The sequence below is a fragment of the Lagopus leucura genome, unplaced genomic scaffold, assembly GCF_019238085.1.
Source record: "Lagopus leucura isolate 7727_CA_CO unplaced genomic scaffold, USGS_WTPT01 Super-Scaffold_100004, whole genome shotgun sequence".
Lineage (NCBI taxonomy): Eukaryota > Metazoa > Chordata > Aves > Galliformes > Phasianidae > Lagopus > Lagopus leucura.
This window is the reverse complement of record NW_024962264.1, coordinates 502,121-645,423: the sequence shown is the minus strand read 5'-3', so window position 1 is coordinate 645,423 and position 143,303 is coordinate 502,121. Positions and strand designations below refer to the sequence as shown.

The following is a 143,303-nucleotide window of genomic DNA, read 5'->3' as shown; positions in this document are numbered from 1 at the left end:
TGAGGAGCCTAACAGGGAAGCACTGTGAGGAAAATAAAGCACATACCCAGAGAATGGGGAAAAACAGGGAGAGAAATGATATGTAGATTTAAATTATGAGATGAGGAAATGGATGATACCAGTGCCCTAGTTGATGCTAACACAGTGGTGGCTTGATTAGGTGAGGAAGCACTTATGTTACTGAACTTATTTTGTGATTCAATTTTTCTTTCAACTTCTACCATCTGCTGTAAAATACATGTTTCTGTTAAGGCTGTAATAAGTACGTGTGATTTAATGCTGCCTTCTATCACCAGTAGCTCTTGCTATTTAAATGCAAATCATATTTTGCCTGAATATGATCTGCTAGATCTGGTCCTTCTCTGAATTTCTGAAGGGAGGGCAACGTTTATAGAAAAGATATGTTTGTCTCTTCTGCTTTATTTGGAAATGGTCCATCGAAGTGTAGCTAAACTTCATAACCTTTGGAATAACGCTTTGAGCCAGTGGGAGCTGTTTGTAGCAGGGAGATGTCTGGTTTTCCTCATTAGCTGCTGTGTGGCAGATTTCATTATTAGAAGTGGTATGGTTTGAGTATTTCCGCTGTAGTAAAATTTAACCATCTGTAGTTAAGTACAAGCCTTCTAACATGGAGTGTTAGTTTGTTGATGCAGTGTGAAGTTTTCCCATAAGCAAGAAAGGAAGTTTTGAACAGCTTAATGAAGTTCTTCTCAAAGGGGTAATAGCGAATACTCTGCAATCAGGATTTGTAAGGTACTTTGAGTACTTGAAACCTCCAACTGCTATGACACAAATCGAGTGGAAGTGGGGGTTCTCTTAGTGGTGGTTTCTGCCCGTGTGCTCTACATCCTGTCCTGCTCCCATCTGCCCATTGAGAATCAGCGGCCAGGGTCCAGAGGCTGCAATGAGCATGGCTGGATTGTATGGCTGTTCAGCGCTACAGTGTTTGGGAAGGAACATATGTGAGGTCCTCACTCAGCCATGCAATGAAGTATTTTTTTAAAGCGGATCACTGTTTTACTTCCAAAATCTACGAGAAGAACACAGCTGAGTGTTGAAATGGGTTGGTTCGTGGGGATCTGTATGACTCACCTCTGCTAAGATCAGCTAAGCTTACTTTGTCCCTTGTTGCTTAGCAAGCACGCTCTCTCACACAGGCACCAAGGGATGGTGCCAGTTTTGTTTTCTTTATGACAAACTTGAAAACTAATTCTGCTTACTAATACCTCTGAGTGTTACAAAAGGGGTGAGCTGCAGCATTTGGTGTCTCTCCATGGTCTCACCTCAGCCTGACTACTGCTGAGCAATGCGTGAGAACAGGCAAACCCTAAATAGTAGTTAGCACTGGGGATTGGACTCCCATGGGAGACCTTCATGTTTTATAGCAGATGCTGGCCGGTGTAAAAATGGGAGCTGATGTTAACATTGCCTTTTTGTCAGAAATGTCATAATCGTGACTAACTTAATTGAATTTAACTAACTTTCATAAATATATTTATTTTAAAATTAAGATTTTTAAGGTAATTGCTTTCACACGTAGCTTTTTTTTCCCTTCTTTCTACTGGCACCAGCCAGTAGAGCTGTAGCAGTTTTTGTGCTACTGAAAAATAGACACAAATTCCAGGAAAATTAGGATTCTTTTTCTTAAGAGTGACCTTTAACTCATTTTTAACTTACTTGATTTCATATATGGGCAGTAATACTAAGTAGATGAAGAATCCTTCTGGATTTGCATTTTATATCATTTTAGCACCAGAAAAACTCATCATGACGAAGTTCATTTTTAGCATCATAATAAAACTTAATCAGAAATGACTGTCTCTCATTCTGAATGTTATAAATCACACGTTAGTTTTACATCTTAAAAAAGGATTATTTGCGAAGGATTAGAAAGGATCTTCTAATCCTCATTCCATTTCATCTGTTTTATTAATAAACTCTAAAAACTCTTTCTAATTATGTCACGCTCTCCATGGGTCTGATCCTGCAAGATGCTGACTGTCTGGGTTCGCAGGAATCACCGTCAGTGTTATTCTCCAACACTGATCCTGCTTGCTCAGAAGTCTGGTTTGACCAGAGTCCTTTTGTGCTCTCTTGTCCTGGCTTGGGCTATATGCAGTCAGTCTTTCTTCCAGCAGGATGCCAGCATATTGCAGGGTTTTTTTCTGTGCTTGAAAAGAATGATGTAGCTGCAACAGGTTTCATGGGGCATGGAGCCTACAGAGGCACGCCTGTACTCAATATTTATGTCGTGTGTTCACAGGGCTTCACACGTGTGCCAGTAATCGCATGGCTCAGGAAGCATTAAATTACAAGAAGATGAAAAATTGCAGGTATTCATGAATCAGCAGTCACGGCAAGGGAGAGAGAAGGCTCACAAGTACGAGAAGAGAATGTGGGATTTTAGCACTAGTATTGAGTGATTTGTGCAACGTAACTGCAGTTAAATTTTGTGCATTCAAGTCTCCCCATGTTTACTAATAGACAGTCATGTTGTTAAAGCTGGTAAGAATTCTGCCTTTAACTTCAATATTGCCAGACTTCTGCAAATGCCACTTGAGAGAGGCACTTGAAATGAATGCAAGTGGGAAATAGAGGAAGGGGGAAAATACACTGAGGTCACCTTGTGAAAAGGGGATGGTGGTGGTGGCACAAAATGGCTGCTACTCCCTCTGCATTTGGGCTGTCAAAAGGAGAACAGAAATGAGCTGAACAGCGTATCTGGGGTAACTCCATCCAAGTAGTTTCCTTTTTATTGTTTTTCACAGTATTACAGTGTGACATTGTGCCAATAAACGAGATTGATAGCAAGTCTCCTAGAACAGAAGTGCCTCAGCAATCACCCAGGACAGCTTGACAACTTTCCTGGGGCTTGTCAGGAGCGGGCTGCTAGCCAGACTTCTTTGGTAGCAGCAGCATGCTTTGAGCCCTGGGGTCTTCCTGCTCTGCAAGCCCATCCAGTCATGGAGTAAGGGCCTTTGAGGAATTTATGGAGGAAGGTGATGGCTGGAATCTACTGTTATTCTCAGTCTGCTCTCAATTTTTCCTAAGAAAGAGGGAGCCATGCAGAAGGCAGGATGGCGTTTCTGAAGCAATGCCTGAATTAACTGTGGTAGGTTGATACATTTAGGGGAGATTTAGACTGGATATAAGGAAAGGTTGGTTGTTTTTTTTTACAGTAAGGGTGGTGAGGCACTGGAACGGGTTGCCCAGAGTGGTGTCCATCCTTGGAGACACTCAAAGTCAGGCTGGACTAGGCCACAAGCAACCTGACCTTGTTAGGACTCGTTACAGATTCTTATTCATCTTCTGAGTTTTGAGATTCCAGAGTTCCCCTGAGCCATACTTACAGGCTTTTCTTTGGACTGGAGTCCATAGGAAAATATCACTGAATTGGCTAGAGACTTTTTTTTCCACCCAGTGGCTGGAGCTTTAAGAAAAACTCTGCAACAAAAAGATACCTGAGAGGTGGTGGTACGGAGTTGGAATCAGCAATTTATGCATTAGAAAATACAAAGGTTAATTGTTTATTTTAGTAACGTAAGGGGGACACGATTACTGCCCATAACCATGAGTCAGTACACAGCAGTGTAACTCGGAGAGCATTGTCAGGAAAACTTGACCACGAGTAAACCTGAGCTGCAAAATGTGAGACAGTCCAATCTCAGAAGAGAAAAGCTCAGGGTGAGTCTCTGTAATAGCAATCATAGAAGCATAGAATGGCCTGGGTTGAAAAGGACCACAGTGACCATCTAATTTCAACCCCCCTGCCTTTTGCAGGGTTGCCAAACAGCAGAGCAGGCTGCCCAGAGCCACATCCAGCCTGGGATATCAGTGCTTTAAAAAAATGCATGGAAGAGTAGGGGCGTGAGGGTTTTCATTCAGGACATAAAATAATCTCTACGTAGGACACGGTAATGTTCCTTTGAAGGTCTCTATAAAAATCCCTACACAGCAGAGGCAAGGAAATACATTGAAATTAACCACACTAAGCCACAGAACTAAAAGACACAATAAAATGTTGGAATATCATAGAACCATAGAACATCTGCAAGTTCTTTGAAGTTCAGTCATAAAATGTGGGTTATTTATGATGGGAGCAGCAGTCTTGTTCCTTCCAAGAGGAAGGTGATGGGGCTCAATGAGAGAACAGAGGCTACCACTCTGCCTTCTCTGGGAATGCCTTAGAAGGGCTGTTGGTCTTCCGAAAAAGAGAAACCTCTGCTATGGCAACTCCCTGGCAATGCATGTTTGTTAACAGCAAAATGCTTCTCAGAATACAAAATGTTTGAACTTAAACTCTGTCACTTTAGCTCAATAATAAAAGACTGCAAAACTTCCTTTGAGATGTAAACCAATAATGATCTACACAATACTTAACTATATATTTAATAAAAGACTTAAATATGTTGCATATGCTAGGGTAAGTCTTCTGTTAGCATCTCCTGGGTCACGCTGTGATGCAAGCCGGGCACCACTGCAGGAGACATAAAAGGAACAAGGAAAACTAATTTGAATGTGTCTAATTCTTGCTTGTGGCTTTGTTGCTGTTTTGTGTTTAAAATATTAAACACTTCACAGCCTTTTTACTTTTGAATATTCTGGACATCTCAAACAATTTTTCTTTGATATAACTTGCAAGAGAAGCATCAGGATTTAAACCATGTCCTCTAAATGAGGACTTTTACAATTCTTTCCTTCAAATTATAATGCAGAAAAATGCAGTTAGTATTTTGATGTGGATGAAGTGACCTTTCCCATCTGATGTCTCCAGCAACATGCCTACTCTCACATATATGGCTGTGAAAAGCTGATGTCTGTGCAGAACTCAATGAAATGAAAACGATGAGCTCTCTCCCACTCCCATTTCTCAAGGAACTGTCACAGAGCATTAGCTGGCTTGGTGTCCCTGTTCATTGCAGGGGAGTTGGTCTAGATGGCTTTCAGAGGTCCCTTCCAACTCCATGATCATAAAAATTGCAAAGGGTGATACCTTCATGGTTGAGGTGTGATGCTTGATGTCATGTCAGTGTGCTGTCAGTATGCCCTCACCTCTTCCTGCACTATATCCTTTGCTGGTGCCTGGTCTCTTCTGCAGAACCACTACCATCATTGAGTTACCTCCAGCTGCAGGGAGTGCCTGAGCCTGCTGCTGCCAGGGCAGGATGGCATCACCTGTGCGAGGTGCAAGCAGGTGGACGAGTTGCTCAGCATGGTGGCTGAGCTCAAGGAGGAGGTTGAGAGGTTAAGGAGTATCAGAGTGTGAGAGGAGATAGACCAGCAGCAAACAACGGCAATGACAGAGCCTTTGTTTGAGATATAGGCCCTATAGGAAAAGATATCAAAGACAGAGGAATCAACTCACCCCTCCCTGCAACAGGCAGGAGAAAGGGGCAAGCTGAGGAATGCAGCCTTCTCCCATTTGTACTCGTGCCACAGGAGAAGGGTGGGGGAGGAGAAGCCCAGGCAGACTCAGGCTGCATGCACACTGCTGGAAGCATCGCTGAAACAGACAGTATGGGTGACTCTAGCCTCCCCCCCGGCTCCAGGCACTCACATGTTCATGTATTGGTTCAGGCTGTGATTTTGGAATTCCATTGCAGTGATAATCACCAGACAGGTGATTATGGCTGGTGATTATATTGGAGCTGGATGATCCCTTATAACCCAATGGCAGGATCCCCTGCCATTGCCGAGCATAATGAGGGAAATTGAGAGGAGTAGAAATGGGTACTAGTGAGAAGGTGAGTCTCACCTCCATGCCTGGGAAGATACTCTGGATGACATGCTTGATCACATGAAGAATGAGCGTGTGATCCGAAACAGCCAGCAGGGCTTCAGCAGGGGAAGGGCATGCCTAACCAATGTGGTGGCCTTCTGTGATGGAGTGATGGCATTGGTGGACAAGGAGAAGGCGACTGATGTCATTTACCTGGACTTGAGCAAGGCCTTTGACGTGGTCCCCCACCACACCCTTATCTCCAAATTGGAGGGATGTGGATTTGATGGGTGGACCACCTGATGGATAAGGAACTGGTTGAAAGGCCTCAGACAAAAGGTGGTGATTAATGGTTCTATGTCCAGGTGGAGGCTGGTAATGAGTGGTGTCCCCCAGAGGTCTGCCTTTAACATCTTTATCAATGACATCAATGATGGAACTGAATGCACCCTCAGAATTTTGCTGAGTGGTGTGGTCGACACAGTGGAAGGAAAAGATGCCATTCATAGGGACCTCGACAGACTCAAAAGGTGGGCCTGGGGCCTCTAATGAGCTTCAACACAGCAAAGTGCAAGGTTTTGCACTTGGGCCGGAGGAATCCCAGGCATCCATACAGACTGGAAGGAGCGGTCCTTGAGAGCAGCCCTGCAAAGAAGGACCAGGGGGTCCTGGTGGATGAAAAGCTTAACATGAGCCAGCAGTGTGCTCTTCAGCTCGGAAAGCAAATGGTATTCTGGGCTCCATCAGAAGAGGGGTGGCCAGCAGGGACAGGGAGGTGATCGTCCCCCTCTGCTCTGCTCTTGTGAGGCCCCATCTGCAGTGCTGTGTACAGGTCTGGAGCCCCCAGTACAAGAAAGGGTCCAGAGGAGAGCCACCAAGATGATCAGGGGGCTGCAGCACCTCCCCTGCAAAGACAGGCTGAGGGAGCTGGGCTTGTTCAGCCTGGAGAAAAGAAGGCTGCGGGGTGACCTCATTGCAGCCTTTCAGTATCTTAAGGAAGCCTACAAACAGTAGGGGAATCAACTCTTTGAAAGGGCAGATAACAGCAGGGCAAGGGGAAATGGTTTGAAGTTAAAGGAGGGGAGATTGAGGTTGGATGTCAGGGGAAAGTTCTTTACTATGAGAGTGGTGAGGTGCTGGAACAGCTGCCCAGAGAGGCTGTGGATGCCTCATCCATCCCTGGAGGTGTTCAGGGCCAGGCTGGATGGGGCCCTGGGCAGCCTGGTCCAGTATTAAATGTGGAGGTTGACAGCCCTGCTGGCAGAAGGGGAGTTGGAGCTTGATGACCCTTGAGGTCCCTTCTAACCCAAGCCATTCTATGATTACCTACCATCTCCTCACCTCAGAGAAGTCAAGAAGGGAACAACTCATTGCTTTTGGATAGACTAGGATATACATAGATATTAAATAGTACAGATATAATATAGTTATAATAATACAGATATAATATAGTTCATTTGCTGCTATCCTGTATGCTTTAGATTTGTGACCTTATTACGGGCTGGAGGTCTCTAGTCCAACCCTTGCCTCAGCAGGGCCAATGTCTAATTATTAGACAATTAGACAATTAGACAATTAATAGACATTAGATTAGGTAGGCTTTGCATACCTGCCTGGACAATGATTCATCAACTTCAGGCAGCCTTTTGCAGTGAGCAGAATGCTCACACATATTCATTAGAAAAAAATAGTAGTAATAATAATAATCAGGCTAGACTTTCCCTTGCTCCTATGCGTGCCCACCACTTTCTGTGCTCCATGAGGAGGATGTGCTGTCCTCTGTGTACTCATGGAAGTGCACACCACCATCAGATCCTCCCTTAGCTCTTTTCCAGGCCGAGGGTGCTCAGCTCCTTCACAACTCCAAACCCCAGTAGGAGCTCCCCACCAAACTCCTCCTTGTGCTGGGAGTAACACAGCTGGACGCTCATCCAGGTGCTGCTTTGAGTGATGAGAAGAGGGAGATAATCATGTACTGCTGGATGCGCAGCCAACATCCTGCCCCTACCCAGCCGGACTCAGCTTGGCTTCTAGCTTACTGTGTAACCCTCTTCCCTACAGGCTGAATCCCATTTGGAATGGCCCACACTTCAGTCAGTCACATTCTGCATCACTGTGTAGATGAGATTAGTGCCCACCTCGTTGTGATGAGAACATCTGATGGTAAAGGAGCACTCCAAAGTGATGCTGTGTGAATGAGGGTAACAGAGCTTCACCATCCCACCGCTGGCATGCTTGGTGTAAATAATATGCATTTGACATAGTATTCTTGTATACCCCAGTTTGATTACGTTTCTTTAGTAGATCGAAAACTGTGACTTAATCCTTTTCTTAATGGAGCAAAATTTGACAAGTAGCTGCTGAAGTTGTGCACTATTTATATAGGTTGCTAGGACTGGCCAAGCTTCCTCTTGGCAAAAGGCTGTGTTTGCACCTGTGCTAAAAACTGTTGATCAAAATCATAGAATCCACAGAGTTGGAAGGGACCTCTGAGGGCCATCTAACTCCCTTATAGGGACACAACAGCTAGATCAGACTGCCTGGGACCTTATCCTTGAAAATCTTTAGAGATGGGGCATCTGGCTTGTGCAAGTTTTCCCACTGAAATCTGTGGGCAAGAAAAGTGGGAGAGGATGCTGCTGTAGGAGCAGCTTCTCCATCCTTGCAGGGCCCAAGGGTCTTCTGCAACCCCACCGTGTGCTGCCTTTTCCACATGATGCTACTACATAATTATAGTTCATCCATTCAGGTAATTAAATCAGGTAATTTAGTTGGCTTTTTTTCCTCTCTGTCAGATTAATCTCTTAGATGTAGTGTTAGAATTCTGTGTTGGTTTTTTTTATTCATCTTCCAAAAACTCATTTTCTAAGCCTGTGTATTGGGACCCTGGCTCAAAATAACAGCAGTGCAGCAGAAAAAGCCAAGCTGCTTCTGCTGGAGAAAAGCCAGCACTGTTATTCGAAAAGTACTGAGAACTGATAGGATCTGGCTGCCTTAGTGACTTGAAAGACATGTTTAATTTCTTTAAAACTGGAAGTTGGCCAAACTTTCACCTTCTGAGCGTGCTGAGATTTACCATGTGTCTGAAAGGGGAGTTTGTGCTTAGCTGCAGCCCACTGCTGCCTGGGGGTCCCCCTGAGGCAGCTGTTCCCAGACCTGCCCCATGCAGCCTGTGGACCTGCCCAGGCTGGGGCACTGCTGGCACTGCCCAGTTCCTTGGCTTCCTCCATTATAATGTCTTCCATAGTAGCAAAAAATATCCCTCAAGGCATGCCTTACTTCCCCTGAAATATCCAAGTGAGGGGATGATTTGATCCCAAGAACAGACTCTCCCCATGGAAATATATTATCCAAGTCTGGAACAAAAGATATTTTGCAAGCAATCCTTTTTTCTGTGGTATTTGTTTCCCACCTGTCCTTGGTGAATTAAAATAGCCACATGCATGCAGAAATATATTGATGTATACATCTGAGGCCTATTGGCTGTGCACGTCTCTCAAAATCAGATTAGTTAAACATTTGGTGCTGGAGAGCTTAGCGCTGAGTTTCAGATCTGGAGATGTCACAGTGAATGCAGGCTTTGGTCCATTGCTGCTGGACAAGGCTGTAAAATTAATTTAATAATCAGAGCCTTCACTGTTGCAGTAATTATTTGCAGTTAGTTGTCTTGTCCATGTTGGCTGATTAATACTGCCTGTTGCATAGTGCTCCCTGCCTGTTGCCCTGCAAGTACAAGGATTCACCATGAATACCATATCTGAGCATTCACTACACGTACTGAGCTGTGCTTTCTTCAAAGCCCAACCTGATCTACTGCCTTTGTGCTGATTTGATTAAAAACTGACTTCAACGTTTGTGTGGGACGCTGAGAAGAGACCACTGTCTTCCTGCTGCTTTCCAAAATTCTGATGCCAATCCACTGGAAAATAAACTTCTCTGTACATTTTTTTTTTTTAAGTCTGCTTCACCAATGACATTTACATTCTGCGAATTAAATAGTTGTAGATTTATCTCTTGATCCCTTATTAAATTGGTGCTTAGCCAAGCATTCATATTCAGCTTCCCTAATCTTTCTTCATACATTTTCTCCTCCAAATCCACAGTCACTTTGATGTTTTCTCTGAGCTCCTTGTGAATGTCTTTGTTTTGGATTATTTTTCCCCGGAGGTAATAGTTCCTATATTTTCAAGCCAAAAAAACATGTTACTTTCTGTCCTGGATCTGTACATTGTTCTCATCAATGACTGGAATGATTCCAAGCTTGAGGATGCCTTGTTACTCTGGAAACGTGTGTGTTTTCTCATGTAGGTCAGGACTTAACACACGTGCATTAGCACATGCACTAAATTTCTTCCTGCTTTGGGCCAGTGTTTGCTTTACACATTACTTGTTACAGCCCTTTTGGTTCTCCACTCCTAAATTAGCACAACAGTTACAAAGGCTATGCTACCTTAGGGCTGGTTAGAGCCTGGAAGGGCTTTCCTTATCTCCCTCTGCAGGGTACCTTGGATTATCCCAGTGCCTCCGCATCACGGCTTTCCTGTAGTTAGATGCTGGAAACCTTTCCTTGTTGGAGCTTTGTGTAGCAGAGACTGTCTAACCATGTCCTGGTGGCCAAACCTAACGCACTGAGATGTTAGGGAGCACCAAACAAAAAAACCTGGAAGTTACAAATGAAGCAGAAGTTAAAAAAAAATGGAAAAAACAAAACAAAACAAAAACAAAAACCACAAACAGAAATGTCTTAGTATTAGCTTGTTAATTTACAGATTAAAATGTCCAAAGGACAGTCTGGAGCTCAGTGCTGCTCTTCTTGCCCACGCTGGGACAGAGGTACCAGTACAGTGGTAGCAGACTATGGGGCACAAAGAGGGGGGCAGGAAAGCATGTCAGGTTTTCCCTCTCCATACATAGGAAAGATCCCTCCCTGCTGACCTAAACTTGCATCTACTTTTGAAAAACTTCTGTTGTGCACCTCTTAGCCCCCGGTTACCCAGGAATGAAGTAATAATACCAAAACTAAATCCCTATTTTTTCTGTTACAAGTTGTTAGAAACAGTGGCCTTTCCTAAAGACAGTTATCTGGAGGAGAAATTGAGCATATTGATTAGAGCAGCTACTGTGGGTGCCCTGGAGCCCTGGGAAAGCCAGCAGTTAGGGAACCCAGCCCAGGAGCGCCAGCACTGAGCTGGGTTTGCGCAGTCATTGCCTTCTGTGGATGCTGCATCCCCAGCTCAAACTCTCATTTCAGAAAGCTGTGCTTTGTTTCTGGGGTCTTTACCTCATCTACCTCTTCCTACCTAGATGCCAGTTAACCATAAACATTTGTATTCTTCACCTGTACTTCACTCTATTGTTTCCTCTTGCAGCCTCCTAGTTAATTTTCAGTAGAGATTTTGGCTGACGTGGCTTGAGTTTGTTTTCATACAGCCTCTGCTCCCTGAATCTCCCAGAACTAATGAAATAATTCTGAAAGTCACAACAGGTGTCATGTCAGGTGCTTGGTGAAGGCTGTTTGCCCACTTGATTCTGCAAAGGTGCTCTTTCTAGCCCATTTACAGGACTGCAAAGCCAGTGGAAGCATTAATCTTTCACTCATATGTAGCACACTCTCACATCTTGTCCCCTGAAGATAAGCATTTTGCCCATGATCCCTCCCTAAGAGCAGTCCTTGGATGTTGAGGGGCAAAGTTAGTGTGCTACTGTCGATGGAGTGCTTTGGGTCCTTTCCATCAGGAGGCTACAACAGCATGCTGTGGATGCACAGCAGACAATCCAGGTAATATCAAACCAGTAATAGGAGGCTGAGGAATAATTTTGCTCCCATTACATGCTCATAGTACCCAAACCACACACAGGTGAAGTAATAGGCAATAAGGTCTTGCAAGCATGTGATCAAGTAATTATATCTTAATCACCAGCCAGTAAACTTATTTTCATCCTTTCTTTTGGTGCTACCACAGTAGCTGTTTAGATAAAATACATGGCTAGATCATATGGGACCATTTTTCCATTGGATAGGTATCATGTTGCCAAAGAGCATCATTAGAGTATGTACATGATGGATGTATCAAACTCTCCCTCTATAAAACACTGCTTGCAATGAAAAGAACTGAGACTGTATTTGATGCTTATGTCTGTAAATAGGCTTCCTATAGCGCAGCAATGTTAAGAATATGAGAAAACAGAACCAGTGGCAGACACATCTGAGCTGGCCGAAGTCCACATGCTAGTAGCACTGAATGCATAATTAGAGCAATATCCTGGTTGCTAATCATAAAAGCAACCCTAGAGCTGGGCATACTCTACATGAAAATAATCTGGAAATCCACGAGCGTGTGCTGACAGTAAACAGCACAACTGAGAGCTGTCAACATTCTTCTAAGTAAAAAGAAATTCAAAACCTTTCAAAACACCCTTCATGCTTCTGTTCTGATTCTTTTAAAGAAAAGACAGTATGAGTTGACAATGAAAAAGCAGCAACTAATTTCCACTGAAATACAGTAATAGACTGAAGGCTACTGTGGAAGAATAGTCAATGAAAGAAGAGAATGAAGGGAAATACACCAAGTTAAGGTCTACAGAATTATGCAGAAGCAATGAAGCAAGAAAAATCTAAAGAGAGCTGACGAGTAAGGGAGCACAGCTTGAGATAAAGCTTGTTAAGCTGCCCTGGAAATTAGGCCAAAACAAGTAGATGTTTCCTTTCTCAAGGCTTTTTTTTAATATATTGTTTTTTTGTATGGCTCACCAGTAACCCATCTGCAACCTCCTGTAACCTCTACTCTTTCCTACAAGTCAGCATGTGTCAGTGGAAGCTGAAGTACCGTAACAGCTTTCTGAAGCCCCTCTTCTGCAGAAGGGCTCCCTCAGCTCATCTTGTTCATCTACACTTTGTCATCTGATGCTTCTGTCAGAAAAGGACTGAAAAGGTGGCTATCAACTATAAAAGAAACCTTTTCCCCTCATGGTCCTGGAGGAACAGGAAGGTAGGAACTCTTGTACTGTTATGGGAGGCTACGTTCCATGCCCTCCCTCGAGCACAGTTTTTGATTTGAGATGTCTGGAACTTAGAATTATAGCGGTCTTTCCAACCTTAATGACTCTAAATTCACCAAGTCCAACCACCAACCCACCTCTATCATGCCCTGAAACCACATCCCTCAGTGCCACATCCACATGCCTCTTGAACACCCCCAGGGACGGTGAGTTCACCACCCTGCTGGGCATCCTTTTCCAATGTCTCACTACTCTTTCTAAGAAATTCTTCCTAATATCCAGCCTGACCAAACTTGCAGCAGGTCTGAGTCCATGGCCTTTCTTTGGTGCTTTTCCTGCAGCCTAAAGGGCTGAATTGCAGAACACTGAACTAAACAAAAGGAAAAAAAGATTCCGTTTAGAAGAATGAAGATCATGAAGAAAGCTCTGAAACATCATCAGGTTGAGTTTCTCAAGGAGGAAAGCAAAGATGATGAGATGCAGTGAATGTTTTACAGCTCTCCCGTGCACAGCTGGCTTAGCCACCACTGCAATCTCATGTGTTTGCCAGTAGTCTGTTTATTCCAGAGATGTCATTTTGCTTTCAGACTCATTGGCTTAAGCTGCCTTACTTCCTCTGAGTCGTGAGGAGCTATTATCTATCCAAGGGAGACAGAAAGGAGTGCTGAGGCATTTGAATTTTTTATCAGAACAGCTTTTTCAAAAAGAAGACAGCTTGTTTCCTGCAGCAGTCAGAAGATCGAGTACCTGTTAATATTAGTTATGTTACACTGTTGATTAAACAGCTACTGCGTGTAATTACTGAAGTACGTTCAGTTATTCCTGAAATAGTGAATAAGTTAACCATAATTCGTCTTTCAATGTTGTAATGCATTTATGCCTTATCTACATTAAGATTGTTCAGGCAGGATATTATTTATAGTCAGACATTTGCTTATCCTAGCATTCTGAATCGTAAAAATCCAACAAGCTTAAAACAAGCTATGAGGCAGCTATTCATGCAAATGCAATTAAAAATGTTTGCTGGTACTTAGATTTTTGCTCATAAATTCTTTCATAAACTTTCAAACAAGATAATAAAATTGCCCTGAGCTCTGCTGTTGCTCCTCTCCAGGCTGCTTGTAAACTCCTATTTGTTTAGACGCCTTCCCTACCTCTATCGGCTTCCTCTTTTTTTAGTTTCTTTCCCTCCTTTCCTTCTTCCCTCTTTTCTTTCTTTCTCCCTTTCCTTTCCCTCTTTATTCCTTCCCTTTTCCCCACTTCTTTTTCTTTCTTTCCTTCCCCTCCTGGGACAGGAGCAGCTCATGAGCTCTGTGATGCAGGTCCTACCAGAGCTAAATACAGTCCATCTTCACCTGCTTCACAGCTCACTAGGGTACCCCTGCAGTTTACTCATAGTGCTAAGTAGGTTTGAGTTTCCTGAGGAAGGGGAGCTCTCAAGGAGCTTTTATTTTATTTTATAAAAAATACCCTCCCTGTGAGAGAAACCAGGAGTTTTTGCAATGAAGTACTGCCTCTGTTCAAAGCTAGGCAGCCCTGATCCAAATTCTGTTGCAGTATTTGGCACTGTGCAGACTTTGATACCTTTCTGGAAGATTAGGCATGTTACTGGACTTGCTCCAACTAACTTCACTGATGTGTATGTGTGTTGCTGGATGAACTGGGTAATGAAGTTTTCTCTGGTTTTACTTCTGCACTTTGACAGCCTAAATCCTTGGATGGGATGAATAAACAAAACCAACACAATTTCAAGGTAGTTGAAAACAGTATGCTTTTTTGAAGAGAAAAAACATAGTTAAAGTTTTCATAAATGTTAAAGAAGAGTGTGGGTAGTTTTCTCTCATGATTGTTGCTTTAGACAAGAGGTGGCTTTTTCTTTTCCTTTCTCTAGTCAAAAAACAAACTTTTTTTTATCAGTGTTCCTCTGATCATAGTCTGTACTGTAAGACTTAAGGCACTGGTGCTCTCCACACCCATGAGAAAGCTTTTGCCACAGATGAGCTGTTGTACATTTTCCAACACACCTCCCTCCTCTGTATAGAGATACTAACAACTAAACATCTTGGATTCTAGAAAGAACGTAAGCTTCACCTAAACCAACTGAAATGGGGCACTCTGACACCACTGTGTGGTCCTCATAATCTGTGTTATCCTGTAACATCTTGAGATGACCTTTTTGCACATACCTGATCCCTTCTTTGCCATTTAACTCCTTCTTAGTCAGATCCACTTCATTTCTGAAAGAGTTGTGACACCTCAGGACTGCCCAGGATCCAGGAGTTGTATCCTTCCTCTTGCATCCTGTCTTTCTGGAACCTCTGGAGCTCTTCTTTTTGGGATACTAATTTTGTCTTCATTAGAGTAACACTGTCAGTATCACAGCCCAGAGGCAGACTCATAAAGATCATACAGGGGTGAGATGTTTCTTTTTGTTTCTTAAGATGTTTCTTTTTCATTTGCTGTTGGCTTGACAAATACCCAATTTCCATTTGTTCAGAAAGCTGACCATTTTGGCTTCTCCTTACAAATCAATTCAGTGAATACAATTCCTGACACTCTAGTCCTCTGTTCTTCACTCAGACACTGTGACATCTCCAGCTCTGCAAGCATCATTTGACTTGCTATTTGTTTTTTATACTCTTAGTGCATACTTCCCTCTGCAGGAAAGTTGAAGTCAGTAGCAGCTGTAGCCTGTGGCAGCACTGTACAACCTGAAGTGTTAATTCCTACAGTTAAATCTACAGAAATGGGTACTTGATTATGGCCAGCTGCTCTTGTGTTATTGTCATGTTTTGAGTATTTCTCCATCAAGGTAATTCCAATGAGTTTCACAGATTTTCATTGGCTCTTGAGAGCAAATAAGTACCCTGCCAATATCCACACAGAATATTCTAGCTCTGGTCAAAACTGTTTATCAATATTAACCTCCTTGTGATGTTAGATGAGAGAGGCTGGGGGGAGGGAGAGAAAGAACACCTCTACGTCAGTAATACTCGGCCACAACTTTCTAAAGGAACTTGCCTTCCTGCCTGAATTGTAACATACAGACCTGCCTCAGTGAGCTGCAAGTTGCCATTCTGAATGTTCCTGGCTCTTGCACTGGAAGCTTCTATCACTGTCACAAAATAGTTGGCACAATCAGAAATTAAGTCCTGTACCTGAACGACTTGCCCTCCCCATCTAAAAATGGCAACATTCTGCCTATCCACTACCAGCATAAAAGTACGGAGTATGATCACTAGAATTTGATCTGTAAAGACAGTACTGTACTCAAGGGGTATTGCTCTGTGTTATTCACCTCTTTCACGTCTAAAACTTTATCTGCTACCTTAGCTAAAAGCATCACTGCATTGTCAAATTGTGAGACTAGAAGTGAGACAGTCTGCAAAAACAAGATAGTTCTTCTTGAAAATATACAGGTGCCCTCACGCTTCCAGAAATTTCACCCACCTCTGAGCAATACATAAGATATTCTTCCAATTCTATGCATGTATTTGCACTTGAGAGTCCTAAAAATTCTACCTGCTTCATCAGTGGTTGTTCAATTATTCTATGTGTTGCTTACATTTTTGTAGACAGAAAAGCCTCTGTACAAGACAAGGACAAAACTAGTAACAATTAAGCCCTTCTGCATGAAGGTCAAAGCTGTGTCAGTTGGATGGAACACCATTTAAGCAAAAACTAAGCTGCTACTGAAATATACTTGAATAATTTTTGCCAAATAATGGCTCTCCACTGCAGTTTTGCAGTAGCCTATGCCTGTATGGCCATGTAGTTTTGGAAAAGGCCAGCTCTCACTATATGTGCCAGGCACCATTCCTGATACCCTGCTGGCATCTTTATGGCTTGAGTGCTCCTTTCACAAGGTGATGTAGGCTCTGCCCCCTGCAGATGTTACAGGTTTTAGTTGCTTTAATACCAGTGTAGCCAGTGGTGTAGTAAGCAGGTCACGCTGTAGTGGAAATGCCAAGTCACAGTGTGAAGCAGTGATCGAGCACCTGGTGGGAAGGCAGGGCCAACCCATGGCAGCTCAGGTGCATGCAGTGCACATGGGTGACTGGAAGGGTGAAGGATGCTCTAAATGACTACTCTAAATTTTGTCTTGGCACTTTTGGCCTACTAGGGTTCTAATTGCAGGACACTTGCAGCTACCACTGCTAAACCATCATTTGTTTTTCTTCCCTCTCCTGTTAAGCTGAAGAACAAATAGCTTGAGGAGATGTTTACCTGGTCATTATTGTTATGAACAGAAGCTGTATGAAACAAATCAGAGAGAAATGATACCTGTAAAACAACTGACTTCTTGAGTGCTGTTTTTACCTTAAGATTTTTAACCTAATGATCACCAGCTGCCTTGCTTTTTCATACCTCAACCCTTCTCAACAAAGGTTGGGAGACTTAGGCTGCCCACAACCCAGTTGCTGCCCAGCACTGGCTTAACCACCTGTCATCAGTGCCACAAGGCTGTAATAATGCTTTTTAAAAGCAAACAGATGAAAAAAGTAAGATTAAGGATCAGTCTTTCTTACGTAGGGCAAGTTTTTAAATGAAGTGAGCTTAGTATGAATGACATGCACACAACTTTGTTCTAAATGACCTCTACTTCCACAGGGCCTTTATTTGCTACAGCAAGCTTAAAGCAGGATGCTTCTATTATGGTTATGTGTATAAATATGCACAGCTCTGCTTTTTGTCACAATTCTTTTAGAAGCAATACATGGGAATTTACAAAAGGCTAATAGTCTCTGGTGAGACTTTTATAAATGTGGGAAATAACACTCATGTTTTTAACTCTAATTATGGAGACTGTTAGTGATGTACTCTAAACTTCCAAAAAATGCTGAATGACAGCAACCAAGTGCTGCTGCTGCTTCAGCTGCTTTTCTTACAACTTTGTTCTGATCTGGAAAACAAAGACCAAATAACGACTTGTGGCTGAAGGCTGTGCATGGGTCACATCCTCCCAGTTCTTGTTCCACTGACACATTTGGTCATGCTTGTGTACAGTCAAACTTACAAGAAATACTTCAAATAATTGTGAAGGTACCTGTCCACACTAGTAAAGATGGGAATTGCTGGCTTGCAGCAAACTTGATGGTTTTTTTTTTTTTTTTTTTTGGCACCATAATCCTTCAAAATATGGGGCAAGTTACAATCCAAACAGCCCGAGGCTTCCTGCAGTACTGGCTAGCCCTTCACCCCCACCAGCCACAGACAATACCCAAATGAATATGCAGCTTCACTTTATTTGGGACAGAGCTCCCTTAATTAGCCAATAGCGCCATGTACACCCAAACTTCTATAAGGAGGAGAGAACACTGTTTTATCAAGATCTTCTTGCACTTGTATTTTCGAGGTGTCTTTAAAGATGCCTATTTGAAAACCTTGCAATAAAAACATGGAACTCAGAGCAGACCAAAAGAAAGCTCACTGCAGCAGTCTGCAAACTGCAATACTCAGGCTGAACGGCACAAGGACTTGGAAATTAGTTCTCCCGTTCCTATCAGCATAATGCTGAGTTATTTTACCCAAACACTGTTGGTTTTTTTTTTTTTTTTTTTGTCTTGGTCTCAGGGGATTTAAATATGAGATAAAGCAAGCCTCCTCTTTCTTCCTCCCACATGAGCTTCATAGGAAACAGTAAGCCACCGAATTCAACTTCATGTTCAGCAAAGCACTTCAAACTGGAGCCTCTGGCCAAAGTTTCAACTACAAAAAGCAAAGTGAATGCTACAGAGTCAGTTTGCAAATGTACTACAAGTAAAATTCTAGTATTCAAGTACACACACCAAATGCTAACAGCATGAATTTAATGTCCAAATTCAAATGAAGAAGTAAAACACAGTATTAAACATTAAAATTCACAATGCTTGTAACAACTATGTAGCTATCATTAAATATAAATAACATTTAGGTAGATCAAAAAAGGCAATATATTGATGAAACATCCAACTGTAATGTTTGACTGCATTAAGAAAAGTTATTCAACTTAAAGCACTCAATTGCATTGTTTTCTATCTACTTTTTTCCTCCAACCAGCTTTTCAAGTTAAAAAAAAAGCTTACAACATTACTTGTACAGGTCGTGTCATTATATCCTTAGTCTTGATCAGGAGCTGAAAGCATATACCCAGTTTTAAAGGAGACAGATCCACTTTGAAAACAAAGTAAAAGAAACAAAATTAATGACATCTCTTTAGAAGGAAACGTTTGTAGGAAATGTTCTTCCTATAAAATGTGTGCTGTTACAGAAGCAAATCTTTGCGTGGTATTTCATATACAGCCACTAACAGAAATATCAGGAGTTGGTTTTGCTTGAAAAGGCAGCACTGGCAGCATTGGCTTTTAAATGTGTACTTAAGATTACTTGCAACACAATCTTAAAAAATACTCTGACTGAAATTCATAATACAAGGGGGCAGGAGTCATACTAAACTATTTCAACACTAAAAAGAGGCTACTGTTGTAGAAACTACTACAGGTAATGAAATCTTTTAAGCAATTACCTTTAAAACAAATTTAATCTAAGTAAAACAATTTTTTAACATTGAATTGCACTCATCTTCCAAAGTTTAAAACACGTCCTTTTGAAAAATCCTTCAGCAGGTAACATGAGATCTGAATTTCCAGTAATCACGCAGCAGTGTGGTCTTCCTTTCGTGGCAAGATTAAAAGTAACAACTACCAAATTTTTCAACTGCTCAACTTCAAGGCAATTCAAGCTGAGTTAGGTGTACAGCTGTCTGCAGAAGAGGAAAAAAGAGGGGGGGAGGAGAAGAAAAAGAGACAATTTCAGCAAGCATACTGCATTACCTATTCAAAGATGGACTTAAGATAAGGATGTAACAAAGCATTTGATGCCTCATCCCACCGCTGCATTCTTTCCTCTGCCCCCCAAGATCAATTGCAATCCTTAAGTAAGGTTTTCAGTCAACAGTTTAAGCAACATCAGATAGGACCTCACAGAAAACAGAATTATAAATTAAGAACTTAATCTCAGTTTCTTTTTCCCTTTCATTACATAAGTTTCTAGCAAGCTTACTCCTGAAATAAAGTTCTTCGGTCCTGAAGACTTTCTCAGACTCTATTTTTAACAAACAAGCTTTAAAATAGTGACCCTTTGCTTCACCTTCCCTGAAAGCAACGTATTAATGAAGACTATTTTAATATGTGTATTAGACCCCTGTTTTAATACAGTTTAATTTGTTACATCTAACAGTCAGAGCAGCAGCCTTTCATATTAAGCCTTTTGACTGAGGTGTACATCTGCTACTAAGAACCAAGTTCTGCCAGACGTGCTTCGTAAACTGTCTTCAACACAATCAACTGACCAGAAAAGGGCACTAAACCCACTTCTAGTTTGAAGTGACCGACTCAATTCACTCAGCTTATCTTACATACACACATGGTCCAACCTCGTTCCGTCTTTCCTTTTCTTCAAGTTCTCCTACCTACCACAGGCTCAGATTTAAAAGTTTGCATTCCCTGACTGCAAGCAGCAGGACCAGAAAAATGATCTGATCTTCAGGACAAATCCTGGGTGAGTAAGATTAGAAGCTTCCAGCAGCAAAGTTAACATTAAGCACTGATTTAGCACTCCCTTATAAGCTTTTAAGTCCAGTCCCATGACACTAAAACAGTAATCCCCATTTTAAAAATGAAAGAGGCCTCAGCAGTGACAGATATCCACACTTACTGAAATTCATTACTTAAATTTCTGCAAATCAGGGAAGGAACGCAGTATTTCTTTCACGTGGAACTGGCTGCCCCGGGAAGTAGTCCAAATAGCACTGCAATCAAACTCCAGTTCTTAATATAAATCTGAGCCTGGAAGCTGGAACACTGGGTGATTCTAGGTATATAAAACATAATTCCTTTTTTGCCTGTATACATCACGACAATTGACACCATCAGGTGGGTCTATTTTAAAATAATGTACTATCTATATACCCATAAAATAATACCCCTGCAATTGCATGAACCCAACAGAAGCATGATTTCACAAGAAAACATTACTGCTCTGTTTCTGAGGGAAATTTCTGGTAAAAGCTTGTGAACAGCACCAAGGCGTCAGGCAGCGTCGAGAGACCAATTTGAAGTGAGATTCAAGAACAACAGAAAACAATCTCATCATTTCCTCTCCAGCACTCAATTTTCTTTCTGTTCTGTTCCCTTCTCCTCTCTGCGCCGTGGAACAGTGAGGTGTCCCCTTCTGGAGCTTCAGCACATGGCCACGCTCCACTTCTTCCCTTCTGTCAACTGCACACCTACACTCATCATTTCCTCATATTTCAACAAACCCGATTTTTTGTTTTTAAACTTTCTTCCTCTGTTCATCTTTCAGTGAAACTCAAAGTCTGTGTTTTACTCGGGTCATTTTCAAAATATCCAGGTGACACCAAGTGGAAGGTTGTTGTATTGCTGTCTGTTCAGGACTACTGTATATGGCAACAAGCAAGTACAGTTACTTCAAAGCACAAATCCCTTTTTAAAAACAGTGCTTTGCACTAGGTACAGGAGATCACTCATGTAATTAGTGGGAGACTATCCAGATTTTAGGTATCTTGTAATGGTGCTGATTAAAAAAAAACCTGCTGTTTTACCTTACAGCAGAGGAAGAAGAGTTCAATACATACTTCTAATTTTTTTAAGCTTGTTTTCATTCTAGATTTGCCCACAGCTGTGAATAGTCATTCTCAGACCAACAGCCCCCTGTAGTTGTTCCTGTGATTCTTTCCCAGAGTACAGGAGAGAAAAATCAGTTTGTAAGAGTAGCTGTAAGCCACGAGATGGGTAGATATGCATGGCCAAGCACAGAATGTGAAGCTGCCACTGCTCTCGTTTAAAGAACAAGCTAAGCTCTCATCCCTAATTCCAGTTTAAAAATCTTCTTGCATTTGGGGTTACACAGGTTATAAAAGGTACAACTCTAAAAAGAAACAGGCACTAATGTTCACAAAACCTGGTGCAGCTTTTATAAAAACTTATAAATAAAATTTTAATGTTTTGTTATTAAAAATATATAATTCTCTTCACGTTGACCATCAGCCTCTTGGAGGTGACCAATTCATGCAAACTGAACAGACTGCTGCTGAAGTGAAGACAGTGCATTAGGCTTTGGGTTTCAGAGATTCCTTCTCTTCTAAGACCTTTTGGGCATGCAAAATCAAAGACAGTGAGAAACAGGATTCTACACACTAAGAAAAGGATTGCTTTCATTTCACAGTCAAGTCTAAATTAAGTCTGCTACAAACTGCATTTAAAACAAACAAACAAAAAAAAAAGGCACCATAAAAAAAAATTCACTGCAGCACAAAGAAAATTCCAGAATAATTGCTTAGTGATAGTATTAGGAAGAAACGAGTATCAACACTATTTTAACAGTTTGCTATCCAGCAGTAGCTTTTCCAACCCACTATGCAGGAGAGAAGAGGGGAAAAAATTGAGAGCACAAGCAGGGGAGAGGAGAGGAATATAGCAGGTAGGGCTCTTCAACAACCATCAGATCTGTTTACCTAAGATCTTAAATTCTGATTTCTTCTAGAATGAAGCTTGATCAAATGAAGACTACAACCACTAATACCTAGAAATCAGTTCTGTGTTTTGGATGCTTCAGTATTACAGAAGAACTGAAAAATACCGGGCAGGAACTAGATGTCAAATGGAACATCTTACCTTATTCATTTCTATGGAGCAGCAGCAGTAACGTACTGTCAGCAATTTAGTGACCGCTTTCTCAGTTATGAAAAGCTTTTATCACAGGAGCTTATCATATCAAAAATGTCTTCTCATAGTAGGCACATTGACTTTAAGATAATAAACGTGAGCGAAGATATCCAAAAATAGATGCAGAGAACAATGTTAAATAAACTCTCCTAGCTTTGGTCCTTAGGAACTACTCAAAAGCACTTATGCTTACCTAGATGTAGAAGTGCCATCTGCGCTGCCAATTCCCTCGCATCTTCTAGTGTGGTACAGAGTTTGTGTGACATGAAGCAACTCTGCGAACCATCTGCAATACTCGGAAGGAGCACCTTGCACACCAAATGGATTTTCCCATCCTGACTTGTGGTTGAGTACAAGTAGTATTCTGGTGGTAACCAGTTATTTTTGTAGCAAAAGTAATCCAGACGCATCACAGCAGAACTGAAGTAACTGGATTTTAGAGAATACATGCTAATTGGAATAAGCTTTACTCCTGGAAGAAATGGGTATGGATACCATTCAAGTTCAGGAGAACTCGGACTGTGCTGACCATTAAGGCTGAGAGAAAGACTTGCAGGTTTCTCTACGGATTTTTGGTGACTGTCTTCTCTGCTAGGAATTTCCATGAGATTCTCAGAACAGGGGCTTACATGACCATTAAGATGTTGCTTCCAAGTACTTTCTTTGTTAACTGGCTTCGCCAGAGTTACTTCAATGCTAGCTCCATCAATGCACTTTCCATTCATCACAGACATGGCAGCAACTGCATCCTCTCGGTTGTAGAAATGCACAAAAGCATAGTCTCTCAACTTCTTTACACGTTCAACTACTCGTGGCTTGAACTTGTTGAATTCAGCTTTAATTGTGTCCTCCGTAGTAGAAATCATTAAGTTTCTTACATACAATACTTTAACTCTCCGCATTGTTTCTGCATCAACTTCTTTCTCTGGGCATGCCCAATCGACTTGAACTGCACGACCCCAGAGCTGGAACGTTCCTACAGCAAAGAAGGATAACATTAGTAAACAAAGATGAAAATAACAATCATTCTTATACACTAGCTTTAGAAAAAGCAAACAAATATGATGTGTAACATGTGGAACAGCAGCGTTTGTTGTCTGCGTGTACTTAAGCAAAATGTGTCAGTCTACTACCCGAAACAATGAACGAAGTAAGTGGCAAAATGCAACCTTACAACCCCTTGTGTGGACAGGAGTCACACTGCCCAGTTTCCTTTTTAACTTCACCTTTACCTATTCCCTCCTCTTTCAATACTTTCAATCCCTTCTACTTTCCATTCCACAAATAAGCCCCTTCCAAAACAATACGCTTAAAATGGTTTTCTAAAAAGGGGCTCACATCCCTTCACCTCCACTCCCCAAAAACACCGTCCTCCAAAAGTTTTCTTGAACACAGATTTACCTGGGAGTAGCCTCCTTCTAGCCATTGCAGCTGCTCTGTGGGACTCGTATTCTACAAAAGCAAATCCACGATTTTTAGTTCTGTCTGTGGCATCTGGACAAACAATGACATCCACCACTCCTTCTGTAATTCTTTTCATTTCTTTTAGTATTTCTTCTTTCTTCTTTTCTCTTGGAATTGCTCCGATAAATAGTCTGCAGTTGTCCAAGCTTATGCAGACACCAATAAATCTCCCTGGACGAATTTCATAATTATTAAGAATCTTGATGGCTAGCTGGGCATCCTCTTTAGTAGTGTACATCACAAAAGCAAAGCCTCGATTCTCACCACTGAATTCCATCATCAGCCTGAGCTCATAGATCTTTCCAGCTCTCTCAAAAAGAGGGACCAATTCATCTTCATAAATGTTACGAGGGATCTTACCCACAAAAACTTCACATCCACGAGGTGGTGGAGGACCTTTCCAACCTTAAAAAGTTCAGCAAAAAAATCTTAGGACAAGCATCACAGTCACACCATCACACAACACACTTTGGCTATCAGTTGTTGGTTTTTAACTGCTGTATTTGTATCTTTTTAGATTTTGAAAGCTTAAATACTAATTGTGCTAACAGAATCTTTAACATTCATCTGCTTCTTTCCCTTGAACTTGTATGACAAGCCACTCAAACCAGCATTACTTAAAACAGTGTTTTAAATAGCAACAAGTCAGTTGCAAGAGTCTGCATTTAAATCATTTTTTACTTCTCAAAATTGCCTGATACATATTAATACATCAAATATAATTGCTAGAGAGAGAACTTGTATTTCCTACTTGTAACATTTGGAGTTACAAACATTTACCTGCACTTCTTGCCCATTTTTTAGGAAGCTTTAGTCAGAGCCCCCAGTGCCTGTATTCTTTTTCCCCCAATGCCATTCAAAAGGTCTGAACATTTTGGTTCCACCTCCTCCGTTCATCCACTATAAAAAGACACCCTACGAAGGTACAATATGGGACAATCTTTTTTTTTCAGTGGCCAAAAACCATGAGCATTTTTCCTCTTAAAAAGAGATCAGTTTTCACAGGTTGGAGCCATATTCTCCAGGAAAAAAAGTAATAATACAAAGTTCCACAGAACAGATCCGTGCTTCTGGCCCTTCTGGTCCTCAAGGAAATGCCTGAACATATGTGTATAGTCCTTAATTTACATCTCTGCCATACGCACTGATAGACATGTTCAATAATGCCATCCTAAACTACAAATAAAGCCCAAATTCAGCATGAAAGATTGTAACTATTTTAATAAGTTAAGGGTAGAAGTAGATAAACCCACCTTCCAGAGTTCTCAAGATCAAAAATAAAAAAGCCATCAGGTTCAACAGAGAAGTAGTGGACCAGAAAGCACATTCCTGACATACACAGAAATACAGCATAGCTATCCTTACATATACTTCAATTTTATTACCTCAAAAAAACACTTACCTGGTGGAGGCCCACCAAATTTTCTTTGCCCATTTTCTTGAATCATGGTGTACCCAGTCTTGTCTAGTAGGGCCAGTAAAGCAGCAGCCTGATTACCACCTCTCATTTTGCCAGATTCACTTGTTGCAGCTGAATTCTCCTCATTCATGTCTGCAATAGCTTCAATAGAACATTATAGATATTTCAACTCAGATACTTAAAAGCTGCTATTCACATATAGAAGCCACAGGGGCACAGAAACACACACCATAGTTGGCTATTTCCTGTGACTTCAATGAGCAGCGTAAAGCTGCAATACTATGTGCAACTGGTATCATCTATGTACTTGATTTCAAAACATAGTAGTGAACTTTAACGAGCAACTATATATTCCATAGTAAAGTTTTAATTTTATACAAGTCACATCACAGCTATTTTATAAATATGCTGTCTCTTCAAGTACAGTAATGGATTACTTCATAAAGCTTGTCTCAGTTGTACAGAGACCTAAATGCCATCTGCAGTGACAAAATCCACTCCCTTATCACTATATTTTACAGAAGCACCAGCGATTTTAAAACTGGATATAAGCCCAAAGAAAACTTCCGAAATGCATTATGTTAATTAATTTAAAGAATTCAAAGAACTTAGTGACAAAAATAATTTACATGAAATCAGTATTTAATAAAACTTGGTGGAACTGTCTGTCAAAACTAAGGGACTGGGATTATTCCACTTCTGAGTTCCTCATTTTCATGCTTTTATCCACTTTCATGATGTTGGACTCGATGATCTCTGGAGGCCCCTTCCAACCCCTACGATTCTGTGATTCTGTGAAAGCTAAGGAGCTTTACCAATACAGCTGTTACTACTATGTCCACTATTTGATGGCATGTGAAGATCTCCTTTGGTTTCTGTCATCTAGGTCACAGGGAACAAATCAGACCGAGAAGCCTATACAGTAATTTACAAACTTCTCTAGTCAATTAAAAAAAAATAACTCTAAAGTCAGATTCCTTTTCAAGGCCTTTCTTTCTCTCCTTGCCCTGTTTTCTATTCCCAAATTTTCTGCCTTGAGGTCTGCAAGAGTTAGACAGGCAATCTTCAACACTTCAATCCCTTGCCCAAGCAGCACATCCAAGCGTATGCTCTTTATTCTCCAAAAGAAATGAAATAATAAAAAAAAAAATAAAAAAACAAAACAAAACATGAGACACCTACACAGACATAATCCATAATTTTTTTTTTTTTTTAATAACATCCCTTATATTTTAAACTTGCTTTATCAACAATAAGTTGAAGTTGAATTTTGCTCCACTAAGCAAAATCCTGAGGAACTCCCTGCCGCCCTGGCAGTTACAATCCCATCCACTTTCTTCAGCCTGAAGCACAGCCGCTTGCTCCTCCTCAGCTTGCTGCTCTTTCTGCCCCTCACTGAGCCTTTCCTTCTGGCCCCATCGCACAAATACACACCGCTCTCTACACAGCCTACTTCACACCTGCCTACGTGGCTTCCCAGCGCTGCCTGCCCCAAGCATCGCCACAACAACGCCGCACACCGCACACAACCTTGTCCCCCGCCTTCCGGCCTCCCGCTGAAGCCAGCACCCAGCCCCGCGGTACTTAGAAGCCCTACATCTCCTTCTGAGACCCTCCCGCGCCTCAGGCTACAATCAGCCTTCAGAAATCGGCAAGAGGTTTTCACAAGACTCTACGCTATAATTACTTCTTTTTTTCTTCTTTTTCCCTCACCCCGCCGCTCGGCGCAGCACGACGCCGCCAGCCCGAGCCTGCGGCCTAGCGGAGCTGGGCGGCAGGTGTAACTGCCGGGAGGCAGGAGCCAATCAGCGCCAGGCTCACAGCGGGGCACGGAGGGCGAGCGCTTTTAAAACGGGCGGGCGTTGGCTGAGGGAGGGCTGTCAGCGCGCGGCTGCCCGTGCAGCTGTTTCTGCAGCCCGGCCTGAGGCAGCGGGGCGGCTGCTGGCGTCAGAGGTTCCCCCTGCCTTCCACACGCTACCACCCCAGCTCCTGAGTTGCCATCCAAGTGCCTTGTGGTCTGAACAAATGGAAGATGCTCACAGACAAAATGCACTCATCGAGGACTTCTCCTCATGTACATCTTCCTTAAGCTGTAAAGGCAGAAGTGTTCTTCATCAGCTAGAGAATCCCGAAAAACTACAAATATGCTCCTGAGCTTTTAGACATGTATGTGCCACCAGAAATCTGTATTTCAGCACAGTGTGTCAGATACTCGCTATTTCAGCTTGCTTGGTTTTTATTTTCAAAGAGGAAGCTTTACTGTCTTTTTTAATCAATAATGGCTTGACACACTGATTGTTTTACAAATGATGTCTCCAGGTAATAGTGTGAATGGCCAGAATTGCCATTACCTTCAAGATTAAGTGCCACCTCTTTTCCTTTCAGGTTATCTGATGGTTTATTGTTGTTTGTTACTGTGTCTAACTCAGCTGTGAAATCTCTAATAGGAATGAGTTGGGAGTGCCTTACAGTAAATAAAGTTTTGGGTTTGGCTGCAGCTCGGTGTCCTTGTTGCCTTGGAGCCTGCTCACTTTCTAATAGAAAACCCCATGTGCTCAGTTGCTACTGCTTGTGGAGAGTGCTGACAGAACACAGACAACAGCTTCTAATGAAAAACCTCTCACACGTTTTCCCTGTGTTTCACCTATGTGACATCCTATGGGCAGATCACTGCTGGCTCTTGAACAGCTACAAAAGAAATTTTAACTCATTGTACCGTCAGCAGCTTTCAAGGAAACACACAACTTTGCTGTCAGGTATTTCTCTTTATGACGTGACAGAAATAAAATATCCAAAACGAGGTTTGCTTTGTTATTTCTTGTTAAACATCAAAGTCAGGCATAGGAACTAAAGATTCACTAGATTTTCTTGCTGACCTCCACCCCCATTTAAAAGAAATTAAGATCCACAGGTGCTAATTGGGTAGTACAACTCTCATTTTCCTCTTCCTCACAGGTGTTTGCTGTTTATTTCTCTCTGACAATTGTTTGGTATATTTTTTACTGAGAACAACTGTTTCTAACCTGTATTTGTCTCAGATTTTGCCACAGATTATCAAATGTGATAAAGTTTGAGCTGAATGTTTTCATGTGCTTTTTGTTGTTGTGTTTTTTTTGTTTTTTTTTTTTTTTCCCAATAATAAGGCAACATTTACAGGGAATGCAGTATTCAGCGGTGTACCTCATAGCCTCAGCTCTTCCAAACAGAGATTGCACCCGTGAAAGCATCTCATGACTAAAACAAAGCCATTTATTGAACCCAGACTGCGTTCTCTGAAACACTGCTTTGCCTGTAGTGGAAGCAGAAGAATCCTCACCAAACCAACCCCTCAGTCAGTCATCTAAAAGTTAGTTAATTTTAATTATTTATGCAACGTGCAGTTGTGTTAAGTAAGTTGGAATAGTTGGAGGGGACAAGACTTCTCTATTCCTCCTCCACACAGGCGCTTCCTGCAGCAGATTCTACCTTGTTTCCATGTCTTCCCCTTTCTCTCACGTAGGACTGGACTGCATTGTGCATTCAGAGACGCAGCTCATATATCATTTGGAAAGCTGTGACAGAAGAAGGCTGATTAACATGCTAATACCCATTTCTAGCAGTGACAGCTGCTCCCAACAAAGTGTTATTTCTCTCAGTTATAACAACGCTTTCCCTCCATAGAGAAATGCCACTCATCTAAATTAATGTCAAGTTTTGATTCACTTTTGTTTTTTTTTTAACGAAGATGTAGTAAAGCATAGCAAAAAGGGACCAGGTTCAGAAGAATGTTATTTATCAGAGTACGTATTGCTTTACTGCTTTATTTAATTGGTACCTTACTACATACCTTTTTAACTTATGAACCTGATAAAGGCTAGTTCTCTGGTGGGTTATTTTACAAGAGTTCTAAGTATTTGGCATAAATTCTAGTTAGAAAAATACTTACTTACAATTGCAAACAATATGCTGTCCACTCTGAAGCTTTATCAAATTCCACTTAGTGTCAAGGAGACACTGTGTTAGTTTCCTCATGAATGTCTTTTTGAAACTGTCACAAGTCTGATGGATGAGGAATGAAGGCAGTCCTGCCAAGTTTGTGCTGTTTATTTCTCTGGCTAAATTTGAAAATGTGAAAGAGGCCTTTTTCTTGCATATTTTACAGCACTGCATCAGACAGTTGCTTTTCTTTTCCTCATAGGTTATTTTCGGTAGCGGTAACACTGAAGTCCATTATGTTTTTTAAGTTGTTTCATGGGAATGCTAGCAAGTCCCAGCATATATTCCTGGAGCGGACTACTACTGCACTTGTAATGTCTTAGCAGAGGCATATGCCTTTTTTTGTCAAAGTAAATTTTGCTGTGGCCTGTAACAGGAAGAGGGCATGTAGTATTTCTGCACTCTGACAGGTTTGATATGTAGATAGTGGAACTGTTTAAAAGGAAACAGACATCCTTTGAAGTTTAGACAGAGGTCTCCGTAGAAAACATAGAGATAATATGATTGTAAATCTAATTATAGAAAGCTGCCTAGAAGGAATTTCAATCAGTTGGTCCATTTTCTTTCCAGTGCCATTTGATCAAATAGCCACACTGCCTGCTTAGAAGGATCTTCCTAATAAGGCATCCCCAGGCCTGAAGAGTCTGCTATCTTGAAAGGTACCGTTTGCACTTGCTAAGCTTTCTGCCACAGAAATTGCTGGAAGAAAAGATACATTGGTGGTTTTAGAGCATTCCTTATTATTTTTATTTCTGAGTACTTTTTATCAAATTTTTTTTTTAAATGAAAATTGATCCCAAAGCATGTTCTGCTTCCCAGACAAACATAGCAACAGTCTTACTGAAGTTAGTTGAACTAAATCAATTTTAAGCCGGTATTGCTGAGTGCAGCGATGTGAAATGTGTATAACTAAGTGTATCAAATCTCTTCATTTGTTGTGGGGTTTTTTTTCCACCTCTCATGACCTCCAGAACTTTCTGCCCCTCAGTGCAACAAAGGCACACCTTTAAGAAAATCACAAAAATGGGCCGGTTTTGCTAATGCAAGGGATCCATGAAGGAGCAGCACGGCATCATGGCAAAAAGCGACACCGCAGAGGGTTGGTGGACAAAGAGGCGAATATCGGAAATAGAAGGCAACTGGGGAAGGACCGCTGGGCATGGAGAATCATTTCCTTTAGTATTGAGGCCTGCTGTTTCTATATGGCTGCACAGTTCTTTGCCATCTCTTTTTAGGTAAATGTTTTAAGCAAATCCTGAAGTGGCAGCACATCCTCTGCATATCCATGACAGCAACAATTAAAGAGGCTTGGCTGTTTCGGTAGTTACAAAACACTGCCCTAACAGGCTTGAGACCGACTTCTTCCTTCTGCAACATGAAGCACAAGCAGCACAGAGCGGGCCTCCTGTTGTCACACAGTAGGTCTCCCAGTGCTCACCAGAAGACCTGGAAAGATCAGAGATGGTTCCTCTCTGTCACCGCTCAGTTTTTAATTTAATTGCATTTATTGACAGAAAATACTGGAATTTAGGGTGGTTTTCTGTGAAAGTTTATAACCTGGCTCCAGTGTTGGAACAAAGCACACATCAAGTGATAAAATCTTCGACCACTTCTGATCTGACCTAGTGACTAACTGGAGGTTTACTTGGAAGGCTGAGGATTTTTATATCGCGTTACCTTTTGAATATTTAATCATTCAGGAAATAAATCATATTGAATGCAACAGGAGAGAACAAGATTCAGTTTTTACTTTTTGTTTTCACTGTAGTTTAAGAAGTGGAAAGGCTGTCAACAGTTTCCTTCAGCCATTTATTCTCGGCTTAAAATCCCAGTTTATTCCGAGGAGCCTAAAAGGCATTGATTTATCAAGCTCATATCCTTTTAATTCATAATCCAGCTGCTGTGAGCTGCTAACAGGCTTTTGAGTCAGGAAGCTCAGGAAATCATCAATGCCAATTACAGCTAAACAACTTATGATTTTCTTCATATTTTTCCAGAGGCTTTAAGGATATGGTGCTACGTTTAGAGATGTAATTAAAAATGAAACAATGTAACCTGCATTTTTAGTGCTTCTTTCATTGACATATGCATATATTATCCTACTTTCATATATTATATACGCATAGAATGCTACGACTTACATTATAATAGACTTCTTTTTTTTTTTTCTTTTAAATGCCTGCCTAGATTGGAAGCTTTTTCTTGCATATCCACTAGATGGGAGCTCTTGATCTTATAGCAAACCCTGCTCTTAGGTGGAGGTCTGCAGCTCCTCTTTCCCAGCATCGTCCAGTTCTGGGCTGGTGCAGGATTTCTTGCTGCTAGCATCCATGGCAGGCACTGTGAAGAAGCCACTGTAGGAAGGATACAACCCAGCAAGGGTGGGCATATTCCAGCACAACACTATGGGACTAAGAGGTGTAATACATAATAACATTCTGAAAACAGCCATGGTACAGAGATAGTGGTGCCAAATGAACCATTTTCAGAAGAATTCCAGTGCAGACCTGTGGAAAGCAGTAAATTTCAGTTCCACACCAGGAACATCTGAGACTTTAAGACCAAGTGGAGCAAAGCCACGTGAAATGACTCTTCATTGTTTCCCTAATGCAATCACCAGGCAGCCAATTTAAAATAGAGTGCCATTTCGTATGACACCTAACTTTGTCTCAGAAGCTTTCAAAGGCCGGACAGATTTAAAAGAAAAGAACAAGAGAAATTTGTTTGTGTAGGGTAAATTCATTGGTGAACATTTTACTCAGTGTCATGAATGCAAGCCTCAAAACAGGAAGATGATGAATTGTCGCTTATGGAAATTTTGGAGACTATAGCTGGACTCTGCCTGTGTTCTAAACACTCACTGCTTATTGGCAGAGAATGATTCAGGGCTAAAGTGACCTTTGGATATTGCCAAATTCATTCCTGTGTTTCCATACTTTAACAAAAAAATTGCCCCTTGATTACAAGCTCAAGACTCTCAAAGGCAGTTAAGTTGTTAACAGTGTCTGGTTGTAAAGGACACACTTCTGCAGTTCTGGATGGGGAGTCCAAGTTTCCTAAAAAATACGGGGAGTAGCCAAGTTCACAAGAAAAGACCTTCAGAAGCCAGCTGAAAGATGCATTGCCTAACCTAGTAAAAAGCTAGGAAAGAGCACAAATGGCTGCACAGAAGTGATTATCCATAAGCATCTGAATAGAACTGCAAAATGACATAAAATGACAGAATTCAGTGCAAGCTCCTTAGTGACCAGGAAGTTCATTTACGAACACTATAATTATGTTTATGAAGCACAAGATATTGGGGAGATCAGGGAGTGGAAGGGAGCATTTCCAATTTAGTCTTGCAAGGTAAGTAATAAAGCTCCTATTGAATTCAGCTGGAAGAAACAATCAAACAACGGTGCTGTAACAAAGAAGCCTGCAGTACTGCGTGCCTGATGGTAGAGCAGGTGAGTTACTGAGGATTTCTCCCACCAGGATAATTTTCAATATGCAGTGCAACTGAAACTTCTTACTAATTTTTTGTTAGGATGAAATGTTCTTTGTATAAACAGATGCCTCACACTCATTCAGCATTCTCTTCCTGCTCAACTACACAATGAGCTCTAAACTGGTACCGCAGATTCAGTATCTTTCCCGTAAGAACAGACTGTTGCTGCAAGCACAGATTTGTTTTTAATTGCAGGACTGAACAGTCTGTGAAAGAGATGTTAACACAAACATTCCCTAAACTGAAAATGCAAACTATAAAGTTACCAAAGGAAAGTAATTTCTCTGACAGGTTTGCATAGTTATTTTCAGCTTGCTAGTATTGAAAAAACAAAAACACCTCTTTACAAGTCATGAAACCCTGATTATAATTTTGAAACACATTTCATGACTATGTATCAGATCTACTGCCTGGATAACTTTCAGTGCCTTAATAATATGAGTTACTGGAATTGCGCAGACACCTGAAATAGAAATGCTCCATTCCTGACTGGAATTTCAGTTTGTTGGCCAAGCAGAATTACTGCTTTCTCCAGGAAAGTTTTTGAAGGACATTCCCAGGCTAACCCTGGTCTGTCAAGTGATCCAGTTATACAAATATCGATTTAGAATTACAATGGAATAGCTCTTACAGCGTGACTGAAGCAGTCTGCTTGTTGTCTGCAGTTTGGAGCAATACCTAAAGGAAAATACGAAGTCACCCTTTCCATACAATCATCAGTGCTAAATAGCTGACAAAGAGATGTTACTTTGCCTCTGATTGTCCAGCTCACATCTTAATCTGTCAGACATTCAGATTTCCAGAGGAGCTGAGTTTTGTGTGTGTCCCAAGCTCTATAAAAGACCAAAGAACAGAACACAGCAAAGCAACAGAAGGCATTGCAGGCGACATCTCCAGAAAGACTTCAGGTATTGCAGCCTTACTCATTGTAATGGCAGCAGGACCAACACAGTGAGATGTTACAGAAAGAATGCTCCCCCACCTCCAAAGATCTAGACTCACAGAAGGACTCCACAAAGGAAGGATCTCCAGCAAGAGAGATTACAGTGGCAGTCAGCTCTTAAATGAGGTCTTCCAGTCACACAGCTGAACTGCCTTCACCTGAGCTCCCAGGGCTGACCCAGTCCTTTCCCAGGTGATCAATCAGTGCTTCAGGCTGTGCCCCAACAGTTCCCATACACTGCACCCTTCACAGCATGGACCAATGACTGAGCCAGCTGGAGGGTGAGCCTTCCCTAATACAGGGATCCTAACACTTACACAATTGCAGGTTGACACAGTGTAAGACAGTTGATTATTGGTTTGTGGTTGGGGTTCATGTTCTCCCATGGGCCAGTGCTTGATGGTGTTACTGGAGGCACGCAGTTGTTTGCTGCAGGTCCATCCTATGTTCCATCAGTCCCACATAGCCCATTACCAGATGTCATGCTCTCACAATGACAGTGGAATGCTTCGATGACATTTTGCTCCTTCCTGTCATCCTAGAGTCTTCCAAAGGCTCACAGAGAGTAGTACAGATGTTTCAGAGGTACCAGAAGGGGAAGGTCTGCCCTCCAGGGCAAAGTACAGGCTGTATTCCTATCCCGGGTCAACACTTCAGCTTACACTGGGGATGTCCCAGCCACCTGTACCACACCATTGGCCAGATATCTGTGGCTCATAACTGTATCAGGCACCAAAGGGGGTCCTGATCTGCCACAGGGACATGATGAGGGGCCCTTAGCAATGAAGACCAGGGTGCTGACCACAACGACTGCAGGCCATGTACCGATTACTGGAGGGACTACTGAATCCCCCATCTCCAATAGTCTCCCCCAAGGTGCAAGCATGCCACACCACTTTGATCTTACTTGCACCTTCCAGGTTCAGGCTGTGACTCAGCAGTTCCCATTCACTCACCTTCCAGTCTGGGGTGATTTTCAGCCCTGACTGATGCCTTTGGGCCTCCCTTACAAAATGCAGGAGGAGTTACGTACCTCAGGAAGGATTTCTTTGAAACCAGCTAAGCTGCAACCTGGTGAAAGTAACCTATGAATAAAATGAGGCTCCGGGGGGAACTGAAACAGTCTGGGGCACATCTGCAGGAATCAAAGCCTGAGCTTCTGCTTCAGGCAAGTGGGTATGAATACAAAACAGGATCAAGAGATGGTATTCACTCATGTCTCACAAGCTGCAGGGCCATGATAGCACGATGCTGGACCAAACAGCCTTCTTCCACTTGGGCTAGATGCAGTTCTGTTTTCCACAGCTATGCTGTTTCAGGTTCTGCAGGCCACCAAGTTGTCACTGGATCCAGGTTACTTAGTCTGTGCATTACCCCCCTGTTTAGACAGACTGTGAAGAAGTGTGGTTGAAGCCAGGGGCCTCCCTCCCCCTGAAGATACGCTTGGAGCTAAGTACAATCTCATACAAAACCAGAGACAGCAAAAGTTACTGTGGTTGATCTCTAATCCCCGTCTTTCAGGCAGGGATACAGGAGACCTCTCATTATCGTCACACCTGCGTTTCTTCACTTGAGAGCAGAAGTAATTAATAACTTTCTTCCTACCATGCGACACTGGCAGACCCACCCTTCTCTGTGCTGCTGTGCAATGCTCAATGGAAACGTACAGGTACAAGGCTGCAGGGAACATAGGTGCGAGTCTGAGTCAGGTCTGAGACTATGCAGAGCATTAGGAAGCTTGACAAGTTTAGCAGAGCTAACCCTTAATTTACTTGTAATTCTTAATTATATGAAGCAGTGTATCTTCTTAGCCTCACAGAAAACTCAGGTTTCACAGGGAATGAAGTTGCCTTCTGGTAAGGAACTGTGCATCTCATTTATCTGCTATGTTCTATGTAAGAAACACACAATCTTATGCAAGTTAACCAAGTCATGCAGCAGGCAAGAAGACAGGAAGACGTTTATTCTCCCAGGTGCAGACACAGGAAAGATTTTTGTGGAAAAAAAAGCTAAGGGAGAATTAGAAGAAGAAACTAAAGGCAATAGTTAGGTACAGCAGGTATCTGAATACAAAAGGAATGCTACACCAAAGTGGCCAACATTTGTTCTTACCTGAAGGCGTCTTCCTTCTTTCTACCTGAAAGTTTCCTGAATGGCTGCAATTGTTGAAGTCGGGAACATCCCAATCTTAGTCTTTCTAATTCCTGATCAAGCCTTGGGATGTGCTTCCCACTCACAGCCTCACTAGCATCCACGGACCACGAGAAGAACAGCTTTCTCAGCAGCGCTAAAACACGCAGTGTCCCAACACAACCTGATGCAGCTCACAGTGGATTGAGGGAGCCACTTCCTTCTTCAAACTCGGAGCCAGAGGTGCTGCCCAACTTGATAAAAATAACTCAATCTTCAACTGTCCCAGTTATGAGATAAATTAGAAAAGGGTGAAGGGTGGCCACCTCTCGGCCATATCCACAGTCTGGTGAGTCTGCTGGAGGCAGTCTGAGAAGGTGCTGGGAAAAGCTCCCCGCCCCCCCCTCCAGAAAAGCTGCAACTATCACATTTTGGCAAACCTTATAACGTATTGCTGTTTCCACTCTAGCACTGCTCAGTCAGGAAGGAACCTAAGAGTTTGTGTAACAAATGGGCAAAGACACCTACACCTTAAAACTGTGGCTGGGCTAAATCAATGAAAGAAAGTCACAGAATACATTTGCCTATGGGATACAAAAAAATAAAATTAATAATAATAGTAAAGCTATTTACTCCTCACCTCACAAAAAGTCTTCCACCTTGTGAGACAGAAGCAAAACATAAATCAGTTTTGCCACAGAGAACTGCTGTATTCCAATCAGTGTAACTATGATTTAAGAATTGTAAGGATTGCCCCACGCTTTCCCACAGTCTCTGTGTTCTCAGGTTCATACCCTAAGTGCTCCTGTGACTTCAGAAGTGAAGCTATGCCACAATATACAACAGAGAACTGAGTGTTAAGAAAATTTTCCAAAAACCAGCCCTCAACTACTTTATATTCCTACAGTAGAGGACACGTTCTGTTTTATAAACACAGAATCCTGAAAGATTTCCGTGAGGCTTACAGGGAAGAGCAATACACTGCAGTAAAGGGCCTCCAACCAGCAAGCTGTAGCATCTTCATTTCAGACCAGTCAGCCTATTCAGGACGATTGTGCTTCCAGGGATCGAGCTATTATTTCAAAGCCAGGGTCAATGGCTCCAAGAGTCACCCCACAACTTTTTTCATTTCAGTGGAAAAAGGTGATGCTAATTAATGAGTGTCTAACGCAGTTCTGTATCATTCAGTGGCACGTGACTTTAATATGAGAACACGCAGTAAGAAATACAGCACCATATCACTTGTAGGGATCACAGTACCAGTGTTTCTTGTAGCTGCAGCTTGCTTTCTAAAGCCTGTCTGGATGACGTCAAGTCACACACAAGTTTAATTCCCTCTTCCCCAGCCCCTCAGACTTTAACAAGTAATGCTGACTTTGTTTTCATTAAAAGCCTCAGTGGTGTACATAGCGTTTGCCTTCAGCACAGGAGGACCCAAAGGTGAAATCAAGCGACAGATGACTACTCACCCACAGAATGAGTAATCAGTTATGTTCCAAGCTAAAATAAATACAGACAGAAAACTCAGTGTTCTAATGCCTTCATTTATGAACCTTTTTCCTTGCTTTAAACACGGCTTTTGTAAAAACATCTTGAGCCTCGTGAATGCTCATTTAATTTTTGTTTTCCTTGGAAAGGCCAAAGTGAAACATCTCTCCTTCTCACTTGATGTCCTCACTACGTGCATTTCCCAGCGGCGCAGGGCAGTGGTTACACTCCTCCATTACACATTCACGTTTAACCACACAGTTTCCCAGAACAGCCCCACCACTAAAATGACCTGCAGCTCTAAATTTACGCTCCTTGTCACCACCACTTAACAGCCATCAGTGAAAAACGTCACTTCTAAACACACTACCCAACAGATGAACTGCTCCTCAGCATTCAGTGTTTTTCTTTTATAGCCAGCTCCTTCATTTCAGCAGTGCTGTGGCTGAGCTCAAGGCTGAAACGCAAGGCTTAACCTAGGGCAAGTGCTTATTTTTACTTGAGTCATTACAGAAAAAATTTTACATTGACATTTAACAAAATGTTTGACTGCATAACCACCACCTGCCGAGCTGAACATGAGAATTCATGCCTGATAGTTTTATTTTTCCCATAGTGAATGACTTATCTGACTTGTGCCTGACTTTCACAAAATCTCTGCATCTCTGCTAGAATTACCATCAGTAGGAAAAACTCCTCACCACGCAGCTGGATTTCTCTTCCTTCACCCACGCTGTTACTTGTCCCTGATGTAAGGATACAGCCATAGTCTGCACTATTTCATAGTATTCTGTAAGCTTCTCGAAACTCTACAATTTGAGGGGAAATCTCCAATACTAATAGTAGATATCTGCCAGAAGCTGGTTCCGTTTCTTCCATACAGATGCCTATCAGAATCCTAGCGCAGTGTCGTGAGTTAATCTGGGTGTTCCTTGTTCAACACCATCAACAAGGCAGAGCATTGGCCCTTTGATACAGAATCTAGAGAGGGATGTTTCTCCACCTTCCGCCAATCCTGCTTTTGATTTGGTTCATGACCCCTCTGTTTATTGTATAAGCGAATCATAAGGATTACTGGAATTCTTATAAATCCCATGTAAATAAAGGGTGAAAGAAAAGCCCACCTGTAATCAAACACTATGTAAGTGCGTGTTAATGGCCCGTTCAGTGCCCTAATGGGACACATCAGAGAAATGCTATGACATTACACTCCATATCAAGAGGCCAGTAGACATTTTCAAATGAATAAATTCTTTTTATATAGTTACAATAGTGACTGGTGACTACAGTTCATTACCTTACGCACAGCAAATAAAAAAACTCATTGGAATTTATGCAAATAACACAAACTCTATGAAAAAGCAATTCACATTAATTATAAAAACACCTTAACTTGAAAAGTTTACCAAACCCAGTTATGTGGAGCACCTCGGTCTCTGAAAGCACAAGAGAAGCTGTTTGCAAGGACTCAACAGTAATTGATATGCAACTCCTTTGGCGAAGTGTACTGAAAGCTATGCTAAATCCCTGCTCAGTTGATGACAGCAGCAATAGTGCTGTTGTTTCTTAGAGTGCTGTTGTTTCTGAGACTGGAATTTCACTCTAGTCTTTGCATTCTTTGTCAGTTATAGTGAGGCAGCAGAAAAAAGATGATTAGAGAGCAGCCAATTAGGCTCACAGTTCAAGAATCCAATTTTCAAACAGCCTTGAGGTTTAGGGAGGGAGAAAGGGGTTTACAATGTAGCTAAACGAAGTCTTAATGAAAAACTGGGGGAAAAAATGGCACCTTCCAGTAGCATAGCTGATCAGGATACTGAACACCACTCAGAAAGGAGCAAGTCTGAGGTTGCATCCTTGGTAAAGACATCGTTGTGTTTGCCTTGGACTAGAAAGGGAGGCAAGCACACTGCATGGACATGTAAGTGCATGTAGAGCAAGACATTCCAGAAGCTGAACAATATCTGCATACATTAAGACACTGCTGAGGAGAAAAAAAAGTAAGCAAAAAGAAAAAAAGAGTGTCTTCTAGTACTGAAATCATTGGCAAGATAACATGATTTCAAATCCAGCTTTACACAGTCTTGATAAGCAGAAAGGATGCAACATTGGAGATGGAACATTTTTAGCTGGTTTGCCACTGAATACTTATTTGCAAGAGATGAGTATAGAAAGACATCTTCCTTCACAGAGGCTACAGGAACCACACCAATGAGCCCTGATACTTTACAGCACCCACGTAGCTCTAATTACTGTGGGAAAGAAAGAACTAAATAAATGTGCATTCATTTTCCTCCCCCTCCATGCCATGTGCCCTACAAGACTAGAAACCCACGGCATCTGCATGTCACAAGCTTTCAGAAAGCAAACTGTTTGCCTCCTGTACTGCCTAGAAGCTCTCTGCAGCCACTTACATTAGCCATGCCCTCCACTACCAGCAGCAAACAAAATGCTGATGAATCACAGGCTTTCTGTACCACCAACCCAATGAGAAAATTGCTAAGTATGCATTTTTTTGCTGTTTATGCAATTGATACGAATGAGAGACCTGTGACCATTTCCCAGGAGGGAACTCAATGCCAATCTGGCCAGATGTGCTACGGCAGCACTGCACCCAGGCCCGGCCCTTGGGGGGGGGGGGGGGGGGGGCCTTGTGGTGGGCGGGGCTATCAAAAATAGTCAGCTTACCTAACTGCATCTTCACAAAAGGACATGTCAGGAATGGAGCCAGTAACTCCTGAACATTAACAAGATCTACCAGAGTAAGAGGTAAGTAATTCTGAATGCCCATCGCTGTGTGGTACTCCATCATCTACTTTTATTAATAGCTGTAGCACCCAGGCACACAGCTAGGAGATAAAAGAGCATGAAGGGCACGAGCAGAATCACTTGAAGCTAAAGGCACGCAGCAGAACTGCATCGCACCCCTACTTTTTCATTATTTTAAAGGTGTGTGAGAAAGTATTGAGATTTTCAGGAAATCTATCACTCAGCTTACACAGTAAGCTATACCTTGTGCACTGTGTTCTAGACAGAGTCGCATTTAAAAGCAGCCTTTACACAACGCCAGCAAGTAATTTGTGCCCTCATAAATACAGTAGTGTACATCCTATATACAAACAGCCGCAGGCGGGCTGTTAGCCAGCCATCCACAGAACGAAGGTAATGAAGATCGTGGGGAGGGCGGTGGAGGGTGCCAGACCCAGGCAGATGATGGACGCTAAACCCACGAGCACCGAAGCAAGAACGCTCCTCTGGTCACGAATTATCATCTTGACAGTCTCACAGAACTGCAAGGAAAGAAAAAAAAAGGAAAACAAAGGAAAAACGTCAGGGTTAAGGAGGAAAGTGTCGAGATGACAGCTGGGATCGCTGCTTTCTCCGGTACGGACGGGCTGCCGGTGCCACAGCGCTCATGCGCTGCGTGAGAGAACGCAGCCTGCCGCTCCGTCACCGCGGGAGCTTTGGCTAACGCAGCGAGTGGGAGCTGAGCTCCCAGCCAGCCTCCTGTCCCGCAGCCCGGCGCCGGAGCAACGTGCGGCAGCACGGCGGCGGCCCGCCGGCTCTCCGCGGCGCTTCTGCCTTCGGGAGCCGGGGACTCCCTCCGGGGACGCCCTGCCGCCCCTCCCCGGGGCCGTACCTTGTCGGTCTGGAAGCTGACCGCAGCTCCGTAGCGGCAGTAGGTGACGAAGTGCTCGCAGTTGTTCCAGAGCAGGCTGTAGGCCGTGGCACCCACCAGCTTCTCCGCGCGGCGGGCGGCCTCCTCGCTGCCCAGCACCTGGTCCTTGAACAGCCGGTCCATGTGGTTGACCAGGATGCTGCCGCCGTACGCGAAGTCCTCCACCGTGTCCACGCGGATGCTGGCCGTCTTGGTGATGACGCCCAGGATGAGCCGCTTGTTGGTCACCACGCGCTGGATCTGCCGGCGGTCGTCGGTGAAGGCGGGCAGGATGTCGGGCATCAGGTGGGCGACGCGGTTCTCGCCCAGGTAGATGCCGAAGTGGACGAAGAGGGTGCGCGGCACCTCCAGCAGGTCGCCCCGCCTGAAGCAGCTCGTGTCGTAGTAGCCGGAGGCGGCCGGCGGCGGCTCCCCGCCCTCCGCTCCCGCCGGCAGCGCCCGGACGTGGACAAGGAGCAGCAGCTTCTCCAGCAGCAGCGAGGCCGCCTGCGGCACCGCGTTCTTCATGGCCGGCCGGGCCGAGGACGGGAGGAAAGTGGGGCGCCGCCGAACGGCCCCGCTTTTCTAGGCGGCCGGCCGGGGCGGGGCGGGCACGCGGGACGGCCCCCGGCTGCGTGCGGGGAGCGCCCGCCCCGCTCCGGCGGGGAATGCCGCCCGCCGGGCTCTGTCCGAGACGGGACCGGCACGGAGGAGCGAGTCCCCGTCACGATCCGGCTCGGCCCGAAGGCTCGGCAAGAACGGGAAGAGGCGAAGGGGCGTCGCCATGCGTTTTGCTTCGTGCTAATCCATTATGTAAATGGATACATCGCGGCAACGAAGCCTATAAAAGAGCGGGCGACAAAGCCGACCCGTCTAAGGGTTCGGTGGCCGAGCCGCTTCCCGTCCCCGGGGCTGCGGGATGATGGATGGGGCCGGCATTCGTGGCACCTGGCACATGTCGAGCCGCAGCTCCCTGCCCGCCGCCTTTGTGCGGCCGCTTTCGCCTCTGTGCACGCGAGGCGATGGGGAATAGGAGGCAGGTCGTTGGAACGTCTGCCCTCAACGCCGGGTTCTGTCTGAAGTCATTACTTTCCCAGTGGCTCTTCCTGCAGGTTGTGTGCACGGTGGTGGTTGCCACACAGCCAAGTACAAGGGCAGCTGTGTAACCCTTTGGCACCTCGCCACAGGCAAACAGATGTGAAACAGCAAATTATTTCTATTACAAAATTACTTTCAACCCGAGAGCCTGCAGACCGTGCACAGGAAGCCCCGAAGACCCTCAAGCTGTGGGACTCCTTTGGTTGCTCCAGGAGAAAGGAAAGAGCTCCCTATGCTTTCCACCGCAGAACAGCTCTGGTCCGAAGGGCAAGGCCCACCGTGACACGTGCTGAGCCAAGGTTCAAGGGAGGTTCCCGCATACAAGAACTGTTCCAGGGAGGTTCCCGCATACAAGAACTATCAGGCTTATCGCTGACACAAAGCAGTTTTTCCACCACTCCTCGGTGACGCCAACACGTTATGAGAACTGCCGTCAGCAGAGAGCTTCCTGAGGGACCCATGTTTGTCAGCTTGTTCCACCTGCAGAGACAACCACAGGATCCTCCTTTCAGCCTCCGAGCACAGACCAGAGCTCCAGCACTGCTTGCCAATGCGATCAGGCATTTGGGATTTTCTTTGAAGAGTCTCAGCCAAACTTTTACGCAACAAAGGCTTAGCTCTCTCCAGTCAGTTACAAAGAAGGAAATACGTTGTAGATGCAGCTCATGGTGCCGGTGTGAACCAGTGGATTAGCCACCAGTCACATAATTCTTTCAAATCTTTCAAATCCAGATGTTTTAATACACCCAGAAGGGTTGATGCTTTTGCTCATGCCTACTAGTAAATGAAAACATGGGCAAGGAGCTTTATGCACTCTTAACTGGCACATTTTTAAGGGACTGGAGAAAGGGTCCAGGTTAAAAACACTAATATCACGATAAAGAGCCTCAGCCACTTGGTGATGGCCATAGGGGCTGGTCCAGAGATGTAGCAACTGTGACACAGCCAGAGGTTTTCAGAAACTCCACTTTAAGTCCTGGCACAGAATCATTCATCTCTCCCTCCTGAAAGCATAAATGTTCCACCTTGAGGCTCCCTCCATCCAGCCCCACTGTCTCAAGGCTCCCTCCTCCCAGAATGGCCAAAGGAGTGCCTGCATGATCTCTGTTGAAGGAAGTGTAATCCTTCAGAGCTACAGTTCAGATCTCTCTCCCACCCAGCACAAGAGAGAGGAAATTCAGCTGAACTCCCTGGCAGAAACAGACATTTCCTAACTAGATCTTTTACTTGGAGACATCCTTTGTCTGCCTTCTTAATATCCACGAGCTTTAATCCCCCAAATCCCCATTTCAAGTCAGGATGAAACTGCAGAAGAATCATCAAGAGACTCAAAGCCTTGCTACAGGTAAGGGTTTCAAAGGAATTAAGGTGACAGGTGTGCCATTATGTAGTGGTCACTTCCTCATCCCCTCATACCAAAGCACTAACAAGCTTCGTCTCTCCCTCCCCCTGAAATCACTCAGTTTCAGAGTCTGAAGCCCCAAAGGAACAAGCACAGAAGGCATCGCACAGATGGCAGATGTGTGGAACGGCTTCAATCCACACACAACTCACATACGTGGTGGCAGCAAGTGAAAACCGTCCTGATGATAATACCTTGAAACTGCTGTGAGCAAAACACTCAATACAACACCACACTCAACTTTGAAATCAACCCTTCACACTTTGGAACGGCAAATCTGCAGGCCACCAATACACAGTCGGCCATCTTTTTCAAACTGCCACCGTGCAAAACAAAATTTTGGTATGTAATTATTTTTCCCTCTGCTCAAACAGGAAAAGAAAGAACGAAAATCTTTTCATCAGAGATGGCTAAACTGAAGGCTTACTTTGTGCCTCAAATTAAGCTTCCAATAACTTATTTCCCGTCTTCCTGGATCACTTTCGTGTAATAACTTTTAGAACTTTAATAGATTAAATTGCCTCAAAGCTGGCAAGATCACTTTGAAATATTAAATATGATGCAGCAAATGAAGTACTTGTTTGGGCTGTTACCTGCTACGGAATAATTATTTCATGGCAGACCCCATGATCTGCTTTTGAGAGCTACAAGAGATGCAGTAATAAAGCTGAAGGAGGTGAAAGAATGCAGCCTCTGTTTTGTATTGCAGATGAGCCACGGCACAAAAAATTCCCAGGTAAGAGGTGTCAGCCAGCTTCCATTACACTGAAAACCCAGCACGTTAGATGGGTCTTTACTTTTAGGGTTTGAGTCAGTGCTGTTTCCATCCTGCCCTCACAGCTAGCATATGGGAAGAGGCAGGAAAGAAAGGCAGTTGGAAGTGCAAGTTCTTGCCTACATAAGGAACAGCCCTGCTTTGCAGAATGTATTTGGTAACTGAAGTTAAGCCAATGCTAACGGCACACACGCTCACAGATTAACAACCAAATGCAGCTTTAACAAGCTTTCAGGTCAGCTGTGATTGCTGGAACAAAAACAAGTTCATGAATTCAGAACACGTTAAGGAGGATAAAATCTTTGGACAGAGATTTCTGAGAGTATCTTCTGCAAGGAAAGCACCCGATGGGCAGTGCCATGTGCTTTACACTGAAACATAACACACAGAAAATGCATTTGTGAGGGATGCATCCAAACGGGGTAATTCCAGAGGTACAAAATAACCCCTTTTCAGTCCCTAACCCCATATCCAGTCCCTTTGAAGAGTTCTTTTAAGCAAATTACAGCCTCCTCTGGAGAGCTCTAAGTGCCAAACTCTACAGAAGTGCATCGTTTTGTGATTCTGTGATTTGCTCGTTCCATTTTTGTATCAAACAAAGGCAAAGCACAGAGAAGATAAACTCTGATGGAAGAGGGGAACCAACGAGACAAAGCATGAAACCGCAGGTAAGTGAAACAACCCAAAGCAAAGAGTTTTAAGAACCTCTGAAATAAGTATCACAGTTTTCCAGAAGAAGCAGCAACTTAAAATGACTCTAACAAATTTATACTTAGAAATGTATACTTTAATTCCAAAATAGCTGCGTACACATTTACAGTCCCTTAAGCAGCACACTGAATAAACTGCATATATTCACCATTGCCTTTCTCATCTCCGCAGGTTTGCTACTGAGGTCTATCAGCTTTTTATTTTTAATTTCCTCTCAATATGTTTGTGTATTTTGCTGGGGTAAAAGGCTTCCAGACTATTAACAACGGTTTTCTAAATGAGCAATGAATGTAAACATGAAAATCAGCAGAAACATATGAAGTTGCACGCTTTTCTGCAATGAAGTGACGATCCATTTCTCAGAACACCTTCCATGAACCGTATTACACAGGTAGCATCTACAGCTGGCTAATGTGTTGAGATGGATAAAGCTCTTGCTTATACCTTCAAGTTAAAGCCACAGAGAAAAGGGGAACAATTTGTCGTATAATCCTCATTAGCAAGCAAGGGGCTAGCAAATTAGTAATAATGGTAGCACAGTGTGAGATTTAGGAAAGCAGTTCAGTGAAGTTCACCAAATACTTATTTTCATCATTTTTCTTATACTATTAGTACAGTCTTCCCCAAATAAAAGGGAAGATTCATTTCTGAAATGTTGGAATGTGCAGAGTAATATTTGTATGGCTTCTGCAGAAGAAACAGAGCTAATTTTTGGGCCAGAATTTCTATCCTGACAGTGCCACAGGAACTGACACAGATCTTGGGAGTCTCCGCTTAATCAAGTGAAAAAGTTCTCAGTACCCCAATTTGGATAGACTAGTAATATATTGCAGCAGGGGAAAAGGGTGGATGGAGAAAGGGAAATGCAGAGGTGATAACTGGAGTCGGAACAGAGACAAGAGAGCGCTTCATTGGTTAGTCCTTTTCAACTGATAGATGGACTTGGCAGGGGGGCTGGAGCTCGAGGATCTTGAAGGTCCCTTCCAACCTAAGCCATTCATTAGAAAGATGCTGGAAGTAATAGATAAATCTGTCATTAATTGGACAAAGAGCTGGAAAGTTGATGGATCACCACCAAAGGGCTGCATTTACTACTGGTCGCTACACAGTAGTAACGATTACTAAACTTCTTCACGGCCCATTAGGGAAAGCTGTTCTCCAGTGCCAGGCAGTGCTGACTTCATGGTGATGCACAGCAGGTTGTCTAGCTTCACTCTACACACAGGACAAAGACTGCTGACAGGAGCTCAACTATACTGGTCTATTTAATTTTCAAATAAAGGTTTAGAGAAGGAAAAGAGATGAATGGAACAGGAGGTAATTTTCATCTTGGACTGTATCTTGTCTCATAATTAATTGTTACGTTGCAATTTGTTTAATTCTATTTTACAGGAAATAAATTAATTCTCCATCAAATGTTATTAGTCACAGACAGAGCTATTAGTCTGGCATAACTCAAAGCAGTTATTAATTTGTACCATATAGCTAAGCCTCTGTCGCTGATTTTCTGCGGTGACTTTTAAGTCTGACTCTTGGAAAGGGTAGATAACAGCAGGACAAGGGGAAATGGTTTGAAGTTGAGGGAGGGAAGATTGAGGTTGGATGTCAGAGGGAAGTTCTTTACTATGGGAGTGGTGAGGTGTTGGAACAGCTGCCCAGAGAGGCTGTGATGCCCCGTCCATTCCTGGAGGTGTTCAGGGCCAGGTTGGATGGGGCCCTGGGCAGCCTGGGCTGGCAATAAATGTGAAGGTTGGTGGCCCTGCATGTGGCAGGGGGGGTGGAGATTCATGATCCTTAGGGTCCCTTCCAACCCTGGTCATTCTGTGATTCTGTGACTCAAAAACCCAGTTCTTCCTTATGACATTTTTATGTTACTCAAAAGTGTTAAAAAAACGTATGTATCAAGCACCTGTTACTCTATCAATGATTTTAAATCAGGAACATTTTTAATCTGGAAATCCAGCAGCATCTGCCCAAGTGCTTTGCCCTGTAAGGAAAAAAAAACAACCACCACTTACTATCTAAATATACAGTCTTTGTAAATTAAAACTGTATAATATGGATATATATATAACTTTAATCAGTATAAGTTTTATTGTCAGTGTAAAAATTGAGCACGGTCAGTATGTTTAATGTGTATCACTATATATCCTTAGAGATTTCAAGTGAGTTTTCAATCAAGATATGGATCATAGATTTACTCGAATTGTACTATTCCATAATTAATATTGCTCTCTTTCATTTAATTGCCTCACTTGTGAATTAATGTAGTCAAGCATGAAAAAACATTTACTCCTAAACAGATTGAGTAGTTTCTTGTATTTGTTACCTACTGATAAAATAAACTTGAGTTCAGCTCTGCTACCCAATTCATACCTAGCACCATCCTACTCTGTGAACAGTCCCACAGGTAACAACAAATTACTGGGAAAACAGTGGAATATTCAGTTACAAAAGATAAATGCATTAAATCAATACATGCCTGTGGGTCACTCCTTAGGGATGCTACACCACCACCACCAAGGGAATTCCTCAAAACAAAATTTAATGCATGGATTCCTGGCAATTCATATCTGAAAAATAAAATACACATTCTTGTTGTTACACCTCTCCACAAGTTTTTTGGACAAAAACTCATTGTTGTCATTTACAGAACAGAAGCAAAAGACTGTGCAGAAACCGGCATGCTTCTGACAGCAACCTCTACTGGTCAATCAAGCCTAGGAGTTAAACTGAAGGTTAACCTTTCCTACTTTCTTATTTCTCACCCTTACACCCACTTGTCAGCCCTTAATAGTTCTAAAGGAGGATCATAAAGTATAATTCTCCTCCTATTCAATGTCAAAATTCATAGATTGCTAATAAGCCACTTTTCTCATTTCCATCACTCCAGCCATTTAGAAAGCTCTATCTGTTTCAAATCCAGTGTGATTTAAGAAAACACAACAGACAGAGGGAAGTATTTTTAATATTTCCTAGTTCTGATACTGAAAAAAATAATCACATAATCCCCAGAACTCACTTTTGCTGACACTGTCTGCCAGCTGGTTTGGAAGTCATGCTCACTATTACTGAGAAATAACCATGACTCACTAGCTCAAACTCTTGCAACTATGGAGAATTTTTAATAAATAACAAGTAAAGCTACTTTTCAACACTTCACTGGAGCCACGTGCTTTGTTAAGATAAAACAATTTTATTTTAGTATGACAGACCCATTTTCCTGTTCCACTGCCACTGTATGCTTTTTTTCACCCTTGCTTTTGGCTGCTGCATTTCCAATTTGGAAACTTTTGTGGAAGTCTGGCAAATGGCTTCATGATTTCCTAGCAAAGCTATTTCAAATTCCATAAATAGGTCTATAGCATATTTCCATTTGCCATTCCATAGTTTTCCAGTGCTTTGTCTCCTTCTGTGTACTCTTCCAGTGCTCCTTGGTTTTTTGTTTTCCTCCATTACTTCCTTTATCTAAGGACTTGATGGCTTTCCTTTTTTTTTTTTTTTTCCTTCCCTCTTAGGAAAGAATTTCATCACAACATCAGCAAGACACAAGGAATAACTGAAAAAGACCTTATTCAGCTCTTGCTGTGTCTCCAGATGTTTCACTGCTACAGTTTAAATCACATTTCCTCCAGCGTTGCCTGTTTCTCTTTAGTCATTTATCTGATCTTCATCTGTTTGCAACAAATTCTTCAAATCTGTTCTCTAAAAAAGCTGGAGTTTCTTGCAGTACTCTTCTGTGGTTGAGGTTTATCTTCTCCAGTCCCTTTCAGCATTGCAAAAATGAGGGCTGCTGTTGATACTATTCAGCATTCAACAGGAATGAGTAGAATAAAGTAATTTAAGAAATGTCATCTATGTAACTGACTAATAATGTAATCAGCAAGGATTAGAGAACCTCACAACATTTTCAATTTTTTTTTTTGTAAACTCTGCAAATTCCAAGTGACCACATACCATGTCCATCAATACGCCACACTGCAAGCTTTACCCTAAATGAAATCTCCCAAAACTTCCAGGTAAGAAACAATTTCATCACTGGTAGATCTCTGCATCAGAATCAGAATAATGGAACATGTGTTTAGAAGCTAAGACCTCAGCTCCTCAAAGAAGTTCCACGAAAATCAGCCATTCAAATAATCAGGAGAGAACCTGGACAGCAACAAGCAAACGAGGAGTGGAACACTTTAAATTTCACCCTCCTCAACAATTCTGGAAGCACACAATGTGAGCTGTGGATCTTAATTTAGGACATCAAAGAGAAGCACATTAGCTTCACGCATCTTCAATAACTATTTAGAGTAAGATGTTCTAGCTAGAACTAGATTTACAGAAGCAATATTCAGAGGCAGCATTTTCAATACGTTCAGACCTATCCGAAGCATCTGAACATCCTAAATCTTTCTGCACAAAAAATACACTCCTACACGAAAATAAAACACTTTAGCAGAACCATCATAGCAGTCTTAAGCAGCAACAATATATGAATTACAAGTGGTCATGCATTTGACCAGCACAATTAAACAATTTATGTTAAACTGAGATCTAAAGTAAGAAAAACTTTTGATTGAACTGCACTAGGTCATGCTTAAGAGCTGCTTTTAAAAGTGCAGGAAACAAATCGACTCTTCAAAGAATATTAAGGCTGTGATGGAAACCAATAAAAGAAGGAAAATTCACTGCTGTAGCTCAACTCCTATGCTTATGCACAACGGGGTGCCTCCTTAACTACTTCCTTAAAGTGCTGTCCATACCTGTTCAAAGAAGCCAGGTTTCCCTGTAAATTTCCTGTTAGAAACGTATGGAAATAATAACGTTATAAAATTTGTTTATCGCGTAGGTATCAAGGAAAAGACAGCATTCTTCCTGTCAAGGGAAAGCAGCTGCTAAAAGAGATGTTTGCAATAAAACACATTGTAGAGAGGTACATGAGTCTATGTTTTTTCCCCATAATAAATGTATATGCAAAAGCAATTTAAAAGTTTTGCTATCTGCCAAAAATTCATTGTTTTGTTCCTCAGTTCTTCACAGCAAGAAATCCTTAAAAAAATGCCCTCACGGATACAGTTCTAATAGAAATGCAATTCTCTGTTATAGAAATAGGTAACTGCAGAAATAATACTGAAAGATGTTGCAGCTGAAATGCTAAGTCACTTTTTGAACCAGTGGTTGAGCACCTGGTGGGGAGGCAGGGCCAACCCAGGGGAGCTGGGGGGCACACAATGCAACGCAATGCAGTGCAACCCTAGCTCTCATCTAAGGAATCTTTTGCTGCTGTGTTGCCTACATTCTGCAAGCTTCTGAGTTTACAACACTCTCTATTGAGAATAATCCCATCTTTTTTGTTTATTTCATTAGCCTTAAGGAGAAAGAATTAAAAGCAACCAGCTGGCAATCTCTGTTATGTATTGAAGCAGAACCACAGTTGGTATGTTTTTAATAGCAAAAATAATGTCTATTGCTTAACAACTCACATTTAAAATGAAGGAAAATAAGACAGCCTTTCTTATGACAGTAAAATCTAAAAATAAATGAGTAATTTAACAGCAATCTGAAGCACACAAGCATAATAATAATCCTAAAGAGTTCCACATATGGATCTATTCTTTTTCCCACAGAGTTTTTTCAGTTGTCTCAAATAGCTCCACTATCACATCATTAAAAGAAACCAAACCCAGGAACAGATAATCTAATTAATCAAATTTAATTGGCTTTACCCAGACACAGCAAATTGAAACTTTTATTTATGAACATAAACACCGTTAAGGAACCACAATGAATCCATTTCTATAGGTATCATTAGAAGGCCTGACATTTTTTATTTTTTTCCCCCTTTCTCTGGTCTGTTTCAGAGGAAATGTATTTACTTTCTAGATATTAGAATTTCTTAGATCTGTAGATTTGTTAGCACTTATGAAACGGTGGTTTCTGTGTAGATCAGTTCATCATGATGCTCAAAGACCAGGAGTTAAAATAGCTCCAAGTTCTCTGGGCTTTGAGCTGCACCTTTCTAACTCATGCTCTTTGACCAAGCAAAAAGACACTTATTTCTTGGCAGCCACAAAAAGATGTAAAGATTTTGGCAAAATGTCCATTGTGGTAGAATAAGTAACGTTATATCAAAACAGGTTTTAGAAGGGTAAAGAGTTTGTTGAAATATCAAAGCACTTGTTTTTAGTGAGACACAGCCGGCTTAAAACCTCTTATCTGCTTTACAGGGCACACTTAGGAGATTGAGCACTACTTCCTCACTCTGCAAGAACAGGATGTCTCATCTGACAGGGATTTCCAATTCCTCGTCATGTAGTGACTTGGATGCTTGGGAAGCTTCAGTTACTAAGGCTCCTGCAGTTTCAAGACTAGGAATATGTTTCTCAAAAGTAGACTACAAGTTATTCCTGTTTTGTAGACATTCTTCATTAGAACAAAACAAAAAATGCAGTGCAACAAGTTTTTACTTAAAAATGCAAAGAAAGATACATTAATGAAAAAAAAAAGTTGAATACAGATAGGTCTGCAATACTCAATTTAGTTTAAAATACCTACTGACACCATCACAAATCTATCGTACAACTGTACTGCACAAGTTCCTTACTACTCACCTTGAAACCAGCTCTTCTTCAGGTTTTTCTCGCTCTAAAAGGTGTTCAAAGTAGTTCTCCAAGGCTTGAGCAGTTAAAGTTTTCTTTAGATATGGATAATACAAAGGATGCCGTGCTATGACACCTGTTAGGTAAAATTAGTGATAGTTGAAATATGAGCTATTGGAACCTATTTGTAATTATCCTTTCAAAACTGATTTGAGGTCATCCTCTCAACTGAAAACGTACGTATGGATACTCTTTAATGAACACCTGAATAAAGGAGCAGGACAGCCTTTCCTCTGTCAGTAGAGAGGCAGTGTGGTGCATGACGTGGAAGAAGGCTACCGAAGTACATGATATTAACAATTTCATTCTTCTAAGTGGACCCTGCCACTGGAAAACACCTAAAGAAAAACAAAATACCAACCCCCCCCCAAAAAAACCAACCAACCAAACAAAAAAAAAACAGCAAAAGAAACAATACATGAAGTTATCTTCCCCTAAAGGATGTGCAGGACTTAGAAAAGTAATTGTAGCTGACCATTAACAAAGCATAATCAGATCAGTAGTGAGTTTGGTTTTGGTTCTAACGCCCACTAACTGCAAGAAATGACAGTTTTTTATTGCTGTAAGTATGCATTGATAAACTCCAGGTAACTTTATGCTGAAGCCAATGTTCCACAGCAGGATCAGGAAAGCAGGTTCATGTCACAGATCTCTTTATCTAGGGACTTAAAATTAATTTCACCTCATAAGTAGTTTGTTGTTCATTTAACAAAGCAACAGTTTCTTTACATCTGAGGAAGCCCACTGGCAGTGCACACACAATTCATGACCTGACAATGCTATATTGTATTAATAGTCAACCACAGATGGAAGAAATAAAATAATAAAAATAATAATAATAATTAAAAAAAAAAAAATCAACACCTCTTCACTCTTCAACACAAAGAAAAGCTTCACAAAGAAGGACAAGAAAACCTTTTCCTTAAATATAAACAAAATCCATCAGTCTTAGCACGACAGCTAATAGCAAATCAAATCCCAAACGCACCTTTAATTCATACTGAGCTTTGAACACCACACGCTCTCATCTTCGAACAAGTTAGAGAGCCAATTGTTGCATGCAGAAGTAAGGAACAGAGGGAATTATTAATCAATGCAAGAAGCAGCATAATCAACGTAAAGCCTGCACACTGAAACATACCACTTGGATTTACAATATAATTGAAAACATTCTCTTACTTTCAAGAACAACTTTGGTATTTCCTAACAATATTTTAGCCATCTACATGACACAAAATTAACATACAGAAATAGTACACACCTTCAGACAACCAAGAAATTATATTATATAATAGACAGACATGAAGAAGTAATAACAGATGTGCAGAAGAAACCCTAAAAATATGTTTCTTAATTTTGGGGTGCTTACTCTTTGCAACCGCAAACAAAGCTTTATATTAAAAGACATTCAAGTGTTTTTCTTAATATCTCAGATTTCAAACAGCTGCTGAACATTGACCTACAGACACTGCATTAATTAAATACTGTTTCATATGGATTGTTTCATTTGAGAAATAATAAAAGAAATAATCAAGTTATGTTAAGAGATTTCCCAAAAATTAAGGAGAGCACTTGGTGCCTCTTAGTTGAGAGACTTAAACCACCTTGAGAAGAAAGATAAATACCTATGTTTGCAGAGTTGCCTTTGTCTCCACTTCTAGTATAGGCAAGATCCTCTAGGCGGTAGGTATGGTGACCACTTGGCAGATCTGTGCAACGTAAAAATGAATGCACTGTAATGACAGCTACACACAATGGTACATTTTGAAGAACTAACTGTCTTTACAGTCTTCCTGTTTGTCTGTAGTACTCTCACAAACAACATCAAAATTTTCTTACCACAGATACCAGAGAAGAAGTTGTGAGGGTGGGGGCAAAACCACAAAATTGACTGTTTCTGTCCTGATGTGTATTTATAAAGGCAAGTCAGCTTTACTTTTACATAGCTGAATGCTGTGCCACACGTCCCCTGTTCTGCCACCTCTGCTTATGAAAATTCATCCCCATCATAGCAGTGCAGTACCTCTGAAGGAGGCTTAGCAGACATGTGGTATTTCTTGACCAGCTGTTTTCCAGTTAACATATAGATTTCTCTGCTTCCAGTGTGGGTAGAAAATACATTTATTTACTGATAATTTGTTGTCTGTAGAAAGCAGATTTAAAACTCTGTTTGAAGACTCTGCATCTCTCTTGCTTTCCTACATGCTGCTATAAGGGTTATTTTTTGCAAATATTTTAGTGTCATCTGGAAAAGGCATTTCATGGTCATAATTGCATTTGCTATCAGAAGCTAGTCAGTTTTTTAGCTTGTCTGGAATACTGGATTTTCAAGTCTTCATGAACATTATTACTATTGCACTTCATAGAACAAGAAATATTATTTTTATCTACTTATAAATTAAAAAGAAAAAAAAAAAAAGCAGCCCCACTCCTTCCCAAATCCAGAAGTCCAATCTTGTTGAAGCCACGGAGTTTATAAACAAGGTTGGATTGTTTAGACATACATCACAGACTTCTTGCAATTCTTCAATAGTAAGCAGCAGGCAGCCACCAGCTAGCTGCTCCTCCGAAGGAGAGATGAAGTGCTCACCTTGCCACCACATCTCAGTTATCCAGTGACAGAAGCCTAACACTTAAACTTGAAGTATAATTTATATCCGTTTTTTTTTTTAGGCAGAGAGAATCCAGTCATTTCAAGCTTCTAACCCAACTTCCCTCTGGACGTATCAGCTCTCCTAGCATCCCTGGCTTCAGTGCCAGCATCTCAAACTTATCCACCTATCTGTCTTGCATTTAGAATTCCCATCCTTCATCCTTTCCTATAACCCCTTCCTGTGATTTTCTATCTTCCTGCACGTGAGTGGGCAGGTTATATCCTCTCTCTGCTCCTTGAACCCAATAAAAGGAACATTCATGGCATAGAAGTGACATTTTTCCTGCTTTCTGGTGTGACACCAGGTGGCATCAGCCACAGGAAACAATTGACAAACAACTGACAAAAAAATTGACAAAAAAAAGGGTTTGTTTTTTTTTCCCCTTTCTTTTAGAAAATTAATTCAGCCTAGAGCACATTGTCAGTCTAACGTGTTAAAAACTCAAAACTTGTATTGAAGAGAAGGTCTTGTAAATCAAATGTCAGATAACCTTCAATGGAGGAAAACATTAGCATGGAACAATCTGGGGCTGACCACAGCAAACATCTTCTGATCTAGTTGCACCAACAGAAAGAGGACATTACTCACATCCTAAAGGAAAATCTAGAAATTAGTTATGGGTTAGTCTAGTACAATAATACTTCACTGGTAATAAACAGAACTTGAAGTGTGGAAAATACACGACAGAAGAGTTAACATAGCAGATGTGTTTTGAGCTTGATGCTCAGTCTTTTCTACATTCACTTCCACAAAAAGAGCGTCATAAAACTTGCCAGAAAATATTAAAGGGTATATTTATATAGCTGGGGAATATTTTTTGTGATTAAGCAAGTGAGATCCTCTTCTGATGCAGAAAGAGTCCAGGTAAAGCTCATTCCTCACTTCGGCCAAATCTGCCATACTTTGTACAGCACAGAAACTGCTTTTCTTTTTTCTTTTTTTTTTTCTTTTTTTTTTTCTTTTCTTTTTAAAAATTTTTATTCCATCTGCAATTCCAAAAGAAAAAATATTTTTCAAAGGTTGAAATGTGGCAGCGTTCAAATTATAGAAGATGTAGAAGTCATCAACAACGTTTCAGACAGTCTCTGACAGTCTTCATTTAAACAAAACCATTTCAAGACAGCACTCTGCTGCTCTCACTTACTGATTTATTGATTTATCCTTCATGATTTGTTTATCAGGAAGTTGTTCTCATTTAACAAACATCTTAAATCTACAGAAGAATCCTCTTCGAGGGCAAACAGTAAATTCAAATTCCACCCTTCCAGAACCACATCTAGCAGAATTTTTGAAATCCACTTTCACATATTTCTCTTATCTGTTCAAAGACAACCAGCAGTCCCTCACACTTGAGATAACCATGAAACCAAGAAAAAAATACTTCTTTCCTTACTAAATGCTGACAAAATGCTTTAGCAGAGTTTACTGCTTTTACAGTCTAATCCATCTATTTCTCATCTATGTTGTCCATATGTTAAGTCACAGAAGTAGGTAAGTATTTAGTCACATAGAGAAAACATTTCTATTTACAACTAAGGGCAAAAGTTTAGAGGTCCTTCTTGGGGGAAAAAAACAGAGGAGATCTGCTGACCCTCAGAAGTAGAGTTCTGCCTGAATAAAGCCTGAAGAATTCAGTACTTACAAGCTGATCTCAGGCACCTCAGAAAGTCTTCTCAAATGACAAGAAGGCATTTGAAAGCAACAGGAAGCCTGACTGCTTTTTTTTTTTTTCCTCCGATATTTAGTGTTGCAGTTATGTTGAAATTAAAACGTAAATAAATGAATAAATCAGTAACTCTGCTAGCCTCTTTATTAGAGAAACCATCATCTTCTATTCCTTAACTCACTGAGTGTGATGACGATAATCCTCCAATATCTTCCATAATTTACAATTACAGATTCTGCTAGTAGTTTTGAGAAATTCCACTCATTGATTTTGGATCCAGATTCAGATGATATGAAGGTACAAAATGTTAAGATGCAGTTTTTCTTTTGTATATACACACAGTCGAAGATCTAAATTATTCTTTCAGGACTAGTATTACATTTAGAAATAATTTGAACAAATAATCTCTACTTGAAGTTACTTGATTTAGATTTGAAAGTCTCTGTCCACAGCTTTAAATTAATTATCACATCTCTCTAGGAGCAGAAATATAACAATAAAGATTCTGTCTGGATTGAAAGGAAACTATGAAGAACGCTGTATGTTACAAAATGCAGCATGCAGTTCTGCCATTAGAAGGGATAAGAAAAACTGTAAATACCTAAAAGGTTCTATAATCCTTAATCTAATACCTAGCATCCATGAACAACTCAGACTGAACACTTCACTGTGGACATTCAGACCTGCTCATCTTAGCTCACTGGTTCACCCAGGTATCTTCCTTTCCTTCTTCAGACATACGGATTAGAAAAGTGGAATAGAAATGGTCATAAGGAAGCATTATTCTAATATTCTTTCTTCAAAACTTACTAGCTCCAGGTCCGTCCCATTCTTATTCATTTCATGAAGCCCAGTGTAATACGGCTGAATTTATTTATCCAAATTATTAAGGATTCTGTACTTCTGCCTGCCATTCTGAGTGCAAGTACTTTAAGTAAAACCAACTTGTACCAGGATTAATACAATAATCTTGAAATATACTTTCAAACCATGTTTCAATATCAAGTCAGAGTTCAAGTGTGCCTAAGGCTATGGTGTTTTTTTTTAAAGCAATTTGATATAGCCTTGTTATAGACTCCAGTGCAATACTGTCTGATGCTAATCGCCATCTTTCCTAAGAAAAGTGGCTTAAGAGTTTTGCAAAGGAATTCATAATGCATAGTGTAAGGAGGTAAGACCAATTTCTTAGACAAAATTTAGCACGTGATTTTCTTGGACAAAGATGGGAAATGATACACTGCAAGTAGAGGATGATCGTACCTTTCAATTCAGCATTAATCTTGGGTGGATCAAAGGAAACAGCCTCATCTGATGTAAACGTGAGATCCTCCTCAAATGTCTCAACATACTGACCATTTAGAAATAAGTTGATCTGGAAAAAAACACCAATTCCCAAACTGTCAAATTAGGCCAAGAAATCCAGCACAACACGTGAATATCTTTTTCTAATTAAATATTCATCTGCAACATTTTAAATAAAATCTTTTTGATCATTTTTCTCAACTGCTTAAGATTTTTCTTAGAAAACAGCAAATGGCAACAAAGGCCTCCAGTGGTTATTTAAAGGGAAGACCAAAAAAAAAAAAAGAGAAAATTATTCTTGTTTTCAGAAGGCTTGCTAGGATTCCTTCTCCTAGCACAAGTTTTAGGTTACCCCTTAAACATGAAAAAGCATATGTGGAAAATAACTCAGTTTTGCACTGTAAAACCACTCATGACCTATGGTAAAATCAGGACAGTTGCGTAAGAGCACTGAAAACAACACATAACCAATGAGGTATTGAATCCAACCTGAAATCCAGAAAAGTGTTATCAAACACAAAACAAAAGAACCCACTGTGGCAATATTAATGCATCTGAAAATCTCCTTATGTAGTATTTTTGGGTTTAGATCAAATTCTAGGTTTATCTCTATGGCAACTGGACTCTTTGTAAATGAAATTCCAATCTAGAAAAGAAGTGAATTCATACCTTATTTACTCTGCAATCTCTATCGAGATCTTTCTTAATACGTGGCTAAAACTTTGGCACAGGGACCGAATCACTTAGACCATGCTTTTATATAACCTTTGTTGCATTTCAACAGTGACAAAGAATATCATTACGAGCGTATTAGCCTGCTCACCAGATCAGTTCCTCAGAGCAAGCATTGTGATTTTCTGTATTGTTAAGAGACAATGCTGTCTTCCCTTGCTAAATGAAATTACTATTTAATCTTAGCAGGCATTTGACCACATTTGGAACACAGTGCTCATTAGTAATTTTACATGTGATTTGATAAAGCAGTAGCCTGAACTTCCATAAAGACAATAGTTTAATATTAAAAAAGACAAGCCATCCATCAGCCACTGACAGCAAAATGTCAGTGGCAATAAGAATGGTAAGTACTTCAACATCACAAAGCTGCACCAGGGAAGGTGCAGACCAGATAGCAGGAAAAACTCATTTACTGTGAGGGTGATCAAACACTGGAATGGGCTTCCTAGAGAGGTGGTTCATTCCACACCATCAGTTTAAGAAGCATTTGGTTAATGCCCTTAATAATATGCCCTAACTCCTCTTCATCCCTGAAGCGATCAGGCAGATGGACGTGATCTTTGTAGGTGTCTTCCAACTGAATGTTTCTATTCTAACTTCTTCCAAAGCAAAAAGTGGTTTTGCAATACTTTTCCACTATCCATAGTTTGTCAGTGTGGTTTCAATAACTGTGTGGTATCTCCTCTTAGAATTTAATGTTAAATTCTTTTCCACCGATGTTGAGAAAAATGTAACACTTATTTGTGCTGAGCGCTAAACATGTGTTTAAAAATGAAACAGAACAGTCCTTTCAGGAAATCTTCTGAATCCCTAAATTGATTACTGTAATTTATTTACAAAGTTTGTTAGTTAGTTCTGCTGGTTTCTTTAAGTTAACTGTTTTTGGGGTTTCTTCTCTCTTGCTGCCTGTGCTCTTAATGCTTCCCCTCATCACTTGAAACAGAAGCCTGTTGCTGTACTTAGAATCATAGAATCACAAGGTTGGAAACAACCTATAAGATCATCCAGTCCAACTGTTTTCTTGTCACCACTGCTACCACAAGCACTAAGCCGTATCTCACAGCTCCTCATCCAGGCGCCTCTTGAACAATGCCAGGGACGGCGACTCCACCACCTCCCTGTGCAGCCATTCCAGTGCCTGACCACTCTGTGAGAGAACAAGTTCTTCCTCATGTCCAACCCAAACTTCCTCTGGTACAACTTGTGGCCGTTTCCTCGGGTCCTGTTTGTTGCCTGGGAGGCCAAACCCCTCCTCACCACAACCTCCCTTCAGGAAGTTGCAGAGTGCAGTGAGGTCTCCGCTGAGCCTCCTCTTCTCCGCACTGAACAATCCCAGCTCCTTCAGCCGCTCCTCATAAGACTTGTGCTCCAGACCCCTCACCAGTTTCGTTGCCCTTCTCTGGACACGCTCCAGGGCCTCAATGTCTTTCTTGTAGTGAGGGGCCCAAAACTGAACACAGCACTGGAGGTGCGGCCTCACCAGTGCTGAGTACAGGGGGATGCTCACCTCCCTGCTCCTGCTGGCCACACCATTCCTAATGCAGGCCAGGATGCCGCTGGCCCTCTTGGCCACCTGGGCACACTGCTGGCTCCTGTTCAGCCAAGCACCACCAACACCCCCAGGTCCCTTTCCTCTTCACTGTCATCCAGCCACTCATCCCCAAGCCTGTAGCACTGCATGGGGCTGTTGTGCAGCACCCGGCACTTGGCCTTGTTGAACCTCATCCCATTCACCTCAGCACAGCGATCCAGCTTATCCAGATCCCTCTGCAGGGCCTCCCTGCCCTCAGGCAGATCCACACCACCTCCCACTCAATGCCCTCATCTAGGTCATCGATAAAGATATTAAACAAGATGGGCCCCAGCACTGACCTCCGGGGGACACCACTTATAATGGGTTGTCAGCTGGACTTAAGCCATTAACTATTTATTAACTATTACCAACTGGGCACAGCCCTTAATCCAGCTCTTTTCCAAGAGAACAGTATACCTGTCCAGCCCATGGGCAGCCAGTTTCCCCCACTTAGTGCTGTGGGCCAACACAGAACGACATTCTGGCCTTTGATTGCTTCCTCAGCTGCTGAATGAGAGAAGAAGCTCTCATACCATTATTAGGATTACAATATAATTGGAATTGAAGACAATAAATCAAGTAAAATGAGAAAGAGTGAAAACCTTACTCTAGTGCTGAGCCGAGAATCTAGCCAGGCAGAGCAGAAGAGAAAAGAGAGACAGTCTGTGACTTGCCAGGAGTTTTATCCCCCCTGTGAACACAAAGTCCCCTGGGGTATACAGTTCTTCTCTTCTGGGACTCCAAAAGAAACAGAGCAGGCTTTAAGTGTTAAGTCTTACCTGGACATTGCTCTTCGGATAATGGAAGAAAAATGGCTTCAAAACTGGAGATCTAGGCACACAAAGCAATCATAAATGTATTTAAATACAAATTAATGAAAATCTTCAGATTATTCACGTACTTCACAACCACTTGGAAAATTGAAAGCTTTTTACCCATAATTAGCAATAGTTTTCTGAACAATTTCAGAAAGCTCAAGGAATGCAGAAATTACTTAAATTTAATTATTAATAAAGCAAGATTTTATTTTAAAAATTAACTTACATTCTAGGGCGCCCTCCAATAACTCCAGTGAGGCCAGGTGCTGGCGATGAAAATGAAATTCACAAAATAACTGTTAAATTCACCTTCAGAAATATCAAAGCTCATTGCTTAAGGTAGTTAAAATCATTTTTTAACACAGATTTATTAATACTTGGAAACATTTAGCAAATTACATAAGGTATCAAGTTAATACAACCAAACATTTGATAGAACGGGTAAAATGGATGAACATGTAAAAAGTCCTGCCTTAAAAAAAAAAAAAAAAAGATTTTGTCTCAAGATGTGCAAAGCATAAACTGCTTCGAAAGAAGAACCTGATGATTTTTCTTTATGTGTGCTAATGCCGGTCAGGCAATACATTTGGCAGAAGAATAACTAGTGTGAGAGATGGGAGTGCTACTGGTTTTTTTTCACTTTTCAAGAGAGCAGAGAAACATCTCTGACCAGATCTATACACAATTTCCTGCTGCTTTATTAGATTAACCATTTCAGATGCATCTCTCTCAAGCATTTTCACTGGCTAACACAGCTGGTTTTAGGTTCCTCTACACTGCACATCCCATTCTTTCTTTCTCTTTTCCACATAGGTAATTTAGGAGCTTTAATCACTAGCATGAGTCAAGATTTGTAGTAAATCAGTACTGTGATTGGATTCTTCTCAACACCTGGTTGTTACACTTTTCTGCCATTAAACTTATCTAACAGATCAGTATTCCTGAAATAAACAGTTCTGCTCTTCCTAGCTTATCTTCTATCCTGTTTGCTTGGCACAGATAGTATGCATACATGATACATCTACTATTTCTTTCCTCTGCAGTTCTGTAAAGTGTGTATGTTAAATCAGCCTAGGAATTAAGCTTCCCAAATGGTGTGTTTACCCAAGTTTGTCCTGGCTAACTTTCCTTCATGCTTCTTCCAGGTGTATTCTCTCTTACCAAACACCAAGAAACACACTGTTGTGGCAATAAGCTCACACTGGTAACCTCTACCACTCAGCAAGTTGCCTTAGCTTAGGTTTGGTGCCTTGGTAATGCAGACCAAGTGGTAGCACAGGAGCAACATAGCACAGGTCAATGTTACAGTCCAGATCCACGTTCAGTGGAGGAGTGATTTCCCTGAAACAGCATGTAAGCAAGGTGCCTTACTGAAATCTTTCATAAGGCACGCTGTTTCATAAATAAATAAATCTCAAATAAGTTAACCATGAATAATCAACTCTCTACCCACCAAGTTCTGCTGCAAAGGACACGGTTGTGGACAGAATGGAAACTAATCTCTTACAATTACACAGTTTCAAATGATCCAGGGAAGATTAGACTCTACAAACACTACCTGTATGCTCTTTTAAGCAACAGAAAAAAAATCCATGCAATATTAAAACCAACTGCCATTATTTGCTGACTGAATTATGCTCCTAGTTTATTTAGGTTGTTGGGCAAGGAAGTGGGATATGGTAAGGTCATGTTGAAAATAGGCTCAGAAAGTTAATTTAAAATTATCTGTGGATTGTCACATGGCTCACTTCCCACTAGGCAGCTGAACTGCTCATTAAGGGTACCAGATTTTGCTCCAAAATCTATTTCAACTTCCTGAAAGCTCCTGAAAGCCGTCTGCTCTCATACAGTGAAACTTGGCTTCCAGGTCAAAGCAGTTCTCTGAACACTAACAAGAAAACAATATAAAAATCTAAAAGCATCAAGTACTCACACTCTAATGCTATGACAGACTTCTATTACTGTTTACTATCACTACTCCTGCAAACTCCTCCAGTGTAAGCTTCTGTAAATGCAGACCTTTCTCAGGACACGCTGCAGCTACCCTGCACATAAATGTAATTGCAAAGCAAACCTATGTTGTTACATGCCAGCTGCAACATCATTCATTTCTATGTTAGAATTATTGAATCCATTGTTTATGTTAACGTACGTAGGACTGAAGCACTTGCAAGTATATTTAACATATACACAAACAATTCCTGTTTAGACTTCAGGCAGAGAAGATGAACCAGATCTTAAATTGACTGTGGTTTACGACTGGTTATTTGTGTGAACAGATTGCACCAGAGCACAAAACCTCACCTCCATCCCAGGGCTCCCTACTGCATTTCTCAGTCAAGACTGAAAGAAGGCAATGACACGTTAAGCACCACTCTCCAACAGCAGGTCTGACCACAGCAGCAAGCCCGCTTCTAAATCACTCGTGGTCTCCTTAACTCAACCAACACACCTTTGAGATAGAGAGATCTACCTGTGCTGCAATTCATGCTTACTGCACGTTCCTTATGTAAATACCTGTGCAGATGTTTCCCTTCTTTCTTGCTGGAAGAAGGTGTACTTATCTACAATGAAATCTAGCATGAATAATTTGCCATACTTGTGGAGAGTATCAGTCAGACTGTAGCATCAAGTACATAAGGCCATCAGCTAAATCAAAGTTGTTGATCTATTTTCCCAGAAACACTGCATGAACATCTTCTGTTATCAAACTGCATTCATTAGTCCCCCAAGGCAGATAAGCATTGCTAAGAATGGGGTCATCCAATCTGCAATCAGTCAGTTTCAGTTGGAGGGACTATCAACTCAGTTCAGTTACTCAGCATCAGTATTTATCAGCTTCTGTGCCTCATCAGAGCAGCACTTGTAAAAAGAATGTGAATGCCCTCAAGTTGATAAAACATTTTCAGACTTTCTTAATCCACCTATATTCTGTTCATCTGCATGTATAGTACCATCATACTGAATATTCATTTTGTCTCAAGGGTCTGATCCAGTGACTTGCCATTTCCTAGAACAATTTCACTCCCAGGTCTGAGGACATAGCCTGAAATGACAAACTATCAAGGGCATTACAAGCAATGAGTCAGCATTGGAAATGGTGCCACTTCAGTTCTACTGATTTCATTCACTTCTGAATATATGGCAAGACTTGGATAAACGTCTGGCACTAAGTCCACTAAATTTACTTCTTTCTAGGTGATGGATTTAGTGCCATTCCATTGGGTATCAGGGTTTTAAAAGGTTTGAATCTACAGTCCACCATTTTTGATTCCTTCAAGCATGTTTTCATTCTGCAGCTCAGTGTTTTTCACTTTCTCACCCTACAAAACTCAAACAAGGATGGTCTTGCCAATACTTGGACAGCCCATATCATGTTAGAAAACACATCTAGTAGAGATTTAAAAGCTTTAAGTAGTTCAAATTCAATAGCTGATACTTTGAAACTTCACTGTGTTCCAAAGTACAACCGTGTCTCCTTGTGACGACTGAATTAGCTCAAACAAAAGCTGGTTAATGTATTTATCATATACACTAAGGAATTATATATTTGCTATATATTTACAGTTACTTCTTACAACGTAGTGTAATAAAAGTACGAACTGTGTACTTTTTTAAACGTTGGTCAATTATACATTCTAATTATTACATATCCTCTGCACTCAGCAGATAAACTATCTTCTGCAGTATTATTCTCAAACAAAAACGGAGACTGCAATAAATAGTCAGAACTGCGACGTTCCTTGAAGTATCTTCCAGCGCACTTATGAGATCAGTCATAATATTTACATACACTCAAGTACTTTAAAATCTCAAGTTGTATTAACCAGCTGTCATCTTAGTGTCAAACTCTGGTCATTTCAATGTGAAATAAGGGTCAGCACATGATTTAAGCTATTAATAAAACACTTCTTAGCTACTGAACTATTAAACTACAACTAGCGACACTTCCATTCTGCAAGGCACTTCTTGAGACTCTTCCCCACTAGGCTCTATTCAGAAAAATCTATCCAAATTTAAAGAGTACACAAAAGCACACTTCGTAGAACAAGAAAACAGCTCTAAAATTGTACTATTAAGTCTGAAAATTAAAGACTAAATTGCTAGCCACTGTTAAATAAACTCACAATTATCAATTTTCAAATTATTGAGAAACCCAGAGAACAAAAAGCATTCTTTCACCAAATGGAAGTTAACCAATCTCAGGTACTAACTGCAAAAAATAGAAAATGATTGGTTTAGTTTTTTAATAGCTTGTATCTCCTTAAGCCCATTAAGTAATCAAACTGAAAACTGACTGTTTAAAGTGGTAAACGAGGTACCCAGCTCAACAGCAGTTTACAGTACAAATGCTGTATTCCAAACACATAATAAAATCCCTCTCTCCTGGATGACATCTACATACAGCAGCATGAAATTCTTCCCTTTGCTTAAGCATCTGCAACTTTAATAATATGAAAATTGTACAGCAGAATGGTAGCCGTGCAAGTGTGCTCAAGTGCCTCACTGGTGGTCAATAAAAACAAGGGGAATTAAAAACACATTACAGAAATGAGGTAAAAACCACATCTCTGACTTTCAAGTTCTAACAGCCTGAGTTTTAAGTCTCTGCTGTGAAGCATTATGCAGAACACTGCTGCAACACACCTACTAACCACAAGGAAAAAATGCTGCTTTTTATCCTGCTCTTGCTCCCTGTAAAGACTGAAAAGCTGAAACTGCCCTCTAAGTTTTACCAGGTAAATAGCTCAAATATATTTGGACTAAAGTGATTAAATTTCACTTAAGTAAAAGACACTGCTATGATAACATGAGCTGAAAGCTGGCCAGTCACCTTAAGAAACAAATGTTCACATACTATGGAGACTCACTGTTAATACTGTACTGTACTGTGCTACTCAAGTCAAGTAGCACAGATTTTTTACTGTTTATTCTTATAGACAACAGTAGTGGAAAAAAAATGGACAAAGCACACACCAAGAATTTTAGAGAGACAACTGTGTACGTGTCAACTTCAGATCCTAAAAATAAGCAACTGTTTTAAATCCAACCATCTTTCCTTTGTTCAGAAAGACACTTGCTAGGGGATCATCTATGTACATATAAAATAAAGAACAAGTAGAGATTTTACTTTCAGGAACAGAACACGAGAATGATGAAAAGGGAAAAACACTACTTCAATTGTAAATCCTTAACTAACTTCAGAAATGGCAGCTCGATCTAACCATGAAAACAGTATCATTCATTAACGTTAACAGTCTTTGGAAGTAATGCACATCTATGGTAAATGTTGATCCACTAAATAAACTTCACAATTGCAAAATATTTTAAAATGAATCTTCCTAATTACTTCTAACTGATTGTATTCTGTTTTGTAGGAGGGAGTAAAAAAAAAAGGGGAAAAAAAAAGAGGACCATGCATCAATCCTTTTATAAACACAACTAAAAAGAGGTACTATGCTATCTGCAGCTCTGACACCACCTTAAAAACAGAGAACATGCTTAGTTCCAAACAATTTTGAATCCACCAAAAGAAAATGTTGACCAATTGTTTAATTGCACAGCAACATTCAGCCACCACGAATCAGGATTCTAAACGTGTTCTGGAAGTTGACATTCAGGTTAAACAATTTAATTTGAAGATTCATGTAAATCCCCAATACATTGCTCTATTAATACAGAGAAGCAATTGCAACGCAGCCGACCTCCAGTCTTCCAGAAGAAGCTCTCCAAATTTTAAATGGATTTTAAAAAGATTAAATGAGTGTTCGTAGCGTAAGCAGCAGTCAGATCCCAGCACATAATGTAGACCTTACAACTAAGATGAATACAGTGGTAACACTTAGATTTGACGAGGGTGGAGAAGAGAAAAAAGAGAGAAAAAAAAAATGTGCTCAAAGTGATCAGTTAAGAAGTTCTCCTAGGAAGCTATGACAGTGCAATGAAAATTACAGTGAATAAATGCAAAGTTTTTCTTGGAACAAATATCTAATAAAACAAAAGAAGCAGAGACGATTTCACAACAGGTGACCTTTGTGCAAATACTTAAAACTATATACTCTTAAAACCAAGACTGACTTTTAATTAAATCCTGGTGTTTTGTCTTTACTTCGGAGGTCAATGAAAAGAATCCAGTACAACACACTCACTTCAAGTCAAAAGTTAAATACATTAACATGAGGCTAGACATAATAGTGCAAGATCAGAATTTAAGTTGGGGAGCTAACATGCACAGTGTGAGTAAAGACTCAGATGGGGACCATGAGCATTCTCTCTGCAGTATACTATTTAAAACTTTTAAATTAGATCCGAAAGTTTGACTTCTCTACATAAACAGCTAAATTATATTGTTGGAGAAAGATGTGAATGTTTACCCATGCCAGTTCCAGCTGGTGCAATCTCTTTGGAGAAGATTTCTAAAGCTTCTTTTTGCTTATGATGTACTGCAAGCCAAATAACAGCTTCTCGAGGACCCTGCTTTGAAAAAGCAGATTAGCTTAGCAGCAGAACAGCAGTTACATCTGTCAAATCAAAAAGCAACTGTAGCTCAGCATTCAAAGCAAATGTAATGGACATCTCATGCTCAGTACTAACTACAATTTTCAGTTAGTGGCTTTCCATCCAACATATCTGTAACTTTCAGTTAACATCATCTTTACCAGTACATCAATCACTGGGTACTTCAGACTGCTACAATGCTGTGCATCAAAACATCCTTCAAAATCAAGTACTGTAACAAACACTAATTTGTAAGAAAACTGCTTCACTTAGTGAGATGGGCAAGCAAACTGTACTCCTATTTCTAATGGACTGAGAATGCTCTGGGGCCAAGGCTACTTTCCTTAGCATCACAAAGTAAATAGATCTGCTCACAGAAAAGAAGTCAAACCTAATCCTTGGGAGTTTAAAGAGAGAACAGAACTAAAAAAATACCAAGTTTCCAACAAAAACAATACATACAATAGTTCATCCCAACTTCTTTTAAGTAGCAATTTCTGAAGTGTTTGATAGCTTCCCTAATTATGCATAAAATCATGAATATTTCAGAATAGCATTTTTCTTATTAGTGTAAAACATTCAACAGATTTTAGAAAAAAAGCCTATTTCTTTACCTATAGAGAAATTGGTGACATTTCCACAAGAAGATCCACACTCGAGATCCACATGCTGCCAGAAACAAACACCTATGAGCACGTACAGCCTCAAAACACAGGAGATGAGGTGTGGAGCAAAAGTGCATGTTTTTATGTCAGTTGAAAAGAATGGAATGACTCCTGCAAGGAGTTTTTTCTGGACCAGGGAACAGCATTACCCTACACTTGGCCAAATTTTTCATGACTTAACCCTGAAAAGACAAGAGAGCCTTTGTGCTGGCAGCATTATTCTCCTAAGAGATGGGAACAGGAGAGAAGATAATATATGCAGGCAGTTGTTAAATGAGCTGACTTCAAGTTGTGGTCAGACAAAACTCACAACTCAGCTTTCCTGTGGTATGGTTAGATGCTTATTCACTGAAGGAAGTTGAATGGGTGCTCCTGATTTCAAGAACTAGAACTCAATAGTTCTATAATGGAGCAACTGCTAATTTGCACAGCTGGCATAGGGAAAACCACTATGCCATCACGCCTAAAACAATACATTAATTACAATTCAAGTAAATTTAACAAGTATCATACAAAAAAAAAAAATTCTTAGCAAGTTTTAAGACTCAAGTAAGCATTTTAGACTTACAAAAATAAATGCTTTCCTCTTCAAAATAACCAAAGAAAACACGGATCCAAACTCCTAAACTGTCTGTTTCTTAATACATCTCCTAACTTTAGTTAGTTTCATTTAGTTTAGTTTATTTTCATTACCAATGTTTCTGTAAAGTTGCATTCTTTAAAAACATGGCATAAAAGTAAATACAGATGTCTCATAAGTCTAATTTCCAAGCATATACACCATACATTTTCACAGAAATAATAACTGTAGAACATGACAACATTAGAAAAATCTCAAGTCAGCTTCAGGAACTTAAGTAACTTCAAAATGTAAGAACACGGTTGCATTTCCTATTGACAGCTGCTGAAATGGTGCTCAGAAGACATGTAGCATACAGTACTGCTATGCCAGTCATTCTGGCTACTGTAAGATCGTCCCAAAGAGGTAGTTATTTTAACAGACTACTAAGTGCTGTACTCCAACTCAAATACACATTAAAATCCCAAAATGAACAAACTCACAGCAAGACAAAAAGCTCCCAGCTCTCCAGCTAAAACACAGCAGTGAAGGGCCTTAGAAGAAAAACGTGGCAATTGAAACAAATGCTACAAATTGAAACTTTCTTTCCTCTTTTTTATTTTTAAAGAGCTCACAAAGCTGTCTGGAGATTCACCTAAAAATACTCTCACAGAAAGCATGCTTATGTATTCACATCTGCATCTGCTCCTGCTTCTGCACTGCACTACCTCTTCAATACTGCATTTAAGCCCCAACCTCGTGCCCTATCCAGATGCACGAGAGCATGCAGTGGTCTATGAAAGCAGAGTCCTGACCTCTGTGCGTTCATCCAATACCAAAACTGAAGTTGCAGACCATTTCAGTCACTTCTATTACCGTACGATTAAAAAACATACCAAAAAACAGCAAAACAAATTTATCTTTCAAGTTCAGAAATGCGGCGTAAAAGGGCTAGAAGAAAACTATTGCATTTTGGTTAATGAAGCATTATTTCTGTACTGTTAAGAATTTGCTCACACCCATGCTCAGCGCTGCTTTTGCAAAACCAACTAGTAAGTCAGGTACTGTTAATATATAACTTTCACGTGAAACACATCCAGTATTTCTAAATCATGAACTCATTGATACTGTGACATTGCCATAATCCCTTCTTCCTCAAGAACAGAAAAATCAGAGCAGGAAGTATTAGCAATTAAATACCACCAGAGTCACTCAGTGCTGACTCGGGTCCACTGTTTCTGCTGATAAAGCAAGCAATCAGAGCGGCAAAGAACAGCTATGGAAACAGGTGAAGAGACTGGAAAGACAGGAAAGGAAGCAAGGATTTTCGTATTTCTCAAGGCTATCATCCTCTGCTGGGAATATTCAGTGTTATAAACATCATCTCACTCTAGACTAAATGGATCCAACTCTGAGATACACAGCCAGTGCACAGTTTAAATTCAGGCAGATGAATCTTTGAAGCACAGATTGTTTCCCTTGTGTGATAACATACCACTCAGCACAACATGGCTCTGCTTTTGACCACTGTTATTTGCAATCCAAACAAGCAGAACTAATTTCGTGCAGAAAGACATAATCAGAAAGACAATACATCTACCAAAGGGCATGTGTTTCTCTCACGAGTTTACAGCTTTGTTTTAAATGGCAAAGCAACCCTCACTCTTCCCCCACTCCTCTGAAGCTACTGCGACTGCTTTCCAGATGAGAACTATTTGGGTTAGGTTCCTCTGTCAGAGAACCAGTGTGAAGAAGATAAGGTTGCAAAGCAGCTTCCTGTGTTGCAGCTTTAACCTTCCTATTGGAGGCATGTATGGAAAGCATGTACAGAGACACTGCTGCATTTAATTTTATTGTAAGACCTGGAAGCTGAGGCTAAAATACAGGAAATACTGTAAATATTCAACTTGGTTTGGAAAATGTTTTCAGTATAATGTAAGCAAGGCAAACTGAACAGTAAGAACAGAGAAGCTGTTCTTTTCCAAACCATTATTCACTCTAGTGAGCATCACAGAAAACTTCTCATGTAATGATATCATTAAAAAATGAATTATGATGCCTAATCGAAAGGAACTGGTGCAAAGAGAACACTGAAGTTGAATATCTGGAAAATGTGCTCCTATGCTCCAGTATTTTCCTTCTGCAATCTCAGTAACACATTTAATGTAGCAGGGTTTGTCATTCTGAAAAGACCACATCACAGATGGCTCTGCAGGAAGCAATTCTTGCTGCTGTACAGAACAAAACTGAAGCTCAAGCACTAAAGCACACACAGCTGCAGACACAACTTGTCTCATTTCTAAGAGCAAATAATTTCTAAAATACAAGTTTCACTATCTTTTTTTTTTTTTTTTTTTTTTTCCTTACACTGACACATTTTCAGCTTTTCACATGCTGGCATTGCCAAGATCAAACTCACAGAGCTGAGTTTTGACAAATGTATCATAAGGTTTTTGTAAGGCTTTCATTGACAGAAAAGAATTAGATCCTACTGTTTTGGAACAATCTAAACTGTCTAAATATTTTAAGCATATGTAAGTGGGGACAAAATTTACAGTCTTCCTCCTATGGAAAGATCTTCCATTTCTAGATAAGGAAAGCAATCTGGATATCACAGCTGCAGTGGCTGCAGTCATCATTCACATTCTTACAGATGAATGCAACAAGCCACAAAACATGCTACAGGATTATGTAGTTGAGGACTGTTCCACAGATGGGACCCACAGAGCTTTAGCACAAGCAATAACAACTCTGCCTTTTCTTTTATACTGCTGTCTTCTAGACTTGTGCCCTAACGCAATGAAAGTCTACACTGTAAGAACATTTCAGGTGTTTCTTCAGATGAACAGATCAGAACAACATTTCTGTAAGATTCCTTATCTTCTGCAAGACCCAATACAAAGACTCTGTCAGTAATTCTGTACACTAAGTACGACACTGAACTCTCTGCAAGATGGCAGGGTGAAATTCCAGGATGACAGTGACTTTCTTTAAAGTTAGGGAACAAGATAATGATATGGAGAGATTAAGAAGAGGAGGTCAGTACAAGTTTAAGAACACTGCACTGCATACTTACACCATCTATACTCCTTCTAGCGTGCGGCCCATATGTATCTTCAGACCCTAAAACCTGTATGTTAACTGCACTGTAATCTTCGTACCCAAGCTGACTGAAAATGAGACGTGTCCTGCAACAAATGATTGTTTTTTTAATTAGTAAACTGTCTCAAAGTAATTCTCTGTAGTATCCCTGTGTGGTCACAGGAATTAGCTCTGCAATGTAAGCTGGTTACTGATAGTTTTTACTACACAAACAAACAGAAATATTGCATCCAAAGTGATACAGGCAAAGTACCTCTGAATTTATCCCTCCGTTTCAGTTTGAGCCTTTTCTTTAATCAAATTCTATGACAGATGATGAGCAAAGCCAGACAGATGGTCTTTTATATTAAAAAAAAAAATAACTGCTTGAAAGAGTATTACAGTACATACAGCCTTCCTGGTTTTCACATTAGTAATTCAGTTCTTACCTCTGTTTCTCCAGCAAGACATTATGACCCAGCAATAAATACAAGCAGCTACCTCACTACATCACAGCCATCAATGCAGAAAAATATCACTGGAGGACGAACTTTTATTCAAACATACAGATAGTCGGTTCCAACTAATGAACATATAACTCCAATGCCAATAATTTGACAGAACTTCTAAGAACTCTTTTTCACTACTCACGCCTGTCTATTCCGGCCCCGTGAATTTCCTCACAGTAATTCTGTAAGGTTATTTCTACCAAAAGCACGCTGTTTCAAGAATGCAACGTTTGGCCAATGGTGATTAATAATGGAAATTAACTTTTTTTTTTTTTTTAAATACACCATAAAAACACATGCTGCTTTTAGAGAAACAGCAACTGACATTTTGGGGGGCAGGCTCAACAACTAAATTGGTATTCCTAAAGGCTCTCATCAAAAGGCAGCCTAACTTTCAAGCACTGAACAAACCGAGAATGATCTTCATCTTTTAATTTTTCAACAGTCGTACGAAGTCCAAAGACAGAAAACTCACAGTAAAAAATATGAGAGGAAAAATGCTTTAACCTAATAAAACTATTAGAAGTAGTCCAAAATTTTAACATGTTGCAGACTGGAAAAATAAGTTAGATTCTGAATCAACTAATCTGTTTTTCCTTTCCTTCTTTGTCTGGCAACTTTCTAGCTGTTTGAGAGATTTAATCAGCTGAAACACTGGAATTATGTTAGGATGAGAAAAACATTTTCCATCAATTGACTACTGTGAAGACAGTAGCAGTATCACCACTGTTGTGAATATTAAACAAGGCACCTGGAACATGAGAGGGGCTTAAATATAAAGTGAGATTCTCCTTGATATAAAAAAAATGAAGGTGGTCAGTATACTACCACTGAGGCCATTTCTCTTCCAATGAGCATGGGAAAAAAAAATAATACTTGATTTACTTGATTTCTAAAAGGTGCCTAGAGAGCCCAGAGAGCTTGTTCCACAGGTGGACTGACAGAGAAGTCTTATATAAAACTGAGAGGAAAGCAGTAGCTCACATAACTACAAAGTTTGGGTGCTATTGGAATAAATGGTCCAAGACTTCTGCAAGTACAATTATATTTAAGAGGAATCCCTCTTACAAATATCCTGGCATGACAACATGACCAGAGGTCTGTCAGGCTGTTTACCAACAAGAGAATTGTTCCAGCAAAAATAAATATTAGTCCCATTTTCAAGGCAATACGGTATTTTGTCTAAAACAATTTTAGTAAACTATCTACATTTCATAGCTTCCAAGTTTTTGATAATGAGTTCTGTGGAAAAGAAATCAAATAAAAATCTGTCTGAAATCTAATAAATTTGGGTCTCGCCTGTTCATTTTGAACAGTACTTTCTAACCTTTTCCTCTCTGTCAAACAGCTTAAAAGTGTAGTTACAGGTTGTGTAGGAAACCTCATTTCAGTTAACTGAAGTCTTGAAACATCCTCCGACTTCTGTCTTCTATGGTTCTTAAAGGTTAATGTGATACCATCATGTCACCATTCTATTTTCATTATCTCCGAATATCAAATAACCAAAACCCCTTTCGAGCAACAAATACTAACCTTTTGAGAATACTTTCAGCAGTGAGTTTTCCTTTTTGTACAGCCTTCGGACCTCCCACTGGACAGACAGCAGTAGCTCTGAAACCATCAAGGTAAGTGGCACTTACCTAACAAGAAAGGGATTAAAAGTCACGCGTGATTCAGTAATGATATAGTATAAATGCTCTCTAACAGTTACATTTTTTACAATCTCAGTAGTGGAATGATAAGAAAGCACGATAATCAGTAAACTTACTCTACTACTTCAAATGTGAAATGGTATCACAAGAAAAGTCAAACCTGTAGAACTGTAAAACTCAGAATCATTTCTCACTGTCATCTTAAATTATCTCCTATACCTCTACATATCTCCTGTACCTACACATTTTGGTACATGAGATGCATTCTGGAGCTGAAAAGCTGAGTAATCTATCACAATTTATTATTAAAAAAAAAACCATTTCAGCCTTTTCTGGCTATATGTGGATTTTCCTGTTACATAAATAATCACATTTCTATACATCCAGTAATGTTCGCTTGGTCTTTTTCATGTGTGCACTGATGCGTGTCTGTGTAAAGACATTAAAGAGGCAACAATTTTTGGCAGAAAATATTTTTATTTTCTCCAAAATATCAAATTTTATATAGAGTGTAAGGTACTCCTTACTTAGAAAGAAAGTAATACCTTATAAAACGCTGAAGGAGGTGATCCTTTCGCTCCATGAACTTTCACTGCACCACCTTCAAAACCTGGAGTGGTTAAAAAAAAATAAATCAATACTGAAGCTTCTTCAGAATAACTTCAAAGACATGCTTTATGTTAACCAAATGCATTTTATCAGAAAAACAAATCACTGATAGCTGTACTACCACAGAAGAGAGAACCTTCTACAAAACAGTCCTCTCTGCCTTCTGAACTGAAACATGATGGCTGTAATTCTAACTTCAACGTGTCTTTTAACAAAATGCTTGAAATGTTTATATCAACATTATAATTACTTAACACAGAAAGAAACCTTAGAAGTTCAGATCCAGTAGTTATTTTCCACTTAACAACCAGTCACTGCTCACACACACAAAGCACATCATTTACTGCAGCTTGCTGGAGTGGACAACGGTCCCTCACACTTGGCAAAGAAACAGAACCAGAACGATGTGAAAACTTATTTGCTGATAGCTCATAACTGAAGGGATCGTTTAACTTCAGCATTCTTCTTGATCATAGAAACAGAACAATCTGAATATATGTTCTTGTGCAACTCCTTTGTTCAGTATCAGGTATATTAATAACAAGAAGAAACAAGAAAACGCTGCCATGTCATCAGGTTCAAACTTCAAGTTTGAACTGGAACAAGTAGGTGAAGTCCCTTAAAAATCAGCAGTGCAGGATCAGCATCTCATGTCAAACTGACAGCATTACACAGCAGCTAATCTGTGCTTGCAGATATTTAGGAAACAGTTTCGAGCTTTACAGAAATACTTTGATGTGACCCAAACAAAAAATCCCTTCAGAACATATCTGAAAAACGGAATCAGACTGACCTTAGTTTTATGTATCACGCATAAATATCACCACTCTCTGCAAGGCTGAAATAAGGTTTGTTCAACAGAAGAAACTGTTTTCTTTGTCAACAGAAAACAATATCTCTACGGTCAGTAAAAATCTGGAAGACTTTCATATAGCTGGTTGAGGAGTAACATAAACAAAACAAAATGCATGACATCCATTGACTAAAAGAAAACAGAAGCACCTCTCAGTTCAAACATTGTCACTAATCCAGCAGGACAATAAAATCAGCAATGTAAACAGCAAAACCAGATAGCATGCCCTGCTTTTACTGGTGTACGTGTCAAAGCACTTCAAACTAAAAATATTTAAGAAATCTGTCCATTTTCCATCTGCTATATTTCTAAGAAGACTAACTGAAAGTTCATGTGAAAGTTCATTTTAAGTTCAAACATGTCATATCGGGTCATTTGTAAGCTGAGAGTTCATAGGAAGGTTAGGGTTCTCTTTTTCTTTTTTCTTAAAAAAAAAAAAAAGACAAAACTAGTGGCTACGAGCAATAAACTGCTCTTATCAGAGTGCCGTTCGGTTATGTTGCATGAGCACAAGGTTCACTGTACGGTTTTACAGTACTTTTATTATTGAAGCAATGTATTTTTCCCAGGAAGTTCTTAATTTGAAATTTCAGCTGTTGTAAGTCTTACAAAGGCACTCAGCATACTGTCGCAGGTTCAGTTCCATTAGAAGGAAAATGAATATACGTGTCACAGGTGGAGTAAAACTTTATCACACGCTCTAATCCAATCAACAAATCTCGCAGTTCAGGGCTTTTTGAGTTTTGTTTTGTTGCTTTGCCTTCAAGTCCAAACTTGAAACAAGTGTTATATGCACCTTTAGCCTGTTGGCTGTTCATGTGACTGTTGTAGGTTTGAGGATGGAAATCCACCTCTTCTAACACATGTTTTCCAGTGGATGTCTTCTACCTAAGCAAGCTTCTACCACTGTGATCCAACTAATTATGCCTAGGGAAAACACTATGATTAAGTGATGCTTAGAACAACACAGCTGCTCATTGTTACATTTCTAATGATTTTTTTTAATTAAATACACCTTTTTGAGCAAATAAACTGAGCTGGAGTTTAAAAAAAAAATACAAAATCACAGTGGAGCACAGTTCAAAGTCTTGGCTGGTGTTAGATATGCCTTAAAAGTGAAGCAGTAAGAGCAGTGATCAAAGACTTAGATTACCAGTAAGAACACTAGGAGTATGGTTACAATTCCTAAGACAATTTCTAACAAAGTTCCTTGGAAAAAATGAACTGAGTCCTTGCAAGGAACTTTGTTTCTACGAAAAAAATCAGTTGGTTACAATATGATGCCTTAAGGAATTGATATGGCAAGGAATACACAGATAAAACACGGAAATTAAAGCAATGGCTTCAGTTGGATCATCTAGTTTACACATCTCTTAACATACAGGCAGACTAACCTGGCATTTCAGTGATGGAAACTTGAGAAAAGTCACAGGTGACATCTGGTAAAAGGTAGCGCTGAGGATTGCCCACTTCATACACCAGCTGTTCAGCCACAGTGCCAAAGGAGATCAGCCCCCCTGTGTCCGGTGGTTTGGAAATAATGAAGTCTCCTTCAGAAGAGCACTCGACAATGGGAAAGCCTATGTTGTGCCTAAAATAATGAAAACATTGAAAGAAACCATGATAAATACAAGGTGAAAAGAGAAACGACGTAGCAGAATTTCATGGTAATTACTAATTAAGTAAACTTGATCAAGATTTAGAATGTAGCTTGGCGCTTCTGCAGAAGCGAAGGAAAAGCACTAAATAAGTTAACCAAAATAAGAGGATGCATTTTATTGCCCATCAAAGAATGACACATGGAACACCAAATACCAACTGCAAGCAGACAGGAGTGGAGAATGACACTGCTAACTACATTCCTAATGTAACCACCAAAAGCAGAGCAGAAGCTGGAAGATTTAGATAACTTTTAGTAAGGAAGTAAATTCAGCAGAAAAACATGATGGCTAATTCTAGCCCAGCTGGCTATAGCAGCACACCCAGCATCAAGGGTGAACACAAGGAAATGTATTCTGCAGTCTGAAATTGTAAAAAGGATGGCAAAGCACAAAGGGGGTAGGAAACAGAAATAATCAGAAACACATGAAGGACAACATTTCCTTTTTTCTGATAAGTTTTCACAGAAAAGTTATAATCAGAGGACAGGAACACGTGAAAGTAAGATGTCTAGCCCAAAACAATAATAAAAGCAGGAATTAACAGAAAATTACAAGGCGTAACTAAGACAAAAGCAGTAAAATAGAAAACTACATCTCTCTATAGATTAACGTACAGAAAGCAATCAAATAGCTCATAGTAATGAGCTCGTGCTGATTTATATAGTGGCAGGGTAGATTTTTCAAGGTTATGTGGAAGATATCCAGGTATTTGCTTTCCATGTTATAAGGCTTTTCCTTTACAGATCATTTCTCGGAGCAAAAGAAATAACCTAGAATTAAAAAGCTGAAAATTAAAGCAGTCTTTACACTCTCACAGAAGGGCTACCTGGCTCACTTCCCCTCAAAAGAAGTTAGAAATCTGTGGAAATCAATGTTAGAGAGAGAAAAAGAATCCAAATAAAGGAGATAAAGCCCCCTGAAAAAGCAAAACTCTTCTCAAATAAAAAGGTGCTTACTATCACCATTCCCATTACAGTCAATGATCTTCAGGTCCTTCGTATATAATTAAAATGAAATTAATTATGTTTGGGTGCTGGAGGGAACCATGCGCTGAACGTACAACCGAACTGGTTATTAGCAAAGGTTACAAGAACATAGTTTGCATAACATGCATTCACAAACTTTTAAAGGAAGTAAGCAAAGAAAGCAGTGAACTCTGAAATGACATTAGCAAAAGTTCATGGGAGTTTGGACAGATTCCTTATCTTGGGAAGCTTAAAACATAATCCTTTTTTAAAATAATGGAGTTAAGAGAGAAGATCTGTTACCAGAGATCAGCAACTTTAATACTGCTAGCATACAAAACTTGGAAAGTACAGTAGCTGGAGGACACCTAGAAAAGCCCACCAGGAATCAGCAAGGATTATACTTCATTTGTCTCATCTTTGAAACTATTTAAACCATGAACGAGATAGAGGGTATTAAAAAAGGAAAGAAAAGAAGAAAAAGAGGGAGAAAAAGAAAAAACATAAACCAAACCCTGTGAATACAACAAAGAATATATAAATCTGATTCTAAATGATTACAATATAGGGTTGGTTTGTTTTTTGTCTGTTTGTTCGGAGGGAAAGAAAGGGATGAAAGTTGGCAGCAGGATGTAACATTCTCCATTTTAAAGTGACAAGAAAATATCCAAGAAACATCCATCAGACAATAACATCCATCATCCAAGAAATATCCATCAAACCTCTTAAGTCAAGACCAATCATCTTTTATCTATTCTATAATACCTACTAAAGGTCTGTAACTATCCCAACTTTACAGGTAATGAGACACATGCAGGAAGCAAAGTAACTCACACACAGCCTATGATCACAGACTGAACAAGACGAGAATTAAAGAGCTGTCAACTGCTCAGTGCTATTCTCCTATCCCTTATCTGCCTGCATCAGGTGCCTTGCTAGCAGGTTGAATGCAGCTTATTCGAATCACTTACCCAACGTGAAATTGCTTCCGCTGAGACAGATAATCCAGTCTGCCCTGCTGCACCAGGAGCAGACATCCCTGCCTGTAACCTACTTTAAGTCGCCGTCACAGACAGGATGTTCATGCACCTACTCCCCAGTGAAATTGTTCCGAAGGAAAAAGAGGTAAACTGCAGACACACACCTTCCCACCACTGGTTCTGAACACAGACTGAACTTCAGTTTAACCAAGCCTTACCCTCAGAAGACTTGATTCATTACACAAAACATGACTGCGAAAATCCACGTGTTCTATATTACCTCAGAGATGTCAGTAACAATTCATATTAAAGCATGCCTTCTTAAAATAAAAACCTATTTTTATGCTGCTGCAAGATAACACTTAATTTTAATTTTTATCTTGGAAACAAACAGAGCTAAGCCACCCCTATGACATGATTCAGTCAAGTGACGGCTATTTAATCCTGGAGTTACAGCCACCTAGCAGCAAACACCTGCACGAGGTCTTCTAGTACATGCCATATCTACCTTCCACTGAAAGAAGAAATTCCTTCTTCAGCTTACCACTATGCTGAATGACTATGTAGCATATGACACTTGCTCTGTAGCATGTCAGCACAAACCAACACAGCCCACAGCCAAGCTGTAATTTAGCACAGTACAGCAAGATCACAAAACTGAACCTGAACGTTGCTGGTAGTCAATAACAGTTACAACACCCAAAGTGGCAGAGAGTCAGGTGGCACTGCAGTTCTTTCTTCAACAAGAGAACTACAGCAGTTTAGTGACAGAATCATAGAATGGCTGGTGTTGGAAGGGACCTTAAGGACCATTTCGTTCCAACCTTTTGCGATAGGCAGGAACACCTTCCACTAGGACAGGTTGCTCACAGCCCCATCCTGCCTGGACTTGAACATGGCTGGGGAGGGGGCATCCACAGCTTCTCTGGGCAGCCTGTTCCACTGCCTCATCACCCTTCTCAGGGAAGAATATCTTCCTAATACCTGATGTAAATCTATACTCTTTTAGTTTAAAGTTGTTATTTCCTTGTCCTGTCATTATACTCCCAATAGAATCCTTCTCCAGCTTTCTTTACTGGAGGAGATAAAATTCCTCAGTGGGATGAGGCAATATAAATGACTCTGAAAAGAAACTCCTGAAATGAACTCTAATTGCTATATGATCTTGTAATTAATATAATACAATACTCAAGATAAATATGAAAGTACTACTCTGGGAACATTTTGAGCAGTTCTTTAATAGTTAAAATGCAGAAGGAATAATAAACATGAGTTTGTGAAAGGAGAGAATAGCAAACATCACTTCATCCAAAATGTGTTTTGAGTTGCATTTTTGGTATTTAACAATTAAATTACACGTATCAGTAAACCACAGAACTGAATAAATCCAAGCTAAGACTAATCCTCAGAATCTCGTTCCAATTGGTTAGAGGAGGAGTTACCAGTTAAAGTGGGTCCTCACTGACTACAGTGGTAACAAAGGCCCCAAACTGGTTTTGCTGAAGAAGCCATCTTCTGATTATTGGCAACAGAAGATGGGACAGCATACTGTTGTACATTCACTAGCAGAAGATCACAAGAAAGAAAAAGAACCCACAATATTGCATACGACATGTAGGCAGACCAAAGTCCAGTCTGGCTGTGATATTAACTTTTAGCTTTATAGATAATGCAGTTTCCTGGGTGACACAACAAACATTATGCTGAGGAGAACTCTAAACCACGTGTCCCAACTCCCTGGGCACCTATTTTAGACAGAATGTTATTGGGCAAAAAGTAAGAATTGCTATCACTTCCAGCAATGTTTTTATAACCCATTCAAAACTATTTATCTGTGGCCAGCAAGGTCAGCACATGCTTTTGGATAGGTAACACACATGCATACCTACATGTAGGTATCAACACATATCCAAGCACTGCTGAAACTCCTGTTGTGCACTGTTGTGTACTGATCATAACACCTACCTCCTCTAACTAGGGAATTTCACAGTATACACAGCATGCATACTTTTAAATGCCTTGACAATTTCAGGCCAAACAAGCTGCCAGGCAGCTTCAGCTGCGTGCAATAGGTGGTGCTACAGAGAAAAAGGCACACCACATTGCTTCATCTGGGACTGGAACAGAATCCAGTATGCTAGTCCCCACAGCAATCTGGATCCAGCCCTTAAGAGACTACAACTACTGACTTACCCTTTTGGTCATCCCAGGCCAGAGGATTATGCAGTCTCAACCACTGTACACTCTTGGCTTAGGGCAAAATTTCAGTGTTTATCATCTCCTCAAAATGATTATTTTACTGATCAGCATTAGCTTATTCTCTCCTGCATTTCAAAACAAAACAGAACAGTGTACTAGTCACCCACTGACACTAAATAATAACGAGACAGCAACGTCTGGGGTTAATCAAAGTGAAATACAAAGCTGTGCATTATCAATATACCTCTGACATCACAGCCCATTCTGACACTGCCATGAATTCCTGAGTGCCATGCCACTAGGGATCAAACAGGGAGCAGTGACGTGTTACTCACTTTTCTTCACCTAATATATATCACTGCACAAATAACAGAAAAGGAGTAGGTGTCTTCTTTGACAGCATTTACTTATAATCTGTAATTTAAGAACGCTGATTAGTCTTCTACAAACTCAATGATTTCTTCAATTTTCTCTGCTAAGCATCAGAGAATCCACACAAGGAATGACTCAAGCAGTTTTTGCCTAACTGGGAACAACAAACAGTTGAGTTTCATAGGCCTAAAATTTGATTTTCTTTTGTATTTTTTTCCTGTTCAAAACTCAGAAAAGCCAGTAGTCTTTCTTAGCAGTGCATTCAGAACTGCTTCATCAGCCAAAGACTGAACAGCAACTTGACTACTGTTCAAAACCAAACCTACCTTCTGCAATGAAATGTGAGGGAACAAGAGAGATTGCCTTCTAGCATTCACTGGAGAACAGTGTAAGTACTGTGAAAATATCCTTAAGCTCTAATGTAAAGGCCCAGTAACTGTTTGCAGACATGAATGCTAAGCATTCTCAGCCACACGACCACACTCACAGAGGTGAGAAATTAACGTGCCTTTGACATAACATACTACTGAGAACAGACATTTCGACCTGGCTTCTTCTTCCCACATTTAATGACTTCACTGGGCTGGTTTAGATATAAACTTGCATATCTGATTTATTGAGATTTAGATTACACAGATTACTTCAGAAGGCTTAAAAACGTACCTCTTTTTAAAGTAAGTACAAATCACTAACAGACTATACTCAAGTGAATTCTGCAAGCCCTGAGCCAGCAGGCCTCCAACTTCTATCATTAGTGAAGAAATGAATTTGATTATATAGATTTGCACACACTGAAAACTGTTTCAGGTTGTCCAAATAATCAGAATAATTCATACCATCAAGTTTCCTGAACTTACAGACAGGCTACTACTAACTATGCTATCAAATGGAAAATTCATTTACTTATAAACTAAGAGCTTTCATAACACTTGGGGCACTCTCAAAGTAATGCCTCCTATTTATTCCTACGCAGACTACAACAGATACAAAGAACAGAATAGTATTTTCTGATAGAACAAATTCCCAGCTACGAAACACTGTTTTTCAACACAGTCATCATTATCAACCATGCATTCTCAGCAGCAACGAACAAGAGCCTGCGACTGCCATTTCTGATTGAAAAATACTCAAAAATACAGAGCTGCCAAGATTTTTAATAGGAAAAATGTATCCTGTGGGTCCCCGCAGGACCAGAGCCAAACAAAAACCATCCTTTTCTCTTGTATCTTTCCCACAGTTCTTCAGCTCTCCATCATGTAAAGGCAGTGTTAACTTCGATGGACAGTGCATGAGTCAAGACTCCTTCCTTTCATCCCAAGGAAAACAGGAATAAACTGCAACTGGAGAATCACTTACTGCATGCCAAATATGCCCCACAACTGCTTTTAAGCTACTCTTAAAAACAAGTTCATCAAAAGCAGACTACATGAGCCTTTTCTCATGGCAGTTCTCAGCAGGCAGAAACACCTACCTACGAGAAGGTCTCACTTAGTACATCTGAACACAAGTAATACATGCAACAAAAACAAAACATTTCAAAGATCAGTAATGTGTATGCAGACACCAACAGTTCAAAACTGGGAGACTGGGACATACAGAAAAGGAGCACGGTGGAGTACGTAGCAGGAGAGGACTTTGGCATCCCTGACAAAGCAAGCTGTGTAAGCCTGGACAATGCACAACTCTGATCTAACTCAACATCTAAAGTATTCTTACTGTCTTTTCCATTACACACACACACTCCTCCCATGGCAGGGGGGCTGGAAGCAGATGATCTTTCAAACCAAGCCGCTCTATTGGTAGGATGAATTAGAAACTGATTTTTATAACAGATGACCTTATATTCGGCCCCACCTGCAGAAGAGGCGTTGGAACTCGATGATTCTACCAACTCAAGTCATTCTATGATTCTATGATTTGGTCTACTACAAACACACATGCTGATGTCAGAGTTACTTACCAGTCTGGTACCAAATGCCAGTCAGTGAATATTCCACCAGTACACTGAGCACCACATTCAATAAGATGACCTGCAAGGCTGGGAAAACAGCAAGTGCTCAAACAACAAAATATTCTGTAAAAGGACGCATCACAAATCCAGTCTGAAAATGTAATCATATGATGGAAATAAAGCTAAATATCAGAACATGCTCATTTTTTTTCCTCCCTAGAATTTTGTTTATAAACTGCATTAAACATAAGTAGGAATTCTGAAAGATGACTAAGAAGAGTTTAAAAGAGTAACGTTTCACATGAAAAAACGTTTGGCACATTCCACCAAAAGTCAAGTTCCGTTAGTCATTTCAGAAAGTATTGATCTAAAGTCAGTATTTTAGCTTTTCACTTTGTCTGTAACTGAAAACATGCCAGGCCCATTTTTAATCAAGAGGTGTACAATCTCACACAGCATGAAGGATATCTCTGAACAGAACACACTGCAATTTTCAAATCTTTAACTGTGGTATTTCTTAAATGTGTGAGTGAATTACAGGCAAGATCTTGATCTCTCAAAACTGATTACTAACTTCAATCCCAAGTCAGCAGAGCTGGAGTTTCTTTCTGCAATAATTCTCTAGCAATAGGAGGTCTAATGCCACTACTACTAGGTGCAACCAGCCTACTTAAGTAGCCACCCATTTTAATGGGCTTCTGTGCAGTACGATGAGCTGCAGAAAAACAAAATTAGATGACAGGATTTCACCTAGTACTTTCCACAACAGATTCATAATCTTAGGATTTACAGCTAGGGTTTGCAAGTGGGGCTATTCATATTCAGCTTCTGCAACACCAGGTAAGCATGCTGACCTATGACCAGGACTCCTCTGGCATATCTTTGAAGACAATAGTTGCTGTCAACCTCAACTACTCAAACTGATGGACAAACAGAAAAAGCTGGAGTCACTGTTCTGTACCATGAGACGTCACAGGAAGCTAACCTGTTCAATCATTAATTTTCTCCTTTTATTTTACTGAATTGGTGCCAAAACAATAGTTTTTAAATTTCAGTTTCAAACATAATAGGATTAAGTGAGCCTTAAAGAACCATAACCAAAATCTTTATTTTGAATAACTTTCTAATAATGAGCTCAGTAATAATATCCAAATTCCCAAAATGCTTCAAAAATCATTATCCTGGCATTATACAAATGAAATACAGATTTACCCATTTCTTCTTATATCATTTACCTTCCTGCAGCTAGCAAGTCAAATTCATCCCTATTCCAGCCAAACTAGAAGAGAAATACAAACATATTACTTATATAGAAGTCTTACACAGTACAGGAGACTGACTTGATTAACAATATATTTATCATATTTTTACTTAACTGCAAAAAGAACAATCTAGTTAACTGGCAAGAGCTGTAGGTGGATCTGAGGTGCTAAGCAGTAAATCCCTGGAAGTAGTCTGATGTGTTTCAGTTTTCACTGAAATTTTTTATCACCCCTCAAAAATATAAATTCTTAAAGTCAAACCCTCTTCAAAAAAGTCTAGCACCTTTTTTTTTTAACATGTAAGCAAAGCACTATATTTTTCCAACCTCTGAAAATCATCAGTTCCTAGACTACCACCTAGCAGTATGCCTTCTCTTTAACTACAGACTTCAACAGAAATCAAGAGATAAGTAAAAAACAATCAATGTAACAGAAACTTCCCTGATGCATTTTTTTCTTGGACCTTGTTCTCATTTACTAGGAGAGTCTGACTGAAGTGGCGAAGACTGAGGGCAGCCTCGATTGCAGCGACCATGAGATGGTAGAGTTCAGGAACTCACGTGGCAGGAACAGACTACTGAGTAGAATCACAACTCTGGACTTCAGGAAGGTCAACAATTGCTAGGGGAAATCCCATGGGATAGGGTACTTGAAGGTAAAGGGACCCAAGATGGTTGGTTAGCATTCAAGCACCACCTCTTCCAAGCTCAAGATCAGAGCATCCCAACAGGTCAAGAAAGGGAGTCAGGAGACCTGCACGGTTCAACAGGGAACTGCTGGGCAAACTCAAGTGGAAGAGGAGAGTCTACAGACCATGGAAGGAGGGGCTGGTCACATGGGAGGAATACAAGACTGTTGTCAGAGGATGCAGGGAGGAAAGCTAAGGCCTCCTTAGAATTAAAACTTGCATGAAGAGTCAAGGAAAACAGAAAGGGCTTCTTCAAATACACTGCAGATAAAACTTAACACCAGAGACAATGTCGGGCTACTAATGGTAGTACTAATGGTACTAAAGGTGGGTGCTCTGGTGACAGAAGATACTCAGCAGGATGAGTTACCGAATGCCTTCTTTGTCTCTGTCTACACTGCTGGAGGCTGTCCTGAGGAGCTCCGTACCCCTGAGGCTCCAGAGGAAGTCATAATCAAGGAGTTTGCCTCAGTTGATGAGGACTGGGTTAAGGACCAATTAAGCAACCTGGACATTCATAAATCCATGGGTTCTGATGGGACGCACCCACAGGTGCTGAAGGAGCTGGCAGAAGTCATTACTAGGCCACTCCATTATCTTTGGTAAGTCATGGGGAATGGGAGAGGTGCCTGAGGACTGGAGGAAAGCAACTGTCACTCCAGTCTTCAAAAGGGCCAAGAAGAACCCAGGTAACTATAGACACGTCAGGCTCACCTCCATCCCTGGCAAGGTGATGGAACAACTTATCCTAGGCACTGTCTCCAGGCATATCAAGGACAAGAGGGTCATTAGGGGCCATCAACATGACTTCACCAAGGGCAAGTCATGCTTAACCAACCTGGTAGCCTTTTATGAAGACATAATCAGGGGGATAGATGACAGTAAAGCAGTGGACATGGTCTACCTTGATTTTAGTAAAACATCTGACACCATCTCCCTACATCTCCTGCAGTTAAACTAAGGAAATGTGGTCTGACTGGGTAGCGAGGTGGACTACTGTGAACTGGCTGAAGGAAAGAAGCCAGAGACACTGGGATAGAGTCTAGTTGGAGGCTTGAATCTAGTGGAGTCCCTCAAGAGTTCTTGTTCAGTAGTACTGGGTTAGGGTAATACTAATCAATATAATCATCAGTGACTTGGATGAGGGAATAGAGTGCACTGTCAGCAAGTTTGCAGATGACACAAATGTGGGTTGGAGTAGCTGACACGCCAGAAGGATGCGCTGACATCCTAGACAGGCTGCAGAGTTGGGCAGGGAGAAATTTAATGAAATAAAACAAGTGCAAGTGTACAGCCTTGCATCTGGGCAAGAAGCCCAGGTACCAGTACAGGTTGGGGACTAACCTGTTGGAGAGCAGTATAGGGGAACAGGACTCGGGGGTCCTGGTGGACAGCAGGATGACCATGAACCAGCACTGTGCCCCTGCAGCCAAGAAGGCCAATGGCATCCTGGGGTGTATTAGAGGGGGTGTGGTTAGTAGGTCCAGAGAGGCTCTCCTCCCCCTCTACTCTGCCCTGGTGAGACTGCATCTGGAATACTGTGTCCAGCTCCAGGACACAGTTTAAAAAGGACAGGGAACTGCTTGAGAGAGTCCAGCACAGAGCCAGAAAGCTGATTAAGGGAGTGGACCATCTTATGAGGAAAGGCTGAGGGAGCTGGGTCTCTTTAGCTTGGAGAAGACTGAGGGGTGACCCCATTACTGTTCATAAATATGTAAAGGATGAATGTCAGGAGGATGGAGCCAGGCTCTTCTCAGTAACACCCAATAATAGGACAAGGGGTAATGAGTGCAAGCTGGAACATAAGAGGTTCCACAAAAATTCTAGAAAAAACTTCCTTATAGGTAGGCTAACAGAACACTGGAACAGGCTGCCCAGGGAGGGTATGGGGTCACCTTCTATGGAGACATTCAAAACCCACCTGGATGATTCCTGGCTGATCTAATCTAGGAGCTCCTGCTCCAGCAGGGGGATTGGAATAGATGATCTTTGAGGTTCCTTCTAACTCCTGACATTCTGTGATTCTGTGATTTTTAAAATATGCATCAAAAGAAAGCCTCTATTTTCCATAGCAATTGGTCATTAACAAAACCACAGAATAGTCTGTGTTGGAAGAGACCTTTAACATCACCTAGTTCCAACCCCGCTGCTGTAGGCAGGGACACCTCCCACCAGACCAGGTTGCTCACAGCCCCATCCAGCCTGGCCTTGAATGCCTCCAGGGAGGGGGCATCCACAGCCTAACTGGGCAGCCTGTTCCAGTGTCCCATCACCCTCACAGTAAAGAACTGCTTCCCAATATCTAGTCTAAATCTACCCTCTTCCAGTTTATAACCCCTTCCCTTTGTCCTGTCGCTACCTGCCCTTATAAAAAGTCTCTCCTCAGTTTTCCTGCAGGCCCCTTCAGGTACTGGAAAGCTGCTATAAGGACCCCTTGGAGCCTTCTCTTCTCCAGGCTGAAGAGCCCCAGCACTCTTAGCCTGTTCCCACAGAGGAGGTTCTCCAGCCCTCTGATCATCTTCGTGGCCTTCTCTGGACCCACTCCAACAGCTCCATGTCTTTCTTGTGTTGGGGGCCAGAACTGGACACAGAACTCCAGGTGGGGCCTCATGAAGGCAGAGCAGCGTGGTAGAATCAGCTCCCTCGACCTGCTGTATTTACAGCCTATTCAAAGCAGTTCAGAAATCCACATATCCTGCTCGTATTGCTTGCGGAAACTTGGTGAATTTGAGATACATTGTTCAACTACTTAAAGTAAAACTGCTTACCCACTGAACAAGACCATACACCACCACTGCACAAAACCAGATCTACTACTGCCACCTTGCGGTACTGAAAATACATTTGTTCTTTAACCTGACGTTGAATTTTAAAGCTGGGGAAAAATAAAAAGCAACCCAAAAACAAGAGCGAAATGCTGGTGAAACGTGGCAAAGTTCCCTCCACTTCACTGAAATTGTTTCAAATTTCACTATACTTAAGAACATAAATATCCCTGTTATAGATTTAGCTGAAGTAAAAAGGCAGTAAAAACTTTCATACATGCATGCCAAAAAAATGAAACAAAAATGAAAGAGCTCATCATTTTTCAATTAAAATTTCCGAAGTAGCAAAAAAAACCTTAACAATTTCCAAATAGTCATTCACTTCTGTTCATCATCACCTTGTAAATAGCTTGTACTTACAGAATGAATGAGTGGCCCTAATACAATCCCACTGTCGACGCATCTACCAGTGATTACAACGTCAGCCCCAAGGTCAAGAGCTCTGCTTACTGGTCTTGCCCTACAGGTAAAAAGCAATATGTATTCTTACTTTTTGACACACCATCACAAACAAAACAAGAATCACTTAATGAGTCTGCATAAAATCAGCTTTGTTCACACAACAACTAAGTGGCTGTTAATATTTTTAAAAGCAAGCATCGAACATCCAGTCAATTTCATGACAACTGAAAGACTTGTCTTGACATTCATTCAAAATATCCTGAAACACAATGTATCTTGGTTTTGGATCACTTTTACCATGAGTAATAGAAAATACAAAGTGTTTTTGAGAGAAAATAATAACTACTCCTATTTCATTTGTAGGTGAGTGTATAAAGTCCAACAGCAGGGACACCAACACTAACAAAAGTTGACCAGATGACTTCCAGAGGCCCCTTCCAACCTAAACTATTCTGAAAAACGCAAACCATAATCTGGGTGTCTTTAAAAACTAAGAATGCTCTTCTTTGACAGATTTAATAGACTTACTCCTACTTTTTTTTTAAGGAAAAAAGTAATGCACAGAAGTTCTTAATGATGTAAGCAAAAATACGTATTTACTGACATTTTAATATTAAAAAATTAAGGATACTGATTGGAAAGACAAAAAAATACACAGTGTACTCACGCACTGGGCACAGTGTAATGTAATGGTCATGTGAGAAATGCAAATGGATTTCTATGGGATACTAATAAAGCCATGTAACTACATCTAAAAAGCAGTCAGTTAGTAAGCTTGCATCTTACTGAAAAAAAAACCAAACACATGAACTCAATCCACAGAACATAAATCAGGAGGGACAGAAGAAATACTTCATAATCTATAACAATGATCATTTTTCAGCTGTAGTTCATGTACTGAACCAAGAATCAAACTGTAAACATAACTAAGTTTATGGAATTTAGAAAGTTATTGTAAGTATCTACAGAACTTCTTGATTTTATCCAGTACACTATGAAGTTGAATTGTGTATATATACCTACATACACATATACAAACCAAAAGAGAGATTTGTATGATTAAGCATCTAATGCAGATACTATAAAAGAAAAATGTACATGATGAAACTGCTGATTTAAGAAGCTGGTTCATAGCTTTACATTTCAATGCATCCCAGAGAAGGGGCCCATAAAGAAATACTGTTTCTTTGAAACAAATAAAAAAATAAAGCAACATCAAGACTCACTTGTTTTAGCTTCCATTAGTGAAGCAGAGCCATACACAATGGATTTTTAAATCGTACCTTCCTCATACTAGTCTGCTTTTGTCCTCTCTGCTATGAGTTGCCTTTCCTAAAATTGTGAATCATGAATCACCTGAACTGGAATTAACACCTTCTCAATATTATAAACATTAATCACTGTTTATTAGATTTCATTTACATTACTCATGGTCTGTAATATTGCAAGGCAAAGGTTAACAGAAGGTTAAAAAGAAAATCTAGCAACAACTATAACAGAAAACCCTGAATACAAATGTAAAGAGCAATTTCTTAAAATATTCTCATTTCTGAGGAACAAATACATGCTGTCTTAAGCACAGCCAAACCCCTGCTGTCTTGCCTGGACACATTTCTGCAAAGTGCAATAGAATGGTACAAGATAATGGTACAAGCCAGAACAGCAGCCAGTCATAATGATTCATTATTTCAATAGAAGGGCTGTGCATGACTCCAGCAATGGCAATCCTTAACAAGTCCACCATGCAGTGACAGAATGCTCCACTTTTGGAATAAACAGTCTTAATAACTGTAATTATGGCAACTTGGTGTTGAATCAAACCTGAGGATTCTCAGAAGATGTAATGCTAAAGTCACAACTGGCAAGGTTCTAAATTAAAAATTTATTTACAGCTTAAAAGGAGAAAATATTTTCTAGTTTCTTAAATCATACAAAGGTGAACCTTAAGTGCCTAGGTGGTTACTTGCAAATCAAAACAGGTTCATGTAGTCAATATACTAAAAATTATTTTTCCATTCAAAAAACAACTTGTTAAAGTAACTCACCCAAGGTACACGTTCATGCTATGAACACTCTCTGGAAATGGTTTGCCACTCTCCAAATCAGTGATGCCAGCTCCTCTTAGGTTCTCTTTCTGTCAGAAGACAGACCACCAAATTTATGAGTATTTTGTAGCATCTACTGTAAAACTTCCATTAGCATCAGACAACAGGTTCATTTCACAGCAACTCTAAGAATCATTAAAATCATTAAAATTAATAACAAATGCAAATCAGCTGAATGACTAAAAGCTCTAGACACTTATTTTTCTTAGTGCTGGAAAATAAAGATTAAGTCAGTTGTTAAAGAATGGTTTTCCTTTCAAAGATGATCGACAACCGTGACGTAATATACTCCTTAGGCTTTCAAATCATCTTTAATTCCTGTAAGACCGAGCAAGTCAAACCTTGCCAGCAGAAATGTTCACTGTAACAGCAATGGTGACGTGGCCAGAAAACAAGGATAATTCTGCAGCTCCAGGCAGTTAATTTCAGAGCACATTAAGTTCCCAGAGAGGCATAGGTGTACTTTGCAAATAAGGAGTTGAACTTAGCCTTCTTCACCACGCTCTGTGCATTAAGAAAAACAAGAGTGATTGTTTTAAATGCTTTTAAAAGGGAATGCTCCCTCCTTAGAAGCATTTGAGGCCAGGCTGGATGGGCTGTGAACAACCTGGTCTAGAGGGAGGTGTCCCTGCCCATAGCAGAGGGGCTGGAACTATACGATCTTCAAAGTCCCTTCCAACTTAAACCATTCTCTGATCCATGTCATGAATAAAGATAATACAGAAAGATGCAAAAAATAAATTCGGGCTAATTTTTTTCTCAATACGGAATAACTCGCACGGTCCCACTAAGCCTAAAGGCAAAGTGCCATACCTCACTCATTAGGTCATCTCCAGTAATAACAGCTATTTTCAAATCAACGTCTGCCTTCTCTGCCACCTCCTGCAGAGCGGCCGCACAAGCCAGAGGGTTGATCCCACCCGCGTTACTGATGACACGAACACCTTTGTAAAAAGCACAAGCACAGAAGCATTAACAGTCACTTCCATTTCTACAACTCAAAACAAGCTGAAAGACAAGCAAGACACAACCTTTGCGAGGTATGAGGCATCTAATCACGTGAAATACTAAGTCTTGAGCCCCATTAAGTTGGTAAAACAAAAGGAGATCAGACTAAGCCAATGAGGGACTGCTTTCAGAAAAGTTAATTGTTGCAGGTAGGCCTTATGATGTGGATGACCCCACCGCTCCTGGAGGAGTTCAACAACGTTTAGATGCTGTACGAGGGATGCGGTTTAGTGGGAAATACTGGTGATAGGTGGATGATGGACTGGATGACCTCAGAGGTATTTTCCATCCTGGGTGATTCTACGATTCTACAATTATCTTCTTCCCTTCCTGTAAGAAAGGTGAAAGTGACCACCGAGACAAACACTATGAGGAAATGACAGCATCATACCAGTTCCTACAGGTACAACATGGGGACAGCAACCTTTTAAAGCACTCATACTTTCCAAACAACGTCACTTTAGCAGAAACATCTATTTCTCTGAATTCCAGAGTACATTAGCATGGTATTGGGTGCTCAGAGGAAATGGTTTCTCTCTTCCACCCGAACTCAGTAAGCTGTAAAGATGTAGTCATGTAAACAAAAACAACTGCATTAGGCAAAACCGAAGTATTAGAACTGCTTTGGAATGCTGACAAAGATTGTGTTAAACCACGAGATTTACATATTTTAACAAGAGATTTTCAGGCAACTCTCCATTCTCAAACTAAAGCTACAAACAGAATTACCCAGAGGCATGCATACACGTTTACAATCGCAGGCAAACATTTCACCCGTACCCTACACATCCCCCCCCACACCAAATGCGCACTTCTTGTCGCGTCTTTTGAGCTCATGTCCATAGGGCAGCACAGCACCGGTGTGACAAACAGGAACACAACCTACACCGCAACCGCGCTTCATGAAGGTGCGAACACGGAGAGGAGCGCACCTTTCCTGTGAATATCTTTTATGTACGGAGCCATGGCAGCGGAGACGAAATCCGGAGCGTAACCCAGCACCTGCAACGGCAAACACGGGGCTCGGAAGGGGCACGGCGGAGCCGGAGCCAAGTCCAAAGCCGGCTGTACGCCGACAGCCGCTACTCACGGGAGAGCGGGCTTTGGCAGCCGCCAGCAGCGACATGGTGATCTCGGAGAGGTAATCGAAAACGAGGAAATCCAGCTTCCCGCCGTACAGCAGCTGCGGAACTGCAGGGAGGAACTCCGTCAGCCCCGCTCCCCGCCGGGCCGCGTCCCCGCCCGGCCCGGCTCCCCGTGCCCGCCAGCCCCTCCCGCCGCCTACCGGCGGCCGCCGTGTCCCCCCAGAAGCCCGAGGCGCAGCCGATGCGCACCGCGGCGCCCGCCGGAGGCTCGCAACTGCCGCCGCGCCGCCGGCTCCAGCGCTGCGGGCGGAGGACGGCCCGGAGCAGCCGCGGCCCGCGGAGCCGCAGCAGCGCGGCGAAGGTCATGGTGGCGGCGGCGGCGCGGGGCTGGCGGGCACCGCCCGTCATCCGGCTCGAGCCCCGGCCCGCCGCGAATGGCCAGCAGGTGGCGCCGTCTGCCCGCGAGTCCCTCGGACGAGCTCGCGCGTTCGTCCCCGTTTGGTTAAAGACGATTTTCCTTCAGTCGAAACAAGGAGCCCCGGCGCACCCTTTCTTTCTGCAGCTCCGCCGCTGAAGCAGGTCCCAGCCGTGACTTGTCCTTGCTGCCTGTTGCTGGGCCCTCTCCAGTTTCAACGGCAACATTTTGGTGTGCAGGGACAAGAAGCACAAGGCGCGGATGAACAGGAGACGCACCTACGGTGTTCTCTGCTTTGTTCCGTGCTGCCCTTCTTGCAGTTCCAGCGCAATATTTGGGGGTTTCATACTACTGAGCACTGATACAACGTTTGCACAGAGTTCCCGGCCAGCGGCTCCATCAGGAGCAGCAACGATTGACTCTGAGATCGTCGCTTCATGCACAAGATATTAGGGTTATTTTGATGAAAGCAGAGGCAAGTCATTCCAACGACCCTTTCTGTAGCAGACGTGGGAAGCAATGTCCCGTAATGTTGAGATTTTGGCTTCTCCGTGGCTTCACAAATAGTAGAAAACAATTGTAGAAATTGTTGCTCTTTGAGGACGTCAGGCGGCGCTGTGTGACTTGGAGTGAAGCTGACAGCAACAAGTCTGCGTGCAACGCGAGCACGGAGGTGCAAGTAAGAACCTCTTGCTGGATAAGGGAAGAAGCTTAATACTAATAAATGCCATAGTTCTAAGGTGTGGCAAGGACCTACATCCACTTGCCCCATTGCTTAATGCGCAGCCTGTGAGGCACATTTTGCTCTCAGAAATTGAGAGAAGGAAAATAACTTGGCTTTAGTTTTTGTGTTGAAGAAAGATAAAAGATCTGATTTTAAAAAAATAAATAAATGTATAACTGTTTTCCTGATCGTAGTTCGAACATTCATTGTTTCATTCAGTGACTCTAAATGCTTGTATCTACTTCTACTGTGTGAGTGCTGTTAATGGCTCAGATTTAGGCCTGTGCTTCCTTCTCTGTAAACAGATTTGTGCATCAGCGTGAGGCACAGCTGATGTGTAAAGGAAATGTGAGCTTAATCCTTCTCCCACCGTCATCCTGAATTACTAGCAAGATGTCAGGGTAGGCAATGCAGACTACATCATTCCTAAGCAAATAAGCTTTTTGTAGGATTTCACTGGCAGTCAAGTTTCTGCTGCCTGCAAGAAAGTACAAGCAGTGCATTTCACAGGCTACATTTTTATTGTGAAACCTATTACCTTTTTGCTATGTGTCTGTTAATGCCACTGCAAATAAGTTCCTCTCCAAAACAAAGCTATCGGCAGATACCAACAAATTTTTCGGTTTATAAAGGAAGTTCTATTTAATTTATTGAGGTTCTGTCCTCTAAACAAATTACAAAATATTCCGCAAATATTTGAATTTATTACTTATCTTATTCCCACAAATTAGTGGATGCTTTTGTTTAACAAATGGAGTTCACTGCTCTTCCCTTCAAGGTAAAGCATACATTGCAATCTCTCTTTTGCAGATAGTCTAAAAGCCAACCTTTCCTAAGGTATCAGCAGCTGAAAACGGTCTTTGTAAATGAGTAAAGGGAGAGAATTTGCAGTGTTGCACCTAATAACCCTTATTTAAGGTACAAGCTGCTCAGGGCCCAATAATGATTTTTAACTGATCCCAGCTCATGGTTTAAGGGCTTTCAGGATGTTTGCTGGATTTTTAGTGTGTTGAAATAAAACATCTTGTGCTCTGGAACTTGGAAAAACCTGAAAGCAAGAAAACACAAGCATCGTTCCTGTATCCATGGTGTGCATGCAGCAAAATATCTTCTGCACTCTTTCCAAAGTACTCCAAGTGAAACCATACCGTGAATGATGTGGATTTTATATTTTTCCTTGCTCAGCTTGCGGTGAACAGAACTCTTTTCAGCCTCATTTCAGCAGAAGCATAGCCCATGTCTGTGCTGACTTCGTAAGTGAAAAGAAATAAGAGCTTCTCCCATGCGGAGCAACTGGCAGCTGATATTTACGGACCCAAACCTCTAGGCATTTCTCTTCAGGAAGGTTGAACGAGTACTTGATACACAGAGTGGACTGTTGAATCAGCGAAAAATGTGGCCATTTGCCTTTTGCCTAAGACTCAGACATCGAAAGAGAAAGATGACTTACTGAACCTTCTCCTTTTCTTCATTTTCACTTTGCTATTTGTAAAGCAGGGTGTTTCTTAACATACCAGAAGCATAACATCAGCTGTAGACAGCTTCTTAACCATCTCTGTTTCTCATCCTGATTATCACTTGCTCATCAGTTGACCTAGCAGAGGAGCATATTAGTAGTAGAAGTGGAGCAGTGCATATTTGTGATAGGTTGCAAAGCAAAATGGGCTTTTTCTTTTTCGATACTTACTTTTTCGAGGTTTTTATCATTTATTTTTTGTATTTATTTTGACATTCAAGTTTCCATTAGAACAATAACAAAAATGTACCAAATCACCGTAGTGTTTCTGAAATTTCATGAGCTGGAATCTCACATTAGATTCTTAAGTCATGTATGAGTCGTACATTTGGAAAACTGTTATTTCTGAAGGCAGTCAGAAGAGTAGTCTGCTATTATTGGTTTAGAAATACATGTGTATTTGTTCTGTACTTCTGTGATTTACTGTGAGTAATGGGAAGGCACTGGATACTCTTCCAGTGTCTGTTTGACAAAAATACTGATCAAATACCAGTTGAATTGAACAAGGCACTTTTAAGCAAATACTGATGTGATTTTACCACCCGCTCAAAAAATAAACTGTGAGGAAAAGTTAAACCGAAGTTGAGAACTCTTTATTCTGCCTGTGTGGCATTAATCAGTCCTCATTTGTTAGCAAATCAGCAAACAAGCTTACCGGAAAGAAAAAAAAAAAAAGCTGAACAGAAGAACAACAGAGCTTACATATGTTGGGCTGACTGAAGGGTGAAATCAGGTCTCTAACACGTTTGTTTTGTAAATGGGTCAGCTTCACACAGCTGGAATTAAATGAGAAAATGGTACAAAGGGGAGGAGAAGACTACCCGGATGTTTCACATTAGAACATGTACTGTTTTGGATTTAATGAAAAGTGGGAAAAAGTCATTTCAAAACTGCGCAATGTGAATTCATGGAAGGAAAGAGAAGGGGGAGAAGATATGAAAGGGGGCGAAGATATGAAAAGCCATTATTCAAGGCTACAACACGACTGTGTAATCAGTAAAGCAAACAAAGATGTTGTGAGGTTTAAATATTTACATCTTCTGCTAAGAAGTACAACTGGTTACAACCAAAAATACAACTGGACAACTCTTGTGAGAGCAGCGTAAAGATATTTGGTAATCATTAAGTATTTGTTTAGGTTGATTCCTTCATTAATGTAGATTGATGTGGTGATAATTTTATGTAAGACAAGAACGACACTGAAAATTCATAATGATCCTCCTTTTTTTCAGACCCAATTAGCCAACTGTCTACAGCAATTAAGCTTTGTTGTTGTTATATAAGATATTGGAAACATTAGCAAAAATTATTGCATTATACATTGAAATTATTTCTTCGCAGCCATTGTCACGTTTTGATCCCAAAATGTTAGGAACTTCTTCTCAAAATTAATTAATATAGCTCTCTGTCAGACTTGACTGTTGTCATCTTTTCCGAATCCTGATATTCTTATCCAGGGATGCTGGACAAATTTTACCATGTTCCATGATGAAGTATTCCCTTGAAAGAGTTTCAGATCTACATGGACTACTTTCAGTGACAAAGGAGAGCAGTGTGCTCTTTACTCTGTGTAAGAACAAGGGATACCTGAGTTGGATACCACATATTCTGTCCCAAACACTATGTACCCATCTGCCCTGGAGGGGACATCTGTGATTTAACCTGACCCAGATTCTGGCAGAGTACATGCACAGACTCAGAGCCAGTCACCGTCCCTGGAGACAGCATTTTTGTCTGCAAACGTTCTTTCCCAGTTTGTGGTGATTGGAAAGGAAAGCTGTTTGATCCAGGGATGAAAGGTCTAGCTCCCAGCAGGGCAGCTTTATCCAAGTCATTCACACAGACTTCCTAAATTAGATGGCAGAGAAGATTCCCTGCCTGTAAGGGAGACCACGGGCGGCTTCTCCAGATATTCCACTGCCTGACATGGCCTTATAACTCCCTCTACCTGAGTTTTGTCATCTGCCAAATAGGAAGAATGATATTGAATGCCTTTGAAAAGTATGTTCTGCCTTATGGAAGGAAGGAACTATACAACCATGAAGTATTCTTAATATTTAACTTTAGGCTATGGATATATGTTTGCATGTAATTAGGTAGTTACCTCTGCTTTTCCCTATGCAAGTTAAGTAACTACTCTGCCTGCCCCCACCCAAGAGCCACGTGTGCATTTGCTTATGCTCGTGTTACAGCTTCTGCACACCTTGTTTCACCTTTCTGCCTCCTTTAAGACCCGGTTGGAACAAAGATAAAGCAGATAGGTGGAAAGCAAGTTCTGCAAATGGGAGGAGTAAGAGATGCGTGCAAATTCTGGGAATCCACCTCATCCTCTACTCCACCTCTTCCCGTTACCTCAGCGTGCCCGCCCCCATCTCCAGCTGCTCCCTTAAACCTCTGCTGCCCTGCTCTGGGGCCAAATCTGGCAGCCCATAAAGGTGCTGCCTCAGCTGCTGGGGAGAACACTTTCAGCTGCTGACACTACAGATGGCACCCAGTGAGATGGGGCCGAAGCTGGGCAGATGGGTGCCTCTGGGGCATCTCCTCTCCCTGCTCTTCTCTACCAGCATGGCGGTAAGTGTTGGTGCAGAGTGTTAGTGTCAGTGCTTAGAATGCTTCTGGAGGAAACTCACTGAAAGTGGTCTTGTTTCTTCTCTTCAGTACATTGCTACCAGAGAAAACTGCTGCATATTAGACGAGCGATTTGTAAGTATCATTTTCTTTTACATTAAGAGTCTAGTCAAAGCCTGCCTACACCACTTACTAACCGCCATTTGTAGCTTCATTAGATCCTCACTGTTAGCTTCAAAGCTCATTAAATGCACTGTGCTCAAACCTGTTCTTGACTGGTATCGGTAAACATCTGCTGAGAAAGGCAGCTACGCTGCTGATAAAGGTATATTAAAGACACTACAAGTAACACCATGTACAAATTTCTTTCTAAGTCTGGGTATATATATATGGTGTGAAACTAAAACCTCTCTATAAATTCTGTAGTACTGCAGACAGGGGCAAATGTCTATGCTTTTTTTTTTCCCCGCAATCATTTGTACAAACTGTTCTCCTGCCCAAATATTCTGTTGTCCATTTTTGCTACTGAAACATTATCTGCTATTATTCCTTTCTCTTTAGGGTAGCTACTGCCCCACAACTTGTGGCATTGCAGATTTCTTTAACAAATACCGTCTCACTACGGATGGTGAACTGCTAGAAATTGAGAGACTTCTGCAGCAAGCTACTAACTCCACAGGATCAATAGAATATTTGATCCAACACATCAAAACCATCTATCCTTCAGAGAAGCAGACACTACCACGTGAGAATATAGAAATAGCTACATAATTGAACAAGTTGTCACTGTCTTGTTTTTCTAATTTGCCAAACTGCAATAATTTCATACCTTTGTCTATCCTTCAGAATCAGTTGAGAGTTTGACTCAAAAGTCCAAGAAAATAATTGAAGAAATTATCAGATATGAAAACACTATTTTGGCTCATGAAAATACTATACAGTAGGTATCTTTGACCTTTCGTAGCACTTTATAATCCAAATCATTTTCTTTCTCTTCTTTCACTAACAATAACAGAAAGGGTTTTTGTGCTTATGTTGACCATTAGACACTGTCATTAGAAGTTCCCTTACAAGGCACAAAGCAACCATGAGGATCTGAGAGTGCATTTTCGGTTCATCAGTGTTATCCATTAATTGTGCATATAAAAGATAGGAATGTTAGGAAGCCTGGCAGTGATTTTATTTGTGTTTCTTTTGCTTCATTAGACATTGATAATTTCTTTTTTCATGAGCTATAGAGATTTTATTAATGTGCCTTTGTAGAGTATATGAAATATTTGTACAATCATTTACTCTGACTAATTTCACTGCATATATCTGAGAAAATCAGCTCAGTTCCACAGGTATAATTCATAAGTTATTATAAACTCAGTGGTGGTCTTCAGTAAACCGACACTGAAAATAGAATCGAAAACATCATTAACTTTTGTAAAATTTGAGGCTATTTTTATTGACCTGAAAGTAGCAAAATCTCTATTTCTATAGCATTATATCAAATACGATTTAAACATTCTGATCATTGAGGCAGTTTACATAATTTATGTAAAATTCCACACTTACGGAAGAATGATTCATAACTTGCTAAGGAGAGCAAAGGAAAACATTCCACGGCATTACAATCATGCATTAATTTGTGGTTTGAGTTTTGCTGATTAGAGGCAAGTCAGGTTTTACATGAGATTAAGCATGTACATTCCCATTTTGGCTGTTTTACTCAACTTTACATACCAGTGCTAAGAGACTGGGGATGAATGTGGCAGCATGCTATCTCAGTCAGGCATCTGTGCAGGTAATAAGAAGCAGTTGAAGAAACAAGCCATTTTTATGTCTCTCTCTCCAGACAGTTGACAGATATGCACATAATGAACAGCAACAAGATCTCACAGCTGAAACAAAAGATTTCTCAACTCGAGTCACACTGTCAGGAACCATGCAAAGATACTGCTGAAATACAGGAGACAACTGGAAGAGGTGCACAAAATGCTTCTTGTATGGTGGAGGTCTGATTCAGTTACAAGTGCTGCCAGTTAGCATTGCAGTGATGGGGTTCTTGTGATCTTAAGGAGTGATAAGGATCTTGTGATCATAGACTTGTGCAAAGATGTAAGACTGCAAGTTTTGGAATCAATGCTTGGATCGATTTTAGGAAGATAACTTAGAATCATTACTTACATTACAGAATTACTTACAGAACTTACATTTCTGCTGATTGACCTAGAAAAATTTAATTCCAGAAGTGCTGGCTTTTGCTGTAGAAATTGGTGCTATGACTGTATTCTACACATAAGTTGCTTAAATTCCATGTGAAATGAACATTCTCGTATTCATAGAATCATAGAATGATTCTATAGAATCATAGAATGATTTTACACAGGTCCTGTGACCTTCAGTACTTTTTTTTTATGGCAATGACATTTAAACACTTAGACTAAACTGCAAAATTTGAAACAATATTTTTTATTAATATTTATTAATCGAATTTATTATTAATATTTATTAATCGAATTAACCAAACTTCTTACACTGCAAAAGTTACCATATCAAATATGAGGATAGAGTGTAAGGATAGAACTATAGATTAGTAACAATCCTTTGAATATCTTTACTTCAGATTGTCAAGATATTGCAAATAAAGGTGCAAGAAAAAGTGGTCTTTACTTCATCAAGCCTCAAAAAGCTAAGCAGTCTTTCCTAGTCTACTGTGAGATCGACAAGTATGGCAACGGCTGGACAGTGTTACAGAGGGTATGTCACTAGGGTATTATTATCATAAGGGTTTGTCACTAGGGTGTTATTATCATAAGGAAGCGTATTGCATCAAGAGCTGTTTACATCTGCTTACCTGAAGTACGTAACGTGTGTTTTTTTGAGGGTTGGTTTGTTGTTGTTTTACAGAGATTGGATGGGAGTGAGGACTTCCGGAGAAATTGGGTTCAGTACAAGGAAGGATTTGGACATCTGTCTCCAGATGACACCACAGAATTTTGGCTGGGCAATGAAAAGATTCACTTAATAACTACGCAGTCCACTCTGCCATATGCCTTGCGAATAGAACTGGAGGACTGGTCTGGCAAAAAAGGGTATTTGCTCATGAAGCCTCTGAAAATGGCATCTTAATACCTACTGCTTTTCCAGTACTGTTAATTTGTACAGATCTAAAAAAAGCGTGGCACTGTTAGATATGTCAAGATGCATGAGATATGCATGGGCTCCTGAACTCATAACTGTGACAGCAGCCCTCACGTGTACCTGTCTGAAGGCCACGTGCCAGAAGCCCTCGTTGATTAGGCAGAATAAATCTGTTTCTTCTCTTCAAAGTTTCTTCAGTTCTGTCTTCCATTCTCCAGGAGGGCTTACTACCTTTCCTATTTTTCGAGATACCTATTTCTTCCTTCCACCAAGAGCTTCCTCATGACTTGAGTAAGCCTAAGCAGTAGAAACTTGGTAGATAAACACGTATGTGGATGTGTAATGTAGGTCTTCTGTGCGTCACTAAAGAACAGTAGAGTCAAAAAACACATCTAATGGTGGATGACAAAAACTGATTGGATGTCTGTCATTGAAACAATTCACACAGTCATTTAAAAATAACCCTTTTACAAAATTACATGCTAGGATGCCTTCAATCCCTTTTCTGCAGTTCTAACATCTACGTATATTTCATTTGTGCATACTAGGAACGCAGCATGCTTATACTCACTGTTATCCTCTGTTAATAGCACTGCTGACTATGCAGTATTCAAAGTGGGAACTGAAGAAGACAAGTACAGATTGACCTATGCCTACTTTATTGGGGGTGAAGCTGGAGATGCCTTTGATGGCTTTGATTTTGGAGATGATCCAAGTGACAAATCCTATACCTACCATAATGGCATGCGCTTCAGCACCTACGATAATGACAACGACAACTTTGAGGGCAACTGTGCTGAGCAAGATGGATCTGGATGGTGGATGAACAGATGCCATGCTGGTCACCTCAATGGACAATATTATATAGGTGAAATATCTTCTAAATACGTATTTTTGCATGGACAAATGTAACGAAGGACACCACATTTCAGTGTCAAAGGAAAATGGGTCACTTTCATTGAGAATATTTTGTCATCTGGTTTTCCAAAGCTGATGTAGTCCATTCATCTCAATAATTGTTTATATTAACACCAATCTGTGGCAGTTCTCCAGCCCAAAGTGAAATTCTTGACCCTGACAGAAGCAAAGAGAGGAAGAGGGGCACTGTGTGCAGTGTGTTGTATGCCCAGGGATGTCACAGAGGTGTTGGTACCACGACTTTGTATGGGATGGGCACATTAATCATTTAGAAACAACTAAATACTTTGCTCAAATTACTACTTTTAGGTGGTGCGTACACATCCAGAGATGCTGGTTCAGATTCATATGACAACGGCATTATATGGGCAACGTGGCGTGACCGATGGTACTCCATGAAGAAAACTACAATGAAAATCATCCCATTCAACAGACTCTCAATAGATGGACAGCAGCACTCAGGAGGCACCAAGCAGGTTTGACCATTGGACAGAGGAGATATTTAAAATAACCACCAAATATGTTTATAATTGCAAATACAGAGCTTGGACAGCTGAAATATTATGCCTACCACTTCTTGGAGGCATCAGCTTTGTTTACTGTTTCATCACAGAAATATTTGTGTTTTGATTTCAGTATACCTTCCTTTTCACTGTTTCTTTTAACAAATAGATGAGTAGATAGTCCCAGGACTACAAATAGTTCCTTGTCTTCATGTGTTTTAATTGCTGAACTTTAAATTTCCAACTAGTATAAATATGTATGAACACTATCAACATATCGTAATTAAGCCTTATGTACTTCATCTTTCTTTAGAAAAACATTCAAACACTGTCTTTTTTTTTCTTGTCTTTTTTTTCTATTGCAGGTTGGAGACTCATAAAGGCACAATTTAATAAAGACTGACCTGAATGGAGAAAATAAATCTTTTATTTGAGCGACACTGAGCTTATCTCACCTTCCACAGTTTGGACATCAGTGTTGTGAAATGCCACTGACTATAAAATGGCCAATGGTTTTCCTTGAGCAGTGCTTACCTCTTTACATGGTTGTTTTTTCTGTACACATTCCCAATAAATTTTTGATTATTACAGAATAGCTGAGCTTGCTATTTGTGTTCTACCGTCGGCCAAACACAACACAGAAAACACTGTGACTGCCGGAAGGGTACTCTGATCAAGTCTGGTTCAGTTCCTTCTCTGTATTTAGAAGTATGTGTTGGAGTTATCTCTCCATAAAACATGGCTAGGTTTCAACAGTCTTCACTTTGTTTTCTGATGAAATTGTCAATTTGTGACACAGATCAAAGTACACTTGAAAGGGACCTAGTTTACTGCTGGAGCCGCTTGAGCAAACACAGCGCAGGTTAGGAAGTGTACTATCAGTGACAAAGGTATTTTACTCCAGAGCAGGCATATTAGCAGGTTTCTCAAATACTGTTCAAAATAAATGTTTGGTTTTCTATATAGCACATAGTACTACACTGTACAAGGATTATAACTGAATATTACATTCGTAAACTTACTAAATTATTGTAATGTTTTTAGCATCATTTTCAGACCAAAATAATACAGTTTTTAGTATTAATTAATTATGTTTTAGTTCCATTTGCTTTTGCTATGTGTAGTAATAATTTTCCAGTGACCCACACTGTCAGCACAGATCAATAAAAGCAGGGTTTGAGATGCTGTCTGAATGTAATCACTCAGAATATTTGATGAGTATTTCTGGGTGAGGGGTTTAGAAAATCAAATTACTTTTGTGGATACATTTGTCAACAAAATATACAGAGAGAGCTAGAATAGAAATATATTTATATATGTCAAGCTGATACATAAAGAAATGCATCCTAGTCTTTATTTTTAGCTACCATTGAATAGCCAGGAGTTCACCTGGCATTTCTGAATAGCACATTTAAATGGCTTTTTTAGAGACAGGGAAACAGTACACAAGTAAGATGGACCTCAAAGGCCATTTATGCCACCTTGAGACTTTTCCTGTTGAGGTGAGCAGGTCTTCATCTAGTTTGCAGCCGAGCTGCTTTGCTTGAGTTGAATGTCCACAGCACGACAAGCTGCTATCCACTTATTGCTTATACTGCAGTTGTTGTGAGTGGCCAAGCCACTTTCACTTTCTGTTTTCAGTTTAACTCCATCTATGATATGACTTTAAAAGTTGTTTTATTTATACATGTACAACATGGAATTAAGAAGTATTCCTTTCCACTCTGTTACTTTGACCTCTGAATCCACATTTCCCTAGGTCTGAGCTGCTCTCCCACTCTTTTTGTTGCAATGCCTTATTTTATGAGGAAATGCTGTGAAAACAAATATTCCACTGGTGTGACCTGGCATTTTATGGATTGCTAATCAGAACTAAGACAAACTCATTCTTTCATTTGGTTTGCTGGTTGGTGTTCTGAGGTCTCACAAATAATTTTGAGCCTCTTTGGAGAGGACTGAAGATATGGAGGGCTAGAGCTGTTGAATCCAAGATCGTTCACAGAAGTCCTGTGCCAGGACTCATGACAGGGTCTGCCAGACACTGCAGATATGTTCTATGGGCCTTGAAAGAACACTGTCAACAATCATGTCTTTTGGAGATCTTTTCTACTGCTTCCAACCATGGAACTATCAGAAAGGGACCTGAACAGATCTTCTGTTTCTTCTGTCTCGTAGAGACAGAATTAGTACTCTCACATTTTGTGGGGTTGTTTATTTTTGTTTGTTTCTTTGTTTTGCAAGTAAATACGTTGTGTTTTGACTTAATGCCTCCATTTTGTATTCTGAAAGGTCTTATTTATCTTCCCTGAATCAGTCTAAAATTGTACAAGGCCTACAGGGCATAACCTACATAATATAGCACAGCACATTATATTTAGGCAAATCTATCCCCCTCTGAGTTCTTGAGATTTTATCACAGGCTATCCACTGTGCTATCCACTGCCTTCCTTTCATACCCTTCCTTTCATACCCTATGCTTGCTGTCACCCTTCCTACTTGTCAAAGACCATTACCATTGTAGCACAAAGCATAGGAATTGGGAGCAGAAATATTTTCCTTTTGGCCCTGTTGGAGCAAAGATTGGACCAGATAGATCCAAAGGTCCCTTCCTACCTCATCCATTCTGGGGTTCTGTCATTCTGGCTCACATCCTGGGCACACAAATCAACCCTAAATCCCGGACTCCCCAGCTATCGCTGTGGCAGCCTGCCAAGAGTAGGGCAGCCAAGCAGTAAACTGCACTTCTTTGATCATGAATTAAAGGTAAATCCAAAGTTTATCTAGCTCTTAGCCTGTAACCTTTACAAACAAACACACAGAGAAGTGACTAGATGATTGCAACAAGAAAGCAAAGGTACAGGCTGAAGGTCAGGCACAGGTTCAGCCATCAACTGGAAAGTCTGAGAAGCTCCTCCTCTACCTCAGCTTCACACAGCAATCCCCTTCACACGAAGCAGGAAAGCCCTCTTGGTTAACCTAGTCCTTGTAGTCAGTTATCAGCTTTTTCCAGACCCCTAGACCTGGTGACTGAGTTTTACTTGGACCACAGCTTAAGTTTTTTGATTATTGAAGGTCATTGAGGGCCCTCTCAGCCCTCAGGCATCTTAGAGTTGGCTGTTCCAGAGCCCCGGTGTTAAGCAGAGAGCTACAGCTGATGTCAGTGGTATCTGCACATACAGAGTACTCTAAAGACTCAGAGTATCAAAATGGATCAGGGATAGTATGTGCAATTCTTGTGCTCTGGAGCAACTGATCTTCAAGCAGAGACTTTGATGTCAGCTACATAAGCCAAATTAGAGCTCATTGGTGCAAATGGGAGGCTGTCTGTGGACACCAGCAGATATTGCATATAGCTCATTTAACTCTGTTCTTTTAAAAAACTCATCACAGTCCTGCAAGTCTTCCTCTCATTGTGATCTTTTTGTCCTTTAAGCATTTTCTTATTTGAGCTTTTTATGATTCTTAAAGATCGTTACAATTCTTCCACAGCACCATTACAATTAAACTTCTTTCCAAGTGTGCGCAGGTAAGATTAAACCTTAAATATAGTAGAAACAGATTTATACAAAAACAGATTTTGATGGTGTAGGTGTAAATCAGCGACATAAATCAATGTAGCACCATCCTATCCATGTGCTCTGTTTCTTGTAACCTGAGAATATGACTCATTCTTAGTGATATTTGTATGTAGAGTTCTGTTCTAATTTAAGAGGGTTTACGGAGACAAGAGAAGCATGCAATGCAAAGCCAGACATGGTAGAAACAAAAGAGTCCAGTTCAACTTCAGCAAACCTTACGTGGAGAGTGATGAAGCCTTCTAAAGGCAGAAAACAAGGAAAAGCAGAGAAACAGAGAGTAAGAAAAAAAAAACATGATGCTGCTGCAATGGGTCCGAAGCTGCAAACAGCTATTTTGAATTTAAAATGTGGTATAAAACCAGAGTCAATCTTAAATATGGCTCTATAGAACAGAGTACAATGAGCAATGGATGATGGGCAGTTTTGTGAGTACTGTCATTTAAAAAAAAACCATGAGAACGTTTTGTTCCCTTAACTGATTTGCTTGAGCTCAAGTTTTCCTCCTAATTTCTGCTCCCTGTGGTAGCAACTTTTAATATGGGCAGCATCTTTAAGCACTTGACATTCATGTACAATATTCCCCACTAACTCAATAGCTTGTTATAGATCTCGCAGTAGCAACGCATTTTAATCAATTCCTATACACAAACTAGCAATTTTAAAAGTACCTATTTTCTGCCCCTTAAAAAAGATCTAGTAATTCTCAACTTTTTTTTTTTTTCAGGGACATTTTCAAATACCACTCTGTTGTGCTTTTCATAAATATGTGTGCAACTCACACCGTTCATTTCAATTAACAGTAAGTCTGTGTAAGAAAGAAGGTGACGCTAAACAAGGTGTGTGTTATACAAACACCAGCAGTGTCCAGCTGCAGAAACATATGCAAACTGAGCTCTGCAGTCCTCAGGGATCCATTTTTGTTGACAAACCATAGTAAACTTTCTTACACTGGTATTTGCCTCAGAAGGCCCAATAGTTTTCATGGGCATGGAGTTGCAAAGAAAGGGCAAAGCAATGACTTTCAAATATCAGCTTGCTTGATTGTATTAGCTAAATTCCGGCCATACAGCATGTGTTTTCCATCAGTTAAGTATTGCTGGCTTCTGCTAGGACCTGCATACACCCTAGATGAACAACAATTTACAAGAAATGAAGCTTGAAGCAGATATATTATTATTCTTCTTTCCTGGAATACACGGTGTTGCCCTCATGGTGGTGCTGTACAAATTTATCTGGAGTAAATAACACCAGAAACTTGTGCAAGAGGCCTTAGGTAATCAACTCTGGCATGTTTTGTCTCCAAACAGAAGGGAGAATAATGATTAATCTCAGCTCTTCAGCAAGGTTTAAATTGCATCAAAAGACCAGAGGAGAGCATCCTCTCATCCACAGTTCTGCTCGCTCCTCTCTGAAGATGATACCACTGAGGATACTCTGTGTGTTGCTCTGCCTCAACTTAGCTTGGGTATGAGTTTGCTTACTTCATTCTTTCCATACCTCGTTGATTTGAAGAGTAAATGTTTATTTAATCTGCATTAATCAGATGCATGTTTGCTGTCACCTATCTTGTCAAATTCAATGCATGCACATACGCACAAGCTTCCTATGACTACTTCAATGCTGGACTTTCATAGCAGCAGTTCTTGAATATCCAGTTCTGTTTTGCTTAATTCAGTCTTGTTGAACCTGCCTGCCTTCAGAAAAGCAAAGCAAATAAATTAACATGAATTCATAGATTCACAGCTGCTGCTGTGAGCCTTAAAGCTGGCTGAATTGGATGCTAGAGGCTCCAGCCAGTCACAAATTTTCAATTTCACAAATTTTAGGATGAATTATAATTTCTTTTCTACTGTCTCATTTTACTTCAACTGCATGTTTCAGCTACAAACGATGCACCATGACTTTATTCTAAAATGCAGATTTAAAAATAGTGATTCTTTGGCCGCAATAACAGATTAAACTAGAATCTAAACCAGATTACAATAGATTATAATCTACTATAATATAATATATAATGTAATATTTATTACCTGAAATAAGCAAGAAGCAATTTTTAGATAAGGAAAGTGATAATCTTGATTTTCAACTACGCTAACATAACCTTGCCATTTTTTCAATTATGTTTCAGCTAATAATCGTATTTTAGTCTTTATCTTTGTGACTGAGTTTTGAAGGAAGAGAATGCTCTCACAAATTGCAGAAATTACTGGGAGCAGATCTGGCTAAATAGAAGCAGTCCTGTTGGAGCTGCCAGTGCTGAAAGGGCACAGACCACCTAAAATTAAAGGTTGTATTTGTTACTTTTAGTGGTCCCTTGGGCCAAGATGAATCAAACCAAAGTGAAACTGCTGAGTTTAGTAATGACAATCCAGTTCCACAGGGCTGAGGTTCTGGCTCTGGAGGCTGTAATTAGAAAACTTTCTCTGTGTGAAAATTAATCATCTTTTTCAGCATGAATTATACTGCTTGATAAGAACATAATGCATATACAGAGAAACCTAGGCAGACCTAATTAGGTCTAAAGCAATTTCTTTCACTTTTTATGAAAAAGAATCATTTTCCAGTTCTTTACTGAGCAATAATGCAGTAAGAATCCCCACAGCATTTTGGCTTAGAATTAGTTGGTATAATTGCACTTTAGTTTCTCAGATTTCAAGAAAATCTCAGTACATTTGTTTCTGTTCCTTCCATTAGCAAAGTGCAATCCACCCATCACTGACATTATTATTTTCATTTCAATGTTATTAGTTTTCTTGTTCTTTATGCCAAGCAAAACAGTGCTACAAGCTTATGGGACTAAAACCAGAAACACTAATGAATGGGAAAACTCAATTCATGCATATCTTCAAGCCAGTTTTGAGTAGGCAGGAGTAGAATGAAAACAAAAAATTTAGGAATACGAAAGCAAGTGAAAATAGAACACAGATGTTTCAAAGCTAGCTTAAGTAATTTCAATCTAATTTTGCATTTTCATGCAGAGCTCAAGATTGTCTTGCAAAGATATTACCATCATATACTCTAAGCAACTTCCATTCTCCACACAAGCATAAATTTTAAGAGTGGAAAAGCTTTATTCTGACAAAATAAACAAAAGCAAGTCTTACAAGAAATGCCTTTATGCTGTTGGATGATGCATTCCACAAGGCTGCACTTTCCACAGCAGCAGCGCCCCACCAAGTGCTTGAGGATACCAGCTTTTCACTTCCATTTTCTTGACCGCTGCGCTGACAGCCTCAGTTCTGTGCTTCTTCTTGCTCCTCCCGGCAGGCTCAGGATGGGGAGACTGTCTTTGAAAAGGAGGGTGCAGTCGGACGTGGCCCCAGGATCGTGGAGCAGAGGCACCAGTCCTCCTGCAAGTATGAGAAGAACTGGCCTATCTGTGCAGACGATGACTGGGTGAGCAACAAGCCTTGGGGATGGCAGGGCACTCATGGACCCTGCCAGAGCGCTCCTGGGGCTTTTGTGCTTTTGGGCCGTAGTCTGGGGGATGATGGGTGGCCCTTTACACTGGGGTGGTATGAGGAAGTGCCCTGAGGAAAGGCAAGAAGCAAAGCGGAGCTGCAGTGAAACCAAGGGGGAAAGAAAGAAAAGATAGAATAGTTTGGAGGGAGGGAGGAGGCTGGGAAAAATCAGTCTGAAAGAGAAAGGCAAAGTAGAAAAACCAGTAAAAAGAAAAATAAAAGTTCTTTTCATGATTTTGATGTTGCTGCTCTTGGAGTTAGTAAGAGGAATGCGCTTGAAAGAAAGACTTGTGACAAAGGGGAATATGTAGAAAGAACTGAAAATTTTTAGGAGGTCTGATGACAAGGTGCTCAGTAAAAGCTTCCCAGTGACTGACTGAATGTCTGTGTATGAACTGTCGGTTTGTCTCTCCCTTGCCTCTTGCATCTCAACTCATCTCTATGCTACATTTATAAGATGTAATCTTGCCAAAGAGCTGTAATGTATAAGAACATGAGGCTCTTCTGAGGAAAATTCTGCTTAAATTAATGGGCCTAGGGCATCCTTGCTCAAACAGGACAGCTAACTTCTCTTTACAGCAGTCCTTTGGAAAACAAATGCGGTGAGATTATTATTTTGGTTTTCTTATTACTGTTATTAATATTGTTACTGTTATTATTGTGGTTTTGTTTAATTTTGTTTCTACTCTTAAGGAACAGAGGAAAGTGAAAATTAAAGGTTCCTCACTCCCACATAAGACAGGATTCTATGCACACCTTTCAGCAATTCCAATGCACCAGCATCAGAGGCGCAAGATGTGAAGGGTCAGCTGTGAGGTGTCTTGCTCCAAGTCATACAAGCTCTTTTCAAAGTCACTGGATGAACAGGACAGCAGAAGTCACATAATACTGCCCTAAGTTTTATTAGAGGGTTATTGCTAGTTTAAACACACTGATTTCAAAAACAAAAAGGCATGCTCATGAAGATGTTAACACAGTTATTTCTCTTCCACTTTTAGGGTACAAAATGTCCATCAGGCTGCAGAATGCAAGGACTAATTGATGACACGATCCAGGATAACACTCACAGAATAGACAAAATTAGGCAGCAACTTGCAGCCAGTCAAAATAACTATAAAACATCCAATCGGGTAATTGTGGAAACCATAAATATACTGAAGCCTGGTCTGGAGGGTGCCCAGCGTAAGTATTCCCCTAGTTTTGTCATGCGTTGCTAATTTTTGAGCGCGTGCATGTTAGCAATATTTTGTGGAAACACATGCTGCACTGGACCTGATTAATAAAAGCCAGAACAAACATGGTGATACACGACTCCTAACTACTAACTTGTAAAAGGTAATGTAATTTTTACCAGCTTTGTGTTACGAGAAATTTGTTCTTAAATATCTGCTTATATTGCCTATTTTAAAATACGATGCACTTCTAGGAAAGAAATCACACCTGCATACCTGACCATGATGAATTTCTCTTTCAGAGCTTGATGAGAATTATGGTCATGTGTCAGCAGAACTGAGGAGGAGGATTGTGACATTAAAGCAGCGAGTTGCCACTCAAGTGAACAGAATTAAAGCTCTGCAGAACAGCATTCAGGAGCAGGTGGTGGAAATGAAACGTTTGGAGGTAGGCAGCCACTGCATCATTCCCACTGTTTGCAGAGCCTAGCTGCAGAAGGATCTGTTACACAGTGCCCAGCGAGCAGTGCTACATGCAGAAAGAAAATACAATGCAGTCCTCTCAGGATCTGCTCTGGTGAGGCAAATTCCCCAGTGAGCTGCTTTCTGTGGGACTTTTTTGTATCTTTCCTGCTATGTGGGAAGAGGCATGAAGTCAGGAGGGCCCTTTGTCCCATCTGCTCTTGGACAGGCAGCTGGGATTCCTGATGCTGTATCTACTGGCAATCAGCTCCATGCAGGGCATTTCTCCACTTGTAAGGATCTGCTGGGCAACAAAGATGAGGAGAGAGGCCCTGTCCTTCTGTGATGCTGCCCAGCAGCCACCAGCCCCAGGAGCGCACACTTCGCCCCAAGAACAGCAGGAACAGAAACTAAACATGCCACAGCACATCTATATCTCTCCATGGAGCTTATGTGCACTGTGTATTGTGTGTGCCAGGATAGACTTCAAAATGGAGCTTTGGAAAAGCTCACCTGTAGATGGGAGGTACCAGGGCAGCTTCCCATTTTTCCCAGCCCAGATAAAAGATACACTAGCTTGAGAAAGTCCAGAAAAGATCCCTAATGCAGTTATTTCTCTGTTTATGTAGGTGGACATTGATATTAAGATACGAGCTTGCAAAGGAAGCTGTGCAAGAAGTTTTGATTACCAGGTGGACAAAGAAGGCTATGACAACATCCAGAAGCAGCTTACCCAGGCCAGCTCCATTGACATGCACCCAGACTTTCAAGCAACCACCTTGAGCACACTGAAAATGAGGCCTCTTAAGGACTCGAATGTTCCTGAACATTTTAAGCTCAAGCCTCCACCAGAAATGCAAGCTCTGAACGCATTTAATAACATCAAGCAGATGCAAGTGGTATTAGAAAGACCAGAAACAGACTCAAGGCCCTCCCGAGGCGAGACCTTTTACCACGTGGAAGAAGCAAGGGGGGATTCTTCACCTTCCCACACCAGCAAATTAGTTACTTCTGCTCATGGGAGAGAAAACCCTAGCCTGGTAGATAAAACCACCTCCTCTGTCCATAGATGCACCAGAACTGTCACTAAGAAAGTCATTAGTGGCCCTGACGGTCCTAGAGAAGAAATAGTTGAAAAAATGGTTTCCTCTGATGGCTCAGACTGCTCCCACTTACAAGGAGGACGGGAAGGAAGCACATACCATTTTAGTGGGACAGGTGACTTTCACAAGCTAGACAGGCTTCTGCCAGATCTAGAGTCATTCTTCACCCACGACTCTGCATCCACTGGTAGCAGGCACTCTATTGGCTCGAGCACCACCACAACCAGCAGCCGTGTGACTGGGGCAGGCAGCAGCCGCCTGAGCACTGGAGGGAAAGACAAATTCACAGACTTGGGAGAGGAGGAAGAAGATGATTTTGGAGGACTTCACCCATCTGGATTTGCTGCCAGCAGTGCAAGTCACTCCAAGACTGTAGTGAGCAGTTCCTCTTCTAGTTTCAACAAGGGAGGCTCCACTTTTGAAACCAAGTCCCTAAAGACCCGTGAAATATCTGAGAGGCTAGGTGGGGTGCAACATGATCAGAGTGCAGAGGATACCCCAGACTTTCAGGCGCGCAGCTTCAGACAAGCAGCAATGAGTACAAGGAGAGACTACAGTGGGAAAGGTACACAGAAGTAGTAATTGAGGTAGTGGAGCCAAATTCAATTAATAACCAAACTGACAGAATGTTTTCAGATACTGCAATATAACAATGCGATGATAAAATGCCAGAACTGTGTCTGATTGTTGCCACTTTGGAGATAAAAGGGAAAATATATCACTAATACTCGGGTATTGCATAGACAATTAGCAATTTAAGATCTGTGTAAGGTTTCCTCTCTCGATTCTTTGTAATGTTTTGCCTGTCACTAAACCTTATGTAGTCCAAGACACATTTAACAAATTTTCCTCAGATCTATTGCTGCTTGGATTCCTCTGAACTTTTTATTAAACTTTACTGATAACTCCTGTCAAACCAGATCAACTTTTTTTTTTAGACTGCGATGATATCCGCCAGAAACACACTTTTGGTGCCAAAAGTGGCATTTTCAAAATCAAGCCAGAGGGATCCAGTAAGGTTTTGTCAGTTTATTGCGACCAAGAGACCACTTTGGGAGGATGGCTATTGATCCAACAGAGAATGGATGGATCAGTGAATTTTAACCGTACGTGGCAAGACTACAAGAGAGGTTTCGGCAGCGTGGATGGCAAAGGGCGAGGAGAGTTGTGGCTGGGCAATGAGAACATCCACTTGCTGACTCAGAACGAGACTCTGCTTCGAGTAGAGTTAGAGGACTGGGATGGAAATGCTGCATACGCAGAGTACATCGTGCAGGTAGGGACTGAAGCAGAAGGCTATGCCCTGGCTGTGTCCTCCTACGAGGGGACTGCGGGGGATGCACTGGTTGCGGGCTGGCTGGAGGAAGGCTCTGAGTACACGTCCCACGCTCAGATGCAGTTCAGCACCTTTGACCGGGACCAAGACCGCTGGGAGGAGAGCTGTGCTGAGGTGTACGGCGGCGGCTGGTGGTACAACAGCTGCCAGGCAGCCAACCTCAATGGCATTTACTACCCAGGGGGCCACTACGACCCCAGGTACAATGTTCCATATGAGATCGAGAACGGAGTAGTCTGGATACCATTTAGAGCCTCCGATTATTCCCTCAAAGTTGTTAGAATGAAAATCAGACCCCTGGAAACCCTGTAGAAGGACAGGCATTTAATATTTGTCTCACAGCTAAAAGTCGGAAATGTCTTCTATATATCTATGTGTGTGATGTACCTTTACCCTATGAATTTGAAGGCAACATGGCACATCTGTGGCATACAAAATAAACTGATTGATTATTAACAAAACAGTTCTTTCATCTTGTTTATAACTGACAAAACTTTCCAAGGAAATGTTGATTTTAAAAACCTTATATAAATCTCTGCAACCTTTTGTCCCATTAGTGCTTCTTACTACCAAGCTTAGTTTGACAACTTTAAATGTCAAAATCTGGCAGAATGATATCCCTGATATCCTCATGCACGGCTAAGCAATTGTTCTGAAATGGGAACTGAAAAATGACATTGTGTGCTGTGATATTCTAAACTACAATCTGAGTTTATCTTGATGGTGATGGGGAAGAGAAGTTTTGATTATTCTCCTTTTGGCAAGGGTAGTGACATCAATCTACTGAAGAAATAATTCAAAGTGACAGTGCTCTTCGGAGCAAGTCAACAACTTGAACTCCAACTTAATAACATTTTCCAGACTTAACTACTTACTTCAGCTGAGGAGAAAAATTGTGAGTGGCACTCGTATCAAATTTTCTATCTCAAATTTTCACACAATCATGTAATATTCAAACGCAATCTTACATCTTCATCTTTAGAACTGAAAATCCATTTATTTTCTCTCAGGCTTATTCATTGTCAGGGGCATAAAAGGCTTCATGGCTGGAAGATTTTGTTACTGCTGTTTGTACTGGATAGAGAAAGACATACACAGTGTACTGCCTGCATTTCAGCACATACGTCACATATGCAGTGCCAGGCAGAATATCAAGTTTGAAAATAGATCCTCATCAAGCTCATTGTTCTACACAAGTGAAAGACATAAAAGGAGGTAGAGATCAAGCCATAAAACTTATCCCCAAAACAAGGCAAATTGATAAAACTAGATCTACGTAAAAAAAATAAGCTATTACTTTTTAGCAACCCTGAAAAGACTTTGATAGTAATCAGTAAAAGCAAGATGAAGAGCACCTAGGTGAATATATTATCTTTACTCAAGGTTTTAGTATGTTTTTTGGCAACACATGTCAAGCAATGATTAGTCTACATGTAAGGTTTTGACGTCAGCAACTTGCTGACAGGGTGTGGTAGAGATTTTTTAATAGAAACTGGTTTGCATGGAAACCAGCTATATCAGTAACACGATTGCAGAAGAACGTGCTGTATTCATCTTTATACCTAATGACATAAAATTGTGTAAGTATTTACTCTGTTTATTTTTTTCCATAATTCTATTAAAGCATAGGTGGACTTCCTTGCCTAAAATCTCACCAATCCGCATTATTCATGTCATTTAAAATCGTCATCAAATACTGAGAAATGTCATTTTTAGCCTTTTCTTTTCAGGCCTTCTGAAGTACAGCCACTGTGCAACATATTTGTTACAGCCCCGTGCAGACAAGTTTCTGTGCTTTAGGAAGAGTCATTGCTGCTTCATGCCACCTGTTCCAGTTTTTTAGCCTCAGTGTTCACGCAGCTGTACCCAAAATTGCCCCCCTAATGGATATATTAAGTAGGGAGATTAAAACCTACTACTGTGTCCTAGATTTGGCAAATGCATTCTTCAGTATTCCAGTTGCTGAAGAATCACAAGACCAGTTTGCATTTATGTGGGGAGGCAGGCAGTGGACCTTTCAGGTCCTGCCACAGGGATACGTGCATGCAGCAACGTATTGCCATAACACAATGGCACGTGACCTGACAAACTGGGAAAAAAATAATAATGTTAGCTTCTATCACTTTATTGATGATCTCCTGTTGATGTCTGACTCACTGGGGGCAGTAGGACAGGTGGAGATTCATTAATTACCTATCTGCAAGAAACAGGATGGGCTTTAGATCTGGGCCTGTCTGTAAAATTCCTGGGGGCAGTTTGGTCAGGAAAGATAAGGTTCAGGCATTCCCAGTTCCTACAACACAAAAGCAGCTGCAGGAGTCCTTAGGTGTATTGGGGTACCTAATGATTAGCATGACTGTCAGAGTAACGCTGTGTATGGTAACTGCTGAGTCGTGGCCTGGAACCACTGATTGAGCACCTGGGAAAGGACCCAGTCAGCGCTGGGAGCTCAGGTGAAGGCAACTCACCTGAGTGACCAGAAGGGATGGAGCCTGGCTGCAACTCTCCTAGACCCCATTGAAGGGCTGACTGCCGCTGGGAAAATATCTTTTTCTGGAGACCTGTTCCTTGTGGAGTCTTTCCTGAGTGCTTAGATCTTTGGAGGTGGATGAGTGCCTTTACTTTTCCTTTATAGCACTGCTCTATCTGTGCTATTCCCTTTGCTGTTATGGTCTTCTATCATCTTTCTACCACATTTATCTTTCTGATTGTAACACACTGATACATCTCTGGAATTGTGTTAGAATTCTCTAGAGAAGAAGTACTTTGTATAGTGTTTGTTTAGCCTACTGTTGTTTGTTGTCCGCAGGTAATGCACACGTGGGTAGGAGTTATGTAAGAAGAACTTGTGCTGAAGGATTTAGCCACGTGTAAGAGAACATGTAGCAAACGTGTTTCTCAGCAGTGCCCATGGCCTGCTACTGCTTAGTCACCTACTGGGCTGCGGTGCAGCCATGCAACTTGCAGGCAGAGTTCACTGGCTATTGAGCCTGGCCACCTTTCTGTCCACAAATGAGAAAGTTCCATATAAAAATTCCACTATGTGCTGAGCTACTCAACCTTGTTGTCTTGCTTTCTTACTGTACACCTGTCTGTCTCTCTTTGCTACAATTATTTTTGCCTTGCCTGATCACTGTCCTTCTGTACTACCAAGTCAGTGGAACTTCACCAGGCCTTGGTGCAAGCAAGTTGTTGATCTAGCAATGGGAGCAGCGTGGGGCAGTTCTCTATGATGTGGCTGCAGTAATGAGCCTCAAAGTCACATGGCAACCCTGTCCCATTTAGCCCTGGTAAGTTGTGAGGATAAGGGAAGAATATAAAAGATAGAGGCTTGGTGGCTTGGAAAGACAGAACAAAACGCTGACGGGGCCTGGTGTAGTGGAAATGCTAAGTCACAGCCTGAACCAGTGGTTGAGCACCTGGTGAGAAGGCAGGACCAACCCAGGGGAGCTCAGTGCCTGCAGTGCACCTGAGTGACTGGAAGGCATAGAGACAGGATCTACCCCTTCCCAGACCTCACTTAAGGTTGGCAGTGAAGGTAAGGGTATCTTGATGGAGATCCCTGCCTACTTGAGTCCTTCCAAAAGTAAGTAGCTTTTCTTCCTTTGTTTTTGTGTCTATGCCTGCTGTGTTTGGGCTTGTTCTCATTTGTTGTAGTCTAGGATTGTGCCACCCCACTACTACTGCTGTACTTTCCATCATGTTATTGTATTACACCTGATTACAGCCTCTCTGCTGTCCCACGTGCAGTACTTGATGCCAGCAAGGATGTCATACGCCATTTTGGGTGCCCTTGCACATAAATAGCCAATGGCAAACTGGCAAAAGGCCCTCAGCAACTTGGTCTAATTTTGAAGTTGGCCCTGATTTGAGCAAGAGTTCAAACAAGATGCTCTCTAATGTCTCCTTTAAACCAGAACTACATCGTGTCTAGAGTCGTTATTTGTTCTGTCTGAGTCACAGCAGTGACTCAGTGAAAGACAAACCAGTCACGTCTGCTAACACTGTATAGGATACACAGTAAAGAATGTGGGATGGTGGAAATCATGTCATGAGGCACAGTATGCAAGCTAGGTTTCAGGAAAGGGCTTTTCTGTTCCAGAAAATAGGATTTGAACTGGCAGTTGACCTACAGATGTGTTTGGGTTTGTTTTTTTTTTTAGAGATTTTAAACTCTATTCCTTCTCAATATGTTATACAGGTAGTTTACAATGCCTTTATGGTATAAAAGAAGAAAGCAGTCCTTTCTATGGTGGGATGTTTGCTCCTTCCCAGTTCATGTACAAATACGTAGGAATTGTGATGAAAACTTCATTTTCAAGGCTTTATTTAATTTTTAGAAAACATTTTACAGTAATCTGTTCCCTCTTCAGATCTGGTATGTAACTTCTTTGTAAAAGAGTGAAGCAGCTATATTTTTATACATATTATTGCCTTAAGCCTTATTTTAGACCAGTACTTTTGTCTTGTGAACAAATTAAATAAATGAACAAAATACTCTTTATGGCTTATATTCATGGTTCAGATTTTGATTTTCAGTTGTCATCGCGTTTCACTTTGGGTCATGATATGGTAGGACCTGCATATTTGGTTCTCACATGCAAAGACAAGCCTGAATACAATACAAAAAAAAAAGGTACAAATATGAAAAGAAAATTCCTGATTCTATACATTTTGACAATGATTAATCTGGGAAGTATGGCTTGATTTTCATGCTCATCTTCTTCATTGAATACCATGACCCCTTCCAGTTCATCCATACAACACCATCATCTGTACCGTGTTTTGTCATATCCCAGCTGTAAGTCCCTCCCCAGTAGTATCTGCCATTAGGGTTGGCTGCATGGCAGCGATTGTACCACCATCCACCACCATCTTCTTTGGAGCACTGTTTTCTTGGATCTGTAGTTAACCTGATGAAGTAAAAACGGGAGTTGAGTCACAGATGAATGTAAGCAAATAGATCTGAGTACATATGTGTCCCTGTACTGAAATTTTCAAACTACAACCAATACTTAAAATCTCATCTGAACTTCCTGTGAAAGACTGCACTACTGCAGGTATGTGCTATGACAGTTAAAATTTCAGTTGTGTCTCTTTGGGAATTACATTATGATTTACCAATTGATAACTACAATTCCTTCATCATCTGTCTCTCCCCTCAGGACTCATCTCTGTATTCCTACTTAACTAAAACAGTACTCTTAAACACTACCACCATCAACCTCAGATAATGAGAATATTGTATTCAGAATGACATTTTGTCTATGGTAACATCATTCCTGAAATCAGTACAATTCAGTATTCCTGTTCCTTACTTGGCTATAGAGCAGCACTAACACAGTGTAGATTTAACTCTTCTTTCCCTATGCCAATTCTGCCTTGAGCTGCACCAGAACAGGATGAATACTTGGCTAGCAAATTACAGTAAGAAAACACATTTTAAGATACTATAAAGTGCTGTGCAAACTAACAGCAACTTAGCTGAAATATTCTGTGGGTTTTTTTAAGCAGATATATACAGCCTGGAAATTTCTTTTAAATGCCTAATGCAAGTACATACCATCCATCATTGTCTCTGTCATAAGTACTGAAGTACATGCCATTGTGAATTGTCATTGTCCTGTTTTCTCCATACAACTGTGAAGCTCCTTCCATCAGAGCATTGCCTGCATTGCCTTTGTAGTTACTAACAGAAAGTTGATATTTGTTTCCTTCATTATGTATGGTGAAACCTCCATAAAGAGCTGATACTTTATCACCATTCCAATCTTCCATTTCAATTAAAACTTTTGTGGGTCCTATCTTGGTAAGTTGGCTGATTTTGTCATTTCCAAGCCAGTATTCACCTGAGAAGTAACAAAGGAGAGATTGGTGAAATCAATGTCAGAATATACTTCAAGGCAGCTTTATGATTTGCCTGCAAGTCTGTTGAAGTTAATTTCAAAAATTCAAAGAGCTTCAAGAAGTACAAGAAAATTGTTTCACTAAGCACTGTTCACATTTCATGCTCCGTATTTTACCTGGTGTATCACAGTATTTCTTCCCTCCACTCTTTGCAACATTTCCAAATCCTTTCTTATATTCATCCCATGGTCTTCCAAAATTAACACTGCCATCCTGGCGATTCTGAATCAAAGTCCAGCCTACAGGAACAACAGGACATAGATTAAATAATCTAATCTTATTTGGTAAATTATGAAAGGAGCTCCAAGTCTTCTTCTACAGCCCTTCTACCATTATCTCAAGATGAAGGGAGCAAGTGACTTCTTTGTAGGAAGACTGGTTATGAGTTCAGCACTGCCATTTTTACTCACACTGCAGCACTGCCTTGCTTCATGAGGAAATGTAGAAGAAGCAGAAGGTGAAGAAGCACCTCAGATCTTTTTATATAGCACGTAGTAACAGGGTAAGAAAAGAGCTAGATCTTCCACTTCTGTCCACCAATACATTGACAATTTTAGCTATATTGATATGTTTTTATTTACCCATCCCTTCACACTTATTCATTTACAGTTTCATTATACCAATATCCTGCTGGGTATCTGACAAACATGACCCTTTTGAATGAGTCAGACTTCATTCTCACTAACTGCAAAAATTGTAACTCCATATTAGTTTGTATAAATTGAAAATTATTAGTATGTTTGTTCTGTTTTAGTATTCATATTAATATTCTAATGACATTGTTATTTCACACTAACCTCCGTTATCTGTTTCCATGTCACAGTATACTCTGTATGGCTTGGTAAAAGGATCTGGCTGGATGATGTACATTTCGGACGTTTCACCTCCCTTTCTGTAAATATCCTCACATTCTGCAATAAACCGGAGACTCTGTTACTAAAGGAGCTCTGAAACCCTTGATTTGCTGATTACAAGGAAACGCTTTTAAAGAGGTGTTTAATTCTGCTTTGATTTTAATATCTATAATACACCATTTGGAAGAATCAAGGAAGAAAGGACAGCATACTTGTATTGCTCTACATTTCCAGATAGGCATTTCTAAAAGTTCAAGCCAAGCTACTGAAGACTGCGTATATTTCAATGACTTTTTGAATTAGACAAGCTTGTAATAGAGGAATCTTTCGTAACTGAAAAAGAAATAAAGGATGTAACTACGAGAGTCACAAAAGTATTGCCTTCATCTTACTGAAGGTGAACCTGAAGACCAGATACCAGGTCTGAGGGTTTTTTCATATTGGATAATTATCCATCTTTTCTGCTACCTTAATCATTGCTACGGGTTTCAGAGAACAGTCACACCTATTGAATGGTGCATCCATCGACTTGCACAGTGATATAAAGGTAAGAAGAAAGAGTTGTTATTGTAGTTAAATGAGTACCTCTGCCTGAAACCACCGGGATGTTACAGGAAGCAACACATGGGGAACGGCAGTAGTCTGTCTGGGTTGCAATTGCATTCTCCAGTTTCTGTATCTTTTTGTGTAAAGAATCTACGACTGCACGGAGGACCCTGAGGCTAGAGGGGATGTTATTGTCCAGGTTATCCTTTATGTAGTCATAATGCAATTCCACTTCTGTGTTATACTCAGAAAGTATAATATCATTGTCTAGAAAAAAACAAATAGATGAGAAGTAGGTTAGTTTTCTATGTTCTCCAGTTATGAAATGAAACAGTTATGAAATGAAAAACAACCTATAAGCATAATTTGAAGATCTGCTTGTTTTCTTAGTGGGAAGGAAGGGTGTGCATGTATTTTGCTTGCTTTTCCCAAATGTAAAAAAAAAAATACATGGAGATGCCTGGAAAATTATTTTTTTGTACTAAAATGCTTCTTTTTTGGCAAGCTAGTAAACTTGATGGTGTTGCTGTAAGAACTAGTTCTTGCCAAAGAGCTACAACTTCTTCCCAAGGAGCCATGCCACCAAGCTAGGAGCTGGGCATAAAGGAGTTTTGGATGGATGATAGATCACAGTATCACAGAATTAGGAAGGCAGGTAAAAGAAGGGGAGCCCATACATTCAGAGGCCTCATATGAATGTTGGCTCAATATAGGATCCGTGCCTTTGCCTCTCTCAGAGGAATTTTTTTAACATTTATGATTACATATTTTTAACTTTTAAAGTTTACTGCTAGCAAGTAATAGTAGAAATCCTATTTCAATGGAGCTGCAGTATTATTAACATTAATGATTCATAACAATAGCATACCTTTTCTCTGTTTTTGTGTCTTTACCAGTTTATCATCTATCATATTCACATACTGATACATAGTTGTAGAGGTGTCAGAAAATTTGGCCACGTTGTCTTTTAGATCACGCAGAATTGATGTATCTGTTTTTTCCTGTTTTAGCAGTGTCGCTTGCAGCTCGCACCCGGTTGGACATAGTACTCCCTTAAAAAAATAAAAAGAGCTGTGTATAAAGATCAAGACAAAAAGAGAAGTTTCTAAACTAGTCAGCAAATGACTATACCTTTGGAAACGCTGAATAGTTAGTAATATTTGACCACATATTTAAGCATTTAGGAAAGGAATCAAGACAACTATCAGCTACAACGAAGCTGCAGTTTGCAGATGAGGAGAGTGCTTAGTCCCCCAAGAGGATCTTTTTGCTGAATCCCTCGGGCAAAGTCCTGCTTTTGTGTCCAATATCTGCTTTTAGCTGTTCTGTACAATTAAATGTTCCTGGAAATAAAGAATCAGCACTAGGACTACTTTCTGTCAGGAACAAATGGAGCCTGTGCATGTTACCTGTCCCTTTCTTCTCTAGCCTCAGACAATCAAAGAGCTTTCCCACAGCTTGGGTATGTGTATATCTCATAGGAAATGGCTGCTTATTAACAAATGGTCATCTCAAGAAGCTGAGCACTGTGGAAGCATGGCCAAATTCAGGTGGAAAGACACAGAATTGGGCTGCTTTAAACGCACAACCATCCTACACTTGGCAAAGAAAACGCCACCTTCAGCACCCTTCCAGCCAAATAGGCAGACACTTACCAGCTCCTCAAGAGGATGGTTGCAGCCACCAGCATCGGGGTAGATGGTCCTCTCCTTCTTCATGCCCTGCTTGTCCCGCTTTGGGGGTCGGGGCTGGTACCCGGTGCCAGAGATGGGGGGTGCCACGGGCCTGAGTGTGGGGGCTGCTTCCTGCCGTTTGTCCAGGGGTCGGTGGCTTCGAACATCAACCTGAGGGCTGTCCTCCTGCAAAACCGGGCAGAGAAAGATCTCTGAGCCTGGGCTGAAGCCTTTCTGCAGCTAAGGCCTATCCTGGAGAGAACGCTGCCCCTGCGAGGCAACTACTCCGCCAACAGACACAAAAGGCCATCTTAACCACGTCACTTCTTTGAAAATCTTCCATCATCTTTAGCCTGGAAGTCTAATAGGCTGAGCAAGGAGCCCGAGACATCTGTTGAAATGAAGCCTTTCGAATCATGGAACAACTGCATCAAAATCTTCAAACGCCTCCAATCCCATTAAGACTTAGCTACGAATAGCAGACAGGGGTAAGAATTAGAGACTTCAAGGAGTTCGAGATGTAGGCAGCATGCAAATCACAAAATGGATGCAAAAGGCTAAGCAAGGTAATCTCACCAGCAGTCAATGCAGTCACGTAAACACATCCTACAACAGAAAATAATCTCACTGCCGGTCACCCTGACCTATTTCATTTTGGCTGGGATTTTCAAAGTATATAAAAAAAAAAAAAATACTAAAACTATAAATAAAATTTCTCATTAAAATATTTTACTCAAAGCAAACTTAAATACAGGTTAAATTGTTACTTTAGATTGATCCTCGCTGCTTACCTTTTGGTTTGACAATGATCACCTCTCCCTTTCAAACATAAGTCACGTTTATAATTTGGAAATTCATTCTTTTTTTTAAATGTCTGCTGAATCCATAGGAAAAATAAATCCCATCTTTTAGGCAGGACGCAAATACACATTTCTATGCCTTTGCACAACACGGAGGAATTGTCTCAAACATCACTGGCCAGCATTACTAAATAAATATCCTTAAACACATTTAGCTACATAACTAATCTTACCAATTTCCATTCTGCATTTGCACAGAGAAAGAAAGGAAATAGAAAGGATATCCAAAATCAAAAAATAGCAGTAGCACAGTAAGATATACATGAAGAAATAATTGAAAGATTATTTCTTTGAGCCACAGAAGAATATACATGTATCATTTTCTAACTGAGCTAACTCACACAAGCCAAGTAAGCCATGCATACAATTAAATAAAATTTATCATTCTCACTCTTATTTTTATCAATTCTAATCAGTATTACAACCTCATTATCATAGTCAACAGATGCCTGGGGTTTAATGGCAGGGATGCAAAGCAGGAGCAGCAGGAGCAGCTTCATAGTGCTGCCTGCTTGAGCTGCTCGCTGACCTCCCGTCAGCAGCTCTGACAGAGTGAGATCCACTATGTTCCTATATATGCACATGGCCACGCCAATTTTTCAGCTTGACAGTGATAGGATGAACCCTTCAGAGCAATCACTGCTCTGTTAATATTTAACCTTTCTCTTCTCTGTGTGCCTGAATACAGTTGATGTTGAGCAACTTCTCTGGACAACTCTTATCTGCGTGTCCTGGAGACCTCTGTGGCTGCTGGCATTGACTAAACATTTAAATCCTTAAAAGTACGTCCTACACAGGTTACACAAGATTACCGTATTCTCAAAAGTCACAAGTCTTGTAAAACAGCTCAACAGGTGAATGTCCAAAGAGAAGAAATTCTGTCAAACAGGGACTCTGGCATCTCCTTGCTTGTTTTTTCTCTGCTGAAAATTTGAATGCTTCAGAAATATCGTATTAAATTTGAATTAAATATATCTCATACCGAACATCACAGTCTTCCAAGCGGGTCTGATAGGACCTGGGTAGATACGCAAGCCTTTGGCCTCTTTCAGTACAGTACATCTGAGTAAACTGTTTTTTCTCATGAGGAAGCAGATGTAGTACCTCAATGGATATTGTAAAAATTCACATTGATAGAAGATTGATGTTTTATCTTTACTTTCATTGCTGATAAGCCCCCTTGTGCACTATGTGGTTCAAATATCTTCAGTAGCATCTTAAAATAATACGGTATGAAGTTATTTGTAATCAGTAGTGAAATAAACAAATGCTTTCTGGTGCTTTTTAAGAATATGGCATATTGCTGCTCTCGTGTAAATGGTTTTAACATTTCAGTGTCTGCATATCCTATGCATTTCTCATGTATCATAAATTATAAATAACTGAGTTACAGTGAATTATTCAAGTGTGCACACATCTCTTTGATATCTGAAGACGTTAACAGAAGCAAGTTATGGGCTGAACTTCTATTTCAGAGACCAAATGGATGGAGAGGTTAATTTTGTGATAAACAAAAAACAGAAATAGCTAAAATTGCTTGTTTTAGGCCTTTTTCCTGTATTTGTGCTGTTGTCAGAATTCTGGTAAACTACGGAGATTCCCGAAATATGAGAAAACAGTTTAACCTGACTAGTTTAATCATTAAACAGCTTGGCCCAGAATTGGCCATGGCTCAGGGAGCTCTTACTCTCCTGAATTTGATCCCTTGCAAGACAACATCTCTAACTCTGTTAGATTTGGAAGAACACAAACTAAGGGAACCTGTCTCTGGCCAAAACTGTTGTCATTAGCATGTTATTTATACGTACGTATAAAAGCCAGTCAAGTGCCAGTCAAGACACTGTTTACCCATCATTATTACTGTTTCTGGGCATTTCTCAACCTTAAATGCAATTTTCATCACACCATACCTGGCAGAAAGTTCAGTCACCACCATTTCATGTGTAAGGCAGAGGCACAGTGATGCGAGCCTCTTGCCCAAGGCTTACAGGTAGGGGAACAGTGGAGATCTAACCTGGGGTCCCACTAGCCCTGAACAAGGAACTTGCCTTTAAATTATCCTTCCTTGGTCCATATGAATCTTAACAATATTCGTCTTGAATCTATTCTGAAACCACCACCATATTCTGCAGCAACTGTAGGTGTCCTTTTTCAGGCACTCAATGATCTTTGGTCTGTGGTGGCCAAAGGTGGCTGCATCCATGACGAGCGTGTTTGGCCTGGGAATCCCCCAGCTTCATCTGCCTTCTGATAGGATTTCCCCTATGAAATTCAGCCTTTGACTCTCCCCACTCCAGTACTTTCATTGGCTTCCCAAAGAAGGTTAGCCAGCTGTGCCTACCAAGGCAATTACCAGGAACCACAATGAATGAGCCATATGCCTATTGTGCCAAGGCTTTGATGCTTGCAACCATTACAGCTAGGCTGACACTGTATGAGGACTGGATAAAGCCTTATGAACAACCAAGAACATGGATTTTTCTTCTAAAAATGGTGTCAAGGAGGCTTTCTCTCCAAATAGAACACCTTTTTCCATGTGTTTTCTTCACTTCCTCCCCAGCTCACACGGTTAATGAGAAGTTCTTCCTGAACTCACATAGTGGTGATACTACAGCAAATCTGCTATGAGGATCTACAAAAAGAAAGCACTGACCCGATGGTGTTCCAGGACATCTCTTTGTACACTGCTTTTGTCCTGGAGAGCTACTTACTGGCAGAGGTGTATGTGTGTGTTTTTAGGAATGAAATTTTGTGTGCTGCCTCTCATGTTTGCTTTGCCAAATCATCTGCCCGTGGTGCAATGCTCTTTACACAAACCCCATCCTTGTATGTTGGCTCCTCCAGCCTGAATATGTTCCAGAGGTAGTTTTGGTGAGGGGGAATAGAGCCTTCTTGGACTGCTATCAGTAAATGTAATTTTGAAAGGAATCCAGTTGTTAGCAGTTGATTTAGAAATGTCCTTTGAACACACTGGTATTGTACATGTCATACTGTGACAGGAGTACTCTAGAATTAGATGTTCTTCTCAGGTGTCCTCTTTCCTTCCCTTTACTGGTAACAAATTATTTCAAAGGCTTCTCGTAAACGAGAATTAACGTTATGTTCACATTCTGGAAGTAAGCAAATTTGTAAACATGTATGGGGGGGGGGGCATCTATTTTGGTCATTAAGACAACACTGAAGTGTATGCAATGCACATTTTATCTTTCCATTAGGGTAAAAAATGACACGGCTTGTTCTTCCTCGAATTACAGCTAGAGCTGACACGCAAGAACACATCAAGTAGAACACATCACACTGGATTTGAAAAGGACAATGAATAAGTTAGTGAATACTGCCAGCGTGGTTTAATGACTGCTTGGAATTAACCTGCTAGGAGATGAAATAATATATACATGTAGCACAGATAAATTTGACCTTTGATGTTTTAAAGCGTTGCAAGGACATCAAGGGATATGACTCCATCCCTAATAAGCACCTGAAGGGAATCCTCACTTATCGAAACAGAGAGTAACTACAGGGCCTTGTAAAACCTAACGATGCAGTAGTGAAGAGCATACGTACGTGAAGTTTCCTTACCAAATACAGATTATTCTTTTCCCGGATTGCTACAAAGGTCTGTATTCCAAGGCAGGTTTTCCTTTAAAGATGCATTAAAAATGGGCCTGATTCATTTCAGCTAAACGACAGAACGCAAAGCGCCAAGGCTACGTTAAAAAACAAAAAAAGAAAAAAAAAAAGAAAAAAAAAAAGAAAAAAAAAAAAGCGAACGGGGTCACGTGACGTGGGCAGACGCACTCAGCACACGTCCCCGCCCACCGCGCGCCCGGGATTCCTCCTCAAGCGCAACATCGCCCTCTGGCGTTGCAGACCCCCGGCTGCAGGCCGCGCGGGGCTCCAACCCCCACGGCGCCTCGGGGCGCGCAGCTCGGCGCCTCCTCTGGCGTCACTTCCGGTGAGGTACGGCAGGCGCCGGAAGTGCCTCCATAGCTGTCGGCGGGGAGAGGGGAGCGAGGAGCGACGGCGCCATGGTGGAGGTGAGGGCGGGTGGGGGTTCGCGGTATGGGAGGCGGGCCCCTGGCGGTCCCTCACGCCGCGTCGCCGTGGGGATGGTCCGCCGCCGTGCCTCTGCCTGCCCGGGCCGCTCCTGCTGCTCGCGGGAGGCCGGCGGGGCCTTTCGCCGGTCTCCTGGCAGCGGCGCGGAGTAGCGGGCTCGAAGGCCTGTGTCAGCTCTGTTTTTCTGTTACTGAAATGCTGTTGGCAGGACAAGATGCCCAGCAGCTGCCCCGTGTAATAGTCTTTTTACAGAGTGTCATCGCTGTCCAAAGCTATCTGTGTTTAGCTCCTGTTGTGGAGGTATTGCGTTACCTACTGCTCCTGTTGCGATAAGCAGTCGTTTGCTACTATAATTCCTGCTGCTTTTTTCAGTCGCGTGGAATTCCTAGCTTCCTAGCCCTACTACAGATGTTTTTTTCTTGATTTGGTATCTAGAGTTTGCAGCACCTTTCTGAGCAAAAAGCTTCGTGCAGGCCTGCTGCGATAGGGGAATGTAAAGTGTGGCAGAATGGGTCGATGAGTGGGCAAACAGAGTTCGGGGCAGGAAAGCAGAGCTCAGTGGAGGAAACCCCAGTGTATGGAGTGTGGAGGCTGGGCAGCTGAATGATTCTGGAGCCAGAAGTTGTTAATGTGGCTTACAGTCTGTTGCTGCTATTTGTGACGTGCAGAACAAGTACAAGGAGTTTCAGTTTTGTGTACTGAACAAAGAGGCTCATACTCTGTTTAGATTTATTTATTTTTTTGTGCCCTGGGAGGAAGGTAGGAATTAAAACTATAGTTATGTGATGCTAAGTAAATATTCTGTGTAAGTTAATAGCTAGTTTTATTTTGAGTAGATGTTGAATTAAAACAACTAACAAATAGACTTAAATTTTTGGTTTGTCAGAGCAGCAGTGTTTTCTTTGACATAGAGTTATATCATATGTAAGTCTGAAATTGCTACTCAATTTATTTTTCAGATTTCAGTTTTTCATTTAAGCACGGCTAAATTTATTTAAATATGCTTTATTTTAGGAAGTCCAGAAGCACTCTGTGCACACACTTGTGTTCAGGTCTTTGAAGAGAACCCATGATATGTTTGTAGCTGATAATGCCAAGCCTGTGCCATTAGATGATGAAAGGTGAGTACTGTGGCTGAGTTGTATTTTGTTAGTGATGGTCTATCCAAGCAGGAGTTCAGATGTTTAGTGCAATTAGCAGTTAAGGGAATTAAAAAAAAAAAAAACAACAGAAAGATTGCAATGTTAGCTGTATTAGGTGTCTCCTGTTTTTAAAATATTTCAAAACTTCATAGCAGTCAAAAATCAGGGTTTGATCAGGATTGTGCTCTGTTCTTCCAACAGCCACAAAGTAAAGATGGCAGTGAAGCTGCGTACTGAGTACGGCTCAGTGTTGCACATGCCTACACTTAAAGAAAACATGAGAGAGAAAGGAGGCCCAGCTACTGGGGATCCGTATGGACATAAACAGTATTCCGGAAATGAAGGTTTGTTAATCCTAGCAGTGTGTTTGTTCTTTGCTTTGTCACAGTTTCACGTTGTTAATCTGTTGGATGTAGAAGGAAATAAAAATAACTGGTGTTTTCCTTGCGAGAGTCACAAGAGTTAAGTGATTCAGAATGAGGAGAAAGTTTGTTTCCACGAGGAAATAGTAGGAGACTTAACTGATTAGTAAAACAAGTGTGTTTTAAGGTAATGCTGGTGTGTGCTGTATTTGGGTATTAGAAGGCTGATAATGGTTGAGGATGTGTCATTTTGTTGTTTAGTTTTGTTTTTTTGTATAATTTGTTCAGACTTCCTCAGCTGTGCAACTATTAGAACAGAAAAATCATTAGTTAGAAAACTCTTTGGTTAGGTTATATGAAATAGGGGTGCATTGGGCTGATCTGTATAGAAACTTCTAAAGCATGTCCAATGACTTTTTATTTTAGCTGAGGATTTATCTTACAAAACACGTCTGTTTGAAGATATTCTGTGACTGAAAAACATTGAGGGGCTGGAAAATATTTAAGGAAACAAACTTTTGCTTGCATTTTTCTTTTCCAATGTCAGGCACATTTATTGGCCTTGAGTAGCTTGTGTTGGACAATCATACTGCTTGTGTAGTTGGCTCTTCTTGCATCTACTTCAGAAGGCATCTTTGACAGCATGAGCATCTTTCTCATGGGAGAGAGATTGTTCCTGTTGGTAACAAATGGTGCGACCATTTTTAAAAGGCTGAGCTCTGGAAATCTGAGATAACTACAACAACTAAAATCAGTGTCAATAAGAGGTTTGTAAGTGTATTACAATAGAAATGATTGCTTCTGCTGCTTTGCATCACCAACTCTGTTGTACTCAATTGTGTTTGAATGCATTATTTTGTTGATCTTTAGGAGAAGAACTGGAGTATGTGATAACTGGCACGCATCCATACCCACCTGGGCCTGGTGAGTAAAATTCTGTGTTTGAATCAGATATGTCAAGGTGAAACTGAAATGTTTTTTGTTGCTGTTTCTTGTTTTTGCCTTGGCATCTGACAGGAATATTATCTTTGTTGTCAACTGCCAGAACATTGGCTAGGGAAAGAAACAGAGGACTGAAAGTAGAATAAACTCTCCAGTCTACACCAAAGATACACTTTGAAAAATGGTTTTGGGTGTTTGCTTGTTTTTTTTTGTTTGTTTGTTAGTTTGATTTTCCTAAATTAATCTACTCTTCTTAGGAGAGATTAAATGCTCTCCTCATTAGGAGTAAACCTTTCACTGCCCCAGGATATCTGCAGTTATGTAGAGAATGTATAGTAATAAATAGTGCTGAAAGGGCAAGACAGCAAATACTTGTCAAAATATTGTTTCTGTGTGTTTGGAGTTCACAATGGTTGAGGCTGGATAAAAAGCATAGCTATTGCTTGTTTGTTTGTTTCATTTCTGATGACAGAATCATACTATTTTCTACTCCAGAAACTGTGTGCTTCTGGAGGTAGTAGAATCACGATGGAATGGATTTGGACCAGAATAAAAATTGCTGTAGATTTGACTCCAAGAATAGCATTGAATGATGGTGTTTAACATTACAAGTGAACGATATGTCCTTGTACACAGGGGTGTGTGTGAGTAAATGTGTTATGTAACACCTGTTCCTGAGTTTTCTTTTTAATGGTTGTCTTTGCTTTTGCTGTGTTGTTTTTTCTAGGTGTGGCTCTGACAGCAGATACTAAGATCCAGAGGATGCCTAGTGAATCTGCAGCTCAGTCCTTAGCTGTATCTCTTCCCGCTTCTCAGTCCAGGTGCTGCTGCAGTACTTCATTCATGTTTGCATAATCTACAAGAATTACAAGGCAGAACAAAGTACTTTGAGTATTCAGCTTTGTAAAATATCTGAAAAGCTGATCGAGTGGTTGGCAACCCTGCCCGTGACAGGGGGTTGGAACTAGCTGGCCTTCAAGATCTCTTCCAACTGAAGGCATTCTGCGATCTGATTTTAAGGTGGTCAGGCATCACCTTGGTGTAGCAGTGTTTTTTCTTGGCTGTCTCTAGAGGCAATGGACAGGAGGGGGGAAAATGAGGAATTTAGATCAAATAGCAGACAGAAAGAGGAGCTTGGTTTGCAGGTACTTGTTGCATGTTGAATTGATCAGACACTGGAGCAGGCTGCCCAGAGAGGTTGTGCAGCCTCCATCCTTGGAGATGTTCAGGACGCAGTTAGACACTGCTCTGTGATATCTTCTCACTTCTTAAAATACAGAGCTGATTTCGGTCAGTTGACTGTTCTCATTCAATGTAGGTTGGATGCGAATCGGACAGCTGCTGGTGTGGGAGAGATTTACAGACATGCTGGGATATCTGAGCGCTCACAGCCTCCTGGGATGTCTGTGGTGAGTTTGTTGCATGTCTAATGTGAAATATTGGCAGGTGCTCTTTGGTTTCATTTCTGTACTGTGTGGAGATCTCCTTGCTAGCTAAACTTCATTGGTGTTGAGATGTCAGGGCAAGAAAGTTTTTAATTTTACTTGAAGAGGTAAGTTATGAAATATTTACCTTACTTGAAAGGTGTAATTTTTTGTTTACAGGCTATGATGGAAGCTGGTGGAACCAAAAATTCTGCATTAGTACCAAAGAAGGCTCCAACCATGCCCAAGCCTCAGTGGCATCCACCTTGGAAACTGTACAGAGTAAGTTGCAAACTTACATTGTGAACACCAATGTGAAAATGTATGAATTAAGTTCCATTAGGGTTTTGTTTGAGCACTGTTCATCTAAATATAATTCTCTGTGTAAACAGAGCTTCAGAAAAATCTTCAGAATGCTGTAGTGTCAGGTAAATACAAAGCTAATTGTGAAAAGCAGTTTTCCCTGGAAACACTTGAACACAAAGGAGTATGTGTTGATTCTGCATACAACAGTGTGAGAACACCTCTATATGGAAACAGAGAAATTACACTTCAGTGCAGTCTGCAGAACTGCGTGTTGAAGCATCGTGTTATGGTTGTAGAAACTTCTTTGTAGGAGCAGAGACTTTCCCTATTGCAAGTTTCCCAAGTGTGATGTAGGGCATGTAAATTTCCAGTGGTCCCATCATTTAACTGAAGTAGAAAGAAAAATAATGCTCTCTTCAAATCTAGTTTGAGATTTGGTTGGTTTTTTAGTTTGTTTCTTTGTTTTTGCAGAGCATGTGTTTCTTAGCTAATTCTAACAGATTCCAGTGTTGGAATGGGAGCTGTGCTGTGTGATATGTGGCTATTGTTTCAGATTTAGGAATTCTTTTCTTTTTCTGAAGGTTATCAGCGGTCACTTGGGCTGGGTGAGATGCATTGCAGTAGAACCAGGAAATCAGTGGTTTGTTACTGGCTCTGCTGACAGAACTATTAAGGTAAGAGGCTGGATGGAGTTACTAGCAAAGGAAGCTTTGGAGGTTTTAGTTTTTCAATATTTAAAAACTTCTATAACCCTTGGGAAAAAAAAGGTCTCGGTTGGCATAGACAGAATGCTGTGTACAGAGCTGCAAAATATTTTTCTTTTACTTCAGAATCAGAAATGGAAGAAAATTTGTGGAGTATCACTAATACTTGAGATTTCATTTGTTGTATGTTAGCAGCTGGAGAGCAAATGTTTTGGTTACAGTGATTTTTAATGTTAATTGACCTTACTGCATCTTACCTGGACTGTTTGCCCACGCTATTGCTCTGTAGCTTCTAATTGTCTACCTCAAACTACCTATTTTGGTGCAGATTTGGGACCTTGCTAGTGGCAAGTTGAAATTGTCTTTGACGGGGCACATTAGCACTGTACGAGGTGTGATAGTAAGTGCAAGGAGTCCTTACCTCTTTTCCTGTGGAGAAGACAAACAAGTGAAATGCTGGGATCTTGAGTACAATAAGGTAAGCTGTAGTTTCTGACATTGCAATTAATTGGTAGTGGCAAATGTAAAAATAAAAGCGTTTGAAATACTGTTTTAAATGTTTGGTTAAAGCATGCATGTTTTTTATTCGTTTAGGTTATCAGACATTACCATGGTCATTTAAGTGCTGTCTATGGCTTAGACTTGCACCCAACAATAGATGTCCTGGTGACGTGTAGCAGAGATTCAACAGCACGAGTAAGTATAACTGTGTGTTGGAGCACCTTCCATTTGTAGAAGGGGCTAGTTAGCAGGGGCTGAGAACACGTACTAAAAGGAGTATGTGACAGTTCATGTCAACTTTGTCTTCCTTTGTAGATGAAAAAACTAAGCCTTCAATTGTACCCCAAAAATTGTACTCCAAATTATTCCTTAATTTATTAGATAGGCTCCCTAAATGTACAGGATTACTCTGTGTGATTTATGTGCTTATCCAGAGATTTAAAGATCAGCACACTTCTCCCCTCGAAATTTACCCACTGGGGCAGTTCATCTCGTGAACAAAACAATTTAGATACCTAAACGTATGGCAAGGAGTTAGCATCATCCATTACAGTGTCTAGAATTGATAACATACACACCCTTCTTGCCTATTTTCTTCTTTTTTTTTTTTTACTGTGGTTTCACAGATTTGGGATGTGAGGACAAAAGCTAGTGTGCACACGCTCTCAGGACACACAAATGCTGTGGCAACAGTGAAGTGCCAAGCTGCAGAACCACAAGTTGTTACAGGTAGAGTGGACATGATTTTGCAAATATCATAAGTAATAAACCCAATCTTAGCTGTGTTTGTCTTGTATTTCTGTGAGGTTCAAGCCTTTTCTCTTTGTTTGTTTATTAAATTCATTTCTCATTCACTTTCTTTTCAAGATGGGCTGTGCAGTGGTTAATTGTAGCATCAATAGTGTGACATAAGGAAGTATGGCTATGTATTGTTTGAATGTCTTTCTGCATTTCCCATGCCATAGTTCATAAAAAGTGCATCTTTTCCATTATGTCAAAATTGGAGCTACAGCAGCAGGGATCCATAAGCAGGGGATTTCTCAGATACTGAAAGGATGGAAGGTAAATTCCTTGCCCTGAGCTCTGTCCCCAAAGGCGTTTGGAGAAGATCAGGGCCTGTGTTTGGATGGGCTGGCATCCAGGGCCTGCTCTGCCACAGCTTTGGAGAGGAACAAAGGGCAGTAGGTTATCTGGCTTTGAAAATAATGCCCTGCTGAACTACATGCTTCTCTTCGAATTTCAAGCTGTGTAAAAAGCTATCACAACTCAGTGCCTTTCTTTTCTGAAATGGAATTAATGCCATAATTTCCTAACAGAAACATCAATGATTTTATATTTTTCACATATGAAGTTTTGTCTGTTTTATGAGCACAATAATAAAAATAGAATAAATAGTGGGGTTTTTTTATTTCATTGCAGGCAGCCATGATACTACCATACGGCTTTGGGATTTAGTGGCAGGGAAAACTCGTGTTACTTTAACAAACCATAAGAAATCTGTAAGAGCAGTAATACTACATCCAAGACAGTAAGTTTTCTTTGTTCTTCTACCCTCTCATAATTCATGGTGTGGTGCTGGAAGGCCAGTGTGAGCCCTGATCAGGAGAAGCAGGGCATAATAATGAGAAACAAACAAAAAACAGGGATATAATATAATGTTTAAAAAACATATAATGTTTAAAAATGTATATCTCGGTAAGCTATTTGTGTAGCACCTTTACTGCTCCTGGCTTCCCAGGAATTGGTTCTCCTACTCAGAATATATTACAGTGCACAGAATTTCTTATGCATGTACTTTGCCATGTTCCTTGAAAAATGAGCAATGCTGGGCATGATAAAGCTAATAATGATGTATGTAACTGAATGATTATTAGCAGAAGGAGACACATTTTTGTAAAATTTCATAGGTGTAAATATTGCTGAAAGAGGTGGTGATAAATACAGAGTGATTTGTTTTGTAATATGTGCTTCATAGCTCAAGATGTTTCAATCTAAGTAGCCTTAAAAAAAAAAACCAAAACCTTCTTGTGGGTATTTAATCTTTGAAGCAGGTGTGGTTTGTAATGCTTAGGTTAAGATAACTCTGTTTTGGTGCATCCCAAGTTTCTTCAGATAAATTACCATTAAGACAATGGAGAAAACAAATCTGCATAGAATTCACTTTTTTTGCAGTGCTTTGTCCTTGCTTGTGTGGGTTTGAAAACCAAAACCTGTTTTCCCCTCTGATTCCTTTGCTGATGATGCCCTTCTACTGAATTTCTCAGAATAACAACAAACAAAAATATTAGCTTTCATGCTGTCCAAAGAAATCTTCAATAGCCCCTTATCTATCTTCAGTATGCTGTGCTTATTTTCTTTCAGTTACACATTTGCATCTGGTTCTCCAGATAACATTAAGCAGTGGAAATTCCCAGATGGAAACTTCATTCAGAACCTCTCTGGTCACAATGCCATTATCAACACACTGACTGTAAATTCAGATGGAGTTTTGGTCTCAGGAGGTAAATAAGAAACTGCACATTTGTATTCCTTCCCACTTGCTTCTGAAAATGTATGTGTGACTGAAGGATCTTAAGGTCAGGACCCCTTAGCTCTCTTGGGCTTATGAACCTGCTATAGCCTACATCTTCATTTTGAACAAAGTAGAATCCCTTATATTTTTTGGTGCTGCATGCCCAAAAATGTGTTTGAAAGCAATCTGAAATGCACAAGTCTGCAGAGTCCATCCTATGTGATCTCGTGAGTTTGAATTACAGAATCACAGAATCACAGAATTGTAGGGGTTGGAAGGGACCTCCAGAGATCATCGTGTCCAACCCCCCTGCCAAAGCAGGTTTCCTACAGCAGGTAAATTGTTTAATATCCCCTCAGAAGACCGGAAATTGGGATCTAATTGGGACACGTGTCACGTTGGCTGCTCCGTTAGTGGCGTGTTGGTGCAGTGAGAATGGATGGAGGATGTAGAAAGCTTGTTGTGCTCCTTAAATCTGAGCACATCCTTGAGTTGTGTGCATACCTTTGGTTGGTTGTTTTAAAGTAGATTAGAAAGTGATAATGTATTGCTCCAAATGACTGGCAGGACCTGAGCTTTTACCTCTTGGTTTTGTTTGTCTGATCTTTTGGTTGTAAAGAAGACTCAATTAACTTTTCAGTTTAAGACAGGTTTCATGGGGTTTCTCAGAAGCAGATTCTGAAGAGAAGCAACTGTTCTCGGAGCAGCTCAGTTGGAGCTCAGTGCTTCCAACTGGGTTTGACCCCATTTGATGCAGTGTGTCATATAGTCTGGAGCTGGGGAGTGAAATGGAAATGCATTAAGTAGGAGTTGTGAAAGGGAGCTAATTATATTGCCAGCCTACCGTGGCTATGTTTTTAACTGCGTGTCAAGGGCACTCTTGGTTTTAAAATGCTGTCAGGGATCTATTTGACAACTGGTGCATTCACAGTGAGAGCACAAACTTCTACCAAATACTGGACTGATCTCATACTTAGTTCTGTGTTATTTTGAAGGCATTTCTAAAAGGTCCTTGTAGACTTTAATGCTGTTGAGGCTTTCAAAAAACCTATTACTTCTTCATGCTAAACGAACAAACAAACGCTGTTATTTTAGTGATTATCTGTGATTCTTTTAAAAATTAAAATTTGAATATAATTCTCATCCCCTTCTACATCTCCATGCTACTTACAGCAACCTTATAGAAGTTTGGGCTGACTTAAAATAAGTTGAGGTTATCTTGAAGTGTCTTACCTTGAAAACACCCTCTTGAAATATACAGATTTCTTGTTGAGCTGGCAGCTGTGGAGAAAGGAGAGGTTTAGATTTGGTTTGGCTAAATTACTGTTGGGGTAAAATTGCTTCTTAATTGAAAAAAAAATTGCTTTAAGAGTATCCTGCCAAATACAGATTTCAGATTGAATATCCTGCTGCCACTAGCTGTTGCAGCAGCAGTAGTTTGGAGTGATATTTGAAGTAGATCCTCTACAACTGATAGGTGTATGTCTCATTAACAGGTTCCTTAATGTCTGTAATTTCCTTGGAGGCATGATGCCTCAATTTTAATGGAGCTACTGAGCACAGAACTTAATGTTCAGAATACCAGTCCTTTCTTTGCTTCCAAAGCAACGTACTGCCTTGTGGGCTATTTGATTCAAAACGGGATGAGATTCTGAGGAAGCCTCACCAGCCTGCTTAAACAAGATCAGTCTTCCTTCTTAGCTAAGGAAAACAGGAAACCTTATATGATGTAACTTGCCCTTGCAGCCCAGAAAGCCAACTCTATCCTGGGTTGCATCCAAAGAATTGTGGCCAGCAGGTCCAGGGAGGTAATCCTGCCCCTCTGCTCTGCACTGGTGAGACCTCACTTGGAGTACTGCGTGCACGTGTGAAGTCCTCAGTGCAGGAGAGATGTGGACCTGTTGGAGCACATCCAGAAGAGGGCCACAGAAATGATCCAAGGGGTGGAACACCTCACCTCTCCTGTGAGGCCAGGCTGAGAGAACTGGGGCTGTTCAGCATGGAGAAGAGAAGGCTTTGGGGTCACCTGTGAGTGGCCTTCCAGTGTCTTAAGGGAAGCTATAAAAAGGGACAGACTCTCCAGCTGATTTTGTTGTGGTAGGACAAGGGGAAATGGTTTCAAAGTGAAAGGGGGGAGCTTTTGATAGGATATAAGGGAGAAATTTGATACAATATGGGTGGTGAGGCACTGGAGCAGTTTGCCAAGAATGTGGTGGATGCCCTTTCCATTCAAGGCTGGACAGGCTCTGAGCAGCCTGATCTAGCTGTAGGTGCCTTGTTCTTTGCAGGGGAGCTTGGCTAGATGGCCTTCATAGGTCCCTTTCAACTCAGACGATTCTGTTTCCCTGCTGTGCTTGGAATGTTGCCTTTCAGTTGTGGACTCAAGAGCTCTGCTACAAGAATGGTATGGAGTTGCTCAGACACCTGCAGTGAAGAGACTATGAAACAAACAGTATGAGAAGTGGCTGTGGAAACTTGTTCACAAGGCTGTTTTTAGAAAAATGGCAGAAATGAACTGGGGGAAATGCTAATTATGTTTGCTTTGGTTTGTTTTTAGCTGATAATGGCACTATGCATCTTTGGGACTGGAGAACTGGATACAATTTCCAAAGAGTACATGCAGCTGTACAGCCAGGCTCTCTGGACAGCGAATCGGGAATATTTGCTTGTGTTTTTGACCAGTCTGAAAGCAGGTTGCTAACTGCTGAAGCTGATAAGACCATAAAAGTGTATAAAGAAGATGATACTGCGGTACGTCAGAGTGTCTCTTTTATGTCTTTTCATGAAATCACCAGATTTGAAATAAATTTTAGGCACATCAACAAGGAACATGTGTACACCCTGTGGAATCTGCTCTATTCGTATTTGAAAATAATGTGTGTGCATGAATCTAAAGAGGACAGCAGCTTCCTCCTAACTTCTTATCGACTGCTGTAGAGCAAAGAAGTTGCATGTGCATCAGCTCTTCTGCACAAATCATGTACCATTAAATTTGGACAAAACTACCCAAAACAATAATGTGCTTTGTGTTCTGAAGGTGCTAAGGGATTTTTTTATTGTAATCATTAAAACATGTATTAGCAAGAAGATTACATTCTGTATATTGTATTTCTGTATATGATATGGGTTAAAAATTGTCCCAGGCAAACTTCTTGCATTTAGAGTAAGTAGAATATTAGACTAACCTCTAATTACAGATCAGTCTTGAGTTAAAATAAAAAATAAAAATCCTTATGGAGGTTCTGTTCTTCCCTTTTAGACTGAAGAAACTCATCCTATCAGCTGGAAACCAGAAATTATCAAGAGGAAGCGATTTTAATGCGACAACACACTTGTGCTGTGATTTTTTTCTGGCTTTTTCGAGAGCTTTCAGTCACATGTTCTGTCTACAACAGAAGAGCAGGGAGTCAGCAAATCTGTGCTTTTTCAGTGTGTTTTCTAATAAATTTCATTTCTTCCTTTTTGTCTTTTTTTGGGTTGCGTGATCCCAGCAAACAGGTTGAGCTGTCAGCCTTCTCTTTGGCTGCATGTATGTGGAGCATGTGTGGTTCATGGAGAGGATAAATGTGCAGGTGGTTGCTTTTTTATATGCCTCTACTGAGCGTGGATCTGAAAAGATTTGGTGAGCTGGGTTTTCTGCAAGACCCTTGCTTTGCTCCAGAAGTAGCTGAGTTTACCATAGAGTCCATCTACGGGACATTTATTGAGTGGCACTTCTAGATTTTAGAGCCATGTTGTTTACTGTGTATGTGCTTAGTAAATACTGTAATGGAACGTTACGTGTGCTAAATTACAGAATAAGAGATTAACCAATAAAGATCATGGCATAATACAGTAATGTGGTTTCCTTGGAAAGCAGCACTCTGGCTGCTAGCACGTCCCCAGTGGCTGTGTTATTAGATGAAACTGATTTCCCAAGTGATTGATTTTCTTTCCCTAGGAAAGCATTCAGTATGCGACTTCATATCTTTGCTTATTTCGTTTTGCAGTGGACCTGATAATAATGAAAGCCACTGTCAAATTATATGGCTTTGTTAGCACTGGGTTAGACCAGTCGACTTGATAAATCACGTCTTGCTTTCTTTCAGTTATCTGAAGTATTTGTGACATTCAATTACAGGGAACTTAAAAAACTGAGGTCTGAAGAAGAGCTCTTAAGTGATTCCAGCCATGCTTTTATTTATTTTTGACTCCCTGTGATCTTAGGATTTAAAGCATGGATATGCACGTATGTATGAAAGTTTACTGACACTCCTGAGGGGGCAGATGTGTCATTGTATTTACAGTCATGCAACTAGCAGTAACCACGGAATGCTCTTTGCTACAGCTTCTCTTTGGTGTCAGTACTGTTCTTCATCACCTGCTAAACTTTGTTCTTCGGATTGCTACACTTGAGAACTAAATAGGAAAGGATGGGAATGGCAGTGTTATTAGAATTATGAAAAATAGAAAATTTTTAAAAATATGGATTGAAAACAAGCATTCACTTTATGAACAACCATAATAATTTCAGTTCACTTAAAATAACTTCCAGGAATTTTAAAAATTCCATTTCAGTTTCTTGTGATGTTTAGAAGTGACGTTTCAAGGGGAGATGGGAAGGAGAGAGTGAACTACAGTAATGTGCTCAGTCCCCTTTAACCTCCTTCTCTTTGGGTGTCTGCCTGGCTGGCAGTTTCTCGCTCATACAGCATTAGTTTTCTTGCTGTCCTGGAGCATGGAGAACAATGCACTGGTTATTCTTTGTAAAAAAAGAAGGAGAAAAAAAAAAAAGAATGCTAATAGAGGGTATTTCCAGGTTGTATCAGAAACCTTTTATTTGGGGAGCACACCACTTCTTTTATATCATCGCATCTGTTTTCATTTTAATTAATGTAATGGGGGAAAATGTAGATGATGGCCTGTATGTGTTTTGTACCTGTTGCTAGTGCTTTGTTCCAGAAATCCATGAAGCATTTTGTTGTTAAATAGAATTTTATTGCTTGTAGTTAATTTCCTATAGGAAACCAGCGTGGAGAGGAATAACTTGGAAGAGGGTATTTTTTTGTAGTCGTCTGTTTTTAACAGAAGTGTCTGTTTTGATGACTTGGGAGCAGAGTGAGTAGAGGTTTTCGCTCTGTTCTTGCACATCTTTTCTGTACTTTCTATCATTTTTTCTACTGTTTGTCACTTAGAAAAGAGGAGGAAATTCCTCTGCAGAGCCTGTGTTTCATCCCTGCAGGAATCCACCAGCACAGGAGCAGCAGTTGCCACAATGTTCGCTGTAGAGCTGGTGGTAAAGACGTGGTTTGGAGGTGAAAGGCTGTGTCACCACTGTTCTGAGCTGTACTTTTCCCTTTGGGCTCTGTGTACGCTGTCCCAGCTCTACTGTGACTTGTTTTTTTTTCAGTGTGTTCTTTGCCATTTTATTTGCACGTTCCTTTCCTTCCCAGCTGTTTTTTCTTTCACTAATGTGAATAATATCATATATACTTATGTAAATATTGAGACATCAAGATTCGTTTAAAGAAATAAAGTTCATTTAAGTGCTTCTGTAATGCAAAGCTCACCAAGATGATGAGCTGATGCACACAAATCTGATTGTGTGGGATGCACAGTGAGATTAGATTTGTCCACACAGTCATAAGGTAAAGCTAAATGTGATCCTTGGAATATATTTTCCATGCTTTGGTAAGTGCCGTGCTGCAGTGTCAGTTGAAGTAATTTGGAATTGGACTCTCATCTCAGAAAATTGGCACACTTGATGAAATCTGATGTCTCCTGAATATGGTCAAATCATAAACATTTTTAATGCAAACCTTAGGTTTTGTTTTATACTGTACATAATTGCACAGAAGTAAGAAAATGGGTTTTTCCAATGCAACAGTTTTTAAGAATGTGTAACCACTAAAAGTGATAAATTCTCAGATCACTCTTTGCTGTATAATAAAGCAGATAATAAGCTCAACGGCTAGAGTGCTGTCATTTGCTGGAGCCCAAAAGTTGTGACCACTGTATGTATTTGGCAACATTAAGGCTAACAGAAGTAAATCTTTAAAAGGCATTTGGTTGGTCCTACTAGATAAGGATTAAAGTGTCTGCCTGATGTAAGTGACAGCATTTTAGCCATCAATAAAACCTTCAGTATAATATGATTTTGTGTCTTCCTTTCCCACTTGCGCTAGTAAATCCAATCAGTCAAAGGAGTCAGTTTTGTTAACGCTCTTTTAGCAGGATTTGAAACTCGTGTGAAGATGACTTTCTATGGAAAATGTTCCTTAAGGAGAGTATATAGTTAGTGAATTGCTTCATTCCTTTGAGAGCAAACGAGTCTTTGATTGCAGTGAATTTGAAGGCTGTTTTGAAGGCATGGAGAAGCCATCTCCTTTGTGAAGATGATCCTCAGAACTCTGTGGTGTAGATGGGGGACTCTGCATTTGTCACTGCTCTTTCCAGAAAGCTTTCATAAATGAACTCTCCAATAGAGGCAATTACAATCTAATTGCCTCTGTGAATGCTCTCCTATCTGCATTTTTCCTACGCTTAGGAAAGGAAATAAAAATAAGCTGGTTGGGATTCATTCAATATTGTAACTTTTGTCTACTGTATGTCAGAAATTTGTAGATGATCAGCATGAGCATTCATGAGTTTTGGTGTTGGAAATGATGTTTTCTGGCAAAGTGATGTCTAGGCTCACCATGAGGCTTTGCTCTTCAGAACGTCTCTGAGCCACTGCTGTATGGCAGCACTCATATTTTAACAGCTATATAAAGCTCTGGGCTTTGCTTTTGATGGCAACGTTGGAGATTCTAGATGCAGAGTTATTTATTGTTGTGGGTTGGTTGGTTTGTTTCTCCAGCTTTAAAATTGGCCTCACTTTGTCTTTTCCAGCTGAATGTAAATTGGAATGCAAGGAATACTTTACAACACCAGGTCAGCTTCTCTCTTTCAGTCAGGCGGTGGAGCTGAGGAGCGATGTGAGCTCATAGCTGCAGAGCTGTGTGCTGCCCAGGTGCGCTGCTGCTGGGAGACAGTTCTGGGATAGTGTGTGTGTAATCAGAAACTTTTGTGCCACATACAACAGTGTCTTTTTCTTCTTTTTCTAGTAGAACATATTACGAATGTTAACATGACTTAACTATTTCCAACTAAATCCCCTTGACAAGCAGGCTTCCTGCGTTGACAACTAGAGATGGAGCTCTCAGTAAAGTCCTAGAATCACAGAATCACTCAGGTTGGAAAAGACCTTAAAGATCATCGAGTCCATGACCTAACCATGCTGCTCTAACAGCCCTCCCCTAAATCATTTCCTTGAGCACCACATCCAAATGGTTGTTAAATACATCCAGTGATGGTGACTCAGCCACCTCCCTGGGGAACCCAGTGAATTCCAGTGCTTAACAGCCCTTTCTGTAAAGAAGTGTTTCCTGATATCCAACCTAAACGTTCCCCGGCACAACTTGAGGCCATTTCCCCTTGTCCTGTCATCAGTGAGAAGAGATCAGCCCTGCTCTCGCTGCAGTCATCTTTCAGATGTTGGAAAAGAGCAATAAACTCTCACCTCAGGCTTCTTTTCCCTAGTCTGAGCAGCCCCAGTTCCTTCAGTCTCTTCTCACAGGCCATATTCTCCAAGCCTTTCACCAGCCTTGTTGCCCTTCTTTGGACCTCCTCCAGCACCTCCGTGTCCTTTCTGTACTCAGGTGCCCAAAACTGAACACAGCACTCGAGGTGAGGCCTCACCAGTGCTGAGTACAGAGCAGGATGACTTCCCTGTCCTGCTCACCTCACCATTCCTGACACAAGCCAGGATGCCATTGGCCTTCTTGCCCACCTGGGCACACTGCTGGCTCACATTCAGCCAACTGTCCATCAGTACAACAAGGTCCCTTTCCAGCAGGCAGCTTTCTGGCCACTCCTCCCCAAGCCTGTAGGGTTGCCTGGGGTTGTTGTTACCAAATTGCAGGACCTGACACTTAGCCCTATTGAAACTCACACAGTTTGTCTTGGCCCATCGATAAATTAGTAATATAGAACATGAATAGAAAAATTCCATACAAAAATTTGAATATGACTGCCAGATGAGTCAATTTTCATGTCCTGCAAGTATATTAATAATTTCCTGCTCATTCCATTTCTTTTTGTCCCATGTGACATGGTAATAAACATGTTTCTTTCTAAGAAAGCTTGGCAAAGCAAATCTGCCAGAATCGATCCATTCTGCTAATGACTGTGTTCTATTTTGGAACTGAAAATTCCACTGAATGAGTCTTATTATTCCATGCTGCTCTAAATTAGCCTATAAAAAGATATACAAATATAGTCAGTGAAC

General features: G+C 40.8%; 7 protein-coding genes across 8 annotated transcripts; 3 read left to right on the top strand and 4 right to left on the bottom strand.

Moving 5' to 3' along the window:
• Positions 1-19,187: 19,187 nt before the first annotated feature.
• Positions 19,188-27,110, bottom strand: RBM46 (RNA binding motif protein 46). 2 transcript variants are annotated; one of them, XM_042871617.1, is made up of 5 exons: positions 27,041-27,110; positions 25,310-25,468; positions 23,845-24,312; positions 22,637-23,419; positions 19,188-19,460 (listed from the first exon to the last, which is right to left on the bottom strand). In XM_042871617.1, exons 2-5 carry the CDS (start codon positions 25,455-25,457, stop codon positions 19,435-19,437), a joined length of 1,425 nt encoding a protein of 474 aa, XP_042727551.1. In that variant the 5' UTR covers positions 25,458-25,468; positions 27,041-27,110; the 3' UTR covers positions 19,188-19,434. The 2 variants fall into 2 exon arrangements, with proteins under 2 accessions (XP_042727551.1, XP_042727550.1); XM_042871616.1 differs by having other exon boundaries at positions 27,015-27,056.
• Positions 27,111-40,014: 12,904 nt separating this feature from the next.
• On the bottom strand, positions 40,015-41,536 carry LRAT (lecithin retinol acyltransferase). Its single transcript, XM_042871744.1, has 2 exons — positions 40,991-41,536; positions 40,015-40,640 (listed from the first exon to the last, which is right to left on the bottom strand). Exons 1-2 carry the CDS (start codon positions 41,534-41,536, stop codon positions 40,488-40,490), a joined length of 699 nt encoding a protein of 232 aa, XP_042727678.1. The 3' UTR covers positions 40,015-40,487.
• A 5,223-nt stretch (positions 41,537-46,759) lies between these two features.
• LOC122179598 lies at positions 46,760-92,729 on the bottom strand. The gene is made up of 20 exons (XM_042870507.1): positions 92,522-92,729; positions 92,327-92,427; positions 92,169-92,238; positions 91,042-91,172; positions 90,169-90,257; positions 88,082-88,181; positions 84,182-84,225; positions 82,956-83,033; positions 76,213-76,409; positions 73,902-73,966; positions 73,238-73,344; positions 71,191-71,302; positions 66,767-66,866; positions 60,619-60,658; positions 60,354-60,405; positions 57,225-57,336; positions 53,270-53,353; positions 51,597-51,720; positions 47,477-47,567; positions 46,760-46,981 (listed from the first exon to the last, which is right to left on the bottom strand). The coding sequence occupies exons 1-20, from the start codon at positions 92,727-92,729 to the stop codon at positions 46,907-46,909; spliced, it is 1,980 nt and encodes a 659-aa protein (XP_042726441.1). The 3' UTR covers positions 46,760-46,906.
• A 4,648-nt stretch (positions 92,730-97,377) lies between these two features.
• FGG (fibrinogen gamma chain) lies at positions 97,378-102,687 on the top strand. The gene is made up of 10 exons (XM_042871766.1): positions 97,378-97,547; positions 97,635-97,679; positions 98,106-98,289; positions 98,391-98,484; positions 99,385-99,515; positions 100,156-100,289; positions 100,440-100,624; positions 101,264-101,541; positions 101,901-102,067; positions 102,460-102,687. The coding sequence occupies exons 1-10, from the start codon at positions 97,461-97,463 to the stop codon at positions 102,472-102,474; spliced, it is 1,320 nt and encodes a 439-aa protein (XP_042727700.1). The 5' UTR covers positions 97,378-97,460; the 3' UTR covers positions 102,475-102,687.
• Positions 102,688-107,030: 4,343 nt separating this feature from the next.
• Positions 107,031-113,667, top strand: FGA (fibrinogen alpha chain). The gene is made up of 6 exons (XM_042871580.1): positions 107,031-107,137; positions 108,940-109,068; positions 110,132-110,315; positions 110,608-110,753; positions 111,397-112,435; positions 112,809-113,667. The coding sequence occupies exons 1-6, from the start codon at positions 107,087-107,089 to the stop codon at positions 113,516-113,518; spliced, it is 2,259 nt and encodes a 752-aa protein (XP_042727514.1). The 5' UTR covers positions 107,031-107,086; the 3' UTR covers positions 113,519-113,667.
• Positions 113,668-117,516: 3,849 nt separating this feature from the next.
• FGB (fibrinogen beta chain) lies at positions 117,517-123,645 on the bottom strand. Its single transcript, XM_042871812.1, has 8 exons — positions 123,472-123,645; positions 122,169-122,372; positions 121,382-121,565; positions 120,553-120,780; positions 119,911-120,024; positions 119,230-119,352; positions 118,770-119,055; positions 117,517-118,119 (listed from the first exon to the last, which is right to left on the bottom strand). Exons 1-8 carry the CDS (start codon positions 123,628-123,630, stop codon positions 117,891-117,893), a joined length of 1,527 nt encoding a protein of 508 aa, XP_042727746.1. The 5' UTR covers positions 123,631-123,645; the 3' UTR covers positions 117,517-117,890.
• A 3,362-nt stretch (positions 123,646-127,007) lies between these two features.
• On the top strand, positions 127,008-138,454 carry PLRG1 (pleiotropic regulator 1). Its single transcript, XM_042871640.1, has 15 exons — positions 127,008-127,083; positions 128,117-128,223; positions 128,446-128,588; positions 129,477-129,530; positions 130,276-130,369; positions 130,867-130,957; positions 131,153-131,254; positions 131,860-131,952; positions 132,311-132,460; positions 132,577-132,678; positions 133,110-133,212; positions 133,903-134,011; positions 134,845-134,984; positions 137,553-137,746; positions 138,255-138,454. The coding sequence occupies exons 1-15, from the start codon at positions 127,075-127,077 to the stop codon at positions 138,312-138,314; spliced, it is 1,551 nt and encodes a 516-aa protein (XP_042727574.1). The 5' UTR covers positions 127,008-127,074; the 3' UTR covers positions 138,315-138,454.
• The last annotated feature ends 4,849 nt before the right edge of the window (positions 138,455-143,303 follow it).

Bases quoted from the DNA above. Each gene is read 5' to 3' on its own strand.
- LRAT (XM_042871744.1), bottom strand. From the start codon at position 41,536: ATGAAGAACGCGGTGCCGCAGGCGGCCTCGCTGCTGCTGGAGAAGCTG. The intron at 40,641-40,990 runs GTACGGCCCCGG...CTTTCCTTGCAG, and splicing joins TCAGCTTCCAGACCGACAAG to TTCTGTGAGACTGTCAAGAT.
- RBM46 (XM_042871617.1), bottom strand. From the start codon at position 25,457: ATGAATGAGGAGAATTCAGCTGCAACAAGTGAATCTGGCAAAATGAGA. The intron at 24,313-25,309 runs GTAAGTGTTTTT...GAACTTTTTAAG, and splicing joins ATTTGGTGGGCCTCCACCAG to GTTGGAAAGGTCCTCCACCA. The intron at 19,461-22,636 runs GTAAGCATAAGT...CCTCTTCTGCAG, and splicing joins GATGGCACTTCTACATCTAG to ACAGCTGTACACCTAACTCA.
- LOC122179598 (XM_042870507.1), bottom strand. From the start codon at position 92,729: ATGACGGGCGGTGCCCGCCAGCCCCGCGCCGCCGCCGCCACCATGACC. The intron at 73,967-76,212 runs GTTAGTCTGCCT...TAACCACTCCAG, and splicing joins TTCCATCACTGAAATGCCAG to GTTTTGAAGGTGGTGCAGTG. The intron at 57,337-60,353 runs GTAAGACTTAAC...GTTTTTTTCCAG, and splicing joins ATCCGAAGAGCAATGTCCAG to ATCAACTTATTTCTAAATGG.
- FGG (XM_042871766.1), top strand. From the start codon at position 97,461: ATGGCACCCAGTGAGATGGGGCCGAAGCTGGGCAGATGGGTGCCTCTG. The intron at 98,290-98,390 runs GTGAGAATATAG...TCTATCCTTCAG, and splicing joins AGAGAAGCAGACACTACCAC to AATCAGTTGAGAGTTTGACT. The intron at 101,542-101,900 runs GTGAAATATCTT...TACTACTTTTAG, and splicing joins CAATGGACAATATTATATAG to GTGGTGCGTACACATCCAGA.
- FGA (XM_042871580.1), top strand. From the start codon at position 107,087: ATGATACCACTGAGGATACTCTGTGTGTTGCTCTGCCTCAACTTAGCT. The intron at 110,754-111,396 runs GTAGGCAGCCAC...CTGTTTATGTAG, and splicing joins TGGAAATGAAACGTTTGGAG to GTGGACATTGATATTAAGAT. The intron at 112,436-112,808 runs GTACACAGAAGT...TTTTTTTTTTAG, and splicing joins GAGAGACTACAGTGGGAAAG to ACTGCGATGATATCCGCCAG.
- PLRG1 (XM_042871640.1), top strand. The intron at 128,224-128,445 runs GTGAGTACTGTG...TTCTTCCAACAG, and splicing joins GTGCCATTAGATGATGAAAG to CCACAAAGTAAAGATGGCAG. The intron at 132,461-132,576 runs GTAAGCTGTAGT...TTATTCGTTTAG, and splicing joins GGGATCTTGAGTACAATAAG to GTTATCAGACATTACCATGG.
- FGB (XM_042871812.1), bottom strand. From the start codon at position 123,630: ATGTGCATATATAGGAACATAGTGGATCTCACTCTGTCAGAGCTGCTG. The intron at 121,566-122,168 runs GTAAGTGTCTGC...TATTTTTTTAAG, and splicing joins ACCATCCTCTTGAGGAGCTG to GGAGTACTATGTCCAACCGG. The intron at 118,120-118,769 runs GTATGTACTTGC...TTACTTCATCAG, and splicing joins GACAGAGACAATGATGGATG to GTTAACTACAGATCCAAGAA.